General features: G+C 32.0%; 5 protein-coding genes and 2 long non-coding RNA genes across 8 annotated transcripts; 6 read left to right on the top strand and 1 right to left on the bottom strand.

The window, feature by feature from the left end:
• The first annotated feature begins 5,264 nt into the window (after positions 1-5,264).
• LOC143078402 (uncharacterized) lies at positions 5,265-9,040 on the top strand. Its single transcript, XM_076253277.1, has 4 exons — positions 5,265-5,332; positions 5,804-6,049; positions 8,456-8,551; positions 8,975-9,040. Exons 1-4 carry the CDS (start codon positions 5,284-5,286, stop codon positions 9,010-9,012), a joined length of 429 nt encoding a protein of 142 aa, XP_076109392.1. The 5' UTR covers positions 5,265-5,283; the 3' UTR covers positions 9,013-9,040.
• Positions 9,041-24,537: 15,497 nt separating this feature from the next.
• On the top strand, positions 24,538-29,731 carry LOC143080601 (uncharacterized). The gene is made up of 6 exons (XM_076256525.1): positions 24,538-25,378; positions 25,783-25,970; positions 26,133-26,401; positions 27,228-27,308; positions 27,983-28,132; positions 28,980-29,731. The coding sequence occupies exons 1-6, from the start codon at positions 24,706-24,708 to the stop codon at positions 29,149-29,151; spliced, it is 1,533 nt and encodes a 510-aa protein (XP_076112640.1). The 5' UTR covers positions 24,538-24,705; the 3' UTR covers positions 29,152-29,731.
• A 14,165-nt stretch (positions 29,732-43,896) lies between these two features.
• On the top strand, positions 43,897-50,759 carry LOC143080602 (heat shock 70 kDa protein 12A-like). The gene is made up of 5 exons (XM_076256526.1): positions 43,897-44,142; positions 45,365-45,676; positions 47,196-47,414; positions 47,892-48,045; positions 48,414-50,759. Exons 2-5 carry the CDS (start codon positions 45,368-45,370, stop codon positions 49,466-49,468), a joined length of 1,737 nt encoding a protein of 578 aa, XP_076112641.1. The 5' UTR covers positions 43,897-44,142; positions 45,365-45,367; the 3' UTR covers positions 49,469-50,759.
• Positions 50,760-55,669: 4,910 nt separating this feature from the next.
• LOC143080603 (heat shock 70 kDa protein 12A-like) lies at positions 55,670-63,375 on the top strand. Its single transcript, XM_076256527.1, has 5 exons — positions 55,670-55,778; positions 56,954-57,275; positions 60,333-60,536; positions 60,985-61,138; positions 62,016-63,375. The coding sequence occupies exons 2-5, from the start codon at positions 56,958-56,960 to the stop codon at positions 63,068-63,070; spliced, it is 1,731 nt and encodes a 576-aa protein (XP_076112642.1). The 5' UTR covers positions 55,670-55,778; positions 56,954-56,957; the 3' UTR covers positions 63,071-63,375.
• A 12,379-nt stretch (positions 63,376-75,754) lies between these two features.
• On the top strand, positions 75,755-83,774 carry LOC143080606 (cathepsin Z-like). Its single transcript, XM_076256529.1, has 7 exons — positions 75,755-75,966; positions 78,241-78,359; positions 78,843-79,067; positions 79,736-79,886; positions 80,238-80,313; positions 81,526-81,618; positions 82,929-83,774. The coding sequence occupies exons 1-7, from the start codon at positions 75,770-75,772 to the stop codon at positions 83,049-83,051; spliced, it is 984 nt and encodes a 327-aa protein (XP_076112644.1). The 5' UTR covers positions 75,755-75,769; the 3' UTR covers positions 83,052-83,774.
• A 13,537-nt stretch (positions 83,775-97,311) lies between these two features.
• On the top strand, positions 97,312-102,972 carry LOC143078404 (uncharacterized). Of its 2 annotated transcripts, none has more exons than XR_012979208.1 (3): positions 97,312-97,440; positions 101,284-101,423; positions 102,047-102,972. It is a non-coding gene; the product is annotated as an uncharacterized LOC143078404 (long non-coding RNA). The 2 variants fall into 2 exon arrangements; XR_012979207.1 differs by lacking the exon at positions 97,312-97,440 and adding an exon at positions 99,390-99,605.
• Positions 97,913-98,749, bottom strand: LOC143078403 (uncharacterized). The gene is made up of 2 exons (XR_012979206.1): positions 98,591-98,749; positions 97,913-97,971 (listed from the first exon to the last, which is right to left on the bottom strand). It is a non-coding gene; the product is annotated as an uncharacterized LOC143078403 (long non-coding RNA).
• Positions 102,973-114,431: the final 11,459 nt, after the last annotated feature.

Here is a 114,431-nt window from a genome sequence, read left to right on the forward strand (position 1 = left end):
TTATATCCGCATCTATCTATTTAATGTAAAACAATACCACAGAAAAGTAGCGAGAATTAAAACCAACAATCTAATCTTGGAACGTCATTGACGTTAATTATTACGTCTCATTCTCTTGCCTTAGTTACGTTGGAGAAGTTGCTGCAGATAGTCATATCTTCCTAGATAGATCAGACGTACAAAAGTTCCGAGCGAGAGATAAAAAAAAAAAACAACAGCAAATTTCGACCATTTCTGATAGAAACCTCTACATGTAAGTTGTAATTAGTTTCGTGATAATGGTCTTGATATAGATTTTTTTAAGAGTTAAGTTAAGGAGAATTTTCATGCTGATAAGCCTTTACTTACCGAGTTTCTTTCCGTAAAACTTTGTTTGAATAAATATTTCAAACCTAAAAATAATTGTCGTTCATAACGATGTTTCTTCAAGTCCGTGAGCATACCCCATCTTCTTAATAGTTTTAATTTACCACAAAATCAACGAAACTAAAATTGAGAATGGAAATGGGGAATGTGTCAAAGAGACAACAACCCGACCAAATAAAAAACAACAGCAGAGGGTCACCAACAACGAAACTGTATGTTATTGAACATATTGAGTGAGAATCGTAGGATTCAGGAATACTGTTTGTACGTTTCGTTTGGTATGAAACAATGTAGACATTTTATCTGCAAACCGACTTTCGGGCCTGGAAATTTTTGGGGGTTTTAGCTGACTATGCGGTATGGGCTGTGTTCATTGTTCATACGATCACCAGTAGCTTTCTGTGCCATTTTGGTCTCTTGTGGAGATCTAAAGTTGTCTCATTGGCAATAATAACGCTTCTTCTTTTTTATATTGGCGTATTTTGTAATTGATTTACAAGATAAGAAAATTGTTCATCATCGAAATCGTTTTGTCTTCTCCATAAATGAGTTCTACAAAAAGGGTAAATTTATATAGTTTGGTGAGTATTTTAAGAGAACACAGAGTTTCATACTGTTGATATTATCATCGCTGTTTGTGGACTAACCAACCGATGACCGTTAGATATAGTATTTTATCTTTGATTGGTATTTGTGTTATTGTGCTGTTGGTATGTTGTCGCGATTAAGTTCGTTGCTTGTCTTGAGATTGTAACACAGTGATGACTGCTGTAACTATATTTTGACTATTTTACCGATTATGTCTGTTTTGTTGACGCATCGTCGTAAAAATAACGGAATTTGACGCGACTGTCATAAACGTGAGATGTTTAGCGCTATAAAACCAGGTTCAATCCACCATTTTCTACATTTGAAAATGCCTGTACCAAGTCAGGAATATGACAGTTGTTGTCCATTCGTTTGATGTGTTTTATCCTTTGATTTTGTCATTTGATTAGGGACTTTCCGTTTTGAATTTTCTTCGGAGTTCAGTATTTTTGTGATTTTACTTTTTGCTTCTGTAACCATTCTGAATAATATTTATAGTCTTAATTGTTCACCAAATTTTCTTTGAACATATCTAGACTAGCTTCGTAATATAAAAAGACACTACATGTACAACAAATCATATTCCAATGATAGAACATGATTTTCCTTCCCATATAACTACTGCAAGAGTGTATTGATGATAACTTGGGTAAGTTGTCGTGCCACGTACATTCCCTCATCAATGCTTTGTTTAGAAGTGTATTGATGATAACTTGGGCAAGGTGTTGTGTCACGTACATTCCCTCATCAATGCTTTGTCTAGAAGCATTACACATTGGATTCAATTGGAGTACTACTTCTATATTCTTTGTATCTAACTTGCGGAAGACATTTTGCTGCACACGAACTAAAACATCCATATGTAAACAGTAAAGAAAAGCAAGAAAAACACGTACATAATGAATTAATTATTATTTTTCAGAATGTTTGACCTTATGAACATGATTACTGGATACCAAACTAATTATTTAGAAAAGTTACTAGGAGTAGTAGTTTCATCCCAACAGTTCATTTCAGAGCACATAACTCAATGTCTCACCAGTTTCACAGAGGTTACCATTTCAACACAGCAGAATATAGCTGAGTGCACTAGGAACTATTTTGACGTGTTACCAGACACTTATATCAAACCCAATGATTACCCATTGGACCAGGCAAAGTTTTACTACAATTCAGCCATTGACTACAATAATCAGATTACAAACATGATGAATCATTATATAGATGATCTAGTTCATCCAATGTTACAACAGACAACAGATATCACAACATATACGTACAACAACTTAGTCCTACCAGCTGTAGAGAACACATCAAATTGTATACTCGCCTTTATTTCCTTGTCGGAAAATGTAAGCAAACTTCTTCAATAATTATCTTAACTTCAAAGTTGTATGTTTTATGTTTTTAAAATGATCCATTATTCGCATTCTATCCTATTGACATACTAGCTTCCATCATCAATGGTCGACTGATATTTATGGTCACAGAGTCACCTGTTTAACTTATGTTTTGTCATCATTGTTTTGGTTTTATCTATCTTATATATTAGCTCGTTACTTTTTTTTATTTTTCTTCTACTAGTGCTATTTGAATTCGTTAATACATTTTTTGTTTTCTCTGTTCTTGTAACTCAATTTCTTTTTTTCTTTCTTTTCTTTCTCTTTCCTGTATTCTGTTTCACAACCATCCTGTACACAGTACCTGGCTGACTTCAGCAAACTACAGTTATTCTGTTTATTGCTTCTCTTCTTTCTGTTCTTTGGGATGCAAAGGAACGTCCTGCTGACAAGAAACATGAAACAAGGTGTGATAGTAAAATAATTACCTTATATCTCTTGATCTACATGCTGTAATATAAAGCACGCTCCCCGAAGTGTCGATTGAGGCGATACTTTTTTATACGAATGTAATTAATTCAATATTATACATCAAATCATTTTTAAAAATACAGTCACGTATTGCACAAGTTATGATGATTAAACGAAAGAGTTTATATATAAGGAACACTAAATGCAGATATATGACATTTTTTTTTATGACACTGTTTTTACGTGTATTTCTGGATTGACTTTCATCGGGTACATTCGAACAGGGACTTTTTATACGTTAGTGTAGAAAGTCCCCGATTCGAAACAAAAATATCGTATATCCAATCAACCACAAGTCCCAACCCACAAGTCAACACCATTCAAGGTAACTTTCTTTAAATAACCGTTAATTCAAGGGGTGGTTTTTTTTTATAACGAATACAATTATTAACAATTTTGAAACCATACTATTTCTAAAATCAAGTATCACGCCAGCTTTATGAAATACATGATTTATCAACCCCAGATATATGATATAATCACCAGCCGACGGTCGATGATGAATGTCATATCTCTGGGGCTGATGAATTATTTTATTTACTTTTATGAAAGAAAAGTTCCATTCCCTGGATTTTTTGAAATGTGATTTTTTTTTAAATCGTGAAGCCTCTGGACCTGACAAAAACAATGTATTCTGAATAATTAATTACTTTTGGAGTGTCAAAAACTCGTTGGAAGTACTTGATAAATTGCATGCATATATTGGTGATTTTGAATCTGTTCAAAGTTTTGATTTTTCTACCCTATATACCACTTTGCCTCATATTCTTATTAAGAAAAAATTCACATCCCTAATTAACTGGGCATTTAAAAAGTCGGAATGCGAGTACATATGTTCAAACTCTTTTAGATCATTTTTTAGTAGCAATAAACAAAAGAACTATGTCAATTGGACATGCTTTGATACTATTTATGCACTTGAATTTTTACTTGATAACATTTTTGTTCGCTTTGGAGATTCCGTATATCGTCAAGTTATTGGAATTCCAATGGGGACTAACTGTGCACCACTTATTGCGGACCTGTTTTTGTATTGTTATGAGTTACAATTTATGACTAAAATTAGCAAAGACCCATCAAAACAACATTTGATACAAAAATTTAACAATACTTTTAGATATTTGGATGATATATTGGCTCTAAATAATGACGACTTCAGTATGTATACTAAAGAAATTTATCCTGTAGAACTTACTTTAAATAAAGCTAATGATAACAATGACCACTGCCCTTTCCTCGATCTTGATATCTATATCATAAACGGGAAGCTTAATACAAAAATTTATGATAAAAGAGATGATTTTTCATTTCCTATTGTTAATTATCCATTTTTAGATGGTGACGTTCCCTTGTCACCATCTTATGGTGTTTATATATCTCAACTTGTACGATTCGCTCGTGTATGTAACAATGTATTAGATTTTAGCGAGAGAAATTTATGTATTACTGAAAAATTATTACACCAGGGTTTTCGATATCACAAACTGGTCAAAACATTTACTAAATTTTATCACCGGTATAAGGAAATAATTCGTAAATATAACTCAACATGCAGACATCTTATACGTTCAGGTATTTCACATCCAAAATTTTATGGAAATATTCTTTATAAAGCACAAAAATGTCAGTATTCTCCTCAGAAACTAACAAAACCTTTAAATAGACTTATTAAAAGGGGATATAGTTACGATACTGTTGTCAGGTCATTAAAGATTGCATATTTTGGCTTTAACATTGATTCACTGATAGGGTCTTTGCATCGGAACTAAACACATTTATTTCTAAAAAAACAGTTGTTGGCATGACACGGGTTATGTTCTTCTCATATATTTTATGATAGTATGATACTAAACCCCTAACGGGAGGGATTGTACCTGATATTCATATGATGAAGACATAATCTTTCAATCAGTTTAATTGAGGTCTGGAGCTGGCTTGTCAGTTAACTGCTAGTAGTCTGTTGTTATTTATGTATTATTGTCATTTTATTTATTTTCTTTTGTTACATCTTTTGACATCAGACTCGGACTTCTCTTGAACTGAATTTTAATGTGCGTATTGTTATTCTTTTACTTTTCTACATTGGCTAGAGGTATAGGGGAGGGTTGAGATCTCATAAACATGTTTAACCCCGCCGCAATTTTGCGCCTGTCCCAAGTCAGGAGCCTCTGGCCTTTGTTAGTCTTGTATGATTTTAAATTTTAGTTTCTTGTGTATAATTCGGAGTTTAGTATGACGTCCATTATCACTGTACTATTATGCATATTTTAGGGGCCAGCTGAAGGACACCTACGGGTGCGGGAATCCTCGCTACATTGAAGACCCATTGGCTGCCTTCGGCTGTTGTTTGCTCTATGGTCGGGTGGTTGTCGCTTTGACATATTCACCATTTCCTTTCTCAATTTTATGAATAACATTCTATATTTTTTCTTCAGATATGAACGTTTATCGTAGTCTTATGAATAAGTTCTTGTGGCAAAATGAAACGTTATTAATTGAGGTTGAAGGTAAGCTAGTGTTAATTATATGCATGGTAACTATCATTGTTTTCATCTCTTTTGATGAATCAGCAAATTTTGAACCACAGGAGTGATTTATTATCATCTTCGACCGTCTTCGATTTTATTGAAAGATCGGCCTTATTTAAAAAAAAAAAGAAGGTATTATTTTAGCTTGTTCGTGATATTTTTATCATCTTTCTTTCTGGGTTATATCAGGAACAATATATAGATATACTAGCTGTACCCAGGGTAGATGTAATTTTCACTAGCTGTTCATTGAATGAGTAAAGTGGTTAATCAATCCATTTGTCTTGGAAAATATAAAATATATTTCATAGCAATACCTTTTAGCAAAAAACTTTAATTGCAGGGTCGTTCTATGCTTTGAATTGGTGAGAACTAATTGTTGGACCCTTTTTATTTAAATCCTTTGTGTGAACAAAAATAGATACTGACATACGTTTTTAATTATTTAAGAGCTCAACAGACGCCTCAAAAAGAATAAAGAAAAAAGAATTCCAAAAACAGTTTCTCGTATTGAGAATTTGTACACATTGATGGACAAGAGTTACGATAAGAAAACTCGACTTTTAGACGAGCTGAAGTATTGGAGCCCAGTAATCATGGCCCAAGAAAATAAATTGAGGATGGCAAATAAGGCTATGGAAAGCAATGACGAAAATTGCAATGTTGAAGAAATTAGGAATCTTGGACACCATGTCGGTATGTAGATTGTTATTTAGATATAAGAATCTATAAATAAGTTGTACACAAAAAAGCATAACAATTCACCAATAATTGGTAGTGATCATCATGTTGAGCCTTCTATTCGAAAGGTAAATTAGGTACATCTTTTGTAAAAGAGGAAGAAGACTAAAAAATGTGGATACACATTTAAGCTGAAGACATACAGACAACACCACAGAAAACTTTACATAAAACCAAATATCTATTTACAACAAATAACACATCGCAAAACGAGGGCGATCTTAACTGTTCAAAATTTCAGAAAATACCTTTATGAAATGAAATAGAGTTAGGTGGCTATATTTTCAATGATAAAACAGTCGATTCTTTTGTCAGGAATAAAAAGTAGTCGCCCATTATATAATATATAGACAAAGGAACATTTCCTGTAACATAACAACCAATTTTGAAGTTAATATGAAAGGTTTTATAAGATGAATCTTAGTAGTCTTCTTTGTGTAGAATAACCAACAATAAAAGGTTATACTAGTTAATGTATACTTTATACAAGCTTAATTTATACTTACTACATGTCAAATTTATACTTTTATATCAGCTCAATGTATTCTTGATACCAGCCAAAAATACTTTATAACAGCTCAATTTATACTTTTTACCAACTTATACTTTATACCATCTTAATTTATACTTATTAACAGCCACACGTATGCTTTATACTAACTCAATGTATACTTTATACCAACTCAATTTATACTTTATACCAACTCAATTTATACTTTATACCAACTCAATTTATACTTTATACCAGCCAAATGTATACTTTATACCAGCCACATGTATACTTTATACCCACTCAACTTATAATTTATACCAACTCAATTTATACTTTATACCAACTCAATTTATACTTTATACCAGCCAAATGTATACTTTATACCAGCCACATGTATACTTTATACCAACTCAATTTATACCTTTCACTGATGAATGTGACCTATCGAAAAAGACTATTTACCAGATGTGTTATAACATGAGCAATACGACGGGTGCCCCATGTGGAGCAGGATCTGCTTACCCTCCCAGAGCACCCCCAGTTTTTAATGGGGTTCGTGTTGCTTATTCTTTAGTTTTATATGTTGTGTCATGTGTACTATTGTTTGTCTGTTTCATTTTTAGCCATGGTGTTGTCAGTTTATTTTCTATTTATGAGTTTGACTGTCCCTCTGATATCTTTTGTCCCTCTTTCATACTTTATACCAACTCAATTTATACTCAATAACAACTCAACTCAATTTATACTTTATACCAGCTTAGATTATACTTCATACTTGCTCAATGTATACTTTATACCAGCTTAATGTATACTTTTTACCATCTCAATGTATACTTCATACCAGCTTAATGTATACTTTTTACCAGCTCAATGTATACTTCATACCAGCTTAATGTATACTTTTTACCAGCTCAATGTATACTTCATACCAGCTTAATGTATACTTTTTACCCGCTTAATGTATACTTTTTACCAGCTCAATGTATACTTCATACCAGCTTAATGTATATTTCATAACAGCTTAATGTGTACTTCGTACCAGCTCAATGTATACTTCGTACCAGCTCAATGTATACTTCATACCAGCTTAATGTATACTTCATACAAATAAAATTGTACTTCATACTAACTCAATGTTAACTTTTTACACACTGTTTTTGTACTTATACCAGCTCAATTTATATTGTATACCAGCTCAATGTATATTTCATACCAGCTCTGTGTGTACTTTATATCATCTCTATGTGCACTTCATACAAGCACAATTTATACTTTATACTAGCCCAAACGATATTTTATACCAGCTCTATGAATAATTTATACCAACTCTGTGTGTACTTTATACCAGCTGAATCTAAACTTGTTACCAGCTCTATGTATACTTTAAATTAGCTGAATTCTTACTTTATACCAGCTCAATTTATATATAGTGTATAATGTATTCCAGCTCAATGTATACTTTCAATGTATACTTATACAATTCTTACTTTATACCAGCTCAATGTATATTGTATACCAGCTTCATGCGTACTTTATACCTACTAAATTTTGACTTAACACAAGATCAACTTATATCTTATACCAGCTCTATGTGTACTGTATACCAGCTTAATGTATACCTTATACTAGCTCATTGAATATGTATTTTTTTCCCAACTCAAAGTATACTTCATACTAGCAAATGTATATTTCGCACTGGTTGAAGAATGTATATACTTTATACCATGTTCACTTTATATGGCTATTGTTTATCATGACAATCTGCTGGAAAAAAAATCGATAGGAAACCAAACTGTATCAAGGGTAAGCATTCAAAGATAAAGAAATTAAACTTATTAGTGCAGTTCAGAACAATTCTACTCTTTCAGATCTGGATTTAATTAGAATGAAGGACCAACTGGATAAGATGACAGCAGGGGTACAGAGGGAAATGAGAATCACATCAAGCCTTTACGATGGTCAAGGTACCTTTCATTTTCTAACGAATATATTTTATGATAATCTTTATACGAATACACATTTACATGTCGTATTACTCTCTACTATTATTAGCTATATAGATTAGTTAAAAACGGAACCTATCCCCATCTCATTACTTATGTGAAATATTGGATGTCTGTTTATTCTCATTCACTCGCCTGTCTTTTGGTTTAACTTATACTGTATATTATTGTATTAATATAAGGATTACCGATCTCACATCTAGTTATTTTATATTTGCTAGCTTAAATTCACCACAAAGCAAAATTATATAATAATTTTTCATTTTTTTTGGTACTTGCGATGTTTTAAACTAGAAATCTATGCAGTAGTATAACGAAAAAAGACATAAGAATAAAGAATTTCATTTTATGTTAATGATAGTTTTTTTCTTCATTTTTTTTCAGATGCAACACATGAACAAGACATATACAAACTACAATAAGTTGCAATAAATCATGGTGCTAAAACAAGTCATTGTTATTATAGCTTATTAGGTCCAGTAAATATCATTTGAAAGCTTTTTAGAGAAAAATTTTATCTATGAATCATGAATTCTGTGCAAGAATTATTCTCCTTCACATATAAAAAAAATCATCGCAGATCTATAAGAGCAAATAAAAGCACGATCCGAAAACCTCAACAATCAAGATCAGATGGACAAAATTTGAAATACATGATAAGGCTTCCATGTTATATTTTAATAACATTCAAACAACATGACTGCAATAATGAATTAATATGAAGGATAACTGATTCGCATACAGCAGAGAAAATATCATGGAAGCAGTCATAACACAGTCCGAATAGCGACAGGTCAACACATAACTAAAGGAAAAAAATGAACAAATAGACAAATAACAGTACAATAACCAATTATAAATTGGGCAGCACAAACTCCACCAAAACTGAGGGTGAAATCGTATGCTCCTGGTGTCTGCTTAACAAGATGTACCCTTCGTGTGCCCATGGCAATTAGAATAAAGAAAAGCTCGTTTGATACATCACACTTAGTACTATTTACCGAGGGTTCCACCAGCTCAGTAGCCAGTTCTTTACACTGACACCTTTATTGTAAAAGTTTTAAAACACTTTTGAATGTAAAAAGTAAAATCACAAAAATACTGAACTTAGAGGAAAATCAATTCGGAAATGCCATAATCACATGGCAAAATCAAATAACAAAACGCATTAAAAACGAATAGACAAGAACTCTCATATTCCTGACTTGGTACAGGCATTTTCAAATGTAGAAAATGGTGGATTAAACCTGGTATAATTTGTTTCCATTTGACCAAACTCAGCGGTCTAAACAATGTGAAAGTAAGAAGCGTGTGACTAAACAAAATGTCGAGAAAAAAAAATCTGAAATGGATAGTGGATCATCTAAAAAAAGTTAGTAAACTATACAAATCAAAATGTCATATGACCTATTGACATTGTCTTCTTTACAGATTCATATGTTATAGTAACTGGTATTTGTATCAATTACACATGCATACGTCAAAATCAAAACCTGGCTTATTAACCTCTTTTTTTCCATAGATTATACCGTTGGTTTTCCTGGTTGTTTGGTTTTAAACTTGTCATTTTGGGGCCCTCTATAGATTCCGGTTCGCTCTGCACCAACGCTCCGTGCTGAGGGCCGTACTTTGACCTAAAATGGTTTACTTTTGACACTTTGGATGGAGAGTCGTTTCAATGGCACTCATACCACGTCTTCTTATTTCTCTTTTGTTGGTAAATAGGTCCAGGACGGGAAGAATAAAATGCATATAATTTCGTTCAAAATCAGGGCATTATCTTGTGCAATACATAAAAATAAACTTAAAGTAAAAGATTTACATGTTCAATAAAGATATTACATAAAACAATTATTTGTATTTTCAGCATATGAATGAGTAAATCGATAAAGGACTCCCAATAATTGAGTGACTTTAAAAAAATGCAATAAATCTACTAAGCCCTTGCGGTTAATTCGTAAAAATGACATGGATATGAAATTATTATTTTACAGCATTTCCTGCAGTGAAACACATCTTCCTTTAATATTTGATAAATTTAGGAGCTGTGTTGGTTAATTTCTGTATTTATTTTACACTTTTGTATTTAATTATAGGAGTCCACATGCGCATATGAAGCATAACAAAAAAAATCTATGCCACATAAAAAGTCTGAAGAAATGAAAATTCGAAACTAGGATGGACAACATTTCAAGAACTTGAAATAGAAGAACATGGACATCTTAATTTTGCTCTCTGATTGGACCTCATTAATCCCAATGCGTTTTACTATTTTCGAAAAGTACATTAGTAATTTAAAAGTTCAACTTGATAATCATTTATCTTTAATAGAAAAATTACTATTCGTAGATGCCCTTCTTATAAGAGAAGAGTGACGAAATTTACCAAAGGGACATTCAAACTCATAAGTCGAACATAAACTGACACCAAACATTTGGCGAAAATTAAAAAATCAAAAAAATCAACAGTACTTAAAAAACAACATAGAAAACTAAAACCGAAGCAATAACAACCCCACCAAAAAAACTGTAGGTGATCTCGGGTACAGCTGAAGGGACAGCAAATCCGGCTCCACAAGTAACACACGTTGTGTTGCATATGTTAGTATAAACCAGTGATTAGTCTTATTCGGTAGGATACATTCGGGGAAAAGGGGCGGAATTGTTGTTACGACTGTGAATCAGAAATTTCATAACGATCAATCAAATCGTGCACTTAGTTTACAAAGGACGCTTTTTAACTACCCTTGGAACTCTTGGTTTAAGGTAGATTTATGGTATACCTTGGATTGTACTTTTGCTGTACACAATCAGTCTAGTAATTTGTTCAAATCTGTAAATTTGTAGACAGATGTGCAATTTCATTGATTAGACTGTTTATTTATATGAAGAAAACTTGTTGATTTATTGCAATTTTCTAAATATTTAAACAAATACCAAACATTTGTGTTTTAGAATATTTTTTTCTACTTTATAGCCATTTCAGAGGAGATAACTCTTTTAGTAACAAATTTATACTGGACTGATAGGGATTTTTTTCTTATTACTTGTAACAAGAAAACAAGTTCGGTAACACCATTTTTATTTTTATTTTCTTAAAACATATTATAAACCTATCTTCTTATTATTCATTTCAAAATTCTATCTCATAGATTTTTTTTTATTCTCTAAAATGTTTTTTTTCATGATCAATCTACGCAAATTTAGGCAATTTTCTGCGACTTATAGCTTGAAAAATAGCACGGTGACCCATCCTTTTCATTATATTTTTGAAAAGAGCATAGTAAAATCTTCATTTTGGCAAAGTATAAAAAAAACTCTATCTCGGGAAACATATACCTATGATCTAACTTAATAGCTTCAGTGTGAACAGCAACCCTCTATCAAGGAAATCATGGAAATACAAGCCCCGGAATATCGAATCAAGTTGAAGAAACATACTCCGTATGCAGTAGCCGCTGGAATGTTGATACAAAGAAATAGAAGGTTCCAATTGCAAATATTTTTTTTTGTCCTACAGTTTTGTTTATAAACCGACCCTCATTGTCAATTTCAAGATGTAAGTCGTGATATGAAACACATTTAACTGTATCTGTTGTACCATTCATCTCAAAAAAGCCTTAACGAATTTTCAAATTATTTGGCAACTGATATCTTAAAGTTTACACACAAAAAAGAAGAAAAAAAACATCGACATCAGAGCAGATACGCAACAATGCATTAGGAATTTGCAAATGTAGCTTAATATATTAAATGAGGAAATGTTTAAGTTGGAATTGAGTATATTAGGCCTAATGTTACATCAATGTAACCTGATCAACATTAGATGATATATTGAAGATAGTATGTTGATGTCATGAAATCATCAATTCAACATGACACAAAATGCAATAAACCCAAAAAATACATATATAGTCATAGTTGAGAAGCGATCATTATCTTCTTCAATACCCAGAGTGAAATTATAGTAAAGAATTTCCACAAACAGCAAATTTAACGCATAAAAGGTTTGTTTGTTTTTGATACTATGAATAAGCAAATCGATATGGATCTCTTATGATAATGTGACATAAAAATTTAGCAATTACTCTATAAATCCCTTACACTCTATTCGCGTTGGTGACAATTTGCATACTTAAATGCCTAAATAACTATTTTCCTAAAAAAGAAGGACACGAAATATCACTGCTCATAACATTCCTTGAAAGTGAAACCCAACTTAAACAACACAAAATTATGCTATTTTTTTATATTAAATCACGAGACGTCACTGCAAACACGCGCATATATATCAAACAACCAGCCAACGGAGAAAATGATTGCTACGTAAGAAAGAGAAAACACAGTATCAATAACGAGGATATGAAAAAATCATACAAGGAATGAAAATTTAACATACTTTTATAGAACATGTAATGTATTTTGTCCTCAGATAGGAGGATAATTAATCTCAACACGTTTTACTATTATCAAAATAAAAGTAATATAGTTGAATCGGAAATGTACTATTAACAAATAGTCTTCTTATCATCTTACAAAATTAAGAAGGACTTCATAAACTATTATATCAACTGTGAGAAAAATACTCCGTATGCAGGCGCCGCTGGAATGTTGCTAGATACAAAGAAAAGTTCACAGTTGGAAACTCAAATCATCTCTTTTTCGTTTAGGTTTTGCTTTCAATCGAAAATGATTGTCAATTTCTATATGTAAGTCAAGATGTGAGGCAGACTCAAATGTCTCTGTTGTATCTTTTATCTCACAATAGCCTAAACAAAAATTATCAAATTATTGGGCAACTGACATCTCATAGTCTATATACTCATAGAAATTTAAAAAAAAAACCAGAACAATAAAAACCAATATATTAAAAATTGAAAAATGTAGATGATCAAATTTTATTAGGAAATTTTACAAGTTGTAATAAAGGACATTAATTAGACCAATCACAACAAGTAGAAAAGGTGCGTTTAAAATTTGATACAGAACAATGTTTTCTCTGTTATATATCAGCTAGTTAATGAATTCGTTGTTAAAACATATACTCACATACATCTCAGAATATAAGGTTATATATAGACACCTTCAAAAACTATTAAAGATCAAAGGAAAGAGATAAACAAAAGAAAAATCACATATTAGATAAATTTATACTAGTTGCCAAAACTCTTGTAAAAAGTACATAATCTAGGTGTGAGAAAATCACTAGCACACATAGATAACAAAATCAAAATTAAGAATCCCTAATTACATATTTAATACAGGCAAGTAATGAGAATGAAAAATAAAATGTTAGCATATCATTTAAAACTGTTAATATGTGCAATGCTTGAGACAAGCATACATTACCAGATCGAAAGCAAAATAATGTATTCGTAAAAAGATTACACGTCAACATAGTAAATTGATAATTTGATCTAAGTCGTAACAGTTTTGATTTTAATCTCTGAACTCAGAATGTTAAACATAAAAGGCATTATAGGACCCGATAAGATCTTAGACTTAGCAAATCTTGTAGTTTATCACAAGACGGAAATTATTTCATCGAGATATCTATTTTTAGAATAAGAAATAAAACATAAGGACTTCCTAAAATAGACGAAACAAAAATAACACGACATTCTACGGTCAAGTTATAACAAGAATTTACCGTTATAGATAGCGGATATATTTAGGTTTTTCTTTTTGTATATCACCGAGAAGTGTCAGGATTGTTTACATGAAAGACCAACAGAAGGAAGGTCTTTCTTTAGGCAATCCTGACTACCCAATGTGTGTAATACGCTGATAAATGTCATTATCTGACAATTGTTCATGTCTGTCATAGTCCTTTTTTTGGCAAATTGTTTTGCTATACATAAGGCTGTTGTTTCTGTCAATTTAATTGTTTCATTTCTTCATGTCGAAACCTTTATAGATAACTATACGATATGAGTGTTTCATTGTTCAACGCCGTATGGTTGTCTATAATTGTTAATATTAACTTCATTTCAACTTGGTTGGATAGTTATCTAATTGACAATTATTACATTTGTATAACACATCTTCCTTTTTCATATTATTCTCTTTTGCTTGGCAAATGAGGATAGAACGTTCTATAATTTTAGCTCTTACACCTGTGTGTTAATGGAACTAGTATTTCAAACTAACAAACAAAGTGAAGGAGTAAAATGAAATTGCTTAGAACAGAGTTCTCAGGGATATTTGATATTGAAACTTGTATGGAAAACCTCCTATTTGCAACAATACACGATTGCTATAATTTACAATTGATGTTTCAACAAAATAAAGTTTGTATAAAAATCGGGATAAATGACACAGCTAATTATTCTATGCCTTGAAAAAAAATTCATTAAAACTTGGTATCGTTCGGATTCTTTCTTCAAAATTATTACCTATCGTTTTGTTAGGGAAACAAACTCCATTAGGTATATAATCTATATAATCATAAAAAGGAAGTCATTGGAACAGATGTCCGGAGACTAACTCATAGATAAAAGTTGTATACATTTCAGTGTTATTTTTCTTGTCACAAACCTATACCAAGTTATTAATAAAAACAAAATTGAATTGAATCGATTCTATAATGAATTTTATCTCGACCAATGGAATATAACAAAATGTTGCAAGAGAAACGCAGACTGAGCAAAAAGTCATAACAACAACAACACTACTTTATTTTAAGAGGTTTACACAGTTAGCTATATAAAAATAACATAACTTAATGTGTTTTTGCCACTTAAAATTGTTATTAAAGACACAGATACAGCCAAAAGAGTACTAAAAAATACAGTGTATGACAAAAGAATGTCAACAGTTACTACGGTTACTAAAGACAAATATACTTTACAAATATACTTTATTTTTATACATACAGAAAGTGTTATATGTGTAATCCTCGGTTATGCGATAAAGAACGTGTGCCGTGAATATGGTTTATAATAACTTGAAGATATCATATATAACTTATATACTTCGTTTACATTTTAGCCTAACAATATTAAATCTGATAATTTCCGCCTGTTAAAGTTTTTCTTCTCTCAGCGGGATTCAAACCATTGTGTCTGTGACATGTGGCAACACCAAGCTGTTTTGATAATTGCTGTCTTTGGTGTCAATACTGCGAGTCTCTAACGAAATCTAGATTATAGTTTGATAAAAGATATGTAAACACCTTTAGAGTTGTTTGTTATACTCTAAAAGCCGCTAAAAATCAAAATCAATACATTCTGATGAATAGAAGCGGTAAAGTCGCATTTGAAGCAATTTATACTCATGCAAATGCATCATGTATGATATATGATCTCAATACGTATTTATCGATCTACTACATAAATTTTTATATCAAAATATTGTTCTATGTATGAATCTCCCACTGAAATTAATGACAAATTAAACTAGAGGCTCTAAAGAGCATGTGTCGCTCACCTTGGTCTATGTGAATATTAAACAAAGGAAGCAGATGGATTCATGACAGAATTGTGTTTTGGTGATGGTGATGTGTTTGTACATCTTACTTTACTGAACATTCTTGCTACTTACAATTATATCTATCTATAATGAACTTGGCCCAGTAGTTTCAGTGGAAAATGTTAGTTAAAATTTACAAATTTTATGAAAATTGTTAAAAATTGACTACAAAGGACAATAACTCCTTAGGGGTCAATTGACCATTTCCGTCATGTTGACTTATTTGTAAATCTTACTTTGCTTAACATTATTGATGTTTACAGTTTATCTCTATCTATAATAATATTCAAGATAACAACCAAAAAACAGCAAAATTTCCTTAAAATTACCAATTCAGGGGCAGCAACCCAACAACAGGTTGTCAGATTCATCTGAAAATTTCAGGGCAGATAGATCTTGACCTGATAAACAATTTAACCCCTATGTCAGATTTGCTCTAAAGGCTGCGGTTTCAGAGTTATAAGCCAAAAACTGCATTTTATCCCTATGTTCTATTTTTAGCCATGGCGGCCATCTTGGTTGGTTGGCCAGGTCACCGGACACAATTTTTAAACTAGATACCCTAATAATGATTGTGGCCAAGTTTGGTAAAAATTGGCCCAGTAGTTTCAGAGGAGAAGATTTTTGTAAAAGCTAACGACGGACGACGACGGACGACGGACGACGGACGACGGACGCCAAGTGATGAGAAAAGCTCACTTAGGATCCAAAATATGACAATGAATTTAAATGTTACTGAGAGACATCCAGTAGAAAAAGAGTGAAGGACAAAATCATGACGAAAGTTGAGTAATGCAGGGAATCAGCCTTTTTTGCAAGTCAATGCATAACAAATGAACTCTTCCAATATAAGTCTTTAAATAATGTCCAAAAATTGGGTTTTAATTGATACACCAAGCTGTTTTTGATAATTGCTGTCTTTGGGGTCAATACTGCGAGTATATCCGAGACTCGTTTGAAATTCCTCACACTTATCTAAAAACGAACCGCTTGCTTTTTCTATCCATATGTACATGATATTCAAGGTACTTAAGATTTAAACTCTCGCAGGCAAAGTTGACCTAAGATGGATTTGGCTCTTTTATATTCAACAGTTACTATACAGGTTCCTATAAATCCGTTGCTTTCAAATATTAGGCTTGGATCCTTCCATCCTGATGAAGTAAAAATCGGACGCATGAAATTAACAACGTTTTGTCTTCACATTTTACAGCACTTGGTCGATACCTATACTGGTGGACTATCAAACCGTGAGAGTATCATCAGCTCAGTAGTCAGCACTCACAGGAACTTGTCTCAGATTTTCCCCCTATATATCTGTATATAGGAAAAAAAATTCCAAGACAAGTGCCTGTGGCAGCACTTCAGTATTGACATGATTTCTAAAAAATTGTAAGAAACTAAGGTTTCCATGCAAAGTTGACCTGATTATTGTGCTTCGGACGCAGGACAATCATAACCTTATGTTTTCAATTATGTAAAAACATATGGACAAATTATTCCCCATGTGTACCTTTGATATATATAAATAGATTTGAACTGCAAAATCAAACGATCTAGTTTAATTAGTCAGGCATTGGAATCAAATCGTTGAAGTCAGATTCGTGCACTCCAAAAGTAAGCTTAACCTTTTTACATCCGTGAATTTTATATTATATTTTCAAAAGTTTGTCTTCTGTCGTGTTTGACAAATGGGTTAGATTAAATTCAATCAGCCATTAATATTTCATGATTTCCATTCCAGTTATATTTAGCCTAAGAATTCCAGTTTTTATTGTTATATTTGTGTCTCTATAGATATTTAGTTAGTGATTAATACTCACACTACTGATACTTTATGGCAGCCAACATATAATTTAAAACATTTGATTTGATTATAGATTAGTAATTGAATACAACTTTCACTTTCGATTCTGTACTGAATTTCCGTATAATGTATAATTCCCTTCCTGTTTTGACTACTTTCCAGAAATAGTATAAGATTTCACTTCTGGTATACCTGTCAGTTAATGTCACTTGGTTTATTTCCTGTTTATTTTGATGGACACATCTTGCTTTTCTGAGAAAATTAAGGGTGTTTAAAATCAACAAGAAATAAACAAAGATAGCAGACTGATTCAAAAACAATTAATATATAAGGTTTTATTTTTGATACAAATTATTAGCTATTGCCACTTTTTTGTCGTCTGGTGTTATCGTTCAGGTTTAAAAATACAAAAGGCCCTTCAAACTAGTACAGTCAAACTAAGATTTAACCTCAAACTAATTGCAACAGAAAATGTTTTAGTTCTTATCCATGTTATCTGAGGTTCTTATCTATAGCCTTATGCCCTTAATAAACACAGAAAAAAGTCCCATAAAATCTAACTTGAGGAAAACTCAAAATCAGCATTTTTAATGTACTATGGAAATTAACATTGGCAGGGAGATAACTCTGCAAAAATGAGTCTTGTTTTGTCAGTTTTTGGAAATTTTCTTGACATTTATGTAAAGTATGATACTTTGATGGGGTTATTAGTTATAAACCGAAGTGTTATGGGTAGTTTTTTTGTGTGCATTTTTCATTTAAGAAATTGCAAATTTGAAGCTTTGTGACCATTTTGAAAACATAATGTGAAAATTTGGTATTGTTTATATCTGTATATTATATTTTTTTAGCATCTTACTTGTCTAAAGAAACTTTAAACCACAACAAGAAGAATACATGCTTAATTATTTTTATCAAATTTGAGATTCTTTACATTGACATGTTGAAAAATTCAATAAATGGTCAACTAATGAATTGCGACATCTAAATTATAGTTTGATAAAAGATATGAAAACACCGTTAGAGTTGTTTGTTATACTCTAAAAGCCGCTAAAAATCAAGAATCAATACATTCTGATGAATAGAAGCGGTAAAGTTATTATTTTGTATCAATTTGTATTGATATTTCTGCCTTTTTTGCCCGAGTTGTGTACATTTTCAATGCAATTCTCCATAGAATGTAAATGGTGATTTTTTAGTCTTCCTCAAGTAAGATTTTATGGGACTTTTTTTTGTGTATATTTGGGGTATAATGCTAAATATTAAAACATAAAAATCTTTTGTTGCATTTACTTTCAGGTTAGGGTCAAATTAAATTATTGATGCTAGATTGACTAGACTGTTTATAAGATTTTAAAATTTCATTGAAAAAGTAGTGCATATAAGTCCACAGAAAGACGTACATACCACTGTATTCGGACACATCATTCTAATCGTCTTTGATTTTACTTCTAAATGCCGTGTGCTTATCGGGAAAGCAGAAAATATTATGTTCCAGGTTTGTTTAAAAGGAGGTTGATCTGACAAGGGATCGAACCTATAAATTGTCCGTCGCATTTGAAGCAATTTATACTCATGAAAATGCATCATATATGATATATGATCTCAATACGTATTTATCGATCTACTACATAAATTTTTATATCAAAATATTGTTCTATGTATGAATCTCCCACTGAAATTAATGACAAATTAAAAAAAGGATCCAAAATATGACAATGAATTTAAATGTTACTGAGAGACATCCAGTAGAAAAAGAATGAAGGACAAAATCATGATGAAAGTTGAGTAATGCAGGGAATCAGCCTTTTTGCTAGTCAATGCATAACAATTGAACTCTTCCAATATAAGTCTTTAAATAATGACCAAAAATTTGGTTTTAATTGACATGGATATTTGTTGTAACGGATTTTTTATACGACCGCAAAAATTGAAAATGGTTTGGTCGTATAAACATGGTACATTGTTTTATAAATATACATTAGTGTGTCTTTCTTTTCTCTTCGTTGTAATCATTGATTTAATTGTATTCAAATGATTGTAATCATTTCGTAATCATTTGTACCAAATTTAACTTGTGATTATTCTGCCTGTAATGGGCGTCTTTAATTTACAATAAAATATATTTGATTTTTGATTTGATTTATTGGTATTACTTCATTGGTGTCTGCGTCGTCGTCGTCCGAAGACATTTGGTTTTCGCACTATAACTTTAGTATAGGTAAATAGAAATCTATGAAATTAAAACAAAAGGTTTATGACCACAAAATGACAGGTTGGGATTGATTTTGGGAGTTTTGGTCCAAACAGTTTAGGAATTAGGGGCCAAAAAGGACCCAAATTAGCATTTTCTTTGTTTTCGCACTATAACTTTAGTTTAGGTAAATAGAAATCTATGAAATTTTGACACAAGGTTTATGACCACAAAAGGAAGGTTGGGATTGATTTTGGGAGTTTTGGTTCCAACAGTTTAGGAATTAGGGGCCAAATAAAGGGCCCAAATAAGCATTATTATTGGTTTTCGCACAATGACTTTAGTATAAATAAATAGAAATCAATGAAATTTAAACACAAGGTATATGACCACAAAAGGAATGTTGGAATTGATTTTGGGAATTGAGACAGGATTGATTTTGGGAATTGAAACAGTTTAGGAATTAGGGACCAAAAAGGGGTCCAAAATAAGCATTTTTCTTGGTTTTCGCACCACAACTTTAGTATAAGTAAATAGAAATCTATGAAATTCAAACACAAGGTTTTTGACGATAGAAGGAAGGTTGGGATTGATTTTGGGAGTTTTCTTCTAAACAGTTTAGGAATAAGGGAGCCAAAGGGTCCAAAATTAAACTTTGTTTAATTTCATCAAAACTTGAATAATTGGGGTTCTTTGATATACCGAATCTAACTGTGTATGTAGATTCTTAATTTTTGGTTCCGTTTTCAAATTGGTCTACATTAAGGTCCAAAGGGCCCAATATTAAACTTAGTTTGATTTTAAAAAAAATTGAATCCTTGGGGTTCTTTGATATGCTGAATCTAAAAATGTACTTAGATTTTTTATTATTGGCCCAGTTTTCAAGTTGGCCCAAATCGGGGTCCAAAATTTTTAAACTTTGTTTGATTTCATTAAAAATTGAATAATTGGGGTTCTTTGATATGCCAAATCTAACTGTGCATGTAGATTCTTAATTTTTGGTCCTGTTTTCAAATTGGTCTACATTCAGGTCAAAAGGGTCCAAAATTAAACTTAGTTTGATTTTAACAAAAATTGAATTCTTGGGCTTCTTTGATATGCTGAATCTAAACATGTACTTAGAATTTTGATTATGGGCCCAGTTTTCAAGTTGGTCCAAAGCAGGATCCAAAATTATTATTTTAAGTATTGTGCAATAGCAAGAAATTTTCAATTGCACAGTATTCAGCAATAGCAAGAAATCTTCAATTGCACAGTATTGTGCAATAGCAAGAAATATTCAATTGCACAGTAATGCGCAATAGCAAGAAATCTTCCATTGCACAGTATTGTGCAATAGCAAGTATTTTCAATTGCACAGTATTGCGCAATAGCAAGACATATCTAATTGCATAATATTGCGCAATAGCAAGAAATTTTCAATTGGAGTTATCTTCCTTTGTCCAGAATAGTAGTTGAATCAACTTAAATTATTGTTTTATACAATATACAATGTATATTCACTTTAACTACCAACTGATAAATTAAAACATTCTTTACTATTCAGTGATAACAAGCACTTTATTACATTTTAATATTTTATGATGTATTTAAATGAGTAGTTATTGTTGCAAACTCAATTATAAATTTGGATTGAAATCAGTTTTGAATAAGGGAAAGGGACATGTATAAAAAAAAATGAGTTTGGGGGTGGGGGTTGTTCAATTTTTCTCATTTTAGATTTCGTAAATAAAAAGAAAATTTCTTCAAACATTTTTTTGAGAGGATAAATATTCAACAGCATAGTGAATTGCTCAAAGGCAAACAAATTTTTTCAAGTTCATTAGATCACATTCATTCTGTGTCAGAAATCTATGCCGTGTCAACTATTTAATCACAATCCAAATTTAGAGCTGAATCCAGCTTGAATGTTGTGTCCAGTCCATACTCGCCCCAACCGTTCATGGTTCAACCTCTGCGGTCGTATAAAGCTGCGCCCTGCGGAGCATCAGGTTTTCTATTGCGTTTTGGATTTGAGCATCACGGAAGTGACCATCATCGTCGGAGTGCGTATCTGGTGCCATTATTGTTATTGAAGATTCACATATTATTTAAATTTCCAATCATCTACAGTATCAAAACTGCTGTTAATAATTATAATAACATCATACATTTAGGGTTTATGCCAAACATTTGATTGTGACCCTCAACATGCCTCTGCCCAAGTTTATACTACAAACTAGATATTTATCTCAACTTAGCAATTCCTTAAAGAGATGTATAACTCAACTAAAAAAATTGTCGTCATAAGATTACTAGGAAGAAAGACTCCAGTACAAACTGCACAAGATTGCAGGCCGCCTTTACGATAAATCGATCTTTGAATGAATCAGCTTCTAAACTTACAAGTGACATTTAGGTTCTATCCCCAATTCAACTTGTCTACTTCCCATGATAAATTAAATATTGTTACGGTTATGGAATATTCTTGGATAGTTACCCGTTGAACTGAATATGAATCTGATATCACATGACATATCATTAATGCATTATCCTCACGGTCTACGTGCGTATTCTAGTTTTTAGTTCGTGTAACTGAGATTAGTTTTAAACGAATGTTTGTCTGTTCTTGCTACAATTGATTGTAATATGTAAATTAAACATCGTTTACTACCTTTGTTTTTGATAAAGTTCTATTTTTCTCTAGAGATTTTCTTGCAAGGCAGACAAAATGTCAGATGGAGATACTGAAACAGACGACAAGTATGATCGATCTGATGTATTCACAGACTCTGACAACAACGCCTTTTGGGATGATTGGGATAAATATACTGGACACTTTATTGATCATAACGATAAAGAGTTAAATGAGAAAACACAAGATGACAAGTATGTACCTCTGTATGGAAATAAAACGAAATGCTGCAACGACTCGAGCTCTTCGGATGAAGATATACAAAATGGGTCTTCTTCGCTAACTGATGAAGAATTTTCCGATGAAATTGAAACCTGTGAACCTTTTCAACACGAGAAAGAGGGAACTTCAAAACCAAATAAACAAAGACAACCATTAAAAAGAGCATTAAAGAGGGTTATATGTTACGAAAGAAAATCTTCAAAAGGAAAATCGAATACGAAATTAACAAAACTTGAAGAACAATATAAAGTTCTCAAAAAAGAAGTAGACAGCATTACCAAATTTAAGCAATACATGATACAATACTGTAGAAATAAACAGCAACAATGTGATGTCAATACAAATCTGGACAAAAATTTGAAAAGGCATATTTTTTTCGATAAATCCCGAATAAATAGGAACAGAAAATGTTTTAGAGAGGTTGAAGAAATGACAATGACGGGAAGATTTAATGAAGTTACTGAATTAAGACAACCAGAGATGACTTTGAAAAAAAGTCTGTTCGTGCAAAATATAAAAAGCGAGAGTGAACATGAACTTCGTCTACTACGTGTATTAAACTATCCTAATATTGGGCAGTCCATTAATATGGTTTGCAATATGAAAACATGTCGACAAATTGAAAGATATCTGTACTCGATAGTCAGCAACAACCAACACGATGAAAACCATCCTTACAACCACCAGCAGGCAGTTTTACACCACGTCAGTTGTGATCAGAAATTGATTGCCGTTGATACTCAAATTGAAGCGGTAATATCAGCTGAACAAGCCATTGTTGATACTCAAGTTGAAGCGGTAATATCAGCTGATCAAGCCATTGTTGATCTCAACCAATTAGTTCGATCTGATTGGTATGACATCAATGTGTGTGAATGCTCAAAAGATCGAATGATATTTGAATCAGCGATTTTCATAGACAAGCGTCAGTCTAATGGTGTAATAATAATATTTCGAATTAGACAGTATTCGTCTGGTAAGATTGAATATGACTTGACATGGAACATAATCCAAACAACCCAGAACGCTTCTAGCACACATGCAGTAATCAGTACTTGTAGAGGCATTAGGGGGATACAGTACGGTACAAACGCGCCTGTGGAAATTGGTTCTGTTTTTCATTTTCTACAGCTCCTAGAACCGACGAATGAAGCTAATGACCCACCAAACAGTTATCATACAGGACAGATTGCTGTACCAACACTTTTGCAACTCGATATTTTAAAGTCACACAAGAATGCAATAAATTTAGTTGCCCAACCAAAACAGAACCAAACCAGACCAGTTCATTTGGAAGAATGCAACAGCAATTCTACTCACTGTACATTCATCCCTAGTTTCATAATGCATATGCGTGGACAGAATGAAATTGTTACCACAAAAGGAGCATTGAGTGAACGTTACAGTTATGAACAAAAAACTTTGAAAGCCTATACTATGTTGAAGTTCTCGAGAAAATATAATAAAGAAAGGAGTACCGACCATATTAATTTCAAAATATCTACTGCGAATCAAAATGATTCTAAACAGTTAACTGATATACTACCATTTGTAATCCAACCAGTGAAAATTAACAAAAGATGCCGATCCCAAGCCAGTAGCCAAGACTTTACCAATGAAAGCAGCACCTACAAAACGTTCCAGAAATTTAACCATCAAACTACAGACACGCACACAACTAGGAAAAACCACAAAAGAAACAAAGCAGGCAAATTAAAAACATCCAAACACCAAATTGCTGATTGCTCAATGAGTAGAGTAGCAGGGGCATTGTTACTAATCTCTAAAGATAAACCAAAAATTTTGAAGACTCTACGACCATGGTGGTACAAAACAAGTAAGAAGCAAAATTACAGAAGCCCAAACTTCAAAATGAAAAGACCGCGCAATAGTCCATCAAAGAAGCAACTAAACTTAGCAAGAAAATATATATTACACAGGAAAGAAACCCATGTTTTCTTCACCAGAAATCAAACACTAGATACGAAAAAAAGCCGCTTCCTTATGTTGAAAAAAGGGTCACCTTATGTGAAACGACATAAAGATCAGTCATCAAGGCTTCACAAAGTAAACAATAATAAAGGAAACGCATGCCATGTCAATAGCAAAATAAATACCAATATTAGTAATGAAAATCAGTATTTTATGAGCTTTGGCTGTGCAAATGAAGACGTTTACGATACATGCATATTTGAAGAAGATCTTTGTCTTTATGAGGATGGAAATGTTGATGAGACCGTTCAGGACTCAATTCAAGTTAAAGGAATTTTTCCAACCGGAATAGAAGAAAGCACCGAAATTCACACAATTCACGATAGACTTCCTCACCAATCCCCATCAATTAGGGTGCATATTGTACAGCCGACAATGGAGCAAGAAGAAAGATCAGAAATATGTACAACATTAACATCATTTGACAAAAGTAAGCACTATTTAAATAAAAGAATTATTTACATGTTATGCCTGAAAAACTACCCAAACAAACAACCAACATTAATTTTGCATTCTATTACATTCATTTGAGTTAATTTAAGTAAATCACAGTATATATACGAATTTATACAAATGATTATAGTCAAGAAAAAAACAAAACAGAAATGATGCATACATGTTCAACTTAAAGGGTTTCCTCTCACCAATATGTTCAAGATCCTTAATATTGTTAATTGTAAACGTTATAACAAAGGATAAATTATCTTGTCGTAATTGTCAGTGTTTATATCACTAACTACAATGCATGAAAGATTATAAAATATGCCATAAGATTTTAGTAGTTCCATTTAAGAAAATAAATTCTAACAATAATTATTAAATTTTAAATTTCAGGTAGAGCTCCAAATAGTCATCCTTTTAAAGTTAATTTCCGGATACCTTTAGCAGGTGGAACCAGTTCACATATTGTCCTGAAAAATACATGTTCTGTTGATGGATTTCTGCTGATGATTTATGTTTTATTGGAGGAAAATCTAACAATAAGAACACAGTTTGAACATTCCGAACATGATTTGCACAAGGTTTGTAGACTTTACTTTTTAGAAACTCATTTTTTCTATTTTCTATTTTGTTCAAATTTAGTGATATAAAAGTATAGTAGATAATTTTTCATCATCACAAAACCTTAAATTAAAATGGAAAGATATATAAAAAGTACAGATATAGCATGAAACATCTTTTAGATATACCATCAAATATGGAAGAAGTTCACAGAAGGGAATTTTGGAGATGGCAAAATTGCATGGGGTAAATATGGAGGTTACATAGAAGATCTCGAGGCAAATGGTGCGAGAACAGACAAAATAATAGATATTATTGGAAGGGAAAATGAGAGAATATTTTGTGTGCTCGCCAAACATAGATTTCCTCTCCGTGTACACTGCTCACTTGTTGGTGATGTTTATTTCACTACACAACTGTACAACGTTTTACCCTTGTATGAAGTTCAAGGGTAAGTTTATAGTTTAGTTTTAACATATTTCTTTATAGTGGATTGGGAACTTATATTAATTCCTTTCCACTTTGCGGGTGCGAGTGCTGCCTTGTAATGGCATTAGCATTATTCGAAATCTACAAGAGTGTCTTTTACGTGCAAGTTTATAAATTTGACATCTATTGATATGAAAGTAGCATTGAAGACAAGATTTGAAAGACAATCGCATTTAAGTCTTACCACATGTTTCAGATATAAACGAAAACACAGTACAGTTATGACATACACCTCTATGTTAACTATTATGAGTTGAACAAAATATTGAGATCCCTTTTATTTCACTATCGATTTAAACTGTGAAAACAAAGGAAATAATTTTACCAGATTTTAACATCTCGACAGACGTCTCGTCAATGCAACTAGACCAAGACAGAACAACTGATATCATTGTAAAACTTTATACTAATAATATATATTACTTAGAATTTATAAAATAGACGTAAAAGTGAGGTTATCTCAGGTAGAAACATGTTTGATATATTTTCTATATAATTATTTTGAATGTTGGATGCTAGTTTGAATAATGCTTAACTGTTAAGAATTAAGACAATGGTTTGAAAGTAAATATGGAGTATGTGACTTTTCGTTTTGAGGTAACCTTTCGTAACCTTCAATCATATTAAGTGAAATATAGTAAAAATATGATCACTCTACAAAAATTGTCTCGTCACAGAATCGTCATTCTGTACCAGATTTTGGATAATATTCATATTTCTCGATAATGAAAAATTTCATTTATCCATTAAATTGGTAGAAATAAAGATGTTGTATTTTCTATTGACAGAGAACCTTTATATGACACAATTAAAAGAGCTATCAACAAGTTTCTGAGAGGAGATGATTTGCCCTGTTACAGAACTCATGAGTAGGCGCATTTTACATTAGATTTAGATAAGGTGTCCTGTTATGATCGTCAAAACACCCTGATTCATATATTACTGGAAATTCTTTTGGCACACAGAGAGAGAGAGAGCGAGAGAGAGAGAGAGAGAGAGAGAGAGAGAGAGAGAGAGAGAGAGAGAGAGAGAGAGAGAGAGAGAGAGAGAGAGAGAGAGATCAGCTAATGTTATTTAATTTTTTCGTAATTTTTTTTTCATCTTCATGCATTGTCATTGAACAGCTTTGTCTTATAATTGGAGTCTTTAAAAGTACACACCCATTTTAAATAAAGGCAATAGTAGTATACTGTTGTTCGAAACTCATAAATCGATAAAAAAAAATCCGAGTTACAAACTGAAACTGAGGGAAACGCATTAAATATAAGAAGAGAGCAATGACACAACATTAAAATGTAATACACACAGAAACGAACATTAGACAAAATCCGATGAGAATAACAAATATAACCCATTGTAATAGATACATAATAAATACATAATTGAATCTATAAATGTTCCTCATGAAGTTAAATTCAGATTAGTATTGAATCAATAAATTATGTACTTTGTTTTCGAATTTAGTAACACTTCTAAAAATACTAGAGTCAGTGTCCTTGTGTAGTTTGTACACGTAGATATATCATTTGATGTCTCTTTTTAGAAACATCAAAGAAAAGTGCAGAGGAAATTCGGTTCAAACATTGGTAGAACCGCCACTAATTTTGCCAATCAATCTGTTCTTCTTGAATTATGGTAAAAAGAAATATTCAAGCAATGAAATTCCTGAAATAGTGGAATCCAATGAACACAGGTAACTTATATATAGTTCGTATAAAGTAGAAGATTGAGTAAATGAACTGAACAATATAAACAAATTCTGCTTAAACCGGTGCAAGTCTGTCTTAAAATTGCAGTGAGGTGATAGTTGATTTGCTCTGTGTAGAATGTGTTGAATGTAGCGCTTTGGGATGGTGAACTTAAATAAAAGCGCAGTTCTGTTTCTTTTATGTTTTTCGCTCTGCATCAACTGATTTTGTGTCATGGATCCCCCCCCCCCCCCGCCCCCGCATTATCTACTAGTATATAGCTGAAGCAACGGATAACGATATACTATTTTTATGCCCCACCTACGATAGTAGAGGGGCATTATGTTTTCTGGTCTGTGCCTCCGTTCGTCCGTCCGCTTCAGGTTAAAGTTTTTGGTCAAGGTAGTTTTTGAAGAAGTTGAAGTCCAATCAACTTGAAACTTAGTACACTTGTTCCCCATGATATGATCTTTCTAATTTTAATGCCAAATTATAGTTTTGACTCCAATTTCATGGTCCACTGAACATATAAAATGATAGTGCGTAGTTCAGGTTAAAGGTAGTTTTTGATGAAGTTAAAGTTACATCAACTTGAAACTTAGTACACATGTTCCCTATGATATGATCTTTTTAATTTTAATTCCAAATTAAAGTTTTGACACCGATTTCACGGTCCACTGAACATAGAAAATGATAGTACGAGTGGGGCATTCGTGTACTATGGACACATTCTTGTTATTCTTCCTTAAAAGCTTGTTTATTGAGTCAGCCTCAAATGAAGAAATGAATTGTAATCCCATAAGCAGAAAAATATTTAAAAAAAATTCTACTTCAAGTAATTCTTTTTTTTAGGTATGAGCTTTACATGGTCCGTTTCTTCATCGAAGGAGTAAAACATTTTGTTGACAAGATAAAGATTTATGGATCATGGGCATTGTATGATGATTGTCGAGAAAAACTGTATCATTTTGATGTAGATCCCGAATACGTCCAATTGTCCAGTTGCTATTTTGTAAAAGTATAGGATTGCGTATACATTGAATAGAAGTGGGGCATTTAAAGACGTTCGCATCCGTATCCGATACGTTAGATGTCTTCCGTTCATTAAGGTTCATGTGGACCCTTTGGCTAAAATGGCTGCCTTTTCACCATAAAATTTACTCTGGGTACAGACAAACCTGCGCATCTGGAAAGATTTAATGCAGCCATTTTAGACAAAGGGTCCACATGAACACTATACACTCTTTTTATTACACGCTGGATAATATACAATTATTCACCCGTTTTTTTTATCTATTCAGGCATGAATTTGAATAATAATGCAGATATAGTTAATGATTGAGTCAAACACTGTGATATAAATTACGAGAACAGGTGAAAAATAGAGAACAAATAGGGAAAGGGTGATGGAAATTTTTGTTCTCTTTCATTTTTGAAATTTCCAAAAAAAAAAGTAATGCCTGCTAATTTGTAAATGTATTAATATAGGTATCAGTCATTAATTCGATTCTGCTGATGTTGAATGATTCATCTCCATTTATTAGTAAATATAAAGTATGCGTAGAATTATTGTTAACGTTAACTTTATTTGTTTTATAATTCAACTTCACGCCTTGGTACATGTAGTTGTAATGATTTAAATATCGGGTGTTAAAACATATACCTTTTGCTGTTGTCTTCTCTATGGTCGGGTTGTTGTCTCTTTAACACATTCCCCATTTCCATTCTCAATTTTACAGGTATATTATGATAGATTGATACGAAAAAAAACGTGATTGCTAGATGTATGTAAATGTTATCTTCTGTTGTTGTCCATGTTTTCATAATTGCATAATTATATGCACTGTAAATATATATCATAGAAACATAACTTTGAGAGCAATAAATGTAATAATAGATATAAGAAGTCACGTTTTTCACTCACGGGAAGCAAGTATATAAACTATTAAACAATTATTAAAAAACAATTCATGTATTAAAAATGAAATAGACCAAAAAATGTCATCATCCTTTCACTTTTTTCCAACTCTTTTCCCTATTCTCGATGATTGCTAAAAGTATTTTAAGTATAACCAGTAGATGCGTTCAGATACGTCAACGTATCAGATACAGATACAATACGTCTTTAAATATCCCAATTCTATTACTCGATTTATTTCACTTGACTGGGCGGAGTTTAACCGGTTCGCTCATAATAAACCAGTCCATCTATAGATAGGTGTTTTAGGATAAACTCATCAATGAAGTGTCCAGTCATTATTTTGTAAATTCCTTTGATGACACTGATAGGTTATTAGAAATCAGTAATAATTATAACGGTAATCATCCTTATCACACACATCTTCAAATAGACTGTCCTTATTCAAATTAAAACATAGAGATGTTAGAGTTATACAAGCATGGTCCGGTTTTTAATTTGTATTACGTTCAAGATTGTTTTAGAAAATTAGGATACATTGATAAAATTCATTTTATATCTTACTGATGAAGAAAATCTGCTACTTGAAATATATCTATACTAGTTTAAACTTTGTACTATAATACATATAGTATAAATACATATTTGTTTTGTAGACTGATGTTTGTCTTTTCGACGTTTTGCTCTTTTTAGGAGAGAGCGGGGGTCCATAGATTTTTATCAGTCTTTCTTAGACTTGTTAGTTTTGATTTATCTTGTGGTTTCTTCTGTATTGTTGTCTCTTTTAACATTCATCATTTTTCCATTCTTATGATTTAGAAGAGAATGGGTATGAAAGTTGTGAAATCAGAATAAAAATTCTTAAATCCTTAAATTTTATGAATCTAAATAATCGTACGAAACCATTTCGGTTACTTTCTGCAGACACTGCTGTTATTTTTACAGATTCGAAAAGACTTTATAAAAGTATTGAAATCGTTTGAAATTATTGTTATTTTTGGAAATAAAAAAGTGGTGATTTAGAAAAGCTTCAGGAAAAATATTTCAACAGAATGATTATAGCTATATAGGTACTTTGTTTAACCTAACTACACTAGTAATTCTTATCAAGCAATTTAAATAATGTAGATTACAATTTAGTAATTGTATACATAAAAGAGTCTAAAACTTCAAGGGGTTTACTTTAAAAATGAAAAGAGTATTTTACTGCATATTTTACAAAACGACAAAATACAGTTCAATTCTCTAAACTTATGTCAAGTACCAGAAAACCAATCCTGAAAAAGTTTTGTTCTTTTTTATCATGTTTATGAAAAAAAATAAAGATACTTTCTGGTTTGCAACTTTTGTTACCCCTCTAGATTGTTTTGTATATATTGTAAATATTTATTGTTGTATTTGATATCACTGTACTAATGTTATTAATTTTTCTCATAAACGAACTAAATAATAACCTAAACAATGATACCACATTTTCTTATATCTATTAAACTAAGTAATTTAACTCCAATAAGGAGGAAATGTCATATAGTCGTTGCTTTTTCAAATGCTTCCGGTTTGAATCATAATAAATATGTTTATGACAGTATTGTTCTAGTGAAAGATTGTTTATTTAACATTTTTGTTAGGTGTTATACCACCAAATCAAATTGAGTACGAAAAAAGGGTCGTAAGAAAATATTCCCTTGAATTTGACAGTTGTAGGAAAATAGTCCTTCATTTTATGGCAGTAAAAAGATTCTGAGTCATTAACATATATCTTCGGTTTTCCAAAGTATGATTCTTTTTTATCTGGTGTTTCTATAGAATATTTTGGAAACTTACTAAAGCTTGTACAGAGGGAAAAAGAGTGAAAATGTGATAGGTTAACTTCCAGTAATGGTTAATCTCTTACATGATTATGTGATATTTTGTCTATATTATTGAAAAAGAATAAATCGTTGATCATTTCAAATTAGTTTTAAATTAAATTTTACATCGTATGTGACCTTGGGAGCTCACTCATTATGTTGCAGCAGAAATTTCTGCACACGTCCCTTGCGCTTTTGAATGAGAATAGAACGAATGCTATTTATAACGTCAGTGCAAAAAAAAAACATTTCTTGTCGCCTGTTATTATTATAGAATAACTAATCGAAGTTATCTTCTTGAGTTATCATCGATATGTTCATAATTATAAATTAACTGTTAACAAAACTTTGAATTTTTGAAATACTAAGGCTTTTTTAACTCAGTAACAAATAACCTTAGTTGTATTGGCAAAAATTTTAGAAAATTTTCGTCCTCAATGCTCTCAACTTCGTACTTCATTTGGCCTGATGAGTCTTTTGTAGACGAAAATCGCGTCTGGCGTTAATATTAAGTTTCTATCCTGGTATCTATGATGAGTTTATTATGTAAAAAGACGAGAAAGGAACGATATGATATGTTAAAAAAGATACTATGAAATTTTGAGAGATAGTAAATCGTAATGCTATTTGTGTTGCTTTGTCATACCTTGCATATCTGGAAGTGCATGATTGTGAATTATATAAAAATTTTTGTTAATAAGTCGGAACGTGAGGTTACTTGGAATAATCTTGTTCGATTTATTACTTGCCTAAACTAGAAGTTGATGTTCCTGGATTATGTTGAGAACATGACTATTGATAACTGAAGGTTATTTGAATTATAACTCTATGTTCCGCTCTATGACACTTACATTTGAAACGTGTCAACTTGTTGTTATGTATGCTTGTATATTTGCTTGAATGTACATGTTAATTGTATATCATAATAAACATAATTTTAGAACAAGGCTTTTTCATATTTCGCATGTATTATAAAGATAGAATAAAAATGCACCACTGCATTCATTGAAATACTTTAATTGAACTGAATAAATATCGAGCTCTAGGTAAATATAAAAAATTAGGAGTTAATGATCGAACCTCAAAAATACAAACGCTCGACCATATCAACCAATGGAACGACTAGAAAAACTACTGTTATATTCCTGACTTGATGCAGACATTTTCAGATGAAATGGTGGGTTAAATCTTGTTTTAAAGCTAGGCACCCATCCTACTTGCATGAGTTGTCTATATATATTTTCGTTATAATGACAAATGTAGGAACAACACTAACAGACAGTTTCTGCAGTCATAGTTGTGTGAAAATACAACATACAACACAACAGTCATAAAAACACAACTCTTACAACCGAACGAAAAATACGAGTGACCATAATTATTTCAATACCTCAGCCTTCTCTTGGGGTTCCTATTTTTGGGCACTAGATTCAAGGGGGAAACATATAACCGGTTTCTTTAGTGGGTTCGGTTGGATATTGTGTTATATTTTATCGTTTGTGGTTGGAAGTCTGTTTTTTTTTATACATTTCACATATGTCTTATTTGTCAGTATAGTCGAATTCATTTCCATTCTCTGTGGACAAAGTATTGTGTTAGGACAAGTAATTATGTCGTCGTCACATCATTAGTTTCAAATAGCCTCTCAAGACCGTCATATCATGATAATTATTTGGACTTATATTCAGAAAACAATTGTAAATTTGTGAATCTCGTATTATATAAATGTTCGAATTTAAAGATTAGATATTTCTCACAAAAATTCGTCACTGTTTGTGGTATGTGTTAGGTGTGCTGTTGTGAAAGGAAAATGTCTGTTGGTATTATGTGGTTTACATGTTAAAATGTACGATTATATTATTTAGTTATGCATTTCTCTGTGTTGAGAGTTCTTGCATTTGTTTGTACTGAATTCCCGTCTGTGACATAAAGTTGTCAATTTAGCGATATTTTTCAACATTGCCATATAACCAGGTTGCTTGGCTTGCCATAACACCATTTTTAACCCACCATTATTTTTGTCTTTAAATGACCTGTATTAAGTCAAGAATAAGGCAGGTGTTACAAATATTCCGTTTCCATGTATGTTGACGGTTTTTTTTCCCCGTTGCTTACCTCTTATAGCGTATGTGTTTTCCGCGGTTTAAGATTAATTCGTAATTTCTCAATTGGTTTAGGACTTTTGAACAGGGCAATATCTAAATATAATAACTTGTGTTCATAACAAGCGATATATACAATTCAAAATGAAACATGATTTTCATTAAAAGTAACACTTGATACAATTTGTGCGTCTGACGTGTTTTTCTGGATTAACCTGCATCAGTACCCTCTAAACATTTGAACGAAAGTTAGACTTTTTAAAACTTTGACCTATCATTAGACCATGAAACCGAAATGTTAATGTAAAACGTCTGACACATGCGGTTTCATTATGCAATTATTACTTACCGCACTTTTCGTCCTGATTTGACAATATATCTCAAAGTTAATAAGTATCATTTCGGGGGAGTGAGTACAGTTGTGCCACTTAACTGTCGTTTAACTAATCATTGGTTATAATAGATGAAACATGTGTAGTTCATCTTGTATTTACTTCCCGCAAATTAAATAAATACATTTTTGTTCTATGTCCGGTTTTCGCTGAACCGGAAATATTTTTATTATAAGTTTTACATTTAAATAAATTTCTATTTTTACCTAAGTATTGTTGGTTATAAATGTCCCGACATGAAAAATATTAAACAATTCAATTGAGAAAACTAATGACAAAATTTATAACAAAATAATAGACAATAAACAAATTTGACAGACATAAACCAACGAAAGTTAGCTACATGCCCGACTTAGAAAAGGCACATAATAAATGTGGCGATGTTAGACATGTTTGAAGGTTCCAATCCTCTACTAACCTAGAACAGTGGTGTAGGAGTACAACATGAGAGAAAAAAGCTAGTTGAGAGCCAATAACGACTTATAAAAAAATCATGCATCTAAGACTAAAATTGTCTACTTTTTATGAGCATTTGAAAAATTTTGAAAAGTTTTTATTTTTTTGTCTTTTTTTATTTAATATATGTAAAAGCAAGTTTGAACAACATTAAAATCGTGCTTTGTCGTATTGGTTCCCATTTAAAGATCTTTATAAAAATGCATGTATTTGAAATGAATTCAAATAACCATTATACTACCTTTGAGATAAACTTATAATAAGGCGTTCATGATTTATGATTACACAGATTTCCGTTCAATCTATAGAGATTCAGTTTACTACTCTGCATGTGGCAAATGTCTGTAAAAGTAAAGGTGTTTTAAAAGATAAACCATTACTTTCTGTGTTTATGTATGTTCATTTTCATTCACCAATAATATTAATTCATTGCCTCATCTATTCTTATGTAATTTCGAAATACAATTTTTGATCACTACGTCAAAACTTATGACAAATGTATTTATATAAAATAAATGCAGGCTTTGCGTATTTCCCTTTTAGAGAACTGATTGCTTAAGGCAGCGCCTTATCATTGGCGGTTGTGTTATCATTGTTGGAAATCACGCACAGAAGAGAACGTTAACGTATCGCGGGATTATTGTAGATCCAACGTTGTGTACTTATGACGTTATCTTGTACTTTAGTCTTCAATACAAATTCATACAGTTTAGACGTCTTTGTTATTACATGCAGTTTTTAGTAAAACCACTTTACGATATTGGTACCGTGACCAGATGAAGATGACTACAAAGCTTAAATCTATTCGAGCGGGACACAGAAGCGCAGTTTCTAGGATTTTAAGAAGATTTGAGGAGAGAAGTGAAACAGAAGAAAAACCGGAAGAGGACGAGTTGGAAACAATTTTGGATACATTAAAGGAAAAGCAAGATATTCTGAAGGATTTGGATAAGAACATTTTAGATAGTGTACAAGAGGAGGATATAGAGCAAGAGATACTTGACACAGATGAGTATAAATTTAATTTAGAGACGAAAATACGCAAAATTCGTAAATTTATTCAAGCTCAAACATCAAATTTAAATGCAGCCGCTAGAAGTTTTTCGCCGCACAATGAGACACTGCAACCCATTCACAATGTTGGCCCCGTAAATAACATAAGAGATGACTCACAAAATACTGGCCTCAATTTCACGACTTTACATTCAAATTCAAGCGTCAATAGCAGCAACTTCCACAAACTACCGAAATTGAATTTACCTACATTTGATGGAAACGTACTAGAATGGCAATCCTTTTGGGATTCTTTTGATTCCGCAATTCACAACAACAACACTCTAACCGACGTTCAAAAGTTCAACTACCTAAAATCTTTACTAGAAGGAGAAGCGTCATACACCATTGCCGGATTTGCTCTTACGCACACAAACTACAACAAAGCTATTGAACTCATACATGAAAGATTCGGACAAAAGCATAAGATAATTCAGTCGTACATGCAAGCATTACTAGACATACCCGCACCAAAGAATACGCTTACGCACCTTAGAAGCTACTACGACAGGACAGAAACATACATACGTGGCCTTGAATCTCTCGGACAGGCTCAAGACTCATACGGCTCGTTATTAGTACCAGTCATACTCAACAAAATGCCCAGTGAAATACGCAAAAACCTGACTCGTGAACACGGTTCAACAGATTGGTTTCTCGGTGATCTTAGGAGATCTATCTTTAAGGAGCTGGCCATTTTAGAGTCTGGTAACAGTACAGAAACAGGTGAGAGTCCGAGCGCTACAGCTACGTTCTACACAAATACAAAATCACGTAAAATCTGGCCAAAAAATAATTCAACCAATTCAACACAGAAATCTCATACCATAAACTGTGCATACTGCAAGGAGCCCCACTATTCATCAGAATGTACTAAATATACTGATCCAAACGACCGCATGACAATTGTAAAAAAGGAAAGACTGTGCTTTAATTGTTTAGGGCGACACAGTGTAGCAGATTGTAAATCAAAATCAAACTGCAAAAAATGTAAAAGACGTCACCACACAAGCCTATGCAACAAAGACCACGACAAAGAAACTGCAAGTACAAGTAGTACATGTACAGTACATATTCACACAGTTTATCCTATGTTAGGGAAATTGCCATTCAATTTAATCAATTGTCTACTAATAGATTATATACAAAGCAAACTATAATAATAAATATTTCACAGTTGAAGTCATTAGCTTACTTGTAGCTCTATTTACGTTAGATAACAATTGTCGTAGCAAAGCGAAACTATTGACTGAATTTTTGTGTTATGTTAATTTCCCTACGTTATTATGATTTTTTTTAAAGTTTGAACGAATTGTTATTAACATATTTCTGTTCAGAATAACACTTGTCACAAGTTAACTGAAAGGTTGAATACATTTATTCTTTGTGTCTTGTTCTTCCTTAGTGTACTTTCCAATATGTCCTACCAATATTAAGAATAAGATCAAATCCTAGGGAATAAGTTGCTCACTAACAAAAGTGCAAGGTAGGTATTTTAAACCCTTTTACTGTATGAGAAAAAAAACTTTTTACTATATGAGAAAAATTATTAAAAAAATGCAATGCTTGATTTTGACAACACTGAAAAAGTAGAAATTACAAGATATTTTTTCTTTAACCAAAGTAATAAGTATTTGTCATATGCACCAGCAATATTCTCGTAAACAAACTAGTATCTAAGTGAACATAGCTTCTTCGATTGGATTCTTTGTCCAAACCATATCCCTTTATGCTGTAAATATTTTTTCACCAAATACATTTTGTGGTAGCGAATGAATGAAAGGAGGACAAATGCAGCATAAATGAGAGTATCAACACCTAGAAGTATGCATGTACTTAACCATGCGTTTTTTTTATGGGGGAGTGATTATGATTACATCATGGCTCTATTTTTTCGTAAGCTAAACCATTCTTATGATAGTATTTTTCTGCTTTTTTTCTAATTTAGAAAAGTTCATCTAAAGGTCCAGTTAAAATTGATGCAATCGACTTTGGTACAATGCATTCTGGATATGACTTTTCAATCATTGATTCTTCTCAAAAAGGACCGCTAACTATTCATTTGAACCAAGCTTGGAATGCAGGAGGACACAATCTGCTTACCATTAAAACACCAACGACTCTTTTACTTGACTCAAACAAACAGCTTGTGGCTTTTGGTTATCAGGCTGAAAATAGATATACAGAATTTGAAATGGATGGTAAATTGAATTTATTATTTTTATTATTTACTTTTTGATACAACTGCTGGTAGACTGTTTCTCCCCGGAGTTATCATTAACTTAGTAGTTAGTGCTACAGTACTGACATGATTTATTGCAATTAGAAATGCTGGTAGATTTAGGTTCCAATTCCTTTAAGCAAAATTGACATTAGATGTATTTGTCTATTCTGTTTATGTCTTTTTGTGTAGCTTTTCGTGTTGTATAAATCTTCGTGTCATATGCCCCACAAATTCGTGCAGTTTTATACTCTTTGCTTTAGTTTATACATATCTGTATGATTCTTGAAGAATTTGAAATTCTAGCATAACTGTTCGAAAATTAAAATATATACGATCCTGAAATTTGAAACAAACAATATGGCGGTTCAAATTTGATGTACAATTGGATGACTTCAATAGTGCCTTTCTATTTCTAATAACTATTGCCTTTATTGTTTTGCGTTTTAATTTAAATCAAATCTGTATTCCAGTAGAAAATAGCAGCTTTAACTGAAAACAATGCTAAAACTAGTGCATATAAAAGTATGCTGACAATCACAGATCTTATCTCAGAGTAGTGTAAATCTGCTTGTATTTAGATAAGGATGGATTCAATGTTGATTGTTACATCCAAGTAGGTTTCGTACAAGGTTAGGAACATTGCTAAAAATCCGATGTAACATTTTAATCATGTATCAAAATAAATCTAGTGAATCAAAATGATCCAAAAAAAGCAAGAGGCAATTTCACCTAAATTCATTTCACACTACCACTGTTTTACTTAATTCTAAGTTCAACATCTCAATATATAAAAGATAAGATATTACAAAATTTTAACTTACTTCTTAGCATTTCATTATATCATTAACACCCGAAGATAGCCAAAAACAGCAATTTTGATAGATATTGAGTATCTATCTTAAATTATGGATAACACCCTATACCAAAACTCAACTTCAGTGGAAATAAATTTACATATTCCATTTTTGTGATTAATTTATTTAAGTTAGAGGCGATGTCCTTCAATGCGTTTACAGAAAAAGTGAAATTTTTAACAGAGACATGTTGCTCTGTAAAACAAATTGAATCACGGATGATATGTAAAATATTTAAGTATAACATCTATATCTCTTGAATACTGTAATTTGTAAAATGTCCTATACAAGATCAGGTATAAATTAGTTCGTTGATGTGTTTTCTTCGGTTTTAATTTGTAACCTGGATTTGTTTTCTCTCAATCGATTAATGACTTTTGAACAGCGGTATACTACTGTTGTCTTTATTTACTACACCAGAATCGTGTTCTCTTTAGTGATGATTGAGGAAAAATTTAAAACATACTTTGAAAAGCTGATAAACCAAAGATGGACTGAAATTCGCCAAACACTGGCAAAGAATCAGAGTTAGCATGCAAGGGATATCATTCCTCTATTATTTCAAACTATTATAATAGCACCTATTAATAGACAAATATCAGGTCAGTACCAAAGTACAGGCTACTGGGCTCGTGATAGGTAAAGGGATCGACACAGTGGAAGTAACAACATTTGCTGCTACTATTTTACTGCACAAGATGTGTGTCTAGACACTTATAACATTCCGTGATGTTTGAGGTCAGAATAAAATATAAAACCGACCGCAAACGCCGAAGAGCTGGTATACCAAAAAACCAAAGGGAAGCCGAATCCGAACAAGGAGTCAGATTTATGCACAATTGAGGTACATGTACTTATTCAAAACGATTTTGAAATTTTATTTAACATATCCGTATTTAGATACTGGGATCGAAGTATTGGCTCCTGGAATGGTGATACAATTAGACCAGTCGAAGGTAAGCACTTAGAAAGTAAAATAATAAGTATTTGTATTTGACTGCCATGAAAGTCAGAGGAACAGCTAGCTTTAAACCATGTTTAATCATTCATTTTCTACATAAAAAATTGTTGTGCCAAGTCAGGAATATGACATATGTTTCCATACGTTTGATGTGTTTGAAATTTTTATTTTGCCATTTGATTAGGGACTTTCCGTTTTGATTTTGCCACGGAGTTCAGTATTTCTGTGATTTTACTTTTTACCGTGAAACGGATCACAAAATACCTATCTTATATATAAAACCTTGAATCATATACTTCTATAGTATATATATATATATTTTTGTGATAGAATTTAGTAAAGTTTTGAACAATTTATGATACACATATACTTGCAGCTATTGTGTGAATTTCTTTCTAAACGGTAGAGTTATCAGTACTAAATAGTTCATCAATGCCAGATACATGGTATCCGTTTTAATGATATATTAAAAAGTTGTATGCATATTCTTTCATATGCCATTGCTCCTTCTGTTTAAGTATGGGTATGAGTGCTCAAACTTTTAAACCAAATCATCATTCAAAGTAAAAGAGAGGCGAAAGATACTAGTCGGGCACTCAAGCGCCATGGATAAAAAAAGAAAATCCCAACAGACAAACACTAGTACACAAAACACAATACAGAAAACTAAATAAAATTGAGAATGGAAATGGGGAAAATGCGAAAGAGAAAACAACCCGACCATAGAAAAAAACATCAGCAGAAGTTCACCAACAGGTTTTCAATGTAGCGAGAAATTCCCGCACCCCGAGGCGTCCTTCAGCTGGCCCCTAAACAAATATATACTAGTTCAGTGAAAATGAACGGACTGAGTAAGATGGTCTAAGTAAAGTAAAATAATAAGAATTTCGTTTTTTTTTTTTATTTCTAACTATATGGTATATGATTAGTTCGTTGCTGAAGGTTGTAAGGTGAAAGGAAGTTGCTAATTTCTACGTCATTTTGGTCTCTAGAGTTCGTTGGAAATCATACCGCATCTTTTTATGTTCATATTCCCAATTCATGCTTTGAACAACATAATACTTTAGTGACACCAGTTGATGAATGATAGGGCCTGCAGAGCATTAAGTTAAATCAAACAAGTGAAAATTTTGAAGTCATGAAAGGGAACATTGATTGTATAATAGTATTGAATTCAAAAAGTTCTATTGTCAAGTCAGAATAATTATGCAAATGAAACAGTCTTGCATGAGGCATCTGTCGCCTCTTTTTAGCTAACCTGGCCGAACGGCCAAGTGAGCTTTTCTCATCACTTGGCGTCCGGCGTCCGGCGTCCGGCGTCGTCCGTCGTCGTCGTCGTCCGTCATCGTCGTCCTGTGTTAACTTTTACAAAAATCTTCTCCTCTGAAACTACATGGCCAAATTTAACCAAACTTGGCCACAATCATCATTTGGGTATCTAGTTTAAAAAAAGTGTCCGGTGCCCCGCCCAACCAACCAAAATGGCCGCCATGGCTAAAAATAGAACATAGGGGTTAAATGCAGTTTTTGGCTTATAACTCAAAATCCAAAGCATTTAGAGCAAATCTGACTGGGTAATATTGTTCATCAGGTAAAGATCTATCTGCCCTGAAATTTTCAGATGAATCGGACATTCCGTTGTTGGGTTGCTGCCCCTGAAATGGTAATTTTAAGGAAATTTTGCTGTTTTTGGTTATTATCTTGAATATTATTATAGATAGAGATAAACTGTACACAGCAATAATGTTCAGCAAAGTAAGATTTACAAATAAGTCATCATGACCAAAATGGTCAGTTGACCACTTTAGGAGTTATTGCCCTTTATAGTCAATTTTTAACCATTTTTCGTAAATCTTAGTAATCTTTTATAAAAATCTTCTCCTCTGAAACTACTAGGCCAAATTAATCTAAACTTATCCACAATCATCTTTGGGGTATCTAGTTGGAAAAATATGTCCGATGACCCGGCCATCTAACCAAGATGGCCGCCATGGCTAAAAATAGAACATGGGGGTAAAATGCAGTTTTTGGCTTATAACTCAAAAACCAAAGCGTTAATAGCAATATGACATGGGATTAAATTGTTTATCAGGTCAAGATCTATCTGCCCTGAAATTTTCAGATAAATTGGACAACCCGTTGTTGGGTTCATGCCCCTGAATTGGTAATTTTAAGGAAATTTTACTGTTTTTGGTTATTATCTTGAAAATTATTATAGATAGAAATAAACTGTATACAGCAATAATGTTCAGCAAAGTAAGATTTACAAATAAGTCGACATGACAGAAATGGTCAGTTGATCCATATAGGAGTTATTGCCCTTTATAGTCAATTTTTAACCATTTTCCGTAAATCTTAGTAATCTTTTACAAAAATCTTCTCCCCTGAAACTACTGGGCCAAATTAATCCAAACTTATCCACAATCATCTTTGGGGTATGTAGTTTGAAAAATATGTCCGATGACCCGGCCATCTAACCAAGATGGCCGCCATGGCTAAAAATAGAACATAGGGGTAAAATGCAGTTTTTGGCTTATAACTCAAAAACCAAAGCGTTTAGAGCAAATCTGACAAGGGGTTAAATTGTTTATAAGGTCAAGATCTATCTGCCCCGAAAATTTCAGATGAATCGGACAACCCGTTGTTGGGTTGCTGCCCCTGAATTGGTAATTTTAAGGAATTTTTGCTGTTTTTGGTTATTGTCTTGAATATTATTATAGATAGAGATAAACTGTAAACAGCAATAATGTTCAGAAAAGTAAGATTTACAAATAAGTCAACATGACCGAAATGGTCAATTGACCCCCTAAGGAGTTATTGTCCTTTATAGTCAATTTTCAACAATTTTTATAAAATTTGTACATTTTTACTAACATTTTCCACTGAAACTACTGGGCCAAGTTCATAAGTAAGATGTACAAACACATCACCATCACCAAAATACAATTTTGTCATGAATCCATCTGCTTCCTTTGTTAAATAGTCACATAGACCAAGGTGAGCGACACAGGCTCTTTAGAGCCTCTAGTTTTATGATTTACTTAAAATTATCGCAATTCAAATTTGGATCAAAATTGATTTCAGCCCAAAGAAAACTATAAAAATTGCTAACTCCAGGCTCTCTTAGCCTCTACATTAACATCCAATGCTACGATTGTGTTACTTCAATACATTATTCTAACATATCTGACGACAGAGACGATGATACTGACTAATTTTATTCATTATTCTCATCTTTTTCTACAATGGTCGTACTCTTTCAAACAACATCACTATCGTACCAGAGACACGTATTATAGTACACACTATGTCTCTGATCTTATTTTGACCTAATTTGTCGATCTTTTCAAATATAAATGCTTGTTTTCAAATGAATTGAAATATAAATATTTATCATTAGAATCTCTTTACTTATGCTTGGATATGAAATTTCCTTTAACAAGTACTAGATGAATTTAGTTTATGACTCTACATGTGGTATGATTATTTTCTGTCATCGTCATCAAGTTAAGAAAATTAATTCGTGTGCCAATTAACCATATCATTAGTTCGTAGATCATTTATCCTTTACGATATTTTTGATTTAATTACTGCGTCAAAACTATTTGTCAAATATTTATACAAAAGAAATCCAGGATTTGTGGGTTTCCCTTTTGGGTCATGATTTTATTCACGTAAGTGCTTTATTATTGGGTGATATCGTATGGCCATTTTCACGTTTAATTCATTGTCAAATAGATTGTTATTTTATATAATTAATTTCCTTCAAATAGATTATTATTTAAAATAATTAATTTCCTTCTAATAGATTATTATTTTAAATAATCTATTTCCTTCTAATAGATTATATCACAAACAAAAGATAGCAATAAGTATTTCAAAGCTGAGAAGTCAACCAGATTTAAATATCATTAGCTTAGTAATAGCTTCCTTTACAATAGATTCAGTTTTGCGTACCGTAGCGAAACTATTGACTGAATTTTTGTGTTATGTTAATTTGGCGAGTTATTATTTATTTTAAAGTTTGTAAGAATTGTAATTAACATATTTTTGTTTAGAATGAAACTTGTCGTGTAGGTAATTGAAAGGTTAAAATTATTTGTGTGTTGATCATTCCTTGGTTACTTTCAAAACCAATATCAAGAGTAAGACAAAAATTATATAGGAAATAAGATTACCATTAGCAATAAAAGTACAGCGTCAAGGTATGTATTTAAAAAATATTTTACATGCTCAGAAAAAATAACAAAATTAAAATTGTCAACATACAATTTTTTGCTTTAGCAAAATTAAATATTTGTTGTATGTGCAACATCAATACTATCTAATTAGATGACTTACCAAACTTGTATCGAAGCCGGTATCTTCTTCAAAACAATTTTATATTTGATTTTTTTGTCATATACTATTGAAAACCAAATATGTACTTCGGTAGCAAATAATCCAAAACAAGTTTAGACAAACACACAAAAAAAATAAATTCTTTGACTTTTCAAGCTGAAGTTACAATATCTAGTAAACTTGCATAGCTACGTTGATTTTGTTGAACGAGGAATACTGCTTTCTCAAAAGTTGCTGAGACAGGGCTATGAATCAATCAAATTAAGGTCATCACTCAAGAAATTTATGGTTGCCATCATGAGCTGATTGGCCATTATGACAAAAGTGTGTCAGAAATCATATCTGATATTCTTCCTCAGTCATAATAACCTTCCATCATAACCGAACTGAACAAAGAAATAACACGACGGGTGCCGTATACGGTGCAGGAAATGCTTACCCTTCCGGAGCTCCTGATTTCACTCCCGATTTTTAGTGGAGTTCGTGTTGTTTCTTATTTATCATTTATAACTGTTGATGTAAATGTCCTTTGGTTTTATGAGTCCTTGTTTACTCCTTGGTTTTGATTGTTATTGTCTCTATGGTTTGTCTTAAAGTTTGAGTATTGATTACCGCTGTACCAGCGATTTTGCTGATTTCATTTTTGTTTAATAGCATCCAAATAACCTGTATCCTCATCTTCATTAGCAGCATTTTATACTATCAAATGCCGATCTGTAAGTACAACTTCCATTTTGTATGTGTCATGTATTTATTTTCATTTTTTGGAGAATAAAGAAATTATAATTTCGTATCTATATTTATTACCCACCTGGGACAGAAGTAAGGCTTTATGTTTCTGATTTACGCGTCCGTCCTGTGTCATACTAGTGTTTTTAATCACGTTGGTTTCCCATGAAGTTGTACTCACATAAACCCGAAACTAAGTAGACATGTTTATTAGAAGCTAACTTTTCAAATTATATAAAAACTTACGGTTTTGACCTAGATTGCACTGTTCACTGAACTTTAAAATGTGATCTTGCGAGTGTCATATGGAAATATATTATTGTTACATTCTTCTAATAAAACACATTTATTTTTTAGAAAATGTCATCTAAAGGTCGAGTTATGATTGCTGCAATCGACTTTGGTACAATGTATTCTGGATACGCATTTGCTATCATTGATTCTTCTCAAAAAGGACAAATTTCCATTAATATGAACCAAGCTTGGAATGCTGGTGGACACAACCTGCTTTCCATTAAAACACCAACGACTCTTTTACTTGACTCAAACAAACAGCTTGTGGCTTTTGGGTATCAGGCTGAAAATAGGTACACGGAATTAGAAATGGATGGTAAATTTGACGGCTATTATTACTTTCACAGATTTAAATTGAAATTGTTTGAAAAAGAGGTAATTTTCGTTTGCTAGTACATTCTAATAAAGATTGCACAAAATCAGATTTGTTTATTCGTAATTAAGTGAGCTAATGTAAAGATAATTTTAAAAGACTAAGATAAAAAAAAAGTTTTGAATAAGTATTTTTTTCCTACAATACTTTTACTGGTGGACTTTTACTCCCCGGACTTATCCTTTACAAAGTAGTTAGTGCTACAGTACTGACACATAACTGTTTGAAAATCAAAATATATACGATCTCGAAATTTGAAACAAAGCAACACACCTATAAATGGCGGTTCAAAATTGATGTACAACTGGATGATTTTGATAGTGCCTTTTTATTTCTAATAACTGTTGCCTTTATTTTTCTGTCTTTAAATTTAAATCAAATCTGTATTCCAGTATAAAACTGCAGCTTTAACTAAAAGCAACTTATGCAAATAAAAGTATGCTGAAAATTAAAAGACCTTATCTCAGAGTAATTTAAATCTGCTTGTATTTAGATAAGGACGGCTTTATTATGTATATTTCTAAATGTTGACTGTTTTGTCCAAGAAGATTTTGTACAAAGCTAGGAACATTGCAAAAAGAAAACTCGATGTAAAATTTTAAGCATGAGCCGAACTGAATTTACTAGTAAATCAAAATTTATCCCCAAAATGGAAGGAGTAAATGCACCTAAAATTATTACACACTAAGATTGTTTTCAAAAAAGTCTTGCAACAATAATTTATTAACAGTTTAACATCTCAATATATAAGATATAAGATATTACAAAATGTTAACTAACTTCTACGCATTTCATTATATCATTAACACCCGAAGATAGCCAAAACCTCCATTTTGACGGATTTTGAGTATTTGAAGATTAGGGATAACACCCTATACCAAAACTCAACTTCAGTGGAAGTAAATTTACATATTCCATTTTTGTGATTAATTCATTAAAGTTAGAGGCGATGTCCTTCAATGCCAACCCAAAAAAAGAGAAAATTTTAACAGAAACATGTTGCTCTGATTAACAAATTTATTCACGGATGATATGTAAAATATTTAAGTATAACGTGGATACAATATCTCTTGAATACTGTAATTTGTATATGATTTGACAACTCTTAGACGTTGACACTGTGAGATACAAATACAAAGGAAAGTAGAACTTTCTTTACCAATAAAGGCAACAGCAGTATACCACTGTTCGAAAGTCATAAATCAATTGAGAGAAAACATATCCAGGTTACAAACTAAAACCGAGAGAAACACATCAACTATAAGAAACACTGAAGTGTAACAAAAAACAAACTACAATGCAACACACACACAGAAACGACCAATAAGATAACAACTGCCATTTTCCTAACTTGGTACAGGACATGTTAAGAAAACAATGGTGGGTTGAAACAAGCAGTACCTACCAACAATATCATTATTATATACCAATAAATTTATTGAACCAAAGAGGAATATTCAAAAAAATCAAACCTGTTTGCTTTATCGTCAAAATTTTGAATATCAAGTTTGGTCTTTCCAGAGTCTATCAACTGATTCCGAACTATCGGATATTAGAGGAAAATCAGTTCCAGCAAAAGACGTATTCGCTTCTTCTATACGATTTTTAAAACAGCATTTGATTAGCAGTTTATCTAGACAAGGTGTTGATGTGGCTGACTTTGGAATCCAATGGGTACTAACCGTGCCCTCTATTTGGTCAGATAGTGCAAAGCAATTCATACGGCAATGCGCAGTAAAGGTAAATAGTTATCATAGATATCAGGCTTAATATTGTATACGACTTAGGTGCGATTTGTCTGCACAAGTCTCAACAGTGATACTCGAACCAAAAAAGTTGAAAAGGGCAGAATAAAGTACGAAGTTTCAGAGCATATATATACACTCATTATCAATATTAAACTGCGTCTTGTTATCTTTAAAATGCATACTAAGTCCAAGACGTTACATTATTTTGTCAATAATCCTTGCAACTATGTATTTATTTTAACTTGTTAAACGTTTGAATCTCTTGCGAACCACATTCCAATAACAATGAACACTGTATACTTTCTAATTTCTATTAAAACATTAAAATTTAGAATGAAGAATTAGCAGGCCGATGTATAATGCAATTTCATCCATAATTGAATTGGTCTAAATTTTAAAAGAATTGGGAAGAAGAGTCGGGTCAGTTTTCAGAAAAATAATACATGTTATAATAATCTTATGTATTTAGGCAGGTATACAAAATGACAGTCTGGTGGTTTCCCTAGAATCAGAAGCAGCTTCAATATTCTGTCATCACATTTCATCAAACCTGTCGGTCGGTACAAATACAGGTGTTTTGTCCTCGAAGAAGGGAACACAATATATGGTAGTCGACATGGGAGGTATAATTTGTTTTTAAACTTACAAATAGAAATGTTTTCATAAAATGTCGGTCACAAATTGAAAGAAAAAAGTTATTGGTTATTGATTTTAAATGTTAGAAAGAAGTTATTGAAACATAGAAAAACAATTGATCAAAGAAAAATTGCCTTGTCCTATTTTACCTTCTTAATGGCACTAATAATGTTAATCTCATGAATGGTAATTGGCAAACATTGTTTACATCTGCGTGACAAAGAAACAAAAACATAAAAAGGAAATAGTCAATTGTTTATTTTCATCATTTTTCTCTGTTTTTATTACAATTTAAACAGGCTAAAACATTTTGGTTGGTAGACATTACTGTTAAAGTGCTTCTATCTAATCGCAGGTGGAACCAGTGACATCACAGCTTTAGAAAACATCGGCAAAAACAAACTGAAAGAAATTTGCAGGGCATGTGGTGCTGATTGTGGTGGCATCGCCGTTGACAATGCATTCTATACAATGTTTATGGATATCGTTGGACAAGCTGTTATTGATGATTTAATTAGTTCGAGTCCTACAGCTCACTTGGATTTGTTCAGGGAATTTGAATGCGTTAAGCGATCTTTAACTCCCGAACAAACAGGAAAAGTTACCATGTCGATACCTTTTCTAACCTTGACCCAAATATGTGAAAAACATCACCATAACGATTTTGTAAGCTTATTAAAAGCGTCTAAATATAACCAACAAATGACGATAGTCAACGACAAATTGCGAATTGAAGTTGATTTACTCAAACTTTTATTCAAGCCAACTACAGACAAAATTGTTAATCTAATAAAAGATAAATTACACGAGATTCAAAATAAAAAAGCTATCAATGTAATTTTAGTTGGAGGGTTCTCCGAAAGTCTCATTGTGCAACATGCAATAAAGACTTCTATTCCTTCACATCATATCATAGTTCCAAACGAAGCTACTCTCGCTGTTTTGAAAGGAGCAGTAATTTTCGGAACTGATCCAAATGTTATTGTATCTCGTGTTGTACGTCATACATATGGGTTTCAAGTTTCGAACGATTTTGATCCAAAATTACACGAATTCCATCGACAAGTTGAAGTTGATGAATTGGAACTTTGCGAAAAAGTATTTGAAAAGTTTATGGTGATCAATTCTACAGTAAGTCTTGGACAGAAAATTAAAGAAACTTTTACGACCACCAAAAAATTCCAAGAGCTTCACTATCTACCTCTTTTCACTTCAACGAAGAAAGAACCAGGCTATACTGATGACAAAACATGTAAACATGCTGGAAATGTGGTAGTAAGAATTCCAAACCCCACTGAAAAATATCGTGACATAGATGTAACTATTTGTTTCGGACATACTGAACTTCAAATCGAGGCTGTCGACGTTGAGTCGGGTAATATGTGTCAAACGACGTTTGAATATGTATGAATTCAAAGTGTGAATTATTTTAGATTGTTTTGGGTAACTGATATACTCCTAATTTATCATAACGAATAGCATGTTTAACTGTGTTTGTCATATGTCAATTAAACATTCATTAAACCTCCGCTCCAAAGGAAGGGATATACTGTTTTCCGTCAGGTCCCATCAAATTTTGGTGGCATTCTTCAAACCTCAAGTCAGAGTTTCCGCTATTTTCATATCAAGCTCTATGTTAGCATGTCTTACTGTGTAGTGCATTTTCAGATTCCTCGCAAATCAACATCCTGTGCATCGACTACTTGTGTAATCTTTCAAATAATGAATTTGTATGAAATTTTCGTCGTTACTAAGAATATAGGCTCTCTGTAATTCAGAATCATATAAGAGCTATACCATTTGATACATTTTGTAATCTTTTACTCATTAACTTTCTAATTACCGAAAACGTACAGCGCATGAGCATCAAAATCGTCATATCTACCTGGCTTAAACTTTTGTTCGCGCGTTTCGTCTACAGATATATGATCAGTGACGCTCAAATCAACAAAACATGCCAAATAAAGTACAAAGTTGAAGAGTATTGAGGACCCAAAATTCCGAAAAGTTTTGCCAAATACAGCTAAGGCAATATATTCTTAAGGTAACCAGTTGATTTATGATTATGGTCATGTCAACTAATATTAATGTTAACATTTTGAAAAATAGTATATATTTACAGTAGAAGATATGTTTTTTACAAGCTAATCAATATGATATAACCGCGTTGAATTATGTTGTGTTTCCTATTCTATGAGAATTCCGTCATCGGTCACGGTAAACATTTAGTAGACTACATTTTTATTTAATACCCTGTTTGTTATGTTTACTCCTTTATTGTTGTAGATAAAACGAATATCAATGAATTAAGGGGTTGGGTTCTTGTTTTTATGTGTAGGTAATACATCAAAAACTCAAAAATGAACAATAGAAACCAATGTAGAAAGTGAAAATTGGAAAAACAATATGCAATTGTGTATTGTAATACCAAGCCCAAAAGTAAAAACAATCATTCAGACCACTACACATCATAATTGTGTAAACCTATATGATCTTTCGTAGAAACAAATTACAATTGTTTTTTCAGATCAACGATTTTTAAAATGTTTTACTACTGATCGGTATAAACGGTTTAAAAAAACAAATAAGTAATTACTGTTCCAATGTGAATAGGTAAGGAAGTTTATTATTTTTCATACAAAATGTATTTACTTTCATTATAACTACATTTGGTATCAACAATATACGTTTTCTTATATCATGAACAGTATTACTTTTAATATATCATGATTATTAGTTTCTAGGTTCAATGATAAAAAAAAATCAACTGACGGTTTCTGAAAAGGAAACTTTATCAATCATATGGCGACCGTCGTCGTCAGTAGGAATTTCGTACGTTTGCCCTCGTCTTTTTTTTTTTTTATCAAGAAGCATCCATAGCGGCATGGCATTATGGCCCATAGTTTTCTCGTCGTTTCCATAGAAATGACATAGAACTACTTGGCTGATGTAACCCAAACTTGTCATAAAACATGTATGCAAGGTCACCTAATACAAATGATTGGTCAAGGTCAAATGAAACAATATGACCATCCATGACAATCTTAGACTCTGGCTAATTTTCAACTTCAATTTATGCAAGCCGTGATAAAACTTGACGATATATATGATTTGTAAACCCTCCCCAGTTATCCTCGTTCAAGGTTGTTCCGGTTGCTTGCAAACATGGTTTAGTTTGTGGAACAAAAATTGTCATCGAAACCCACAGGTACTTGTCTCCGAAAAAGAACACCTTTATACTTTAATATAAATTATTGCAAGTATAGAGGTAAATCATTTTCAATTATGTGGTCATTTTTATAAATTTCCTGTTTACAAAACTTAGAATTTTTCGAAAAACTAAGAATTTTCTTATCCCAGGCAGATTACCTTAGCCGTATTTGGCACAACTTTTGGGAATTTTGGATCCTCAATGCTCTTCAACTTTGTACTTGTTTGGCTTTATAACTATTTTGATATGAGCGTCACTGATGATTCTTATGTAGACGAAACGCGTGTCTGTCTTATCGAGTGTTTGTTCGCGTGTTCAGCTTATTTCCTAACATTTATTTCTCAATTACAAAACGAATTATCTATAGTCAAAAGGGAAATAACTTAGTTTTTCCTACTTCGAAAAAAATACTAATTTGTCGGATTCGTTATTATTTGTGAAAAGAATCAGACATCAATTATTTTTTTTATTTATTGATATAAATTCAATTGCAGATATAGGGTAAGGTTTTGATAACTAATGTTTGCCAAATAATGTTTTCTTTCGTATAACTTTTTAAACTAATAGCACGCTACAACTCTTTTTTTTCAATTATAATAATCTGTCTTAATTTTGCACCAAAAAAATATCACTTTATGTAAATAACTTAACTTTAATTAGTAAGGATTTGAGTTGCTGCAAGGAATTAACATGCATCACTACTTCTGAATCAAATCAATAAATTTTAGAATTGATCGATGAACAGTAAATTGAGATTGTTTTTCTCCAAGAATAACAATCGAAAGTTTTGATATTATACTACGCTATTGATAATATCATTATATACATAAAATTGAAAATTGAAATGGGGAATGTGTCAAAGAGACAACCCGACCAAAGAGCAGATAATAGTCAAAGGCCACAAATGGGTCTTTAATGCAGCGAAAAACTCCCGCACCCGGAGGCGTGCTTCAGCTGCCCCCTAAACAAGAATGTATACTAGTTCAGTGATAATGGACGTCATACTAAACTCCGAAATATATATATATAAAAAACACCTAAAACCAAAAATCATACAAGACTAACAAAGCCCAGAGGCTCCTCAGTTGGGACAGGGGCAAACATGCGGCGGGGTTAAACATGTTTTTTTTTATATCTCAACCCTCCCCTTTACCTCTAGCCAATGTAGAAAAAACAAACACACAACAATCCGCACAGTAAACCTCAGTTCAAAAGAAGCCCGAGTCCGATGTAGGAATAGGTAACAAAAGAAACTAAAAAATGACAATGATACATAAATCAACAATGGACTATTAGCAGTTACTGACATGCCAGCTCCAGACCTCAATTAAACTGATTGAAAAATTTTGTCTTTATCATATGAATATCAAGCACAACCCCTAACGTTAGTATTATACCATCATAAAATATATGAGAAGAACATAACCCGTATCATGCCAACAGCTGGTTCTATAGAATAAATGTGTGTATTTCTGATACAAAGACCCTATAAGTGAATCAATATTAAAACCAAAATATGCAATCTTTTATGACCTAACAGCAGTATCGTAACTATACCCCTTCTCTATTGGTCTGTTTAAAGGTTTTGTTAGCTTTTGAGGTGAATGCCGACACTTTTGTGCTTTGTAAAGAATAGTACCATGAAAAAATGGATGTGAAAAGTAAAATCACAAAAATACTGAACTCCGAGGAAAATTCAAAACGGAAAGTCCCTAATCAAATGGCAAAATCAAATGAAAAACACATCAAACGAATGGACAACAACTCATATTCCTGACTAGGTACAGGCATTTTCAAATCTGCATGTTGAATTATATTTACGAATGATGTCCTTGTACCGATGATAAAATTTAGTAAATGTTTTGACTAGTTTGTGGTATATGTATATTAGAGTAACAAAAAAAAATAACCTCCAAGAAATAGACATTAGCGCTGAAAATGATGTTAAACCTCAATCAATCAATCTATCAATCAATTTATGATTTATTCGAAACACTAAGATTTCCCAACCTCAGGTCCAAGAATAAACGGGATTAGTAAGTTTTTTCACAACTGGATACATAAATACCGTGTTACGTCAAGAGTCATACGATGAAAATGAACGCATTAGCACAATGACAAATAAAGGGAAAACTTTGTGCAATGAATAGAAAATACTGAACCTGTGCGAAAATTCAATGAAGAAAATAAATACAACATGTTATTACTGCTTCAAAACTATAAATTAGCGGATTGATGTTCTTTCCTATAAACCTATATATATAAATAAAAAATATAAAAGCTAAAGGTAACATCCAAAAATTGTAAAAATCAATTCTCAACTTAAACATTTAATTAACACACTCTATTAAGCCAGAATAAATATCTTTCTTTGTAATTCTTTAATATGGACCAATGTGGTTCGCAGGAGTTTAGTAAATATATGATCTTCTTATGTATTCTACAAAAAAAAATATATAAAGTTTGAATAAATTATTTGCATAGTAATTAATTACGAAATGACGTCGGTTTACTGCGGCAATAACATAAAGAAAACTTCTATTATGATTTTAATATTTTATTTACAAACTGGAAAATTTATTATACCACTCTTTAAATTAATGTAACCGAAAATCAATAGATATATATGGCTTTATTGAATTGCACATATGTTCAACAATTCATATCTTAATATCATATCAGAAAAAAATCCACCTCTACAATTTTCTGTTAATTACTTTATATCAAAATCTGAGTGAAAGTTTTATCGTAACAGAGAGCGGTTTTGAATTAAATGTCAACATTGTCCGTCAGAATTGAAAATAATAAAGAAGGAAAGAAAACATAATGGAGTAACCCAAAACCCCAAAAGTAAAGGCCCTATGATAAGATGACAATTTCTCAAAACATTAGAAGGCAAACAATAGTCTACAGAATTTTACACCGACTTGTCTATATAGCAGTTCGTAAACCAATGTTCTATTAATAATCAACAAAAACATCACATTGAGAACTGGGCAAGAAACAGGTAGTTTACTTATGTTCATTTGTTGTTTGTGAGAAGCCAAGGTAAAATACAACACAAAACCGTGTGAAAAGAAAAGGAGTAGCACTAGTTGTAAACTCAATGAGGCCCGGCTTTCTATAACAAAAACCCTTACTAAACTGAGGTATTACTATTAAGATGCTCAATATGGGGAAACATATCTGCTACCGAACTGGAATTTGTCGTTTTGTTCTTAAAAATGATTCATGCCAAGAAAGAAAATCGCCATCTTGTAAAAATTGTGACTATGAAAAGAGTAGCAACTCTTTAAAACGAGGAACCATCCCGGTTGTAGCCTTGACCATATTAATCTAAGATTCGAAGTCAGTGTCAACAAAGCTGTCTTTGGACTTTGAATATCATAAGATGGTCTTGGTATGATCGAAGTACATGTCTCAATGTGTTCGCAGTACAGTCAGTTTAGCAAAAGCTTCCAATAACAATTCATGCTCCTACATTTATCAAGTTGTTCGGCACTTTAGATAGTCTTGAATAGTCTGGAAATTAGGATGTCGCTAGTCGAAGTAAAAAATACAAATTTGATAATATTCCTACATGTTTGTTGACTTCAACGTGTATTGGATCTGAACTATAACGGCTTGACATATTGTAAAGAAATATGTCTTTTGTTGCCGACTGTATGTTTTCCTCCAAATGTGTTTTGGCTTCTGTGTTATCGAGTTGCTGTATACCTTTCGTATTCATCACCAGTGGTCTCTTTCTATGTGAAGTTGGTTTACTTTTCTTATTTTTGTTGATTCAATTAAGATGTGTAGGTATACAGAACGAGTGAACCTAATGCTATGTAATATTTGATTCACCATAGCATGTTTGAAATTCAGTTGATTGTTCAAGAAAATAAATTATACTGTACATGTCTCTCTTTTATGTGTATACTGAAAAATATCATAAATTAATAAATTCGTTTACTGCTCTCTTCATATATAAATGCATGCATTAGCATATAAGGTAGTATTCGACTTTCTTATGAACTTGGACTATCCTAACGAAGACTTGTTTAAATCCTAGTGTTGTCTCAAGATCTAAGGTCATCCTAAATCAAGTCTACACCTTATGGAACTTGAATACTTTCATGTCCTCAGTTGTATACAATATTTAAGATACGTAGTCATAGAATCATTAATCGTCGGAAAAATTACATGGTCGTTAAATCATTAAGAGTAACAAAAATACAATATGTTTCGATTTCATTGTTTCCATAATACAGTAAAGTTGTTAGTTATTGCTTTCATCTACAAGTTAATTTGTATACACACAAACCCTTATTTTTACAGTTTACAATACATATTTTCATTTTCCACAATACCAATTTAACAGTCCAATCAAGGTATTTAAACCATTTAAATAGAATCTTAATGCTAATGGGGGAAATCCAAAAATCACTGGTCCATATATTTATTTTTATTTGTTAGTGCTTGTTTACTCGTGTGTTACCTATATTTTTGGAATTGTTAGTTAGAGACGTAAGTACACGTTATCATTTATTTCATTATATTATTCATATTTTTCTAATAAAAGCTGCATTTTTGTTCATATTTCAAATGAAAACGACCTTTTATAGGTTTGCATTTTCTGATAAAAAATTAAGTAAAGAAATTCGAAAATAGCTGTCAGATTGATTTTTGTATGTTTTTTTTATATATTTTCCCCTCTTCTTCTACAGAAATAAAACCTCTATCCTTGTTTTATCCCATTAACTTTCCTTTTCAGTTTTTTATTGCCTTTATTTGTTATAGGCCGACTAAATTTTGGGCTTTGTACTCGGGCAATCATGATACGAGACAAGGTTTTAATTTCGATGATGTCCGGGTATAAAATGTATGTTATTTGGTTACATAAATTTTCTTTTGAAAATGCCAGTTGATTTGATTTCAAGCAGTTTGGTTGTAAATTATACAGTAATGTGAAAAAGTGGGGTTAGTTTTGTTCTCCGTAAAATGTTGTGAGTAATTAGTTTTTACGCATAAACTATGCATATTGCTTTCCCATGCAGCCTTTATAACACATTCTTTATTCTTAGTCCAAATCTATCTGCTGTGTAGACATATGTACCTAGTGGGATAAAACGCTTTTATACATGTACCTTTATGAGTAAATAAAATATTCCAGTCACAGCAGTTAAAGAAATATAATCGATCTATTGCTTTTATAATTCTATTTAATACGAAATGAAATGAATTTAATGAAAAGACATAATTAAATATTGTATTTCAATGAAAGTACATATCTTATTCTTAAATGATAAACAGAAAAGCTCGATTTTTTTTTTCAATGTTTGCCAACAGATTTTGAATTATTACGATAGTACAAAACCCCGGTAGAAATTCATTTAGAAAGGGTTTTGAAGTTAATAAACTTTAATGTTATTGATAAATTCTACAATATGAGTGTTATGATGTTTTGGGAAGGCATGAGAGACTATTTTTTTTTAAAGAGAATATATAAACTTGTAAACAAATATTGATTAAACTGCGTCAAACTTAATTTATTTTTTTTATAAATGAATATTTTATAGATAAAACACGTATATTTTAAGCACGAATGCGCTAGGATCCGGTATCATTATAGTTCGTTATATACACTCGTAAAAATATATAAGTCAAGCTAATCGAGCTATTTTCTGAATCTTTCATTTTAGCAAAATGGCGACGAAAGGAAAGGAGAAATTTGAACTTGTAGTGGCACTGGATATAGGTACTACATACTCCGGCTATGCATATTCAACAGTTGAAGATTTCAAAACAAATCCACTGAATATTACGTACATACAATCCTGGAATGCTGGAAGGAAAAGAATGGTGTCACACAAAACTCCAACGTGTCTTATGCTGAATAAAAATGAAAAACTTGTTGCCTTTGGATACGAAGCCGAGGCTGCCTACGCCAAACTTATTGCGGATGAAGGTCACAAGAATTCGTATTACTTCCATCGTTTCAAGATGAAACTCTGCAAGAGAGAGGTACATATAAATTTAGTATTGCATCTTCATCTACCTTAAAATGACCGCCTTCAACTTACTGAAAATTATGTCACAATTAAAAGTAAATAACGGAAAATGAAAATTACAAATGTACAATAATTTAATGTGAAGGAATAAAATTTGGGACTCCTTTTTTTTTTAACTTAATTTGCATGTTGCTTATTTCGTTCGGTACAGTAGTTGGTTCTACAATCCATGTAAAAATGGTCATTTCTGGATTAAAAGAAAAATGACCAAACCATGTCAGCTGTCCTTTTTTACAATGTCTTTATTCCGATAACCTTTGTAAATATAATGGTAAACAGAAAACAATAGTAACGAAGTCACCGTATGTCACAGCAAGGGTGAAACAGGTTGTTTTAATAGAAATGTTTAAACATGTGCTGGGTTTTCTTTAAAATAAAATATTGATAGCAAAGAAATGATTTAACGCAATAATGTTCCCTTTTTACATTTGAGTAGAATTGCTTGCTTTCATGTATAACACGTGTTATTTAAGAGGTGCGATGATTCAGATTGATGATTTTGTGACAGTGCAAAAAGCAGCTTCGTTTATTATTTTGGACTTTAATTTAAAATTCTCAATTTTGATATTTAAGACTTTAATTCTCTGTGTTTTATAATTCATTTTATTTTATAATTTCGTTTCTATTTACATTTCATATCCAGGACTTAAAATCAACATGCTTTGATATGCAATTTAATTCTAAGTTTGGACATTGAGTGACATGTTTCAATCTGTTAGCTAATTAGTGACATTTTACCTTATTCATAATGTATGTTCTTAATTGTCTTAATCAGATAATCATTTAATATTTATTCTTCAAGTTCTAAAAATAGTTTAATCTTTGTCAGTGAACAATATTACTCAAATTAATTGTTATTTGTTATGTCTATACTTGTCATTTCAATTGTGTATGAATACTTGTTTATAATTTTTATAAGCAAGATTCGGACTCAGGACTTTACACTGAAAACAGTCCATCTGTAATAAAAGTATTCGTATTTCATGCTGAATTATTGGTTTATTCATCGCTAGTTCCAGAGTCTCAGAAGTTAGTTTTCACCAGAGTTTCAGTCTCAGAGTTCTCATTGCTATTCACAGCAATCGTTCGTTGTGTGATCAGGTGCATCACACAGTTTCAGTAACAAGAGGCCATTCAGTCAGGCTCTTGTTACACACCCGACAAGTCACCCTCGTTTCCCCGGTGACAATTTTATGTTGATCTTTAGTACTGTTGTGGTATATTTACTCGAGGCATACTGCTAGAGACACATGAATCTTGTACTTTTTCATTTTCAGCTTCTTCAGTATTTTGTTTGTACAAAATACCATCAATATACAGAAATAAGATCTGCCCAAATATAATCTGTGTCTGTCATTTCGGGTCTATATTTGCAGTTTAATAATACTTATACATATACATTATTATTTATGATTTATATTTCATAATATTTAAATATTGCGCAACATCTATTATGAATGAATTGATACTATGTCGTTAAATGTCGACAGTCTGATAAATAAAAGATATTTTAATCCCTAATCCCCGCTTTCGGAATTCATTTTGTTGTTGGTTACACTATATTTTGATTAATTCAATTCCGCGTAACAATTGGACTTTAAAATTGTATTTTATATATATATATGTTCCAGACCATATGAGTATTTGGACCGTACGCGTATGGTCCGGACCGTATACATATACTCGTACGGTCCGACCATACGCGTACGGTCGGACCGTATAAGTATACGCGTATGATCCAGTACGAGCTAGCCATACATGTCATCATTTGGGTTAAATTTAAACAAACATTTATATAACAATTTTTTTTTTTTTAGTTTTACAAATTGTTATTATTATATTACAATTAGATGAATTAAATGAACAAACGAACAATTGAAATTATATATAATTAATTTAAAGACAAGACAAGACAAGACAAAATCTTTATTTAGTCTCACCACTTTTTACATATAAAATATATAGCATAAACACAAGTGAACAAGAGCTACTCTATAAAGATTTATGAGAGACTATAAAACACATTTTTTTTCTTTAAATATATAAAAGTTTAAAAATAAATTTCCCCTTTATCAAAATTCATTGCAGATTTTGCATATATTGGCAGCATAAAATACAATATTTACATTGTAAAAAGCAATTTCAATTTTCATTATCTGACATGTGTAGTAAAAAATCTCATCAACAATACTAGCATGATTAAAAATAACATTACGAATATCTGAATATACAGGACAGTTAAACAAAACATGTTTTTCATATTCAACGTCATCAGTACAGTTAAAACATACTCTATTTTCAATTTCAATATTTTCATAACGACCAGTTTCAACTCTAATGGGTGCTACGCCACATCTAAATTTTGCTAACGCGCTCTCGTATATACCTGGTACATTTTTAAAATGTCAAATAGTTTTGTGCATCATATACACGTCTGAACATTGTATTTGTACGTAATCTATTTTTATCATTCGACATATATAATTTTGTCAAACCATTCTTCCTTAAATTTTCCGAAATATACTTTTTCGATATTCTTAATTAAATCTGTGTTTGAAATAGCACCATTATACAAATATTCCATATCAAGTTCTTGAAACTTTTTGTACTCCTAAATGCCATTATTTACTCTTTTACATTATCGCGGCATGTGTTACCTATATATCTATTATTATTCCCCCTTTTTAGCAAAAAACTAAATAGGTTGACAAACCGTTCGTCCGTCAACTTTTTTCTGTAATGCTTCATGTATTGGTTTGATTTTTGAAGATAATCATGTCATAAAGAGAGACAGATCAAGTATGATTTTCGTTCCGATTTGGGCAATTTGTGTTGAAGTTGTGGCCCTAGGAAAACAAAAACTGCTTGAAATCTCAGTTTTACGCGCTATTTTCTTTAAACATTTATCTATTGGTAGTAAATCTAGTTTATAATCAAATATGTAACCCTGTACAATAATGAAATAGTTCTTACACTAATAACTTGAATATTTGCACTTTGTATATTTTAGGCTATAACTAAGAATATGTCAATGAAAGATGTAACAGGAAAGGCTGCCAGAGCATTGGATGTGTTTTCTTTGTCAATCCGGGCACTAATTGATCACTTTCTAAAACAAGTGGATGTACCTCTGTCCAAAATACGCTGGGTTTTAACTGTCCCTGCAAGCTGGTCAGACATAGCTAAACAGTTCATGGCGGGAAGCGCAATGATGGTATGTTTTACAATCTGATTGGACAGAAGACAGTATCTAAATCAGCTTGCTAAGTTTAAGCGTTTCTCGCATTATCAAATCCTACATTCACATGTGACAAACTTATAGACTAGATTTAGTGTTGGTTATGGTTATCATAGTGGTGTGATATAAGTATGAACAAGCACGTATTTTTGATGCTGTTTTCTGTAGAAGATATGTATAAGGTTATGTAAAACAGATCACGACGAAGAAGTAATATGATGGTTTCAATTAAAGAAAGAAAAAAATTGTAATTGTCAAGCTACGGCCCTTAAGATAGGTCGTGCAATATCACCAAAAAAACCTTCTACCATTTAGGATCATTTAGGGTATTATTCAACAGTTACATTTTCAAAGTAATTTTTTTAATTTGTATAATACATCGAACATATCATTGTTAAACACTATCCAAACTTGCTCATTTCAGGCAGGAATTCCAGAGGAACAACTAATCATAGCGTTAGAATCAGAGGCTGCAGCCATATATTGTGAAAATCTGAATTCAGAAAAACGTAAAGGATCAGATCATAGATATTCTATTGAAAACGACGGAAGTAAATTTATGATGGTGGACATTGGTGGTAAATACATATACATAAGACATATGAAATGATGTAGTTTTGTTTATTCATCACAAATACAATTTACAATGGTGTAATTGCAATTGAGACCAACATAGTTTAATTCAGTAACATTTTAGCAACTTCAAAAATGTGTGACCTTCTTGTCATATGTGTAAACCTGTATTCAAAGACCATCTGTTTTAAGAGACCACTTTTACCTACTCTCTTAAGTGGTCTCTTAATAAATGTTTGACTGTATATCTATCATCTTATATGCAATCATAACAATTCATATGTGTTGTTGTTTCTACAGACCCATCTCTTTGGTGTCTATTTTTTTCAAATTTGATTTCTTGTTTATAGATTTGAAAAGGTGGTAAATTTATATAGTAACATTAGCAAACTCTTTGAGTGTTGCAGCCTATTTAGTTGAATGTGAAACCAAAGGTAATATCTTTTATATGTATACCGGTGTCCATGTGCGCTAAACAGGATAGTTCTTTTGATTACTAGTATGTGTCTCGCATTTGCTGTTTCATTGACATGTATCTAGCTTCTTTTTATATTCAAAGTCTAGGTTTGTTCTCCTATAGTGCAAAAGGTTGCGATTTCGATCACTGGCCCGATCAAAACAAAGATTTGCTAATGTGTATTTGCTTTTATTTCTTTAATGTTATGTTGAATATATATATATGGTAACTAACTGGCCCTTTCTTGTAAATGTTTTTCATTTGCAGCGAAAAAGCAGTTCCAAGAAAAAGATGATTTCTCTTATTATGATATTTCGTTTATCTTTCAGAATATACTTATCAAATACCTTGGTTATTATTCACACTTATGATTGAACTTATTATAAATAATATATCTAATTTAAATCAATTATTTTTTTTTCTAGGAGGCACAACTGACATTACAGTTTTAGAAAAATTAGCAGACAACAAAATGAAACAGCTTTGTTCATCGACCGGTGGCATATTTGGTGGCATGTCCGTAGATGAAGAATATATTGAAATGGTAGAAAACATCATTATGGGAGCAGTGATGCGGAAATTAAAATCTGATTACCCACAGTCATATCTCGAAATGTTAAGTAGCTTTGAATATCTAAAGCAAAATATAGATTCAAGTCTAGCAGGACAGATCTCTGTTAGCATACCATATGAAGTGATTAGTTCCCTTTGTAAAAGTCAAGCGGGCGAGACATTTGAGTCATTGTTAGAATCGTCAGAGTACAGTGGGCGAGTATCATTGGAAAAGGGCAAACTTAAGATAGATGCTGGTCTTTTAAGGTCATTCTTTAATAAACCTATTGTAGAAATGATAACATTGATGAAAGAATGTTTCAAAAAATGCGAACCTGAGAGAGTACGAATAATTCTTGTCGTAGGCGGATTTTCGCAGTGTCCATTCCTACGTGAGGCCCTTAAGACAGCTTTTCCAAGAAAGCTTATAAAATTTCCACATGAACCCAATCTAGCTGTCTTAAAAGGAGCAGTCTTGTTTGGTCATGAACCCAGTTTTATTGCGTCAAGGGTTGTTCGATATACATATGGTGTAGAAGTGTCTAAGGATTACGACCCAAGACTTCATTCCTCAGACAGACGAGTCATTGTAGATGGAGAGGCTTTGTGTCGAGGTGCATTCGATACATTTATGGCGGCAGAAACTTCAGTTCCCATTGGAACAGCTATTACAGAAACATACACTACAACCGAAAAAAATCAAAAGTCGCATTATCTGCCTATTTACATTTCAACAAGTAAAAATCCAAGATACACAGACGATGACGAGTCGTCTTACTTGGGTACTATTAAAGTGCCGATACCAAATCCTAGTGAGATGTACCGAGATGTCAAGGTCAACTTTTATTTCGGTTTTACAGAACTTGAAATTGAAGCAATAGACGTAGACACAAATGAAAAATGTGAAGTAAAATTTGATCTTTTGTAAACCAGTATGCATTTAATTTGTTACGTATTACAAACGTAGTTTGTTTGAATGAGAAGTTTACAGCGAACAGTGTTGGGTACAGACTATCAAGGTCCATTTCTGTGAGAGACTACATTGTCTCTGAGATTGAAAATGTACATGTGTTTTGTACCAAGTGTGTTCCCGATTTTTCATGAAAGATATCTAATTCGTAGCATGATTTTGTTTGGATGAGTAGTGCTTGTTGTATAACACTAAAAAGACCCTTTGTCTTTCTTTTAGCATTTTGCTTTTTGTTTTTAAATTAAATGATGATTTTTACTTATTGTAAGATTTATATGTTCTTCTTTCAAGACTCGGAGACATGAAATGTTATTAAAGGAATGTCTGTAATATTTTTTCTGTCTATGAAGAAATAACATAAAAAATTTGGTGCACACTGAATAACGCGAGTAGCGGGTTATTTAACAGTGTGCACCACATTTTTTATGTTATTTCGAATAGACAGAAAAAATATTACAGTCATTTCTTATAATTTAATTCTAAATTCCATTTCAAACCGTAGAAAACCATGAAAAACGTTGCTGACGTAACGGTCACATGACTAAATTATGTCTATGGGCTGATAACAAAATAACGTCAGCCAATCAGAAGACGCGTTACATCCAAAATTAAATTATATATATATATCAGCAAGTCACTTGTCTGTTTTTGACATATGTTATCATCCAGATATCTTTCGATTTCTTGCTTGTTTGGGTTGCACTTTCTTTGACACGTAACCACTTCTTCTTTTATTTATGTGCATGTTGATATTTTTTTTTATCTTTATGTATGGTGATCTTTATTTTATGGCCATGTTGCAGTACACGTTTTCGGACGTATATTTGATTTTCCGTGTTCTGTATCGTCCTCAGGCCATAAAGACCCCCGTTTTCTAAGCGACACGTGCGTGCAAGTCATATTAAATTGTTGAAATCAAATATTTACCTACAAATGGGTGCCGTAGTAGGTCCACTGCCGTTTTGAGCAAGGATTTTTTTACATGCATTATTATATGTACAAAAAATGTATAGTACACACAAATAAAATTATCATGGGCTTTTTTGACCGACTGTGAAATTTAATACTGATAAATATAACTCAACTTCTAAGATCATAATTATCATGATGATTAACGCACGGATATGTTCCTGATATTGTAACTACAATCCCGTCCTTGTTCCGAATGTGAACTACCGAATTATACTAACCGGTTTTGCCGAACATGAACAACACGACGGATGCCACATCTGGAGCAGGATCTGCTAACCCTTCCGGAGCACCTGCCGGAGATCACTTTGGTAGGGTACGCGTTGCTCAGTTTTTAGTTTTCCATGTTGTGCTTTGCTACTATTAGTATTGGTTGTTTTTTGGTGTTTTATTCATTGAGTTGTCTGTTAATTTTCGACTTATGATATAGATATAAGAATATGTGGTATGAGTGCCAATGAGACAAATCTCCATCCAAGTCATAATTTGTGTAAAAGTAACCCGTTATAGGTCAAAGTACGGTCTCCAATACGGAGCTTTGCCAGGGCTCCCATTGAACAGCTAGCTATAAAGGGCCCCCAAAAATGACTAGTGTGGAACCATTCAAACGGGAAACCCAACGGTATAATCTATATAAAAAATAAAAACGCGAAACGAGAAACATTTATGAACCACATCAAGAAACGACCACTACTGAACATCAGATTCCTGACTTAGGACAGGTGCAAACAAATGCAGCGGGTTGTAACGATTTAGGTACCTTCCTGCACCTTTATCTGAAACAATAGTGTAACATCACAACATAGAAAGACGTACTATAAAATATCAATGGAAATGGTTTAACTCAATCAAAAGACATATCAACAATAGTGAACATACACTGAACGAATAAAAATAATTTTAAAAAAAACCAATAACCTTGATAAAAAAAAATCCGCCCTATACAATAATATACTACGGAAGCCGATAAGGGCCATTCAAAAAAAAAAAAAAAATCATGTCGTAATTACGACATAGCATGTCGTAATTTCGACATAACATGTCGCTTTTACGACATCACTATGACGTTATTTCGACATAACATGTCGTTTAAACGACATCGCTATGTCGTAATTTCGACATAACATGTCGTAATAACGACATCACTATGTCGTTATAACGATTTAGCTATGTCGTAATAACGACATCGCTATATATATAAAAAAAATATGTATTATGATTGCCAAGAGACTAAATGATACAGAAATTAACAACTATAGGTCATCATAATGCCCCCAATAATTAGAAAAGCCCCCGCATAGTCAGCTATAAAAGAGGGACGAAAGATACCAGAAGGAGAGGCCCCGAAATGCTGTGTGGCAGACAGTGTTATTTATAAATTATTAGCTCCCTTGGTAAAACTCCAAATTTCATATTTAATGTGTTTGATTGTTGAATAATTTACATGAAGCTTAATAAGTATATATTTGTTAATTGCATAGCTTTTGCTATTTGAATCCATTGGTTAAAGATATTTATTTATATTGTAAAGTTTAATATTTGCATCGTCGCAAAATCTTTGGTTACCTTCTTTGGTTTCCTTCTGTGAGAAACTTATATATTTTATAGATCCTATTAAAGTTCATTAAATTACCGACGTATCGTGGGAGGGCTATATAGCATGTCAAACGGTATAAACTTCTCAAGAATAATATGTGGATTGACATGCAGTTCTACCAAGGCAAGCTTAGCTCTCCACCTCCCATTTCATAAGCGCAAACTATATGGCTTCTTGAAATAAGGGTGAATTAAAGTATTGATTGCTCTATTTCTACTTTCAAACGTTGGGCACGATGTTCCTACAACCCCACGTTACACTTTTAAAATTAAAAAATGCGGCGTCGAAGAGGGTTTTTGACTTCGATTAATTTTTGCAAGTTTTATTCTGTTTTCTATATGTTGGTTGATTCCGGTTCTGCTCGTTTTGTGATGCAATTTTATCATAAGTTACCACAAGTTGTGGAAATCGATTTAATAATGTTTACCCTTTAAGTTATTTCAACTAAAAATGCAGAACTGTCGCAAGTAATGTAGGAAGGAAAGATGGGACGGAAGTACATGTATACGGTTTTCCATAAAAAAAATTTTTTTTAGATGTACAAAACTTTTATCATAGGATGTTTAACTTTCAAGGTGCATATCATATGTCATTGTAAAATTTCTATATCTTAATTCAACCCCAATACAAATATATCTGACACTGCAAGTAAATCGAACATTTTAACCTTGGTTAAATTTGAATCATGAGAATTGTATTTTCCCTGGCACACAAGTTGTCGAAATACACCCCTTCAATTACTTGAACCTTGGCTTGAGAATTATTTCCCAAGTCATCTATAGTGTTCAACTTCTGATATACATTTTAAAATATAGTAATCTACTCCTGGATCGTCCGCGAAAACGGCTAATATAATCCCGGGTTTTTATTAATTCGATGAAACAGTTTTCGTCGCTGTTTGGGATTCGTCTATCAATTACCTCCATTTCATGCACAAGTTTATATTGACGAAAAGTTCCGGCTTCGCTAGTACATGAATTACTTTCATCACGACAGTTATAACATGAATAGCAGGACAAATCGCGAAATAAAACATTCCGTGAACTGGTATTAAGTCTTTTAATATTGGTGATTGCACCTTACTGAAGTGACGACTTTAAATGGTCTATTTCGGAGTACTTCCGCAACATAAATTTCAATTCGCATTTTACATTCAGAGGACTGTCTTGTTGTCTCCAATTTGTCTTTGCAAAAGTTGGAATAAGTTCATGTAATGAGATTTTTTCCCCATTTCCCCATTCTTTTAAATAAATCGTTAAAAGCTATAAACGATTAATAAAAATTGCAAAATTTAACCTGTGTCGAACCTATGTCCCCGGGCGGAGTCTATATCAACATGCACTATTCTTTTTTCGGCAGCAATCATCAACCTCTTTTTCCAAATTTCATAACACGATTTTTTGTTAATTATCATGAACATTTAATTGAAACTTTAGCACATGTAACGTCGGAAATTAGCGTCTTTCGGATTTTAGACGTTTTCAAACGTTTGGACAAATTGGCTACCGTTTTGTAATGTGTGGAATCATTTTATTATTCTTTAAGACCCAAATATGTAGTTATAAGAAAAGAATCTTGGCATTTTTTACTCTTCGTGTATCTAACTTTTGTTTTGATCAATTATAAAAAATACACGTTAACTGCATTGAAAAATGAAATATCAACTTGGACAAAATGGCTACCGTTTGAAAAACGACTGTGTAGAGAAGATTTTATTGAATCAGCAATATTTGAACTCACGAACAATGAGGCAAATATTTGTACTTTTGTTAGATATTATTATTGTCTTACTCTTTTTATTCATTTTCTGCTATATATTCTTATAAAATTCACTTTCAGTCGTTGAGTTAACGAAATACGTCGTTGGACATTTTTCTTATTCCAGCTTAATATGCAACCACCGAGTCAAATGAAATTTGGCAAAATAACGGCTTTAACGCCGCCACAAAGAACCGACACATGTCGCTGTTCCTGCCAAGAATAAAAAAGATCAGAGAATAAGAAATAGGGTCACTTTAAATAAGAGTTAAAACAGTTTTTCATAAATGTAACGTTGGACATCCGTTTTTTTTTCACATAGCTTTGTTATTTTAATCCTCAAATAAACTAGGTAATTCTTACTATATGATCAAGAGCTATAAAAACATATTTTAAAACATATATTGATTTTGTTTTAATTATTGGTTCGTGTTTTCTAACACTTTTATTTTGTTTTGCGGATGAAATTTCGAAGATTCTGTTTTAAATCCTAGGGGTTGTAGGAACATCGTGCCCACCGTTTGAAAGTAGAAATAGAGCAATCAATACTTCAGTTCCCCCTTATTACAAGAAGCCATGTAGTTTGCGCTTATTCAAAGGGAGGAGGAAAGCTTGGCTTGCCTTGGTAGGACTGACTGTATGTCAGTCCTCTTATAGTTCCACATATTATTGTTCCAACAATCATTAGAAGTTCTTATCGTTCTTGACAGGCTAAGTGGCCCAGCCATAGTCGGTTCTATATTAAACTTCATTAGGATCTATAAAATATATAACTTTATCACAGAAGGTAACCAAAGAAGGTAACCAAAGATTTTGCGACGATGCAAATATTAAACTTTACAATATAAATAAATATCTTTAACCAATGAATTCAAATAGCAAAAGCTATCCAATTAATAAATATATACTTATTAAGCTTCATGTAAATTATTTAACAATGAAATACATTAAATATGAAATTTGGAGTTTTACCAAGGGAGCTAATAATTAATTAATAACACTGTCTGCCACACAGCATTTCGGGGCCTCTCCCTCTGGTATCTTTCGTCCCTCTTTTATAGCTGACTATGCGGGGGTTTTTCTAATTATTGGGGGCATTATGATGACCTATAGTTGTTAATTTCTGTGTCATTTATACGGAAGCCGATAAGGGCCATTCAAAAAAAAAAAATGTCGTAATTACGACGTAGCATGTCGTAATTTCGACATAACATGTCGTTATTACGACATAGCTTTGTCGTAATTTCGACATAACATGTCGTTATAACGACATCGCTATGTCGTAATTTCGACATATCATGTCGTAATAACGACATCACTATGTCGTTATAACGACAAAGCTATGTCGTAATAACGACATCGCTATATATAAAAGAATATGTATTATGATTGCCAAGAGACTAAATGACACAGAAATTAACAACTATAGGTCATCATAATGCCCCCAATAATTAGAAAAGCCCCACACAGTCAGCTATAAAAGAGGGAGATACCAGAGGGAGAGCCCCCGAAATGCTGTTTGGTAGACAGTGTTATTAATTAATTATTAGCTCCCTTGGTAAAACTCTAAATTTCATATTTAATGTATTTCATTGTTAAATAATTTACATGAAGCTTAATAAGTATATATTTGTTAATTGCATAGATTTTGCTATTTGAATCATTGGTTAAAGATATTTATTTATATTGTAAAGTTTAATATTTGCATCGTCGCAAAATCTTTGGTTACCTTCTTTGAATAGATTCAGTGAGAAACTTATATATTTTATAGATCCCAAATGATTAAACCGACCGAGTATGTTAGGCGTAACAGTCAATCATACTTAATAAAGATAAAAAAAAAAAACAGTCAATCATACAAGGCAAGTCTAGCTATCCATCTTCCTTTAAATAAGTGCAAACTTCAAGGCTTTTTGTAATAAGGTTGAATTGAAGTATTGATTGCTCTATTTCTACATTCAAACGGTGGGCACGATATTCCTACAACGCCTAGAATTTAAAACAGAATCTTCGAAATTTCATCCGCAAAACAAAATAAAAATAAACGAAAACACGAAACAATATTGTAACAAACTCAGTATATGTTTTAAATTATGTTTTTACAGCTCATGATCATATACTAAGTAATATCTAGTATATTTGAGGATTAAAATAAGAAAGCTATGTGAAAAAAACGGATGTCCAACGTTACATTTATGAAAAACTGTTTTAACAAAAATAACTCTTATGTATAGTGATCCTATTTCTTATTCTCTGATCTTCTTGATTCTTGGCAGGAACAACGACATGTGTTGGTTGTCTGTGCCGTTAAAGCCGTTATTTTGCCAAATTTCATTTGACTCGATGGCTGCAAATTAAGCTGGAATAAGAAAAATGTCCAACGACGTTTTTCATTAACTCAACGACTGAAAGTGAATTTTATAAGTAGATATAGCAGAAAATGAATAAAAAGAGTAAGACAATAATAATATCTAACAAAAGTACAAATATTTGCCTCATGTGAGTTCAAATATTGCTGATTCAATAAAATCTTCTCTACACAGTCGTTTTTCAAACGGTAGCCATTTTGTCCAAGTTGATATTTCATTTTTCAAAGCAGTTAACGCGTATTTTTGATAATTGATAAAAACAAAAGTTAGATACATGAACAGTAAAAAATGCCAAGATTCTTTTCTTATTACCTATACATTTGGTTCTAAAAGGAATAAAATGCTTCCACACATTACAAAACGGTAGCCAATTTGTCCAAACGTCTGAAAACGTCTAAAATCCTAAAGACGCTAATTTCCGACGTTACATGTGCTAAAGTTTCAATTAAATGTTCATGATAATTAAAACAAATCGTGTTATGAAATTTGGAAAAAGAGGTTGATGATTGCTGCCGAAAAAAAAAGAATAGTGCATGTTGCTATAGACTCCGCCCGGAGACATAGGTTCGACACAGGTTAAATTTTGCAATTTTTATTAATCGTTTATAGCTTTTAACGATTTATTTAAAAGAATTGGGAAATGGGGAAAACATCCCATTTCATGAACTTCGTCCAACTTTTGCAAAGACAAACTGGAGACACCAAGACAGTCCTCTAAATGTAAAATACGAATTGAAATTTATGTTACGGAAGTACTCCGAAATAGATCATTTAAAGTCGTCACTTCAGTAAGGTGCAATCACCAATATTAAAAGACTTAATACCAGTTCACGGAATGTTTTACTTCGCGATTTGTCCTGCAATTCATGTTATAACGGTCGTGATGAAAATAATTCCTGTACTAGCGAAGCCGGAACTTTTCATCAATATAAACTTGTGCATGAAATGGAGGTAATTGAAAGACGAATCCCAAACAGCGACGAAAACCGTTTCATCGAATTAATAAAAACCCGGGATTATATTTGCCGTTTTCGCGGACGATCCAGGAGTAGATTACTATATTTTAGAATGTATATCAGAAGTTAAACGCTATAGATGACTTGGGAAATAAAGCCAAGGTTCAAGTAATTGAAGGGGTGTATTTCGACAACTTATGTGCCAGGGAAAATACAATTCTATTCAAATTTAACCAAGGGTAAAAATGTTCGATTTACTTGCAGAGTGTCAGATATATTTGTATTGGTTGAATTAAGATATAGAAATTTTACAATGACAGATGATATGCACCTTGAAAGTTATACATCCTAAAAAACACAAAAATATGGAAAACCGTATACATGTACTTCCGTCCCATCTTTCCTTTCTACATTACTTGCGACAGTACTGCATTTTTAGTTGAAATAACTTAAAGGCTAAACATTATTAAATCGATTTCCACAACTCGAGGTAATCTTTGATAAAATGACATCACAAAACGAACAGAACCAGAATCAACCAACAATAAAAAAAAAAAACCAGAATAAAACTTGCAAAATTAAACCAGGTCAAAAACCCTCTTCGACGCCGTATGTTTAAGTGTAACGTCGTGTTGTAGGAATATCGTGCCCAACGTTTGAAAGTAGAAATAGAGCTTTCAATACTTCAATTCACCCTTATTACAAGAAGCCATGTAGTTTACGCTTATATAAAGGAAGATGGAATGCTTGGCATGCAATGTCAGTCCTCATAATTTCCACGTCTTACTTGTTTATTTCAAACTTGTCTGGCTGTACAGCCCATCCACGGCAGGTAACTTATAAAACTTAGACGGGATTTAAAAATATATAAGTTTCTCACTGAAGGTATCCAAAGAAGGTAACCAAAGATTTTGAAACGATGCAAATATTAAACTTTACAATATAAATAAAAAATCTTTAACCAATGAATTCAAATAGCAAAAGCTATGCAATTAACAAATATATACTTATTAAGCTTCATGTAAATTATTTAACAATGAAATACATTAAGTATGAAATTTGGAGTTTTACCAAGGGAGCTTATAATTAATTAATAACACTGTCTGCCACACAGCATTTTGGGGACTCTCCCTTTGGCATCTTTCCTCCCTCTTTTATAGCTGACTAATCGGGGGCTTTTCTTATTATTGGAGGCATTATGATGACCTATAGTTGTTTTAAAATTCTGTGTCATTTAGTCTCTTGGCAATCATAATACATATTCTTTTATATATAGCGATGTCGTTATTACGACATAGCTATGTCGTTTTAACGACATAGTGATGTCGTTATTACGACATGATATGTCGAAATTACGACATAGCGATGTCGTTATAACGACATGTTATGTCGAAATTACGACAAAGCGATGTCGTAATAACGACATGTTATGTCGAAATTACGACATGCTATGTCGTAATTACGACATAAAATATTTTTTTTGAATGGCCCTTATCGGCTTCCGTAATATACAAAGGTAAATGAAAATATTTTGTTGTAAGGTATACAGTTTAAATGGAGAAAGGATTTTTGTTAACAAAATAAATAATTTTGTGGTTCATAGTACGAAGAGGTGAAAATTTATAGTAATACCAAACACTTATCAATGCTGATATATAAACGAGATAACCCCGAATAAGTTAACATTAAAGTCATTAAATAACAAAAAAGAACTAAAAATAGTATTAACAGACCAAATTAACAAGAAAGTAAGAGCAGTTAATAACAGAAAGTTCAAAGACAAACACAATTGATAATAAAAATAAAATGCTTCGCTGAGTGCAGCCTGATACGACTGCAGAGGTCGAACATTGAACAGTTGGGGCAAATATTGACACAATATTCAAGCTTGATACTGTATGAATTTGGATTGTGATCAAATTTTTGACATAATATAGGTTTCTGACACAAAATAAATGTGGTCAAAGGTCTTACAAATCTATTACGCAATACTGTGCAATTGAATTCGAAAAAAATATTTGAAAAATTTAGGGAAATAAATGAATCCCTTATAAGTATTGGAACCCCATCCCCTTATTTCAAAAAAAAAAAAATAACCTTCGAAGCAATAACACCAAAACTCGAAAAATGCTTATTTTTTACCCTTTTTTAGCACTTAATTCCTACATTTTTGGGGCAATTAACCCAAAACTTAATCCCAGCCTTCCATGTGTTAAATGGAACCTTGTAGTACATACACTAACACACAAGTTATTATCCTGAAACTAGAAAAAGGCTGTTTTAGGCCCCTTTTTTGGCCCTTAATTCCTAAATTGATGGCCCCATAACTCCTAAAACTAATCCCAACCTTCTACTTGTGGTATTGAACATTATGGTACAATTTCATAGCAATAGAAATACTAATACACAAGTTGTTATCCCGAAGCTAGAAAAATGATTGTTTTGGTCCCTTTCGGGCCCCTTATTCCAAAACGGTTGGGACCATCATCAGCAAAATCGATCCCAACCTTCCTTTTGTGGTATTGAACCTTCTTAAAAATATCATAGGGATCTATTCACTTAAACTTAAGTTATTGTCCGGAAACAAATGTGTCTTCGGACGACGACGACGACGACGACATCATACCATTATACGATCACAAAAAACTGTTTGCAATCGTATAAAAATCATGCATCACAGACTAAAATCAACTAAAACACACCTCAGGGTTTCAGTATTTTATTGTCATTGACAGTCAAAAAAGACATGATTAGTTCAATGCCCCCAAAAATGTATTGACAGGCAGTATGATAATTATGAATTAATACAGGAATAAATCTGCTAATGACTGAGGGACGAGTTAGTGCCAATAAGAATACCTACTACTTCAGTTTGAATGTCCATCTGGTGTCTTACGCCTCTCTTTTCTGAAGGAAATCAGCAATAAAAAGCAGCACATATCGATACAAACAGAAAGTACGTGCATTCGGCGGCAGTAAAAAAAACTGTACTATGAACCCGTCGGTGCAAGCCTTTTGGATGCAGTCTTAGTAAGTATAGTATGCAGAGGCAAAAGATTGATAGCAGTGTACATATATATTCTAATTAAAATTCTGACCTATATTAATTCGCTAGCCAGTACATGTCGTACATGTAAATATAACGAAATCAGAGAACTATAGTTTAATTAGATTGAGCTGAATAATAACGCAGTTTTACAAAGTAAAGTATACCATACCTAGCGGTCTTAAAAGTAACAATTAGGATTTCGATTTGCAAATATAAACAGAAGTCCATTACTAGACAGTTAAGTTATGGACTTCTGATACATAAACTATTCGAAATGATTAGCTGACATCACTAAGATAATACAAAAGAAACTTGGCCCTAGATCCAAGATGGCATCATGCCCAGTGGCGGATCCAGAACTTTGCCTAAGCGGGGCCCGCTGACTGACCTAAAGGGGGCTCCAGTCATGCTTCAGTGATTCCCTATATAATCAACCAAATTTTTCCCACGAAACGGGGGGCCCGGGCACCCCTGGATCCGCCTATGATGCCGCAACCAAACACGTGTATAACTAGTCCGAGATTACTCTGACGTCAAACGGCTGTTTTGCCAGACAAGCTGGGGCCGTTTGACGTCAGAGTAATCTCGGACTAGTGTATAACAGAAACCAAAAATCGTAATTTCTGACGTGAGAGATCCAAGATTCCGCAACTAAGCATATGTGTATACAGAAACAAAATATCGTGATATCTGTACATGTATGTGAGAATATAGATTTCATATCCAATTTTTTTAGACCTTGTTATTGCATTCTGGTAACTATTTTCAGGTGTGGTCGAGTATGGCATAGTCAATGACCAATGAGGATCATGACTCCATAAGGGCTCATTTAGATCTTCACTAAATTGTTGAGCAGTCGAAGCAAGTAATTGGGCTTGTCAGTTAAGGTATCCTAAGATGTGTCTTAATTAAGACATTATCTAGTGCGGTATTAGGACTTGTCTAAGACATGTCAAATGATGTATCACAAGCCTATCTTATAACGGTCCTAACTGCGATTCGACCTATGACCATCCTGACACATATATTTTGTTAATAAAGATATATGTAAAAAAACAATTGAAAATGTGGATTCATTGATTTGTTGATATCAATTTTCATGAAATGAGAGAAAAAAAAAATATCATCATAGATAGATCTATCGCTATAAATATGTAAAGGGCGTGAGATTGCATTTATGATTATCTTTGATGAAGAAGAAAAAAATAACACAAAAATAAAGATTTTACGTTATTCTAATAGCTATCTTATCCCTATGAAAATATAGATCTCTGGTTTCGTTACTCTGACCCATGTTACGATAGATCAAATTTGAAATATATCTTTTATAATAGATACATTGTTATATACTTTTATGATAAATGAATTTCGTCCTAGTCCTACGTTTTGTTTTTTTTTGACACAGCCATAGCTTCTCACAGCATGCAGGCTGTCTATGCCACATATTTCAAGTCGTTGCTTTTTTACGCATTTTCGAAACAAGGATTTGTGATGGCGTGAATGCCTTTTAACGCCAGGCGTCACACGGTCATTTTCGGCTACCGTTAGCGTCAAATTGGTTATAAATATTACCGTGATAAATTATTCTTATCCTGGATCTCAAATACTTATCGTTACCATGGTTACCGTTTTTTTGGAGAAATACATAACATGATTCGTCTTAATCAGTCTTTTTATCGTTTAAAAAATAGTGTACATTTTATCATCATGCACCAAAAAATTAACGTTAAGTTTTAACGTGAAATGTTTGGCAAGAATTTTACCGTTATTCGTCATGAAGGTACCCCATTACGACCCTCATTTAGTCGAACATTCAAATTCTTCATAGAAATATGGAACAGCGCCATTATATATTGTGAAATTGAATATAATAATCACCAAAATCTGTTTGAAGGCGAAATACAGAATAAGTCATCTACCATTAATTAGTTTTCATCCCTTAGGTGCCTCAACAGTCACATGTCGTTATTGCTGTGTCTCGTGACAAGGTCATGTGACTTTTTATTTTCCTCATTGAAACAGAAGATGGCACGTTACTTTCTGTTTACATTTTTTCTCGTCGTTTTATGTGAACTTATCAAGCATGGAGATGCTGGGAAATATAGTAAACATCCATGTTTAAACAGAAAGTTTGGCGAAGGAATTAATATCGTGAAGTAAGTCGATAAACAAATACAAACTCATTTTTAACGGAGACTTACATAATTTATTTTATAAAATTTAACAGTTCAAAAATTATCATTATAGTCATAGTTTTTTACTGACTTGACATAAACTAAGATTCGAAAGTAACAGAATGCAAAAAAAACTCCTCTCATTTATTATTGTATTGTGGGTAAGAGGTTTGTATTGTTCTTACTGTCATGCACATGTAAGTTTTCCACAACAGAAAATTAAAAACTATACAAATATTTGTTTTTTCAATGTTTTGATTTTTTTTTATTATGATAATGGCACATTTATGTTTTGTCCTGTTTACTGGGTCCAGAGAAACTCTGATTCTAATAGAAACACAAATTAACATTGAAAATTTTATTCAAAATTAAGGCCTGAAGGGCATAAACATATGGCATGACAATGATATTAACTGTGTATGGATATTAGTCATGTCAATACATTTGAATAACATTTAATTTTAACAAGTGCATAGACACAACATAAGTCCTAAAAAAAAGTATATACTTGAAAATATAGCTCATGATGTAATAAAACAAAATGTGTAAGATTCAAGCCTGTAAATATTACATGTACAGTCACATTTTTGAAAACAAAAAAAAATAGATTTTGAAAGGAGGTGTGGTATGATATTAACCAATGAGACAAAGGATGTCAGCTGTAATAAGGTCACTGTAAGGATTGTAATACCTGAAACATTGAGAAAAACCCGTACTGTCTGCAAAGTATGCTGTACATGTAAACGTGGTAAAAAGTCATGAAAGTAAAATCAAAAAAATACTGAATTATAGGAAAATCAATTCGGAAAGTCAATAATCACATGGCAAAATCAAATAACAAAACACATACATGACTTAAAAAAACGAATGGACAAGAACTGTCATATTCCTGACTTGGTACAGGCCTTTTCAAATGTAGAAAATGGTGGATTAAACCTGGTTTTATAGGGCTTACAGTGCCGCTTACCCTCTCACTTTGATGACAGTCTCATCAAAATTTGGTTATATTTACAATAATGCGTTAACTAAACAGACACAATAAATAAAATAGTCAAAATATGGGTACAGCAGTCATCATTGTGTAACAATTTTAAAAAGAACAATTTAACAGAACACAAAACATCTATCTACAAACACATTCATTGATTTGCTTGTCTGATGTCAGAAATTTTATACGTCATATATATTTGTCGTTCATTGTACCTGCAAACAATTTTAAAATTTCACATAGGCAATGTTAGCATACAGGGTTAAAAAATAAAAAGTATGTAAGAATAAATTTCAGAAATAGACCAAGATTTAAAATAGTCCAAAAGTTATATAGAATTTATAAGAATCCACAAATAGTTAATTCCACTATGCGATTGAATGATTTTGACGTTTGTGGTTCAACGTATTTTGTAATTCATAATAGAAATATATCATAATGACATAAAATAGAAAAATATCATACTGATGGAATCTTTTAAAGTACAGAGTCACGTTATAAGAACCAAAGAAGTAACAAAACTAAAGGAACTCATTATGACAAAATGTGAAACAATTCTGAACAGAAAACATACAGCATGATTTATTCTTGAAACAAAAGATTAAAAAAAATAGTTTGACAGCAAACAATGACTTGTTGTGACTGTTCAGGTTATTGAAATAACAATGACTAATATTAACCTAAATGCCATTCTAGTCAACATATCATTTCTATAATTTTGTAAGCTAAAAGAAAAAAACTAGCCTCATTTCAACAGTACATAAGTTAAGGTTAGGCATAGTTTTGTTTTGTACATATTCTGCTGTGTCAGGGAATACCTTTATTTCTACCTAGTTCTGTTTGTAATCTATTTGAAAAATTACAAATTCTTGCAAATCTTTCCATTAGTACTAATGGTTTTTTTTTTATTACAAATGTGGGATAAACTAATATTTGGTTATATAAATTTACACAATGATTTTTTTTAGTGAACTGAAAATGTATCCAACATTAGGTACATTGTTTGTACATGCAAAAACAAAAGTGAAAACCTGTTGTTGCATTCATTCCCTGTTTTAGAGACCCATTGGTGGCCTTGGGCTGTTTCCTTCTCTTTGGTCAGGTTTCTTGTCTCTTTGACACATTCCCCATTTTCAATTTTACTTTCCAATATATTGTTGGTGAGTGGTTCAAAGCAAATGGGTATGTATGTTAACATACTACATGTATGTGCAATATGTGTAACATATATGATTGCAAGAAGAGTATACTATTCTTTTCCCTTACAGAACTTACCCAAGGCCTCATGAAACCTTAGATCTGAAGACCCTTCCATCCAGCTGGGATTGGAGGAATATTAATGGGACAAACTTTCTCAGTACAACCAGGAACCAGCACATACCACAATGTAAGTTATATGGTTATTGTATTTAATTCTTCATGTTACAACTATAACACTCAGTACATTTAAGAATTAAGAAAATGTACTTAAAATCATTTCTTTCAGCTGTAATTTACAATTATAAGGTTGAAATACAGAAGTTTCTGCCAATGGTCCTTTAAATGTCAGATTTATACATTATACAGTGGGCTTTTGATCGCTGGCATAGATTTAAGAAGATGTGTTCATCATCATGGAAGTCAACTATTTATTTTGAATGTTAATAAGCATGAAATATCTTTAATTACTATCAAATTAACAAGCTACAGTGACCATCACAGAAACATATCAGGATATACATTTTGTACCATACATGTACATTAACTTCATTGTATGGGTATTATACTATGTGACATCTTTAACTAAATCACAAATATTTTGTATCTGATCATTAGAGAAGCAATCCAACATGATAACCTGTATAAAAGTGACATCTTTGACTATTTATAGATTGTGGATCATGTTGGGCCATGGGATCTACAAGTGCCCTGGCAGACAGGATAAATATAAAACGTAAAGGGGCGTGGCCTTCAGCTTACTTGTCAGTACAAAATGTAATTGACTGTGGGGGCGCTGGATCCTGTCATGGCGGTGATGATATTGGAGTCTGGCAGTATGCCAACAAACATGGAATTCCAGATGAAACCTGCAATAATTACCAAGCTAAAGATCAAGGTACTCATATTTTATCTCTGATTTATTTACAGAAATGGTCCTGAACAAGCATGAAATATTTGCCACTGGACAATAAGCAACCAAAAATCAATGCTACATACATGTTTGTTTTGTATATACTTAAATAAAAGAAAAAGTACAATAAATGTACATCTTCCACTTATTTGCAATGACCTTAAAATTTTTACAAATTTTACTTCCTGGATACCAGACTTTGTATGTCCTCAGACATATATATTGATCGATTTTTTATTGTAATTGTTTTGTGCTTCAGAAGCTTAACCTAAGTATAATGTACAGGGTATTTAAAATGTTTTAAAACAAGGAAATAGTATCTACTGATTAAAGAGACGATTATGTCTGAGGTACATGTCTAGTTTTCTGTACAAACAGGGTTAACCCGTTTGTCTTCGGTTCAACATACATGTAGGTGCATGTACTAAATAGTTTCAATGTATGACAAGGTCACCAAGAAAATTATAACATATGCATTTACACATCTTTACTGTTATGGATAATGAAAGTTACTGCTGATATTTTTTGAACAGTGTAACATTAAAAAAAGAAAATTGGCCTATATTAAATCCAATAACTTTTTTTTTTAAATACCACAAAGAGTTTTAACTTTCATAATTTTTAAGAATGGTTCCAATAATTCTATATTTCAGAATGTGATACCTTTAACCAGTGTGGAACCTGTACAACTTTTGGACAATGTAAACAGTTAAATACATATACATTGTGGAAGGTTGGTGATTATGGTAGAGTTAAAGGGAGAGATCAAATGATGGCAGAGATTTACAAAAATGGACCAATAAGGTAAACAAAAACAGGAATTTGAAATCTCTTGAGGTACCAAACACAAGGGTACTGTTACTGTTTTACAGCAGTTCATAAGGATACATAATACTTTCTGATAAAGTGTTTACTTTTAAACACCTCCTGCATAAATATATATTGAAATGTTTAACAGACAGCAGCAAGTTATGCAGATTTCATTTTTACATTATGTGCATTTGCAATTCTGGAGTTTTGGTTCTTGATTCAGATAACTTGAGGACATATATAGATAATATGGTAGAGTTTACTGTTTAAAAATGAGAAGACATCTGACCATTTTTGCCTTTATTCAACTCTGAATTTACTCAATTAATACATTTGATTTTAAAGTTGTGGTATAATGGCTACAGATAAACTGGAACAGTATGCTGGTGGAGTTTATATGGAGAAAAATGCAGAACCATCAGTAAGTCTGTCATTATTTTTTACTTGCAAAAGAAGCTGATTTCATTAATTTGGTGGGACTTTTTTGCAGTGAATCACTGCTTTTTTCTAAGTGAAGATTGTATAGTACAAATTAATGAGTATGATTAGAGCTCCCTTTGAACCATTTTTGTTTTGTCTTCAGACATTTATATTGTAAATTCAGGAAGTAAAAAAAAATCAAAACAGTTTCTGATGAGGCAGCTCCATTTCTAGATTATATTAATTAAATAAAAGCATTTAATCTTTGTATTTACTGTTGTATTGTTGTGTATGACAAGTATTTAAGGAAGTGTTTATTTCAAAATTAACAATTGATCAAATATATGATTGATATAATAATAGCCTGGAAATAATATTGAAGAATCAGGTTCAATCATTTGATTGCCTTTAATTTCACCTTCCTGTTGTATTAGAATAAACTTCCTTGTTTTGTTTTTTGGAATAAAAATTTATTTATTCAGTTATTGAAAAATTATAATATAAGATTATTCTATACAGATTTGTATCTATCATCTTAGCAATTTTCTTTACTTTTTTAATCAAGTTGATTGAATTGTATATGTCTGTTTATTTCTATAAAAAGCCTCAAATTACATATTCCCTCTTTAGTAAAAGATTGATACCTGATCAGAACTTATAAAATTCATTCATTCTTTTCAGCTGATTACTTTGAATTTCTGTCATATTTTTGAAGTGATGAAAACTTTTTAAAACTATTTCAGAAGTTGTTTATATGACTGGGTTACTTGTAACAATTGATAAATATGACTGGGTTACTTGTAACAATTGATAAATATGACTGGATCACTCTTTACAATTAAGAAATACTATGTATGACTGGGTCACTTATAACAATTGAAAAATATGACTTGGTCACTTTTAAAAATTAGGAAATAAGACTGAGTCACTTATTTATTTTCTTAAAAAGATAACGAAAGAAACCTAATAACAATTATTGAATTTATGTTGCAATGAAGTTGGTCAACAGATGATTAATCATTTCTTTATGTACAGATCATTTAAGAGAACAATTTTCTTGTTTTCCATTGAAAAATCCTCATCTTAAATGATTTTACAAAGCCTTTTGAAATTTGAACATATATATAAGTTTAAAAAGAAGATCCAACAAAAAGGAAGGAATGAATATTTTGTTGATGTACTTTGAACCTTAACTTGTTTATAATGATTGTAGGTAAACCATATTGTATCAGTAGTTGGATGGGGAGTGGACCCTAAAACAAGTACAGAATTCTGGGTTGTCAGAAATTCCTGGGGAACACCTTGGGTAAGTATTTTAATGTGTAATGCTTTCTCTTAAGATGAAGTAAAATTAATTAGACAGTATTTGGATTATAACCAAATTTTGTATACATTCATAATTCTTTAAACTATATTTCAAATGTCATCAAGATCTGAAATACTGCCCACTTACATCTACTTTTCCTTAATATGAATTAAATGTTATAGATCATTTATTGATAATACTAACCCTATGGTTGATACATGTACATGTACTAACTCTGATTGATTGATTGTTGGACGCTTAATACCACATCTTCATATTTATAATCATATTTATAAACAATAAGAACTATTCAAAGACACAAAAATCAATATGTAAAATCTATCACAACTGAATTAAATAAAACAATAAGAGATCAAATTCAATATTTTATCCATTTTGTTTTACATAAAGAAATGTCTGTATCAAGTCAGGAATCTATTAGTTGATTTCCACTAGTTTGATGTGTTTGAGTTCTTTAATTTGCCATTTGTTAAGGGACTTTCTGTTTTAAATTTTCTTTGGAGTTATTTTATTTTACCGTATACCATTCAGGTTGAAATATTGGGTCAGGATCTTTTAACAGTTACTACATAGTACTCAAATAATAAAAAAGCTTGTGGCCTATTGATACAATGTCACACTGTCAAATAAAGATAAAGCATACATACTGAATCAAAATATTAAATGATTTGAAGGCATACAGAAATATCATAACATACCAGTAATAATCAGTCAGTGAACAAAAGCTTAGAGAGTGTCAACAATAAATGCAATGCCTGAAAACAATGGTGCAAACAGTTTATAGATGTTCGTATGTCACATGCATTTTATGTTGTACTTTTTGTATTGTAATAATCTGGTACCGAGTATTTTCAATGAGAACCCCAAAATGAACCTTGATTTCCAATAAATATGAACCTAAAAATTCATGTATATCAAATTTTATAAAAATAAAGTTAAGTAATAGTTATCTAAATATTGAACAGGGTAGACACCGTAAATTACCGTTGGAAAAAAGATTATGTCCTCTCTGTAAAAAGGATGTAGAAGATGAATATCATTTTACTTTAAAATGTCAAATTTTAGAAAAATGTAGGCAAAATCTTTTTCAACAAGTAGAGAATATAGTTCCAGATTTCAAAAACAAGTCATGTTTGTCTTGGTAACAATCCAATATTTGGATTTTACACCAATAAAATGATTTGATTTGATTTGATTTGTATAATTTTATAACCCCCCCCTTTTTTTTTTTGGTATTGGAAAAGTTGTAGTGCTTAACCTTATCTCTCATATCTGTTGCTTTTTTACAGGGAGAACATGGATTTCTGCGTATTGTTACCAGTAAATATATGAATGGCAAGGGAGACGACTACAATTTGGCTATAGAGAGTCAGTGTGGCTATGGAGACCCAATCATTCCACCAGGATATTAATGTGCCGTCCTTATTGTTGTGTGATAAACATTCCAAGAAAACATTTTAACCTGACTTTTAGTTAGGCACCAGTATTTGGCATAATAAGTAGTTTTGTTTGCAATGTCTTCCAAACAAAACATTTAGTGTGGATCTATAGTTTAGACCAAACGGAATTGAAAAGATTTGCTTTTACTTTCATTCAGTGTAAAAAGAGGTTGTAATACATTTTTGTACCGCTGAATAGCAAATAACAATCCTTTAACATTCTTAAAACTAGAGTTTGTTTCATTTAAATAATCTGATTTCTTTGTTTGTTACACCAGATTACAACAATATGTTATGGAACTTAAATTGAAAGAAACAAAGAGGAGCAGATATATTATGCACTTATGGTGCAGATATTTATTTTTAATTTTATACATTTAATATTTAAATCCCTAAAATTCATGGAAGTGATCGTTGATGTGGCATAACAACTTTTTATTTCAATTTTATACACTCTTTTATAGAAAAACTTGGTCATAAAATGATCTAGTTTTGTACATAGTTTTGGCATTTGATTTGTTCTAATAGTATGGAAATGATATATGATATACTTTTGTAACTTCAATGTATAAATGCTATTTATTTGTTGTATGTTCTGTGATAATTGCTGTCTAAATCAGTGAATTTTATGTCATTCACATATTAAACATTTTGTAATTCTCAATTTTCTATATAGTAAAATTTACAATAGTTGTATTACTTTGTTTTGAAATCACCTGCATTACTCAATAGATCTAAAAATATTACTATACTTTGTGACACTTGAATTGTTTTCTTGTTTTTTTTAAAAAGATCAATTTCAAAATATCTGTGCACAGATGACTTTTCATTAGGATTCAATAAGGTTGGAAAAAACAAACTAGGAACAATATACTACTCCACTGCAAGGGAAGCAGGTGTATGTGGGTTTTTTTTTCTGAAAATTCAAATTAACTTGCTCATTATTGTATACCAAAACATTTTATGGAATCGGTACTCAAATTCTATATGGTACTACAAATGTACTTATATTCTTCTACCAGGAAAAACTCACCTAGAATCTATACTTTATTGTTGAAGATTGGTGTACGGTTAGTGTCCAAAATTTTGTTCATCCTTGTTATCTTTTTTTAAAGTATTATTCTGTTGCTTAGGCCGTTTAGAAAAATTGGATACTTGCCTCCATTGAGGCAGATCAGTATGTAGAAGGGGATGAGAATGTCAACATTAAACAAGGGAAAATCATTACATTGACTGATTAAATCCACAAAAACTCATTCTTATACAAGTAAAAAGGATGATTAATATATCTATTTAACGTACAATTTGAAATCAAACAAACATAGAATAATCCAATTGAATATGTTTGTTATCAATTTATAATTTAATTTTGGATGTAACACGTCTTCTGATTGGCTGACGTTATTTTGTTATGAGCCCATAGACATAATTTAGTGATGTGACCGTGACGTCATCAACGTTTTTTCATGGTTTTCTACGGTTTAAAATGGAATTTAGAATTAAATTATAAGAAATGACTGTAATATTTTTTCTGTCTATTCGAAATAACATAAAAAATGTGGTGCACACTGTTAAATAACCCGCTACACGCGTTATTCAGTGTGCACCAAATTTTTTATGTTATTTCTTCATAGACAGAAAAAATATTAGTCATTCCTTAAATATCTCTATTCATATAATTATTTTGGATTGTATAACCATCAGGAGTCCTTTTAACATAAGTGCTGGTGGACGATTCTGCTGCAAATTCATGCAGTTACCCCTGTTAGACTTTATTTGCTTTACTATTATGAAAAAAACAAATTGAATGTGTTAATTTTCAAATTTAAAAAAAAAAATACTTCATAAGCTAAGGCAGCAACCATTTGATTTTCTGGGGGGGGCTATGGTTTTTTTTTCTGTGCAAACTTTTTTTTTCGCCTGCGGCGAAAAACAATCTATTTTTTTCGCGACAAGTCGAAAACAATTTTTTTATTTCAATATTAGCATTACACATAGTGGCAGCTGAGGGTGAAACAAACAAATTTTTTTTCTCAGAATCAAAAACAAATTATTTTTTTCTCCAAAAACTGGAAACAAACTTTTTTTTCCAAAAAAAACCATAGCCCCCCCCAGAAAATCAAATGGTTGCTGCCTAAATAGTTATCATAGGTACCAGGATTATAATTTAGTACGCCAGACGTGTGTTTCGTCTACATAAGACTCATCAGTGACGCTCATATCAAAACATTTATAAAACCAAACAAGTACAAAGTTAAAGAGCATTGAGGATTCAAAATTCCAAAAAGTTGTGCCAAATACGGCTAAGGCATTTTCAAATAGTTTCAAAAAGAAGATATAGCATAAAGTGAAAAAAATACCACTGTAAAACAGACTTGCTTCATAATCTGTTAAGAAAAATATGTAGTTGACCTTTACTTATTAAAAGTTTTATAAATTATAAATAAACTGAAGAAGATTACACATATTTAGGATATATGACTACGAACATGTACGTATTATACTGAGTGTGTTGACCTATTGCAGGAATTGAGAACATTATCTAATATAGACATAAGAATATAACAATAATTAAACCTTGATCTGTGAGTCATCAAGGTGTGGTAGGATCCGGAAATTTTTTCACCTAATTTCGGTCATTTTCATATAACATAAAAGTTGGTACCCCTTTTCAAAAACAGATTGTCAAAATCTCATTACTGCACGAGTATGCTCATACTCGTAGCATCAACGAACTTGTTTCACTGTTGCATCGCGTTTACTTCGTGATTTATCCTACCATTTTCCTAAAATCGATCAAAAGCAATTAAGGCAAGGCAACAGTTTAAGAATAAAATGATTTTAATGACTCAAAATCGTAATTTTCTCAGTCATCTGAAAAAAATTTTCTCAGTCATCTTAAAAAAATACAGAAGTTATAAACAGCTAGATGAGGAAAAATTTCTACATGATTTAGAACAGGCAAATCTTACAACAATTGTAGACAATGTAGAAAATGTTAATGAGGCTTATGATATTTTTAACATCAAATTAATGAGTATAGTCAACAACCACATACCAGAGAAAACAAGAAAAACTGTACACAAACCAGCACCATACATGAACAAACAATTAAAAAGTGCAATCTACAAAAAGCAAATGCTTCACAATAAATATTTACATACAAAATCGAAGAAGAACTGGGAGTTATATCGCCAACAAAGAAATCTTGCTACCAAACTTAGAAGACAATCTATAAGAAATTATTTTATAGAGCGTTGCACTGGTGGTCCAAAACAAAAAGATTTCTGGCCAACAATCAAACCTTTTTTAACAAACAAGGGTAGTCATTTTGATAACAATATTGTTTTATGTAACAACGATGAAATAATTAATGACCAATCAAATGTTGCAGAAATTTTTAATAACTACTTTGTAAATGTAGCCAAAGATATCGGCAATGATAATTGTGAGGTAGATGATAATCATCCAAGCATAAAATCAATAAGGGAAAATTGTAATGTTGATGGTAGTTTATCTTTTATAGAAATTAAAGATGACTTTGTTGAAAAACAAATTAATAAGATCAATGTAAACAAAGCTACTGGCTTTGATGGGGTATCAGTAAAAATCTTGAAAATAGCCAAACCAGTAATTGTTAAACCTATTACTCAACTTATAAATATGTCTATTAAGAGTTCAGAGTTTCCTGACGATCTTAAGGAAGCACAGGTAGTTCCACTGCATAAAAAGAATAGTCAGTTAGAGGCAGGAAACTACAGACCTGTTAGCATTCTTCCGGTGGTGTCAAAGTTCTTTGAAAGGGCCATATATCAGCAGCTAATAGAATATTTTAGTAAAATATTTCATCCTTCCTTGTCAGCTTTTAGACCTGGCTATGGCTGTAACACCGCCTTACTAAAAGTCATTGAGGACTGGAAAAAAGCAGTCGATCAAAATTTATATGTGGCTGCTGTGCTAATGGACCTTTCTAAGGCCTTTGACTGCTTACCCCATAATTTACTTCTTTTAAAATTGAAGGCATATGGCCTGTCAAATGAGGCACTTAATTTAATTGATAATTATTTATCAAATAGGAAACAGTGTGTAAAAGTCGGTGCATATTTTAGTACCTGGCAAAATATCTATAAAGGTGTACCGCAGGGCTCGATTTTGGGTCCTGTGCTTTTTAATATTTTTCTAAACGACATTTTCAATTTTGTGAAAGAAAATGAACTGTATAATTATGCAGACGATAATACATTGTCACACTCAGGACCAGACCTAAATGGATTAGTTAAATCTTTGGAAAAGGAAAGTGCTGTTTTAATTGATTGGTTTGCTAATAACAAAATGAAAGCTAATCCAGATAAATTTCAGGCTATTGCTGTTGGGAATAAATCAAAAAGTGGGAATATTAAATTCAATTTGGATGGGAATGAAATTTTATGTGACACTGAGGTAAAGCTCCTGGGGGTGACAATAGATTATCAACTCAAGTTTAAAACTCATATCTCTGATATTTGTAAAAAAGCATCAAGGCAGTTAAACGTTCTTAAAAGAATTGGAAAACATCTATCTAAATTGGGAAGGTTAACTATTTATCATTCATATATCATGTCTAATTTCAATTATTGTCCTGTGGTTTGGCATTTTTGTGGGGAGGGTAATACTAAAAAGATGGAAAAAATACAAGAACGTGCCTTGAGGTTCATATATGAAGATTTTGATAGTGATTATGAAACTCTGTTATTAAAATCTGGTTTACCATCTTTAAAAATAAGACGCCTAAGAATGATGGCAATAGAAATTTTTAAAATATTACATAAAGAATCACCGGTGTATCTCCATGATATCATTAATTTTAAAAATGTATCTTATACTTTTAGAAAACAACAAACTGTTGAAATTCCACAGGTGAGAACCACACATTTTGGCCTTCATTCATTAAGATATGCTGGAGCTACACTATGGAATGAGTTGCCTGACACGATCCGTGCACAGACAAACCTAAACCAGTTTAAAAGTATGATCAACAACTGGAATGGCAACTCATGCAGGTGTGGCTCCTGCAGATCTTAATACCTTTATTTTATTGTGTTAAATGTTTGTTCCATGTAGCTTATAGAAATTAGTTTGCTTTATTTATTTCATTCTGCTTTGCATGTGCTTATGTTTCAGTTTTTAGTGCTTTGCTTGCATGTGCTATGCTTTTTATTTATGAACTTTTTACTTGCAATATAGCTATCATAATTTGTATGTCTCATATGTGTGTTTTATGTATCTTAATATGTGTGTTGTTATTGTTATTAATGTCGGCAAAAAGCTCTACAGAGCTTATGTTTGTATTTAATGTAACCCGACTTGAAATAAAATTTCTTATCTTATATCTTATCTGTCATCGCTTACGTTTCTTTCGATTCTGAAGTCGAAATTCAAACCGGATGTAATGCGACAATACTAAAACGAACAATTCCGGACTTATTTCCGGGATTAGTTTTGTTTATCAAATTCACAGGAAAACATCGTTTTTTTAATATTTACCTTTAATAATGTACGAATATTAATGAAAATAGTTGCACTTGCTTTATTTAGCAAGAAATCATTTTAAATTTACGATTTAGTGTCAAATCTGCGGAAGAGAATTTCAGGCATGCGTATCATAGTAAACAAAGCACGTGTTAGTAGTGAAAAAAATCTTTTTTCTCCGTAAATTAAATCAAGTTTTAATTTAATTTTAAATCATTATTGACAATTGTCTTAGCTGAAAAGTAATTAAATAATGAAGACAGTTGGTATAGAATTTTAATTTCTTTATAATATTAGTTCGAGCTTGTGATTAAAATAGCCAGGTGTGAACTGAAAACACAGGTAAAGAGATTAGCGATCATTAGCCAATAGCTCCCCGAGGCATCAATATAGTTATTAGGAGGGCCCTCAGGATTATAACACTTTACTGGAGTGGCAGTTTAATTACATAAAATCGATAACAAAACAGAAATATGTTTAAAATGGCGAAACTCAATCTCAACGAAATGACCGAAATTATTTCTGTTGAAAAATAAAATTTGACCTAAATCCCAATAAATGATTTAGGACTTTTGAGTGTCCGAATCGGTCCTGTCTGGCATATATGACCGTTTCCGGACCCTTGTCAGGTATCATAGAATGTGATCTCTACCAGACAGACATGACCCACTTGATTCTGTTGTTATGATATAGTAATTATTATGTTTATTTATGTTGGCCTAATTTGTGTTGTATGGCCTGATAGTTGTTTACCAAATAATCTTATAACTGTTCAGTTTAGGAATCACTGGAACAATCACAGAATGATTGGAACTTTCTAGAATGATCCTTATAAAAGATGCGTAATTTAAACTTCTACGTTATTCCAGAAACTTCCGTTGTAACTTTCCAGGATTTTCCACAATGTTCCATTATAGAGTGTTCCAGAATTTTCCATGACAACACTATATATACAGACACTAAAGTTAAACTCTCATAATTAAACTTGGACATAGACATTGATAGACATTAGTATTCACAGCATTTGGATTGACACTTTTATTCTACAAACAACATCATACTGGATTGTGACATTAGTAGTGAACGTAATATTCAAATTGGATTCCGAAAGATTTCCGGATACAGATAAAGATAACAGATTGGACTCATATTTTGACAGTTAAGTTAACAGTAATATTTGTGTAATACCTTTTGTAAACTTTTGTATATTAAATATTGTTAAATTTTATTATTGATTTGTGTCTTTTGTTGGCTACAATTTAAAGGCGATTTCTGGCCGTAACAGAAATTGGGGGCTCGTCCGGGATCTTAAAAATATTTTATTCAAAATTTATTCAGTATTTAAATTATAACTAGCCAACAAAATTCTACAAAATGGCATTTGATGCCGGTAAATTTTTGAAAACGCCAGACCTGGAGGGGTTTGATAATTTAAAGAAAGAGGAATTAGTGTTGCTTGCTAAACATCTGAAATTAGATTTTAAAGTATCTATGAGAAAACAAATTATAAAAAATTTGGTTATAGACAAATTAGTTGACGCAGAAATTTTAGGTGAAGAGGCTCTTGAACTTAAGGTCGAAAATATTGACGCTTTCAAATTAAAACAGCTTGAATTAGAACATGAACTCAAATTAAAAGAACTGGAGATAAGAAAAGAAGATGAACTTAAATTAAAAGAAGATGAACTTAAATTAAAACAAGATGAATTAAAGTTAAAACAGGCAGAACTTGAAATGAGGGAAAGACTAGAGATGGAGAAACTGAAAATTGAAATGGTCAAAGAAGAAAGCAACACTAAAGTCCAGTCGAAATCAGATTATTTTAATGCAGCAAAAAATATACGTTTGGTTCCAAAATTTTGTGAAAAAACAGTCGATAAATATTTTCCACAGTTTGAGAAAATTGCTAATAATTTGAAATGGCCAAAGCCATATTGGACTACAATGCTACAAAGTGTTTTTGAAGGAAAGGCCGCTGAAATATACTCCGCACTTCCATCAGAAAAAAGTTCTGATTATGACACGGTGAAACAGGAAGTTTTGAAAGCTTATGAGCTAGTACCAGAAGCATATAGACAGATATTTAGATCTTATAAAAAGTTTGATTCGCAAACCTATGTGGAATTTGCTCGGGAAAAAGAAGATCTATTTGATAAATGGCTTACTTCAAAGAAAACAGATAACAATTTTGATAACCTAAGACAATTGATGTTATTAGAAGAGTTCAAACAATGTGTTCATTTAGACTTAAAAACACATTTAGACGACAAAACTGTTGGGACAATACATGATGCAGCTGTAATTTCAGATAATTATACCCTTTCACATAAAAGAAGTTTCAAGGGTCAAAATGTTAATACTTCAAGTGGAAATTACAAAAATCAAAGCACTGAGCGTACTGATAGTAAGCCTGTTGCACAGAATAAGAGTCAGTCCAGTTATAATATGTCTAGTCCAAAATTTGATACTTTTGAGAAGAAGTCACTGACTTGTGCTTATTGTAAGAAGATTGGTCACCTGATGGCTGATTGTTTTAGACTCCAGAAGAAGAATGAACGAGATAATAAGCCGAAGACCAGTGCTTGTACGACACCTTATATTACCAGTACATTGGAATGCCCTGCGCGTCAGGCTTTTAAGTCCAGTTTTTGTGATTACATGGAGGAATACAAACCCTTTATGTCTGATGGGTTTGTTTCTATTGTTGATGATACCACTCTTCAGCCTATTAAGATTTTACGGGACACTGGAGCTTCTCAGTCTTTATTGTTAGAAGGTGTGTTGCCTTTGTCCGAGAAGACTTCTGTTGGTGCCTCCGTTTTGTTACAAGGTGTAGAGTTAGGTTGTATAGATGTTCCTCTCCATCGTATTTATCTGAAGTCAGATTTGATAACTGGACCAGTTGTTGTAGGTGTTCGTCCTAATCTCCCTGTTGAGGGTGTTACCTTATTGCTAGGAAATGATCTAGCTAGGAACAAAGTGGTTGCTGAACCAATTGTTACCAGTGAACCAGTGGTGGATGTTAAATCACCTGAAGATGATGCTGAATTGTATCCAGCTTGTGTTGTTACTAGGGCGATGGCTAGAAAACAACAAGATGAGAATTTGCAAGAAGACCAGTTTGATTACATGGACCTTTCTGACACTTTTATAGCTGATATTGAAGATCCTGGTAACTCAGAAAAGGCTATTATAAAACCACCTAGTGTTAACAAAAATGTTATTATGCCATGGCCAGATGTAAACAGCCATTCATTAGACCGACATAATTTACTCGAAGAACAACATAAAGACCCTGAGGTTCTTCAGCTCAGCCAGAGGGCTCAACCACAGGAGGAAGCAGACAAAGTGGCCGAATGCTATTACCATCAGGACAGTATTTTAATGAGGAAGTGGAGGCCTCCTGATGCTACCCCAGAGGAGGAATGGAGAGTGCTATACCAAGTGGTGGTGCCTAAAGTTTATAGACAAGAAATTATTGGTCTTGCCCATGACACCCCCTTGGCTGGACACTTAGGTATAAGGAAGACTTGCCTTAAGATCTTGCAGCATTTTTACTGGCCTAAACTTAGAAATGATGTTGCAGAATACTGCAAATCATGTCATATATGCCAGGTTGTTGGTAAACCTAACCAGAAAATACCACCAGCACCACTTCTGCCTATTCCAGCCTTTGACGAACCCTTCAGCAGAGTTCTAATTGACTGCGTTGGACCTTTACCAAAGACCAAAACTGGAAATGCGTATTTATTGACAATCATGTGTACATCCACACGCTTTCCTGAGGCTATTCCGCTAAGAAATATCAAGACACCTACTATTGTCAAAGCTCTTATCAAATTTTTCACGTTAGTAGGACTTCCTAAGTCTATACAGTCCGACCAGGGATCAAATTTCATGTCAGATCTATTTCAGCAAGTCGTGTACCAGTTAGGGATTGCTCAGTATAGATCAAGTGCGTACCATCCAGAATCTCAAGGTGCCTTAGAACGTTTTCATCAAACATTGAAGAACATGATTAGAACTTTTTGTCTTCAATTTGACAGAGACTGGGATGATGGAGTTCACTTTCTACTTTTTGCAGTTCGAGAGGCTGTTCAAGAATCCCTTGGATTTAGTCCCTTTGAATTGGTATTTGGCCATACTGTAAGGGGACCGTTAAAATTGATTAAGGAAAAATGGATAACTGAACATACTGACTTGAATCTTGTAGACTATGTATCTAGATTTAAAGAAAAATTGTATACTGCTTGTCAAATTGCTCAGAAAAACTTAAAAAATGTACAGAACAAGATGAAAATATGGTATGATAAAGATGCCAGGGACAGAGTTTTTGAGCCTGGTGATAGGGTACTTGTATTTTTGCCAGTCCCTGGACATCCTTTACAGGCTAAATATTGTGGTCCTTATACAATAGAGAGTAAAATCAATGATTTGAATTATATTGTAAAAACTCCAGGTCGGCGTAAACAAAACAGAGTGTGTCATATTAATATGTTAAAACCATATTTTGAGCGTACTAATGAATGTGAGAGTAAACCAGTTGCCACTTTAGGCATGGTTAAATTTGAGAACAATCATGGCAAACCAGATGTAATTGAACCACCTTTTAGTTCTAAAACTATGGAAGAGACAGTTAGATTGAAAAATTCAGAAATTTTGTCAAATTTAGACTCAAAACTTGCACATCTGTCTTTTGATCGTAGAGAAGAAATAAAAACTTTGGTATTTTCTTTTACAAATCTTTTTCCAGATGTGCCAAACAAAACCACTGCTGTTTGTCATGATGTTGATGTAGGAGATGCTTCTCCAATTAAGCAACATCCTTACCGGCTTAATCCACTCAAACTTGAAGCTATGAGAAAAGAAATTAAATATATGCTTGACAATGATATTATTGAGCCGAGTAACAGTGAATGGAGCTCTCCTTGTCTCCTTGTGCCAAAACCAGATAAAACCTTTCGTTTCGTGACTGATTTCAGAAAAGTAAATTCAGTCTCAAAATCTGATTCCTATCCGATTCCAAGGATAGACAATTGTATTGAGAACATTGGTCAAGCAAAATTTGTGAGCAAATTTGATTTGTTGAAAGGTTATTGGCAAGTTCCACTGACACAGAGAGCTCGTGAAATATCAGCTTTTGTTACACCAGATGGCTTATTTCAATATACTGTAATGCCATTTGGCATGAAAAGTGCTCCAGCTACATTTCAAAGAATGATCAATAATGTTATAAAAGATATAGACTGTTGTTATGCTTATATTGATGATCTTATTGTATGTAGTGATAGCTGGGAACAACATTTAACACATTTGTATGATACTTTTGATAGATTGTCACATTCAAATTTGACTGTTAATCTTGGTAAAAGTGAATTTTGTCAGGCCACTGTTGATTATTTAGGGCATACAGTTGGCCAAGGTCAAGTAAAACCTATTATGGCTAAAGTGGAAGCTATTTCCAAATTTCCACCTCCTACAAATAGAAAACAACTTATGAGATATTTAGGCATGATAGGATTTTACAGGAAATTCTGTTCAAATTTTGCTACTGTTGTTCAACCATTGACTCATCTTTTACGAAAAGATTCTAAATTTATCTGGAGTGAAAATTGTCAAAAAGCTTTTGAAAATAGCAAATCACTTTTAATTAATAGTCCAGTTCTGATTACTCCAGACTTTGAAAAACAATTTAAACTTGCCGTTGATGCAAGCGATGTAGGAATAGGAGCTGTTTTATATCAAGAGACAGATGATAATGTTGAAAAACCTATATCATATTTTTCTAAGAAATTAGATAAACATCAGAAAAATTATTCAACTATTGAAAAAGAGTGTTTTGCAATGTTGTCAGCACTTCAACATTTTGATGTATATTTGAATCCCACTGTATATCCTATTCTTGTTTATACTGATCATAATCCTCTCACCTTCATGCATAAAATGAGAAACAAGAATCAGAGGTTGACTAGGTGGAGTTTATTGTTACAGGAATATGATGTAATTGTAAAACATATTAAGGGTAAAGATAATGTAATAGCTGATGCTTTATCTAGAGCTTATTAAATCACTTTGTATATATTATGTATTTTTGTTCATATTATTCATGATAAGTTTTTGTTACACTAAAACTTCTTTTAAGGGGGGAGGTGTTATGATATAGTAATTATTATGTTTATTTATGTTGGCCTAATTTGTGTTGTATGGCCTGATAGTTGTTTACCAAATAATCTTATAACTGTTCAGTTTAGGAATCACTGGAACAATCACAGAATGATTGGAACTTTCTAGAATGATCCTTATAAAAGATGCGTAATTTAAACTTCTACGTTATTCCAGAAACTTCCGTTGTAACTTTCCAGGATTTTCCACAATGTTCCATTATAGAGTGTTCCAGAATTTTCCATGACAACACTATATATACAGACACTAAAGTTAAACTCTCATAATTAAACTTGGACATAGACATTGATAGACATTAGTATTCACAGCATTTGGATTGACACTTTTATTCTACAAACAACATCATACTGGATTGTGACATTAGTAGTGAACGTAATATTCAAATTGGATTCCGAAAGATTTCCGGATACAGATAAAGATAACAGATTGGACTCATATTTTGACAGTTAAGTTAACAGTACTATTTGTGTAATACCTTTTGTAAACTTTTGTATATTAAATATTGTTAAATTTTATTATTGATTTGTGTCTTTTGTTGGCTACAATTTAAAGGCGATTTCTGGCCGTAACACTGTAGAAAATATAGATGACATACTACGTAAATTTATTTACCTATTAGCAGAGACATATAATACAATTTAATTGTATTATATGTCTCTGCTCTAGCCAATGTAGAAAAGTAAACGCATAACAAAACGCACATTAAAATTCAATTCAAGAGAAGTCTGAGACCGATGTCAGAAGATGTAACAAAAGAAAATAAATAAAATGACAATAATACATAAATAACAACAGACTACTATCAGTTAACTGACATGCCAGCTCCAGACCTCAAGTAGACTGTTTGAAAGATTATGTCTTCATCATATGAATATCAGGCACAATCCCTCCTGTTAGGGGTTTAGTATCATACTATCATAAAATATATGAGAAGAACATAACCCGTGTCATGCCAACAACTGTTTTTTTAAATAAATGTGTTTAGTTCCGATGCAAAGACCCTATAAGTGAATCAATATTAAAGCCAAAATATGCAATCTTTAATGACCTGACAACAGTATCGTAACTATATCCCTTCTTAATAAGTCTGTTTAAAGGTTTTGTAAGCTTTTGAGGTGAATACTGACATTTATGTGCTTTGTAAGGAATATTACCATAAAAAATTGGATGTGAAATACCTGAACGTATAAGATGTCTGCATTTACGAATTATTTCCTTATACTGATGTTAAAATTTAGTAAACGTTTTGATTAGTTTGTGATATCGAAAACCCTGGTGTAATAATTTTTCAGTAATACATAAATTTCTCTCGCTAAAATCTAATACGTTGTTACATACATGAGCGAATCGTACAAGTTGAGATATATAAACATCATAAGATTGTGACAAGGGAACGCCACCATCTAAAAATGGATAATTAATGATAGGAAATGAAAAATCATCTCTTTTATCATAATTTTTTGTATTGAGCTTCCCGTTAATGATATAGATATCAAGATCGAGGAAAGGGCAGTGGTCATTGTTAGTATTAGCTTTATCTAAAGTAAGTACAATAGGATAAATTTCTTTAGTATACATACTGAAGTCGTCATTATTGAGAGCCAATATATCATCCAAATATCTAAAAGTATTGTAAAATTTTTGTATCAAATGTTGTTTTGATGGGTCTAATTTTAGTCATAAATTGTAACTCATAACAATACAAAAACAGGTCCGCAATAAGTGGTGCACAGTTAGCCCCCATTAGAAATCCAATAACTTGACGATATACGGAATCTCCAAAGTGAACAAAGATGTTATCAAGTAAAAATTGTTTCTATTTTTGCCCCAACTGTTCAGGGTTGAACCTATGTGGCCGTATCCAGCTGCGCTCTGGGAAGCAATTTATAAGTTATTGGTGTTTCTTTTAAAAATATACTCCAGACACTCTGACCTTCCTCAACCATTAAAAACTGGCCACCACAAAAATAGCATAAATGTGGTGCTTAAAAGGGGCGTTAAACACCAAAAATCAATCAATCAATCTTTTTTAAATATGCTGAATCTACTCTTATATTAAGATTATATTAAGAGATTGGTATTCATTGGGGTCTAAAGGGATATCAAAAAATGCATTGTTGAGGTTCTTTGATATGCTGAATTTAACTGTGAATTTTGATTTTTTTTTATTTTAGCCACATTTTACTAAAGGTCAACATAAGGGTCCAAAGGGTTCAAAATTAAACTTTGTTCATATTGTATGAACTTTTTTTTAACCAATTAACCCAAATATCAGTTGTTAAATATGTATTCATTTAAATGCTTTGGACAATATCTTAGAAAGTTTACAAAATTTATGCAGGTGCTTGGAGCCTCATGTTTTTTAGGTTTCACTGTTCATATATTAAACTTTTTCCTTTAGGGGAATGCTTTATTATGTGAACAAAATTCTGTTTCATATTTTGTGAAACACCTTTTGTCAGGTAACATATGTTTTTCTACCCAGCCAGTTACTCAAGTGTGGAGTGAGTAGATTTCAAATGAAAAGATTTTTACCTGTACCGTCATGTGATTTACAGGTTGGAATTTGAATTTAAATTAGTTTGATCTTTACATGGACAAAGACTTGCATTTTTTCCTCAGATAATTTATAGAGACAGGAAAAAGTTTAAAGTTTCATGAGGAGTTTAAGGTATTTCATGTAGTAATAATTATGTATTCTGTTTTGGTTTTCAAACTTTTAGTTCCAGAAAATTACTTTTAAAGAATTAAAGATTTCACAAATTTTTCATTCATAATAAGGTAAAACAGGTTGGGAACAAACCCCCTGTATGGTGATTATACCTCTATAGAGAAATAATCCTTCTTTAGAGGGATAAAATTATCCCTCTATAGAGGGGTATTTTTGTTTGCACTGGATTTAAAGCAAATTAGGGCAGAATGGCATTTTCTAGTTATATTGGCTATAATCTCTAGCATTATATGCATCAACATATGCACTTTACTAAAAATTGGGATAACCAGTTTTCTGCTAAAGTGACAAAACTTGCAATCTATTGTAAACCTATCTGAACACCTGATCAACAACAAAAGGAATAGTTGACCTTTAAATTTCATGTTAAATGTAGTGTTCTGGGGTTCTATAGCTATATATGAAAGCCTAATGTTCTATAAATGTTCTTTATTTCCATACAATACATACTTCCCAGGGGAAGGTAGAAAGCTGAAATTAATAAAATGTTCCTATTACAATATGTCTTAGTATAATAAACAAAAATACACAAATTAGGTAAGTATCAGGTAAGTACACATGCACTAACAGTATATGAAAACACACACCTAAATCAATCAATCAGTCAAAAGCTCACACATCTAAATCCTAGTTAAACACTTGCAAAGTGTCCTATAAAACCTGTGCCTATAAATATGTTACATGCTTATATATGCATGCCTAAACCATGACTACAAACTAGCACATAAGCATTCCTAAGGTGTAAATATACATAACCAACAATTCCTAATGTGTAAGTTTGCCTATCACTACATGTAAGAAAAGATAATGGTAGGTAACCTAGACAGAGAATTTTACTTTTGTGTGTGTAATAAAATAAATGCAAAACACCTAAAAAATATATATGTCTATGAAGGTAAGTATCTAAAATACTTTTATATAGGTTTACAAAGTGTGTATTGCCTGGACCAAGTTAGAAATTCAGTTCGTATGAACCAAAAAATAGAACCCTTATTTACGGGTTGAAAACACAAAAATGTATACCTTGCACTATTTGTGCATACTTCTAAATACATAATAAAAATATAATCAGGCAGGGAAACAAACTTACTCTGTGGGGGACTTCTATTATTCTAATTTTGTTTTGATTGAACTGAAAACGTGTTCTATGGCTGAATTTTGAGAGCTATTAAGGAAAGGGGATGGGAACTACCCTAAAATGTGTTTTCTCTAAACCTGTACAAAGAAGGATAACTCTATACCAAAAAAGTGAAACATCACATTAAATCTAACAATAGAAATTCTGTTCAGTGAGGCATAAGGCAGCAACCATTTGATTTTCTGGGGGGGGCTATGGTTTTTTTTTCTGGACAAATTTTTTTTTTCGCCTGCGGCGAAAAACAATCTATTTTTTTCGCGACAAGTCAAAAACAATTTTTTTCTTTCAATTTTAGCATTACATATAGTGGCAGCTGAGGGTGAAACAAACAATTTTTTTTTCTCAGAATCAAAAACAAATTATTTTTTTCTCCAAAAACTGGAAACAAACTTTTTTTTCCAAAAAAAACCATAGCCCCCCCCAGAAAATCAAATGGTTGCTGCCTAAGTGAGTAGAATTTACCTGATCATCACAGCTTTCAATCATGGTGAACAATAGATTTTATATTTAGTCAGATAAGCATCAAACTGGACATTTGCATATTAAATTAAGTACATCAATTGGTGCATCAACTGTTCCAGGTTACTGCCATAATAAGTACAGAATGCCATTCTGCCCTATATTGATTTAAATCCAGTCTAAACAAAAATATCCCTCTATAGAGGGATAATTATACCCCTCTATAGAAGGATTATCCCTCTATACAGGTATAATTACCATATAGAGGGTTTGTTCCCAACCTGTAAAATGTGAAACACAATGATGACTCTTAACCATTTCTTCATGTTGGTTTATATATTTGAGATGTATTACATTTTTTTCATTGACTTTGTTTAATATGAAATGTTTCTTTTCAGTTCTTGGATACTAAGGAACTAATAGTCATCTTAATTGGTATTAGATTGGAAAACCAGACACTATACACCATTATATAGATTTTCAACATTGGTGAACTCTGAGTATATAGGTATGATAGTCAATCATTTGTCAATAGTAAATGAAAAAAAAAACTTATAAAAACCCTGTTATTTTACCTTTCAGATACATAAATGAATAACTGAATAATATCTATGGTTTCTCTGCAATGATCTTGAGCTGATATTCAGTACAAATATTTGCTATGCGTTATAGTTAATAGGTCTATCCAAATATTATTGCGTAAGATGGACCTAACTGCCTAAGCCAGGGAAGCATGAACAGAAAAGCATGAAGTTTTAAAAATGTTTATGTACTAGTCAGCAAAAGAAACGATACACAACTTTCGAATAAAATCTATCAAAAAATATTAAATATAGAACAAAATGAGATACACAATTTTAAAGAGCGTTCATTTGCAATGTATGCACATATGATAATGAAAATTAAAACCTCTCGGAAAGTAACTAAATTCCGTGTAAACGATTGTAGGGTGCATATTATTTTTGCGGAAAGATGGAACAAAAATCGACGCACAATTTTCTAAGAACTAAAAAAATTTCAAATTTGTTTAAACATATTCAATATACTATTCAAGTTATCTTGTAACTAATTGATTGAAATATCGTTTTGATTTTTTTTGGTAAAAAAAGTTTTTTTTTGTAATCTCAAAAAATGTACCAAAAAAAAAATTGTTTTCGACTTAAATCAATGCTTTAGATATGAAAACAACACACTGTAAATTTGGAACCTTTCAGATTAGTTATAAGATTGTACAGTTTTTTTAATTTCACTTTACATATACTGTCTATGGTAAATCACTTGATAATGTATACATTTTAACGATTTTGTAGGGCCAAACTTTGCTTTACAAATAAACGAAGAAACTATGATTTTTAAAAAAGAATTGATGGCAAACATTGTCTTTGCCTTTAAATAAGAGGATGGCATCATTATTTGGAATTTCTGTTTTTAGAATTGACGTTTTATGTAAATTTTGTCAAAAAAAATAAATTTCTCCAAATGACATCATGAAAGCAAAAATATTTTGTTTTTAAATGGATTTATATTTCCATATAACTATTACTACCTTCAATATTGATCCTATAAACGGAAAACTTCATCTTTAATTTAGAAAAAAAAAATGTGTATCGTTTCTTTTGTTGACTTGTATATAAATGAAATTGTACTTTCTGTAGCTATTTAAAATGCCACAAAAGTCAGTATTTTTAAAGACATTCAGTTAAACAAGGAGGTTAAATACATCATCTCCTTGAATTTACTAATAAATTGGGACCATGGTATCTATTTGGAAAGCTTATTATATGTAGCTTGTATGGGTTTTGGTTCATCGTAATCTTTTGGCAAACTTGGCTGTGTTAACACAACAAATGTAATTTTTCTCTTCACAATCTAAGGACAGTGGCGGATCAAGAACTTTTCATGAGTGGATGGGGTGGGTGGGCGGTGACTGACCAAAAAAAGGGGGGGGGGCTCTGATCATGGATCCGCCTAGGAAGGACTATGGATAATCTCATTGGTTGTAAACCAAAATAAGAATAACATTACATCATTTGATAATTTCCATTTTTAAGATTTTTTTAAACCAATCATAATGTTTTTGTTTATGCTTTTGAAAATATTACAGCAAATTGATCACAGAAAAAAACAGTGCAGCTGGAAAAGGATTATTTAGATATGGAGAAGTAAAATTGAATTTTGTATTTCAGAAAATTTACAAGACTATCCACAACATTCTCATTTTGATGAATTGTTAAACCACAGAAACTTAAAAAAGACCTACAGGAAACCTAAGCTGTAGGGTATATACACCAGTATAAAGATTCGGCCAGTTGCGTTCATCTATTAGGTATGTATTGGTTGAATATTACATTTCTCCTCATCATTTTTGTCTCGCTTAATGGAGTAAAAAAGTGAGACATAAGTATGCTGTTGACGGCGGTGTCAACAATGTATTAGTTTGTGATTATGTAAGTTGATGGTGAACCGAGTCAAAGATATTTAGTACACAGCTGTATTAGCACTAGCACATTTCATTACCATGGAGATTATTTGGCCCTGCCACCTCAGTTGTGGTTTATTGACTTTTAAACTTTTGCTTAGTTTTCATGTATTAGTTTGTGATTCGGTCAGTTTATGGGGAACCACTAGTGGTAGGTTAATGATAATAGGTCTGCAGTTGTATAAGTATCGGCATATATCATTTCCATGGATATTATTTGGCCCTGCCCCCTCAGTCATAGTCTATTGACTTAAACTTTTGCTTAGTTTGCATGTACAAAAAATGTATTAGTTTGTGATTAGGTTGGTTTATAGCAATGATTAAAGATGCATCAAAGAAAACATATGACCATGATGACTCTCTTAGATCAACAAAAAAAAAGAAAAAAACTTTTATAAAAAACAAAAAATAATATAATTTATAAAGTTTCCACCCTTTCAAATATTATATACAAAACTGATATTTTTTAGGAATCCAGAAATTGAGCAGAGAGTATTCAATGACCTTGAAGAGTAAGCAATGGTACAGAAAAATATCCATCTCTGTAGTCACCAAAGAGATAAGTATTTTTTTCTTGGTTAACAATTATGTATATGGACACTTTAATTTCTTTCTAAGATCCTCATTAGGAAAAAGAGGATTCAGGTATACATCAATGAAGCAGCAACCCAACAAAAGATTTTTTTTCATATCTCAAAGCCCTCCCTTAGAAATGAATTGAAAAATGCTCAAATTTTTAGACCTGTTAATATGAAAACTTGTGCAATGTCTAAACCAAAACTACAAAATTTCATGCATATTTTTTTTTTTTTGAATGGCTTCAAAGTTTAGATTAACTTTTTTATGTTCTTTTAAAAAAAAACTACCAGATGCAACAAACTTTTTTGGAAAATATATGAGATGACGCCAAGAGAAAAATTTCAATCCTGTTATTTTATTAATTACTTTATCATTGGCCTTTAACATTGTTGATTTTCAATTGCTTTGGTTCTTTATTCAAATTTTTACAAGTGAATGGAAGTTGTTTTGATGAAAATCACCTTTTAATCAATGGGAGGTAACTGGTTATATAACATAACTCTTTGCCATGCTTACAGCAACAATCTTTTTTCATTTTCCACAAAAATTAAGCAATGAATGTAGGATGCCATTCTTATAACAATACATCACTGAATCAAGACCCTCATCCGCACACTAACATTTTAAATGTGTACCCTACTTCATAATGCAAATATCATTTGATAATGTTAATATACAAGATTGTGAAAAAAAAAAATATTTAAAGATTTTACTCATTTCTACTCTGTAGAGACTATATCACCAGCACTTTGACTGATGCACAGAGACTTCTGACAAATAAGTACCGGTACTCAATAGAGTTGAATTAACTATTGACAACCGGTGTCATATGGTATTTTGAACCCCCTAAAAAGTGAACCCGGGGTCAAAATACCATGCGGTAAAATGACCCCGGGGTCATTATACCGCATGGTATTTTGACCCCGGGGTCATTTTTCACATATGGTATTTTGAACCCCCCTGCGGTATATTGAACCCCCTGTTTTTGATAAATAGTATTGGAGATAATCTAATTTACAATTTATTGGCTATCATTTTTTTAAATTTGTGGTTTTAAGTAGGGGGTTCAATATACCACAGGGGGGTCAAAATACCATGGCTAAGCAAAATTTTCAAAATATCTTTTCCAGCATTTTTAACACATACAAACCACTTATTGGAGTATTATAACTATGTTAAGGGGTTAGAATAGCTTCAATTTTTGAAATTCAAGGTCTATAGTAGGGGGTTCAATATACCGCAGGGGGGTCAAAATACCATGGCTAAGTAAAATTTTCAAAATATCTTTTCCAGTATATTAAATACATACAAACTACTTATTGGAGTATTATAACTATGTTAAGGATTTAGAATAGCTTGAATTTTTGAAATTCAAGGTCTATAGTAGGTTGTTCAATATACCACAGGGGGGTCAAAATACCATGGCTAAGTAAAATTTTCAAAATATCTTTTCCAGTATATTAAATACATACAAACTACTTATTGGAGTATTACAACTATGTTAAGGAGTTAGAATAGCTTGAATTTTTGAAATTCAAGGTCTATAGTAGGGGGTTCAATATACCGCAGGGGGGTCAAAATACCATGGCTAAGTAAAATTTTCAAAATATCTTTTCCAGAATATTAAATACATACAAACTACTTATTGGAGTATTACAACTATGTTAAGGAGTTAGAATAGCTTGAATTTTTGAAATTCAAGGTCTATAGTAGGTTGTTCAATATACCACAGGGGGGTCAAAATACCATGGCTAAGTAAAATTTTCAAAATATCTTTTCCAGAATATTAAATACATACAAACTACTTATTGGAGTATTACAACTATGTTAAGGAGTTAGAATAGCTTGAATTTTTGAAATTCAAGGTCTATAGTAGGTTGTTCAATATACCACAGGGGGGTCAAAATACCATGGCTAAGTAAAATTTTCAAAATATCTTTTCCAGTATATTAAATACATACAAACTACTTACTGGAGTAATATAACTATGTTAAGGATTTAGAATAGCTTGAATTTTTAAAATTCAAGGTCTATAGTAGGGGGTTCAATATACCGCAGGGGGGTCAAAATACCATGGCTAAGTAAAATTTTCAAAATATCTTTTCCAGTATATTAAATACATACAAACTACTTATTGGAGTATTATAACTATGTTAAGGAGTTAGAACCTTGAATTTTTGAAATTCAAGGTCTATAGTAGGGGGAAATTTTACTTTGCCATGGTATTTGGACCCCCCTGCGGTATATTGAACCCCCTTTTCTAGGCCTTTAATTTCAGAAATTCTATCAATTCTAACTCTTTTATGTAGTTAGAATACACCCATAGGTAGATGTATTTATTAAACTTGCTGGAAAAGATATTTTGAAATTTTACTTTGTCATTGTATTTTGACCCCCTGCGATATATTGAACCCCTTACTATAGACAATTCAAAAAAATCTGGCAATTTTAGCTCTTATTTGTAGTTAATATACACACACAAGTAGTTTGTATGTATTAACTTTGATGGAAAAGATATTTTGAAAATTTTACTTTGCCATGGTATTTTGACCCCCCTGCGGTATATTGAACCCCTCACTCTAGACCTTTAATTTAAAAAGTTCTGGCATTTATAACTTTTTAATGTAGTTAGAATACACAAATAAGCAATTTGTATGTATTAAACTTGCTGGAAAAGTTATTTTGAAAATTTTACTTTGCCATGGTATTTTGACCCCTCTGCGGTATATTGAACCCCCTACTCAAGGCCTTTAATTTCAGAAATTCTGGCAATTCTAACTCTTTTATGTAGTTAGAATACACAAATAAGTAGTTTCTATGTATTAAAATTGCTGGAAAAGATATTTTGAAAATTTTACTTTACCATGGTATTTTGACCCCCCTGCGGTATATTGAACCCCTTACTATAGACAATTCAAAAAAATCTGGCAATTTTAGCTCTTATTTGTAGTTAATATACACACACAAGTAGTTTGTATGTATTAACTTTGATGGAAAAGATATTTTGAAAATTTTACTTTGCCATGGTATTTTGACCCCCCTGCGGTATATTGAACCCCTTACTATAGACAATTCAAAAAAATCTGGCAATTTTAGCTCTTATATGTAGTTAATATACACACACAAGTAGTTTGTATGTATTAACTTTGATGGAAAAGATATTTTGAAAATTTTACTTTGCCATGGTATTTTGACCCTCCTGCGGTATATTGAACCCCCTACTCTAGGCCTTTAATTTCAGAAATTCTGGCAATTCGAACTCTTTTATGTAGTTAGAATACACAAATAAGTAGTTTGTATGTATTTAACTTGCTGGAAAAGATATTTTTTAAATTTTACTTTGCCATGGTATTTTGACCCCCTCCCCCTTTTTTTACCATGGAAAATCAAAACTACCCTTATATATATATATACATATGTTATAATTACAAATAATTAAAGCATTCAAGCTACATATGGTCTAGTTATAATGTGTCAATAAGTATTTTGAATGACATTTTGTTGGTAAAGACTTCAGAGCACTTATACCAAGCAAAGATATTTCTTTTAATTGAGCATGGAAAATGTACCTCCCCTTCTTGTATGAATGATTTTTTAATCTATGATAAGCTTTAGAATAATGTAAAATGTTCTAATATTCATCTAGGATGAAAAAAACAGGGGGGTTCAATTTACCATGGGGGTTCAATTTTCCATACAGGGGGGGTTCAATTTACCATGGGGGGGTTCAATTTACCATAGCGGTATTTTGACCCCGGGGTCAATTTACCATGGGGTTCAAAATACCATATGACACCGGGTTTGAGGACGTGGAAAGCACTCTATCATTGTTGGTAGTTTTAAGTGCTTTGATCTCTTGGATGAGGTCTCACATAGAAACTTATGTTCCTTAGTTCCATTGAAATGTTCAGTGCATTATAACTGCAAGACATCTGATTGACTTTGACTGTAGACTTATTTTTAGTTTCTGCAGAGTATAAATGAGTTGATCAAAACCTAGCTTAACCTTTTTTACTGTTGACAGTAAGGCTGAGGGTTTATGCACAAGAATATACTTTTTAGGACAAGGAGATTGTCACTGTTCAGGAGCAGATCCAGCCATTTTAAAAGGGGTCCCAACCCAGGATAAAGGGGGTTGGGGTTCAAACAATATTTTCCCATTCAAATGCATTGATCATTCAAATAAAAGAGGGTGTTCCAATCCACGGAACTCCCCTCTGGGGTTACAAAAAAATATATAACAGGCTATTATTTGAACTTGGAATTATTTTTAATTATGGAATTTGCTTAAATTCTTGTATTGAAATTCTTAATGAATTCCATGTTTATTTTGTACTATAATGTTCTGTGCTGCGCACAACCCTTTCTATTACAAAGAAAATAGTATATTTTCACTAGAATGTACTGTGCCGCGCACAACACTATCTAACCAAAATACATTGTATGGAAAGTGTTATGAACCACTCAAAACATCATAACACCAAATAAACATGGAATTTATTAAAAAATTTAAACACAAGAAATTATGCAAATTCTATAATTAAAAATAATTCCAAGTTCAAATAATAGCCTGTTATATATTAAATCCTGTAATTAACTATCTTCCACTCTCTTTTAAAAAGTTTGAAACAAAAACAATTTAAAATATTTTTCACCTAATGATTTACCTGGTAAAAATGAGCTAAAAACATTGCATATTATTGTTTTCCTAGACAAAAATTGAACCTCATTTTGGTCTGTATTACATGCAACATTTTATCAGACCCATAGGAGTGGCAGTTGCACATATATGCAGGATGGTCAAATATTAAAAAGTCAAAAATGTCAAAATTTGATATAAAATGAAAATTGAACCTCATTTTGGTCTGTATTACATGCAACATTTTATCAGACCCATAGGAGTGGCAGTTGCACATATATGCAGGATGGTCAAATATTAAAAAGTCAAAAATGTCAAAATTTGATATAAAATGAGCAACTACAAAAAACTGTTTCCCGGACTAATTTGGTCCCTCTAAAAATATTCTTTCACAGGTAAAACTCAAAATTTTATGCTTCCATTTTTGACAAGCTTGAGAGAAATTTTCTTCGAAAGTAAAAATCTTATGTTGTATTTTGACAGCAGTCTTATTGCCTGCAAACTTTATGGTAAAGTGAGTTAAAAAAAATTTGAAAACAAATAATTTAAGCTTCTAGAAAGGTTTAAAGTTTCTTTAAAGAACCAAAAACAAAGGTTGTTTTATATATAATAATCAATTTTTTTTATATGTTTATGTGTAATGCATATTGTATACTTATTGACTGGATATGAGTGGAGTATTAAGTTTATTGTCCCTGTTGGTGCAACTATTGTCCTGAAGCGTAGCCAAGGGCAATAGTTGATTCGTAATATATAAAGCAGAAACCTAACCACAACGTTTACTTCATAAATATTCTGAATTGCAAAGGCTACATCTTGATCTGACGTCAACCCACAATACAATATGTAAAAATCAACGCCATAACTCCCACGGTATTTTCAAAATCCTCCATCATCTCTGCATTGGAAATTCTACAAATATAAAGACGCTTGAGGTCAAATAGTTTCAAAGAGGACCAATAGTCCAAAACTATTGACCTGTCCTATAGTTCAACGCTTGCAATTTGCTAAAAATATTTACAATATTTTATACTTATTTTATATAAAAAATGATAACTGAGTGTTAATAAATATTTATATTTCATTTCAGGGGTTAAAGTTAATTCAAAGAATTGAAAATAAGGTTGGTTGATCCATTTTATTTTATGTCTTTATGTGTAATGTTTTATATGTATTTCTTTTTCTTTTTAAGGTTTACCACAGACATTTAATTTATAATTTTATTTTTGTTACAGATGCAGCTGGGAGGATGTTTCAGTCATAGACCTTGGATGGACTCCGTTGTAGCAGACTAGGGAGGGTAGCATATAGTTCTCGCAACGCTATACAATAGTAACAAGATCATTCTACTCTGAGATTGTTAAAGGGCCTGTTTGATGGAAGTGACACCAACATTCTCCAATTTTATTTTTGTTACAGATGCAGCCGGGAGGATGTTTCAGTCATAGACCTTTGGATGGACTCCGTTGTAGCAGACTAGAGAGGGTAGCACATAGTTCTCGCAACGCTATACAATAGTAACAAGATCATTCTACTCTGAGATTGTTAAAGGGCCTGTTTGATGGAAGTGACACCAATGTTCTCCAAAACTACTAATTTATAAATTTTGTTTTTGTTACAGATTGGGACCAGAGGCAGATTTAGTCATAAACCCTGAATATGGCTTTTTAGAGATCTGCTTCGATGGAATTGACAACAATTTTCTCAAATACATCACTAATCTTTATTATCTGTTTCCATTACAGAGTTCGTAGTCAGAGAATATAGGTATACCGTATTTTTAATGTCTTTTTTTGTCCCATGTTTGTAAGTTTGTCATAAAGAAATAGTATGTGGTATTAATGTCAATGGGATAAAACAGACGAAAATAAGTTTACCTTAATTAGTATGGATTAAGAAAGACAGACTACCCCATAACCATAAGAAAGGACAGGCAAAAGTATACAAAACACTAAACTGATAATTAAAAAATGTACACCATCAAGCAAACCATTGATGAGGGATGAACTCAGGTGACCCAGGCCAGAAGTACTACTAGGATGATTATTTACTACCAGGACAGGACAGATGTGGGTATGTAATTGATATGTTAACAAATTTACAAATGGACAAAGTTAAGGGTGTTTATTCATTCATTCTTTCTTCAATTATAAATTTTAAATGTGACAAGATAAAGATGGCACATAATTTTAAAATATATATTTTTTTTAAATTATTACTCATTGTTTGTTATTTTGAAGTATCTTTATGTTTGACAAAATTTTAACTTCAATTTAATTTTTTTTAAAATATGCTCCATAATTTATTGAATTGATACACCATTTTTTTCACAGAAAATATTGGTTATTTATTTTAACATTCATGTGAGTCAAGTTAAGCAATGGATAATAATGACCTAGTTATACTCCTTGTAAACACTGGTATCTTGTCTTAGAGGCTTTAGCAAGGGGAGCTACCAAAATTTGTGTAAAAGAATAAAGCTTTGACTCACTGAGTCAGAAAAATTCCTCATTTTAATTCCAGAGTTCTAATTTCAAATACATTTAAAAAATTTCATTGAGTGAAGGGGAGGTTACTCATATGAAATGAAAATACAAATTTGAAAGAAATTAAACTACATGTATATGATCCAATATTGTGATATACATTTGTAAAGTAAGACCCAGGGATCATGCTCAGTGAGTTCATTTGTGTATATTTTTTTACATTAGGGAAGTTGAGTCAGTAGAGTGGGTTGATACAGGCATTTTGAAGAGGGTTTTTTTTCTAATACTATATGCCATATAGGTCAACTATATTTGGTGTATGGAAATATTTTATGATCTTTGTCAGTCGCTCAGGTTTTGTTTGACCTTGACCTCATTTTCATGGTTCATTGAACAGTGTTAAGTTTTTGTGTTTTGGTCTGTTTTTCTTAAACTATAAGCAACAGGTCAACTATATTTGTTGTATGGAAGAATTGTTAGCTGTACATGTCTGCCTGGCATGGTTCATCTGCCCTTACCTCATTTTCATGGTTCATTGGTCAATGTTTAGTTTCTTGATTAATGTTAAGTTTACGTGAGAGTGTAATAAAGCTTTACATTTAGGACTATCAACATGATATCAATGATTAGTAATGAAGGCGAGACATTTCAGCGTGTGCACTCTTGTTATATGAAAAAGTCTTCATTTATATTTGTTATAAATATTCACAATCAAATATTTTTTTTTTTAATTTCTAAAGGATTATGAGCAATTTTTAATTGTAAAAGTAAAAATCATTTGATTCATGATAGCCAAGTTCATAACGCCTACTAAAAGAGTTCATTTTAATATACTCTTTCAATTCAGTAAAATATTTGTCCATAATAATCAAGATTTAAATTATGCGTTTATTAATGTGCAACAACATAAGAGCAAAATATAGAAGTTGGAGATTAACCCAGGGTATAACACCCCGCTTAATATTTAGGGTGTTAATCTGATATTAAAAGTTATCAATGCAGAGATGATGATAGTTGCAATAACTTCAGATGAGGTTTATCAGGTTATGATAAATTTCTTTGTATTTACTCCACTACGGACTGTTATTTGACCCAACGATGGACAGTTTTTTAACATTGTCTTTTTGGTTTATCAGTGCTTTTATGTGGGTAATTTTCAAAAGTAAAAAAAAGATACAATGTAGTTGTCAGATCGTTAAATCCCATAGTACTTTTAAACTATTTAAACTTGAGGTCTAGTGCATTCAAACTTCCAAAGCAAAATATTCTTTATCTTCAGTGTTTTGGTGAAGACTAAGCAAATATCAAAATGATCATTTCAGAAATACATTATGCTTTGAGCGCTGCGTGTCTTTACTAACATATAACAAAGTTGCTTATATCTTCTGTTTGTTTCAGTTGTTCTTTGGATGGTTCTTTGGTTTTGAGGTATTCAGGGTGTGGTATCATTTGAAGGAATCTATATATGTAATTCTGAAATGAAAAATATTTGATATTTCTACAGTCGTAAAAAAAAAATCATATGTTAGAGCATAAAGCTGCTTTGAACTTTGAATCTGTACAATTTTCATACTTTCTTTAATTTTTTATTTTCAAAATTTTCAAGTATATATCTTCAATCAAAATCTTAATTGTATTTGACCTATTATGATGCATTGGAAATGAAAAAGTAGAAAACGTATTCTCGTTTGTAAAGTTGAATTCAGGGGAAGTGGAAAATGATCCAATAATTTTTTTTTAAATATCCTTTGGCTTCTTCAAAAATTGTTTCTGGGTATATACATCTTTAAAGCACTGATCACTATCAAGATAATAAAGAAGTAAAAATACATTTTTATAACAGTCAAGCCATAACTAAAATTCTGTCAATGTAAATTTCAACATTGTCATAAGCAAAATAGCGATAAACAGATTATCATTGGTCATCTTAATTCGATTGTTTTTCTCACTTTCGCCGTATTGGCTCAAGCGAGAAAATCAATCTTGTTAAGAGGACCAACAAAATCTAAAATGATTTCCATTACCCCAAAAAATTCATATTGAGTTATCAGAAACTATCATTATCTCCAAGAGTTATTTAACTTATCAATCCTGAATGGCTGATATCTAACAGTAGTTATCTCCCTTTGCTTCAAGATTTCTTAACCGTGGGTTAATTTTTTACTCTCACCTACAACGCTAGGGTTTCATCAAGACATTGAATGAGTACTTCATTATTATGAGACCATAATTGACAACTGTTATAAATGTTTTACTTGTTAATTCCATTTAACATGTGCTCATCATGATTTGTAAAATTAAATTGTATAGAGTTTAAGCATTTCTAAGGTATTAAACTGATCTTAACCCTATCATACATTTTGAATTACAACATGTTTTAATTTGCTCCTTGGCATCAACCATTTTATCTTTTTCAAATTGTGTTATTACAATATAGGTAAAGCACTTGCCATCATAAAATGCTTAAAAATAAAATAAACCCATTATTGATTACTGACTGCAGCTATTTTTAGTTTGATCTTTTTTAATCTCATGACATGACCAAGAGACATCTGTGAGCTTTCTACCCGACTAATCCAGTCGTTATATTCCAACTCACTATCGATCGCTACTGGACACTGACCGATAGAGGGCGCTGAATCATTCAAGTTAGTGAGATTTACTCTTTAACAGGGATCCAACATTAGCCTCACTAGTTCAAAGTAGTCCCCCCTTTTTTTGGCCAATCAATGCATTTGAATGGGGACATATGGTTGGAACCCCCCTTTATCCTGGGTTAGGACACCCCCCCCCCCCTTTCCCCTTTTTTAAAATGAATGGATCCGCCCCTGTAACATAAGATCCTGTTCTAGACTTTGGGGATTTACCGTTAATCACTTAGAAATTAAAAGGAAACCAGTCTATTTTAGATTCAACTGGTTATCTGTTTTCATCTCCCAGTAGCAAAAAGGTGCTGATTCTTGCAAGTCTGTATTTTGGCTGCTTCTGGTTCTTATCCGTTTAAGGAACAAGTGATTCCGGAAAGTGCAGTAACCTTGCGTCAGTCTATTATTGTCAAGATATCAGTGATTTTCTTTCTTTTCCAAAAAAAGTCATTGGAAGTAATCTTACATAAAACAAATTTTGATATAACCAATCAAAAATGCTATCATAAATAATTTGGGAACAAACGCATCACTTTTTCAATTGTAAATTTTGGAACTATTTTTTCTTTCAAGTTTACTACTAAAGTTTAAAGTAAAAAACAGATTTATTGAAGTATTACGTGCCATTTGAGTTTTAAAATTAATTTTTCTTTTAAAAAATCAGTATTTTTAACATTTCTTTTGGTTCACAATTTTTCTTTCTTAATTTTTTTTACTAAATCTAAAGATTTCATACTTAATAATACCATGTTTGTATTTTTCATTTCAGCTTTTTCTTGTACCACTGAAACTTTACAGAAACATTGCACACATGTTGAAGTTGTGTACCTGCTTATATGAAATTGCTTGAGGAATTTTCTCCCATATTCACTCAAAATTGTGATCTTGATGATTTTTTTCTCAAAATTTACGAAATGGTACTGATTTTGTGTAATCAACTCCTTCAGTTAGCGATCTAGATCTTTGAAATTTCAGTGCACATTGGACTATGGAATTTTTTGTTATTTTTTACCATTTCTACGAACTTGCGAAACTTTTAAAAAAAGTTAATGTTTTACTCATATCCTTGGAATTTCACAGAGAGTTTGCAAATCTATTGTGGCTTTAACAAATTTTTTGGAATATAAATGACTTCTATGTTCATGAGTAGTAAACCTTAAAAGAAGATATTTTTTATAAAACTATGCTTCAAAATTTAAAAAAAAATGGTGATTTATTGTCGAGCCTGCAACTTTTGTTGCAGAAAGCTCGACATAGGGATAGTGATCCGGCGGCGGCGGCTACGGCGGCGGCGGCGGCGGCGGCGGCGGTGTTAGCTCACTTCTTAAAAGCTTTATATTTTAGAAGGTGGAAGACCTGGATGCTTCATACTTTGTATATAGATGCTTCATGTTACGAAGTTTCCGTCAGTCACATGTCCAATAACCTTGACCTCATTTTCATGGTTCAGTGACTACTTGAAAAAAAAGTTCAAATTTTTTGTAATGTTGAATTCTCTCTTATTATATGTAATAGGATAACTATATTTGATATGTGCGTACCTTGCAAGGTCCTCATGTCTGTCAGACAGTTTTCACTTGACCTCGACCTAATTTCATGGATCAGTGAACAAGGTTAAGTTTTGGTGGTCAAGTCCATATCTCAGATACTATAAGCAATAGGGCTAGCATATTCAGTCTATGGAAGGACTGTAAGGTGTACATGTCCAACTGGCAGGTGTCATCTGACCTTGACCTCATTTTCATGGATCAGTGGTAATAGTTAAATTTTTGTGTTTTGGTCTGTTTTTCTCATACTATATGCAATAGGTCTACTATATTTGTTGTATGGAATGATTGTAAGCTATACGTGTCTAGCGGGGGATGTCATGTGACCTTGACCTCATTTTCATGGTTCAGTGGTCAAAGTTAAGTTTTTGAGTTTTGGTCTTTTTATCTAATACTATATGCCATAGGTCAACTAGATTTGGTGTATGGAAATATTTTATGATCTTTATGTCAGTCGCGCAGGTTTTATTTGACCATGACCTCATTTTCACGCTCCATTGCACAGTGTTAAGTTTTTGTGTTTTGGTCTATTTTTCTTAAACTATCAGTAATGGGTCAACTATATATGTTGTATAAAAGCATTGTTAGCTGTACTTGTCTGCCTGGCACGGTTCATCTGACCTTGACCTCATTTTCAAGGTTCTTTGGTCTTTGTTTAGTTATCTTGGTTAATGTTAAGTTTATGTGATAGTTGTAATAAAGCTTAGCTTTATTCTTAGGACTATCAACATAATATCAATGATTAGTATAGAAGGCGAGACATTTCAGCGTGTGCACTCTTGTATGTGTTTGTAATGCTATTTCTATGCTGTACTTTTTTTTTCTTACATTTGTATAAGTATTTTCATATCAGATGTCTGGTAACTTATATAACAGCTATTATCTAGAGCTCTGTAAATAAAAAAAATGTAAAAATAGTTCTAACATATATACTTTTAATGAGTGGAAGAAATTGTAGG

The sequence above is a fragment of the Mytilus galloprovincialis genome, chromosome 6, assembly GCF_965363235.1.
Source record: "Mytilus galloprovincialis chromosome 6, xbMytGall1.hap1.1, whole genome shotgun sequence".
Lineage (NCBI taxonomy): Eukaryota > Metazoa > Mollusca > Bivalvia > Mytilida > Mytilidae > Mytilus > Mytilus galloprovincialis.

What these genes read in the sequence shown, in the direction of transcription:
- LOC143080601 (XM_076256525.1), top strand. Translation starts at nt 24,706, where the DNA reads ATGAGTAGAGTAGCAGGGGCATTGTTACTAATCTCTAAAGATAAACCA. An exon ending in CCGAACATGATTTGCACAAG is followed by an intron (nt 25,971 to 26,132) that starts GTTTGTAGACTT and finishes AACATCTTTTAG; the next exon opens with ATATACCATCAAATATGGAA. An exon ending in GTGGAATCCAATGAACACAG is followed by an intron (nt 28,133 to 28,979) that starts GTAACTTATATA and finishes TCTTTTTTTTAG; the next exon opens with GTATGAGCTTTACATGGTCC.
- LOC143080603 (XM_076256527.1), top strand. Translation starts at nt 56,958, where the DNA reads ATGGCGACGAAAGGAAAGGAGAAATTTGAACTTGTAGTGGCACTGGAT. An exon ending in TGAAACTCTGCAAGAGAGAG is followed by an intron (nt 57,276 to 60,332) that starts GTACATATAAAT and finishes TGTATATTTTAG; the next exon opens with GCTATAACTAAGAATATGTC. An exon ending in TATGATGGTGGACATTGGTG is followed by an intron (nt 61,139 to 62,015) that starts GTAAATACATAT and finishes TTTTTTTTCTAG; the next exon opens with GAGGCACAACTGACATTACA.
- LOC143080602 (XM_076256526.1), top strand. Translation starts at nt 45,368, where the DNA reads ATGTCATCTAAAGGTCGAGTTATGATTGCTGCAATCGACTTTGGTACA. An exon ending in TGAAATTGTTTGAAAAAGAG is followed by an intron (nt 45,677 to 47,195) that starts GTAATTTTCGTT and finishes TGGTCTTTCCAG; the next exon opens with AGTCTATCAACTGATTCCGA. An exon ending in TACGGCAATGCGCAGTAAAG is followed by an intron (nt 47,415 to 47,891) that starts GTAAATAGTTAT and finishes TTATGTATTTAG; the next exon opens with GCAGGTATACAAAATGACAG.
- LOC143078402 (XM_076253277.1), top strand. Translation starts at nt 5,284, where the DNA reads ATGAATAAGTTCTTGTGGCAAAATGAAACGTTATTAATTGAGGTTGAA. An exon ending in GTTATTAATTGAGGTTGAAG is followed by an intron (nt 5,333 to 5,803) that starts GTAAGCTAGTGT and finishes TAATTATTTAAG; the next exon opens with AGCTCAACAGACGCCTCAAA. An exon ending in AAGCCTTTACGATGGTCAAG is followed by an intron (nt 8,552 to 8,974) that starts GTACCTTTCATT and finishes ATTTTTTTTCAG; the next exon opens with ATGCAACACATGAACAAGAC.
- LOC143080606 (XM_076256529.1), top strand. Translation starts at nt 75,770, where the DNA reads ATGTCGTTATTGCTGTGTCTCGTGACAAGGTCATGTGACTTTTTATTT. An exon ending in TACAAAAATGGACCAATAAG is followed by an intron (nt 79,887 to 80,237) that starts GTAAACAAAAAC and finishes TTGATTTTAAAG; the next exon opens with TTGTGGTATAATGGCTACAG. An exon ending in AGAAAAATGCAGAACCATCA is followed by an intron (nt 80,314 to 81,525) that starts GTAAGTCTGTCA and finishes TAATGATTGTAG; the next exon opens with GTAAACCATATTGTATCAGT.